The sequence below is a fragment of the Bombina bombina genome, chromosome 10 (genome assembly GCF_027579735.1).
Source record: "Bombina bombina isolate aBomBom1 chromosome 10, aBomBom1.pri, whole genome shotgun sequence".
In the NCBI taxonomy this organism is placed as follows: Eukaryota; Metazoa; Chordata; class Amphibia; order Anura; family Bombinatoridae; genus Bombina; species Bombina bombina.
The window spans coordinates 7,108,731-7,248,668 of record NC_069508.1 but is presented as its reverse complement, the minus strand read 5'-3'; the positions used below and the strand labels follow the sequence as shown (position 1 = coordinate 7,248,668).

General features: G+C 41.0%; 2 protein-coding genes across 2 annotated transcripts; one reads left to right on the top strand and one right to left on the bottom strand.

The window, feature by feature from the left end:
• Nucleotides 1–18,532: 18,532 nt before the first annotated feature.
• OLFM3 (olfactomedin 3) lies at nt 18,533–120,984 on the top strand. Its single transcript, XM_053693737.1, has 7 exons — nt 18,533–18,661; nt 48,983–49,018; nt 79,577–79,717; nt 87,982–88,137; nt 90,276–90,495; nt 113,721–113,827; nt 119,505–120,984. Exons 1-7 carry the CDS (start codon nt 18,533–18,535, stop codon nt 120,180–120,182), a joined length of 1,467 nt encoding a protein of 488 aa, XP_053549712.1. The 3' UTR covers nt 120,183–120,984.
• A 12,465-nt stretch (nt 120,985–133,449) lies between these two features.
• On the bottom strand, nt 133,450–135,678 carry LOC128641181 (uncharacterized). Its single transcript, XM_053693746.1, has one exon. It carries the CDS (start codon nt 135,676–135,678, stop codon nt 133,450–133,452), a length of 2,229 nt encoding a protein of 742 aa, XP_053549721.1.
• Between the last annotated feature and the right edge of the window lie 4,260 nt (nt 135,679–139,938).

The following is a 139,938-nucleotide window of genomic DNA, read 5'->3' as shown; positions in this document are numbered from 1 at the left end:
ATCTCCTGCCCCCAACGTCTCCGCTACTATAATAAAGTTATTAACCCCTAAACCTAAATCTAACCCTAACCCTAACACCCCCCTAATTTAAATATAATTTAAATAAAACAAACTAAAATTACTATAATTAAATAAATTAATCCTATTTAAAACTAAATACCTATAAAATAAACCCTAATATAGCTACAATATAACTAATAGTTACATTGTAGCTATTTTATGATTTATATTTATTTTACAGGCACCTTTGTATTTATTTTAACCAGGTACAATAGCTATTAAATAGTTAATAACTATTTAATAGCTACCTAGTTAAAATAATTACAAAATTACCTGTAAAATAAATCCTAACCTAAGTTACAAATACACCTAACACTGCACTATCAATAAATTAATTAAATAAATTAACTAAAATTATCTAAACTAAAATACAATTAAATAAACTAAACTATAATACAAAAAACCCCCACTAAATTAAAAAAATAAAAACATATTACAAGAATTTAATCTAATTACACCTAATCTAAGCCCCCTAATAAAATAAAAAAAATTACAAGAAGTTTAAACTAATTACACCTAATCTAAGCCCCCTAATAAAATAAAAAAGCCCCCCAAAATAATAAAATTCCCTACCCTAAACTAAATTACAAAGTAATCAGCTCTTTTACCAGTCCTTAAAAGGGATTTTTGCGGGGCATTGCCTCAAAGTAATCAGCTCTTTTACCTGTAAAAAAAAAATACAACCCCCCCCAACATTACCACCCACACACCCCTACTCTAAAACCCACCCGAACCCCCATAAAAAAACTAATACTACCCCATTGAAGATCAATGAGCCGTCTTCAGCCAGCCGGCCACCGATGGGACAGAGGAGGACATCCGGACCGGCAGAAGTCTTCATCCTATCCGGGCAGAAGAGGACATCCGGACCGGCATACATCTTCATCCAGACAGCATCTTCTATCTTCATCCTTCCGGAGTGGAACCATCTTCTATGCAGCCGACGCAGAGCCATCCTCTTCTTCCGACTGACTAACGACGAATGAAGGTTCCTTTAAATGACATCATCCAAGATGGCGTCCCTCAAATTCCGATTGGCTGATAGGATTCTATAACCATCCCTATATCTCCTCCTATTGCACCATATAACCATCCCTATAACTCCTCCTATTGCACCATATAACCCTCCCTATAACTCCTCCTATTGCACCATATAACCATCCCTATAACTCCTCCTATTGCACCATATAACCATCCCTATAACTCCTCCTATTGCACCATATAACCCTCCCTATAACTCCTCCTATTGCACCATATAACTCTCCCTATAACTTCTCCTATTGCACCATATAACCCTCCCTATATCTCCTCCTATTGCACCATATAACCCTCCCTATAACTCCTCCTATTGCACCATATAACCCTCCCTATAACTCCTCCTATTGCACCATATAACCCTCCCTATAACTTCTCCTATTGCACCATATAACCCTCCCTATAACTCCTCCTATTGCACCATATAACCCTCCCTATAACTCCTCCTATTGTACCATATAACCCTCCCTATAACTGCTCCTATTGTACCATATAACTCTCCCTATAACTCTTCCTATTGCACCATATAACCCTCCCTATAACTCCTCCTATTGCACCATATAACCCTCCCTATAACTCTTCCAATCGCAACATATAACCCTCCCTATAACTCCACCTATTGTACCATATAACACTCCCTATAACTCCTCCTATTGCACCATATAACCTTCCCCATAACTCCTCCTATTGCACCATATAACCCTCCCTTTAACTCCTCCTATTGCACCATATAACCCTCCCTATAACTCCTCCTATTGCACCATATAACCCTCCCTATAACTCCTCCTATTGCACCATATAACCCTCCCTATAACTCCTCCCATTGCACCATATAACCCTCCCTATAACTCCTCCTATTGCACCATATAACCCTCCCTATAACTCCTCCTATTGCACCATATAACCCTCCCTATAACTCCTCCTATTGTACCATATAACCCTCCTTATAACTCCTCCTATTGCACTATATAACACTCCCTATAACTCCTCCTATTTCACCATGTAACCCTCCCTATAACTCCTCCTATTGCACCATGTAACCCTCCCTATAACTCCTCCTATTGCACCATATAACCCTCCCTATAACTCCTCCTATTGCACCATATAACCCTCCCTATAACTCCTCCTATTGCACCATATAACCCTCCTTATAACTCCTCCTATTGCACCATATAACCCTCCCTATAACTCCTCCTGTAGCACCATATAACCCTCCCTATAACTCCTCCTATTGAACCATATAACCCTCCCTATAACTCCTCCTATTGCACCATATAACCTTCCCCATAACTCCTCCTATTGCACCATATAACCCTCCCTTTAACTCCTCCTATTGCACCATATAACCCTCCCTATAACTCCTCCTATTGCACCATATAACCCTCCCTATAACTCCTCCTATTGCACCATATAACCCTCCTTATAACTCCTCCTATTGCACCATATAACCCTCCCTATAACTCCTCCTGTAGCACCATATAACCCTCCCTATAACTCCTCCTATTGCACCATATAACCCTCCCTATAACTCCTCCTATTGCACCATATAACCCTCCCTATAACTCCTATTGCACCTTTATAATGCTCCCTGTAAATGTCTCTAGTCACTGTGACGCCTGTGGCTGTGACATATAACATCTCTGAGAGAGGTACTTCCTGTGTTTAGTGGGCGGTTTTTACAGTTTATTATAATATTAATCACAATAAATTAAGAGATGTTTTAAATAAGCACTGGCACTTACTTCAAAGAGACCCCTATATTGGTGAATCCCTTACAGATAAACCGAAAATAGTGTTTAGAAAAGCGAGACATCTCAAAAATCTATTGGCACCTAGCACTTTTAAACCCAGGAGAATGGGTCCCAGGGATGTGGACCTAAAAAGGACATTAAATAGAGGGATATTTCCCTTGTATATCTTGTAAAGCTTGCCAATACAGCAGTAAAAAAACCAGTGTGAAATCAACTGTGACTCAAAAAGATTATAAAATTAGAGATCTAATAAAATGTTCCGATAAAAATGTTGTGTACTTAATAGAATGTCCATGCCATAAGCAATACTTGGGAGAGACCTCACATATGTTGAGGGATAGGATTAGAGAGCACATCCTAAATATAGAGAAGGGATACGAAAATCATTTGCTCTCTAAACATTTTAAAGAAGAACATAATCAAAACCCAAAAGACTTAAAATACTGGGGCCTGAGAAAATTTAAACAAGACTGGCGAGGGGGAGATATTAATAAGAAACTTCTGAGGACAGAAGCCAAATTAATTTTTAATTTCAAGACCTTAACCCCCTTAGGCCTTAATGCCGAGTTAGATCTTAACCCTTTTATATGAATCCTTTTTATATGAAAAAATTGTTCTATATGGTATCATTTTAATAGTTTTAGAAATAATTTTTAATTTTATGATATTCCTATTAGATAAACACATACTCCCTATATATTAATAGCAATATTAGGAAAGTTTTACTTGTCATCAAATGCCTGAGATTTATTTAAAATATTTTAGTCTTTTATAATTGTGGGTTTTTATAAAACTAATTCAATATGTATTAATATATATGCACTCCATTTATAAGTATGTTTGTAATGAATTCATAAAATAAATCCACCTATGAATTAAATGTATGAACTTGTAAGTATAAAATAGCCATTAACTATTTAATATATTTTTTCTTTTATTCTTCTTGTCTATTTTTATTAGTATCTTTTTTATCCTTATTTTGATCTCCTTTTTTAAATATTCATTTGATTGAAATAATCAATAAATAGCAAATGCTAAAAATGTGAATATATGGTGATTATGTATAATAAAACTTTTAATGATATTTGATGTTTATCTATTAAACTGATTGTAATAACTTTATAACAAAATATCCCTGGCTCACAATTAAAAGGATAAGCAGATAAAATTGACTGATGAAATAATGATATAAATTGTCCCTTTAAGAAAGACATGTCCCTTTAAGGAAATCCGTATAAAAGGTTGCTGCACAGGAATAAGCTCATCTTGAAAAAAGCTTACGAGCTGAAACGCGTAGATGACCGATGACTGAATCTGTTGAGCTGGCCAGCTTCTACAACTGAATCGTATTTCTGTAAACAGCTTCCTTGAGGTGTAAGTGTCACTGTGAGTGACTGAACAGAAAGGAGGACCCTTTGAGACTCCATCAATGTGGATATTACAACTTTGAAAGAAATTTGCAACTCAAAAAAGCCTATTGCAAGTTTGAAAAACTCCCACCAGTAACCCGACTTAGCTATTGGCGCATTGGAGCGATCACGTGAGGAGCAAACGTTGCAGCCTGAAGAAACGGCTGACTTGGAGACCCCAATATCGATGCGAAGGAAAAATAGCACAGCTTGCATAGGCACTCTTTATCAGCACTTAGCCTGCAAGCTTGCATAGGCACTCTTTATCAGCACTTAGCCTGCAATCTTGCATAGGCACTCTTTATCTGCACTTAGCCTGCAAGCTTGCATAGGCACTCAATATCAGCACTTAGCCTGCAAGCTTGCATAGGCACTCAATATCAGCACTTAGCCTGCAAGCTTGCATAGGCACTCTTTATCAGCACTTAGCCTGCAATCTTGCATAGGCACTCTTTATCTGCACTTAGCCTGCAAGCTTGCATAGGCACTCTTTATCAGCACTTAGCCTGCAAGCTTGCATAGGCACTCTTTATCAGCACTTAGCCTGCAAGCTTGCATAGGCACTCAATATCAGCACTTAGCCTGCAATCTTGCATAGGCACTCTTTATCAGCACTTAGCCTGCAATCTTGCATAGGCACTCTTTATCTGCACTTAGCTTGCAAGCTTGCATAGGCACTCTTTATCTGCACTTAGCCTGCAAGCTTGCATAGGCACTCTTTATCTGCACTTAGCTTGCAAGCTTGCATAGGCACTCTTTATCTGCACTTAGCCTGCAAGCTTGCATAGGCACTGTTTATCTGCACTTAGCCTGCAAGCTTGCATAGGCACTCTTTATCAGCACTTAGCCTGCAAGCTTGCATAGGCACTCTTTATCAGCACTTAGCCTGCAAGCTTGCATAGGCACTCTTTATCTGCACTTAGCCTGCAATCTTGCATAGGCACTCTTTATCAGCACTTAGCCTGCAAGCTTGCATAGGCACTCTTTATCTGCACTTAGCCTGCAATCTTGCATAGGCACTCTTTATCAGCACTTAGCCTGCAAGCTTGCATAGGCACTCTTTATCAGCACTTAGCCTGCAAGCTTGCATAGGCACTCTTTATCTGCACTTAGCCTGCAATCTTGCATAGGCACTCTTTATCTGAACTTAGCCTGCAATCTTGCATAGGCACTCTTTATCAGCACTTAGCCTGCAATCTTGCATAGGCACTCTTTATCTGCACTTAGCCTGCAATCTTGCATAGGCACTCTTTATCTGCACTTAGCCTGCAATCTTGCATAGGCACTCTTTATCTGCACTTAGCCTGCAAGCTTGCATAGGCACTCTTTATCTGCACTTAGCCTGCAAGCTTGCATAGGCACTCTTTATCAGCACTTAGCCTGCAATCTTGCATAGGCACTCTTTATCTGCACTTAGCCTGCAAGCTTGTATAGGCACTCTTTATCAGCACTTAGCCTGCAAGCTTGCATAGGCACTCTTTATCAGCACTTAGCCTGCAAGCTTGCATAGGCACTCTTTATCAGCACTTAGCCTGCAAGCTTGCATAGGCACTCTTTATCAGCACTTAGCCTGCAATCTTGCATAGGCACTCTTTATCAGCACTTAGCCTGCAATCTTGCATAGGCACTCTTTATCAGCACTTAGCCTGCAATCTTGCATAGGCACTCTTTATCAGCACTTAGCCTGCAATCTTGCATAGGCACTCTTTATCAGCACTTAGCCTGCAATCTTGCATAGGCACTCTTTATCAGCACTTAGCCTGCAATCTTGCATAGGCACTCTTTATCAGCACTTAGCCTGCAATCTTGCATAGGCACTCTTTATCTGCACTTAGCCTGCAAGCTTGCATAGGCACTCTTTATCTGCACTTAGCCTGCAAGCTTGCATAGGCACTCTTTATCAGCACTTAGCCTGCAAGCTTGCATAGGCACTCTTTATCTGCACTTAGCCTGCAAGCTTGCATAGGCACTCAATATCAGCATTTAGCCTGCAAGCTTGCATAGGCACTCTTTATCTGCACTTAGCCTGCAAGCTTGCATAGGCACTCTTTATCAGCACTTAGCCTGCAAGCTTGCATAGGCACTCTTTATCAGCACTTAGCCTGCAAGCTTGCATAGGCACTCTTTATCTGCACTTAGCTTGCAAGCTTGCATAGGCACTCTTTATCTGCACTTAGCCTGCAAGCTTGCATAGGCACTCTTTATCAGCACTTAGCCTGCAAGCTTGCATAGGCACTCTTTATCTGCACTTAGCCTGCAAGCTTGCATAGGCACTCTTTATCTGCACTTAGCCTGCAATCTTGCATAGGCACTCTTTATCAGCACTTAGCCTGCAATCTTGCATAGGCACTCTTTATCTGCACTTAGCCTGCAATCTTGCATAGGCACTCTTTATCAGCACTTAGCCTGCAATCTTGCATAGGCACTCTTTATCAGCACTTAGCCTGCAAGCTTGCATAGGCACTCTTTATCAGCACTTAGCCTGCAAGCTTGCATAGACACTCTTTATCAGCACTTAGCCTGCAAGCTTGCATAGGCACTCTTTATTCGCAGCTGTTTAGATTATAGGTGTGCAGCACACCAGGGGAGGCTGTTTTTCACTATATCTGTGTGTTTTGAATACATTTCTTTTTGTGCTGACTTACGACTGTAGTGGTCTATGTGTGGTGGGCTCCATCCGATTATCTCTGATTATCTTTTATCTAAGCCTCTGCAGACTTCCCCTTATCTCAGTTATATTAATATACTTTTTACCTCTGTGATTACCTTGTATCTAAGCCTCTGCAGACTGCTCCCTTATCTCAGTTATATTAATATACTTTTTACCTCTGTGATTACCTTGTATCTAAGCCTCTGCAGACTGCTCCTTATCTCAGTTATATTAATATACTTTTTACCTCTGTGATTACCTTGTATCTAATCCTCTGCAGACTGACCCTTATCTCAGTTATATTAATAGGCACTCTTTATCAGCACTTAGCCTGCAAGCTTGCATAGGCACTCTTTATCTGCACTTAGCCTGCAAGCTTGCATAGGCACTCTTTATCTGCACTTAGCCTGCAAGCTTGCATAGGCACTCTTTATCTGCACTTAGCCTGCAAGCTTGCATAGGCACTCTTTATCTGCACTTAGCCTGCAAGCTTGCATAGGCACTCTTTATCTGCACTTAGCCTGCAAGCTTGCATAGGCACTCTTTATCTGCACTTAGCCTGCAAGCTTGCATAGGCACTCTTTATCAGCACTTAGCCTGCAAGCTTGCATAGGCACTCTTTATCAGCACTTAGCCTGCAAGCTTGCATAGGCACTCTTTATCTGCACTTAGCCTGCAATCTTGCATAGGCACTCTTTATCTGCACTTAGCCTGCAAGCTTGCATAGGCACTCTTTATTTGCACTTAGCCTGCAAGCTTGCATAGGCACTCTTTATCAGCACTTAGCCTGCAAGCTTGCATAGGCACTCTTTATCAGCACTTAGCCTGCAAGCTTGCATAGGCACTCTTTATCAGCACTTAGCCTGCAAGCTTGCATAGGCACTCTTTATCAGCACTTAGCCTGCAAGCTTGCATAGACACTCTTTATCAGCACTTAGCCTGCAAGCTTGCATAGGCACTCTTTATCAGCACTTAGCCTGCAATCTTGCATAGGCACTCTTTATCAGCACTTAGCCTGCAAGCTTGCATAGGCACTCTTTATTCGCAGCTGTTTAGATTATAGGTGTGCAGCACACCAGGGGAGGCTGTTTTTCACTATATCTTTGTGTTTTGAATACATTTCTTTTTGTGCTGACTTACGACTTTAGTGGTCTATGTGTGGTGGGCTCCATCCGATTCCCATAATAGGGCTATTATAAGTGCTGATATCTCTCTCTTTCCAGGATTATGCTAAAAAAATTTGGTCTCTGCTATTTGTTTTTGAAGATGTAAAATCATATTTATTTAATATTTAATAAAGTGTTAATCTGTGTATTTACTGTAAATATTTGACATTCCAATGATCTGCACATAGGGGAATATGTTCTAAGTATTTTTAAATAGATATTTTCTCATATACTGTATATATATATATATATATATATATATATATATATATATATATATATATATATATATATATATATATATATATATACACACACCCTCTGTCTGTATCACTTGACGATAATGGAAAATACCATCTGTTGGTATCACTTAACAATTCTGGTATACACTGTTCCTTTATTTGTTTAAAATGATAGATGATCCCTTTATTACACATTCCCCAGTTTTGCACAACTAACACGGTTATATTAATATACTTTTTACTTCTCTGATTATCTTTTATCTAAGCCTCTGCAGACTGCCCCTTATCTCAGTCATATTAATATACTTTTTACCTCTGTGATTACCTTGTATCTAAGCCTCTGCAGACTGCCCCTTATCTCAGTTATATTAATATACTTTTTACCTCTGTGATTACCTTGTATCTAATCCTCTGCAGACTGACCCTTATCTCAGTTATATTAATATACTTTTTACTTCTGTGATTACCTTGTATCTAAGCCTCTGCAGACTGTCCCTTATCTCAGTTATATTAATATTCTTTTTTTCTTCTGTGATTATCTTTTATCTAAGCCTCTGCAGACTGCCCCTTATCTCAGTTATATTAATATACTTTTTACTTCTGTGATTACCTTGTATCTAAGCCTCTGCAGACTGTCCCTTATCTCAGTTATATTAATATTCTTTTTTTCTTCTGTGATAATCTTTTATCTAAGCCTCTGCAGACTGCCCCTTAGCTCAGTTATATTAATATACTTTTTACCTCTGTGATTACCCTGTATCTAAGCCTCTGCAGACTGCCCCTTATCTCAGTTATATTAATATACTTTTTACTTCTGTGATTACCTTGTATCTAAGCCTCTGCAGACAGCCCCTTATCTCAGTTATATTAATATTCTTTTTACTTCTGTGATTATCTTTTTTCTAAGCCTCTGCAGACTGCCTCCTTATCTCAGTTATATTAATATACTTTTTACCTCTGTGATTACCTTGTATCTAATCCTCTGCAGACTGCCCCTTATCTCAGTTATATTAATATACTTTTTACTTCTGTGATTACCTTGTATCTAAGCCTCTGCAGACTGCCCCTTATCTCAGTTATATTAATATTCTTTTTACTTCTGTGATTATCTTTTATCTAAGCCTCCGCAGACTGCCCCTTATCTCAGTTATATTAATATACTTTTTACCTCTGTGATTACTTTGTATCTAAGCCTCTGCAGACTGCTCCTTATCTCAGTTATATTAATATACTTCTTACCTCTGTGATTACCTTGTATCTAACCCTCTGCAGACTGCTCCTTATCTCAGTTATATTAATATACTTTTTACCTCTGTGATTACCCTGTATCTAAGCCTCTGCAGAGTGCCCCTTATCTCAGTTATATTAATATACTTTTTACCTCTGTGATTACCTTGTATCTAAGCCTCTGCAGACTGCCCCTTATCTCAGTTATATTATTTGCTTCTGTGATTGCCTTGTATCTAAGCCTCTGCAGACTGCCCCTTATCTCAGTTATATTAATATACTTTTTTACCTCTGTGATTACCTTGTATCTAAGCCTCTGCAGACTGCTCCTTATCTCAGTTATATTAATACACTTTTTACCTCTGTGATTACCTTGTATCTAAGCCTCTACAGACTGCCCCTTATCTCAGTTATATTAATATACTTTTTACCTCTGTGATTATCTTTTATCTAAGCCTCTGCAGACTGTCCCCTTATATCAGTGCTTTTGACTGAAATGCATTTAAGCCAATCAGTGCTGACTCTTTGGTAACTCCACAAGTGTGAGCACAATGTTGTCTATATGGCACACATGAACTAACGCCCTCTATCTGTAAAAAAAACCTTTTAAATGCATTCAGATAAGAGGCAGCTTTCAAGGGCTTAGACCAGGGCTATCAAACTCAAAGTATCTGGGGGCCAATGGCCAAGTGTTTTTCTCCCATGGGGGCCACTTGAACTGAGTAAGTGCTCCGAAACTGGATATACTAGGAAATGGAAGTGACATTTATACATGTAGTAGCCCACAATAGACACAGTTGTATATTTATCTTGTGAGTACCACGTGAAGTGATCATTATCTTGTGAGTACCACGTGAAGTGATCATTATCTTGTGAGTACCACGTGAAGTGATCATTATCTTGTGAGTACCACATAAAGTGATTATCTTGGGGATACAAGTAGTAATGCATGGTGGGAGTTGAAGCCCACAATAGACACACACAGTTGTATATTTATCTTGTGAGTACCACGTAAAGTGATCATCTTGGGGATACAAGTAGTAATGCATGGTGGGAGTTGTAGCCCACAATAGACACACACAGTTGTATATTTATCTTGTGAGTACCACGTGAAGTGATCATCTTGGAACTGTATAGCAACGTAAAAAGTGATATTTACCCAACGCAGTGTGTGGTGGGAGTCTACTCTGGATGCTTTGTCTTTATATTTGTCTTGTGAGTGCTTATAGAGTTACACCTCTTAGAACCCTTAAACAATTGACAGCGCAAATGAATGGTTTACCTATTAAACAAGGGAGGGCCAGATGAAACTATCTTGAGGTCCGCATTTGGCCCTGGGGCCTGTACTTTGATACCACTGGCTTAGACATTAAGCATATGAGCCTCCCTAGGTTTAGCTTTCAAGAGAACAAAGGAAATTTGATGATAAAAGTGAATTGGAAAGTTGTTTAAAATGACATGCCCTTTCTGAATCATGAGTTTAATTTTGACTAGACTGTCCCTTTAAGGATAACGCTAAATACTCATATTACTCATACACTTTTGTGCTTCTGCAGAGCTGCTGAACTTTTCCAACTTTCGTCTGAAGTTTTTAATCTGAATTGAATGTAAAGTATAAAAAGCCCTTTCACGTCAATTGTAATTTTCTGAGCTATCCATTTATGGGGAGAATTGTTCCCTTATTATTCACCTTGAGTGTGATAGTGACAGTGCTGGGAAATTTATTCCTCCTGTTCGGCCCCTCTGGCAACACTCAGAGCCAATCAGACACTCGGATTTATAACTTTCTGTGTTTCTTTTGCTAAATCAATAAAGCCTCTGTGTATCTCGCTGAGAATCTCATATCTCGCTGTGCGGTGGGGGCGCAGAGAAGCTAATTTCACGGCTTTGGGCCTGCTAGGCACACTCTGTGGTTCTGCTTATAGTTTTTAAGTTGATTATTGCCCTAAATATATAACTAACCTGCTTACTGAAGAAAATGAAGAAAAAGCACTGCTGGGAAACAAGCAAAAACTTCTGAACATTACAGGGTGCAGAAGCAGCAGATAAATATGTGCATATCAATTAGTCACAATAAGAGAGGCCGAACCAGACAGGAAGACGCTGGGCCAGAGTTATCAAAGCTTCTCTTTAAGGCCCCCCGATGCTGCGAGACGGCAAAATATTCAAAAGGGATCCAAAGAGAATTAGAGGAAGCCGGCGAAATGTTCAAAAGTGCTGACATTACCTATGTACCCCTAAACCGACATAACCCCCCAACGCAAACTAAACCTAGACTACTTAACCCCTAAACCACCAATAACCCACAGCAATAAACTTCCTAACCGACATAACCCCCCCAATGCAAGAAACCCCCTAGCCTAATAACCCCTAAACCACCACAACCCCCAATGCAAGAAACCCCTAACCTATTAACCCCTAGACCGCCACAACCCCAATGCAAGAAACCCCTAACCTAATAACCCCTAAACCTCCACAACCCCAATGCAAGAAACCCCCTAACCTATTAACCCCTAGACTGCCACAACCCCTCAATGCAAACTAACCCTACTCTACTTAACCCCTAAACCACCAATAGCCCACAGCAATAAACTTCCTAACCTATTAACCCCTAAACAGCTACAACCCCAATGCAAGAAACCAATAACCTAATAATCCCTAAACCACCACAACCCCAATACAAGAAACTACCTAACCTATTAACCCCTAAACCACCACAACCCCCAATGCAAGAAACCCCTAACCTATTAACCACTAAACTACCACAACCCCCAATGCAAAAAAACTTAACTTATTAACCCGTAAACCATCACAACCCCCAAGAAACCCCTAACCTATAACCCCTAGACTGCTACAACCCCTCAATGCAAACTAACCCTACTCCTAACCACCACAACCCCTCAATGCCTCTGTGGCAGTCCTGTTAATCTTTATGGCGGCAGTCCTCTGGCGCGGTCCTCTTGATCTTCATCTTCATGCATTCCTAGTCTTCATGGTGGTGGTACTCTGGGGCAGTCCTCTTTGTCTTCATGGTGGCGGTACTCAGGGGCGGTCCTCTTCATGGTGGCAGTCCTCTGAGCCGGTCCTCTTCATCTTCATGGTGGCGGTCCTCTGGGGGGGGTCCTCTTCATCTTCATGGTGGCGGTCCTCTAGGGCGGTCCTCTTCATCTTCATGGTGGCGGTCTTCTGGGGGGTCCTCTTCATCTTAATGGTGGCGGTCCTCTGGGGGGTCCTCTTCATCTTCATGGTGGCGGTACTCAGGGGCGGTCCTCTTAATGGTGGCGGTCCTCTGGGGAGTCCTCTTCATCTTCATGGTGGCGGTACTCAGGGGCGGTCCTCTTCATCTTCATGGTGGCGGTACTCTGGGGTGGTCCTCTTCATGGTGGCGGTCCTCTGGGGGGGTCCTCTTCACCTTCATGGCAGCGATCCTCCTGTAGCTTTATCCATGGCTGCACTCTTCCAACTGATGCATCCTCTATCTTCTTCTGTATTATGTTTTCTTCCATCTTCTATCTTCCATCCGATCCTTCTTCATAAGGTCCACACTGAACACTGAAGCTTAAAGGGACACTGAACCCAAAAAATTTTATTTCATGATTCAGACAGAGAATGGAATTTTAATCAACTTTTCTAATTTACTCCTATTATCAATTTTTCTTCGTTCTCTTGCTATCTTTATTTTAAAAGCAGGAATGTAAATCTTAACAGCCAGCCCATTTTAGGTTCAGCACCATGGATAGGGCTTGCTTATTGGAAGGTGACATTTACCCACCAATAAGCAAGCATAACCCAGGTTCTAAACCAAAAAAGGTCTGGCTCCTATTCATCACATTTCTGCTTTTTAAATAAAGATAACAAGAGAACAAAGAAAAGTAATAATAGGAGTAAATTAGAAAGTTGCTTAAAATTGCATGCTCTATCTGAACCATGAAAGAAAACATTTGGATTTAGTTTCCCTTTAAATGCAAGGTACCCCCTTATATAGGGGTGCCCTTGCATTTCTATTGTCTGATTTTTAAATTCTTAGTCCCATCAGCCAATAGAATTAAAGCTTTTTCTGATTGGAGTTAGAATTAAAAAAAATCTATAAGGGGGTACCTCGCATTAAGGATTCAGTGTGCGGCACTGACCACATGAAGAGTCTTAATGGGGCCGCAACTCTCTCTAATTAGTTTGAGAAAATCTTGTTTCAGCTGCAATGTAAAAAAAAGAGCGAAATTGTCACAAATGTATAGTTATATGGATTTTAAAATGAAACAAAGTATAGTATTTAAAGGGGTTAAGCATATGGGGCCGAAATGTTGTCTCACCCAAACTCATTAGCTCAGCCCTTTAGGATTCTAAGAGTAACTCAGGGAGTAAGAGAGAATTACAAACTTGGTGACTATCATGGGGAAAGTATGACAAGATGATGCCACATGTAGCTCATTAAACCACACACTGCTGAGCAGGAGAGGATACGTGGAGATACTGACGTTATCTTCTAAACTTTATGGAATCGAGCCCATAGCCACAGCAAGGTAGACAAGAGGGTGCAGATATTAAACCACAATCTATCTCAGTTAATGATGTTCTTTAAGTAATGTCCAGGATCCCCTGATTTAGGCCCAGATTACAAGTGGAGCGCTATCAATATCGCTGGTCCGAGCAGATTAAATTACAAGTTCATGGTGAAGAAGAGTTACCAGAGAATGTTTACTGTGGCCAACATCCCTTTAGCTCCCCCTGTACTATCAATGGATATTGTGACTTAAATATCGCTCTTATTACAAGTTGTGTGCTGTGCTTGGGTAGACTTGCAGTTTGCTAGCTGCTGCTTTACTTACTGAACTATCTGGTATCTTTAGCTGCTCTGGGTCATTTGTTTATTGTGTGCTCATCTGGTTCCTGTACTTGCACACCTGATTAACCAGCTGGAGCTTGTTACCTAATTACACACTTTATAAACCAGTCTATCAGCTGACTCTGTAGCAGGTAACTGTAGTTCCTGTGTTTGACTCCTGCCTGAATTCCTGCTAGCTTAAAGGGACACTAAACCCAACATTTTTCTTTCGTGATTCAGATAGACCATGCAATTTTAAGCAACTTTCTAATTTACAACTATTATCAATTTTTCTTCATTCTCTTGCTATCTTTATATGAAAAAGAAGGCATCTAAGCTTTTTTTTCTGGTTCAGGACTCTGGACAGCACTTTTTTATTGGTGGATCAATTTATCCACCAATCAGGAAGAACAACCCAGGTTGTTCACCAAAAATGGGCCGGCATCTAAACTTATATTCTTGCTTTTCAAATAAAGATACCAAGAGAATGAAGAAAATGTGATAATAGGAGTAAATTAGAAAGTTGCTTAAAATGTCATGCTCTATCTGAATCACAAAAGAAAAAAATTTGGGTTCAGTGTCCCTTTAATCCACTACTTGTTCTGGAACCTGATTCTGGTTACTGACATTGTCTGCCCCTGATCTACTGGTTTGTTTGTTTTTCCAGTACTAGACCCTGGCCTGACTACTGACTGTGCTATCTACCTGCTCTTTATCTGCTGCCAGTTCAGTCCCTGACCAATTTCTGGCTACTAACTCTATCTACCTGCTCTTTATCTACTGTCAGTTCAGTCCCTGTCCCCAGGGCCGGATTTCCCATTAGGCACAGTAGGCATGTGCCTACAGGCGCCTTGCAGTGAGGGGCGCCTGCCTGTCAGTAATAAAAAAAAAATTTTTTTTTTTTTTTTTTTTTTTTGTGAGGGCATTAATTTTAGTAAGAATTGTTCTGCCAGGTGCCTACAAAGTCAAGTGTTTCATTGGGAATATGTTACAGCAGTTGAGGGAGCCATGAAGGAGACAAGGGCAAAGATTAAAACTAAACCCCTCCCATTTTAGCCAGGCATGTTTAGTTTCACTTTTATTTTCTGTACTTCTGTTGCCTCACACAGCCAAGCTCCATGCTGATGTGTAGCAGATACTTTTGTTGAGGAATGAAAGCTTCAGAATCAGAACAACAGGTTAGGACTGTACAAGGCTTCTAATGCTGCCTAGAATGACAACATAACAAGCAGAGCACACTTTAACCCCTTGGCTACCAGAGAGGGTTGCAGTGTATTCACTTGTTATGTGCTGTAGTGTATTTTGATATCCAGGGGGTTAAATTCTGCTTCAGGATTAATGTTTTTGTTCTATAAAAGCATTGGAGGTGTGGAGGTTATGTGGGACTAGCTGCTCTGCTCTTTATTACAAGGTGCCAATTGTGATTTACAGCCTTTAGGGCACTTTGACAACAAAGTTTGTAGACTGTACGGCTGTAAAATGTGTATGTGTGTAAACTACTCACATGGCATATTTGTTTTTGTATGTATGTATATGTATGTGTATGTATATGTGTGTATATATATATATATATATACATACACACATACACACACATCACATTAAAAAATTGTTAATCTGTTATTTTATCAAGTAAGTGTGGTATGTTTGTGTTTTGTGGTAAATTCAATTTCTAATTTTAAACACATTTGTTGACCCCTGGATTACATATAATCTACAACATTCCATGTTTTCCTTTGAGAGCAACATCATATGATATTTATATTTCAGAACAAAATAAATGTAACATCTGTGTGTATTGGTACCAAAAATATCAGAGTTCACAAGATTTTTTTCATGTAGTGGAAAAAATACCTACATTTTATATTTTCTTCCACTGGCTGCAAGGGTTGTTGATGAGCTTGCATGCTGCTAGTTTTAATATTGCTATTGTTTACACAAAACTGTGTTTAACTCCACCAAAATGTTAAGCACATAGTCAAAGTCATCTCCAGAAAAGCAATACACTAATGGCTTGTAAGTAAACATGTGCTATGAGCCCATTTGGGTCTGCACAGATGTGTATTGCTGTCTCAGAACTGACATTGACTATGTGTTTAACTCTTTTGCAAGAGGCTAACACACTTCTGTGCAAGCAATAATGCAATAATAAAATGCCCTAGCAAACTGTCACATTTTATGTCCCTTTAAATAGGGTTTTCTTTAGAATATTTTGCATTAAAAGTTTAACACGATTTGTTTTTGTTATACATAATAGAAATTGTATGGCCATTTGAGTCAAGTGAATATTGATTTTTGGTGTAGCTTCCATTACAACAAATATTGCAATTGGTGTGTGTATTTGTGTATCTCCATAAAAGGGAAAATGTAATTTTACATCTAATATTTATTTTAGTTGTCCTAAATAATAATAAAAAAGTCCTCATTTTTTCCCACTTTTTTGGGGTGTGGGGGGGGGGGGCTTCAGGTTTTTGTGCCTACAGGCACCTGAGATGTAAATCCGGCCCTGCCTGTCCCTTGTCTGGCTACTGACTCTGCTATCTACATGGGCTTTATCTGCTGGAAGAGCTATAGAGTTGTATAGTGCAATATGAGGAGTTTTAGGAAGAGTTATATGGTGCCCAGTGCCCAGTGTACCTCTCCTTCAGAGCTGTGTGTAAGGTGTTTAGTGACACATGTGAGATACTCAGCTAGTCTGTACTCTCTCTGTAGTGACCTGTAAGACTCCGTCTTGTTCTGTTACCCAGTCTGTACCTCCCAGTGCCCAGTGTACCTCTCCTTCAGAGCTGTGTGTAAGGTGTTTAGTGACACATGTGAGATACTCAGCTAGTCTGTACTCTCTCTGTAGTGACCTGTAACACTCCCTCTTGTTCTGTTACCCAGTCTGTACCTCCCAGTGCCCAGTGTACCTCTCCTTCAGAGCTGTGTGTAAGGTGTTTAGTGACACATGTGAGATACTCAGCTAGTCTGTACTCTGTAGTGACCTGTAACACTCCCGCTTGTTCTGTTACCCAGTCTGTACCTCCCAGTGCCCAGTGTACCTCTCCTTCAGAGCTGTTTGTAAGGTGTTTAGTGACACATGTGAGATACTCAGCTAGTCTGTACTCTCTCTGTAGTGACCTGTAACACTCCCTCTTGTTCTGTTACCCAGTCTGTACCTCCCAGTGTACCTCTCCTTCAGAGCTGTTTGTAAGGTGTTTAGTGTGTCAATTATAGGTTGTGTGTCAATTATAGGTTGTGATAGCTGAGTATCTCACATGTGTCACTAAACACCTTACACACAGCTCTGAAGGAGAGGTACACTGGGCACTGGGAGGTACAGACTGGGTAACAGAACAAGACGGAGTGTTACAGGTCACCCGTAAGAATGAATCCCTCTCTGCCTCTCCCTGTCTCTGGGACTCTCTCTCTCCCTGTCTCTTGCACTCTCTCTCCCCCTCTGGGACTTTCTCTCCCTGTCTCTGTGACTCTCTCTCCCCCTCTGGGACTCTCTCTCCCTGTCTCTGGGACTCTCTCCATGTCTCTGGGACTCTCTCTCTCCCTGTCTCTTGCACTCTCTCTCCCCCTCTGGGACTTTCTCTCCCTGTCTCTGTGACTCTCTCTCCCCCTCTGGGACTCTCTCTCCCTGTCTCTGGGACTCTCTCCATGTCTCTGGGACTCTCTCTCTCCCTGTCTCTTGCACTCTCTCTCCCCCTCTGGGACTTTCTCTCCCTGTCTCTGTGACTCTCTCTCCCCCTCTGGGACTCTCTCTCCCTGTCTCTGGGACTCTCTCCATGTCTCTGGGACTCTCTCTCTCTCCCTGTCTCTTGCACTCTCTCTCCCCCTCTGGGACTTTCTCTCCCTGTCTCTGTGACTCTCTCTCCCCCTCTGGGACTCTCTCTCCCTGTCTCTGGGACTCTCTCCCTGTCTCTGGGACTCTCTCTCTCTCCCTGTCTCTTGCACTCTCTCTCCCCCTCTGGGACTCTCTCCCTGTCTCTGGGACTCTCTCCCTCCCTGTCTCTTGCACTCTCTCTCCCCCTCTGGGACTTTCTCTCCCTGTCTCTCTGCCTCTCTCCCCATCTCTCTGACTCTTTCTATCATTCTACAGCTTCCTCTCCCCCTCTCTCACTGTCTTTCTGCAGTCCCCTCCCTCCTCTGGTCCATCACTATGAGAGCTCAGTATTTCCCAGGATGGGCTCTGCGCTCCTCACACTTGGCGCTCTCCTCAGCACCATGGCTATGGTCACTAACTGGATGTCTCACACACTTCCCACCTTGGTTGGTCTAGACACCTCCCGAATTCCCAGCAGCAACTCACTGGTAAGTGCCTTGATCCTCCTGCAGAGCCCTGCACTGCTCACAGCCTACCGCCCTTGTACTGATGCCTTATTGCCACCCCAGTATGAAGTAGTCTGCGCTGCAGTATAATAGAAGCTGCACTGTTTCATGTTAAGTGTCAGTGACAACTGCTGGTGCCACTTGCTGAGGGTGACATGTTATTACATTTTATTTATCAATTCAGACATCATTAACCTTATTTGTTATTTTCCCCCAAACTCTGCTCAGTCTCCCTTGTGTACTCACTGTGCATGCCGCTTGTGCCTCACCTGTGTACTAACTGTGTGTACCGCTTGTGTATCACCTGTGTACTAACTGTGTGTACCGCTTGTGCCTCACCTGTGTACTAACTGTGTGTACCGCTTGTGTATCACCTGTGTACTGACTGTGTGTGCCGCTTGTGTCTCACCTGTGCACTCACTGTGTGTGCCGCTTGTGCCTCACCTGTGTACTGACTGTGTGTACCGCTTGTGCCTCACCTGTGTACTGACTGTGTGTGCCGCTTGTGCCTCACCTGCATACTGACTGTGTGTGCCGCTTGTGCCTCACCTGTGTACTCACTGTGTGTGCCGCTTGTGTCTCACCTGTGTACTGACTGTGTGTACCACTTGTGCCTCACCTGTGTACTGACTGTGTGTACCACTTGTGCCTCACCTGTGTACTGACTGTACATACCGCTTGTGTCTCACCTGTGTACTGACTGTGTGTGCCGCTTGTGCCTCACCTGTGTACTCACTGTGTGTACTGCTTGTGCCTCACCTGTGTACTGACTGTGCATGCCGCTTGTGTCTCACCTGCATACTCACTGTGTGTGCCGCTTTTGCCTCACCTGTGTACTCACTGTTTGTGCCGCTTGTGTCTCACCTGTGTACTGACTGTGTGTGCCGCTTGTGCCTCACCAGTGTACTGACTGTGCATGCCACTTGTGTCTCAACTGTGTACTGACTGTGTGTGCCGTTTGTGTCTCAACTGTGTACTGACTGTGTGTGCCACTTGTGTTTCACCTGAGTACTCACTGTGTGTGCCGCTTGTGTCTCACCTGTGTACTCACTGTGTGTGCCACTTGTGTCTCACCTGAGTACTCACTGTGTGTGCCGCTTGTGTCTCACCTGAGTACTCACTGTGTGTGCCGCTTGTGTCTCACCTGTGTACTCACTGTGTGTGCCACTTGTGCCTCACCTGTGTACTCACTGTGTGTGCCGCTTGTGTCTCACCTGTGTACTGACTGTGTGTGCCACTTGTGTCTCACCTGTGTACTGACTGTGTGTGCCGCTTGTGCCTCACCTGTGTACTGACTGTGTGTGCCGTTTGTGGCTCAACTGTGTACTGACTGTTTGTGCCGCTTGTGCCTCACCTGTGTACTGACTGTGCATGCTGCTTGTGCCTCACCTGTGTACTCACTGTGCATGCCGCTTGTGCCTCACCTGTCTACTCACTGTGCATGCCACTTGTGCCTCACCTGTGTACTGACTGTGTGGGCCGCTTGTGCCTCACCTGTGTACTGACTGTGTGTGCTGCTTGTGCCTCACCTGTGTACTCACTGATTGTACCACTTGTGCCTCATCTGTGTACTGACTGTGTGTTCCGCTTGTGTCTCACCTGTGTACTCACTGTGTGCACCGCTTGTGCCTCACCTGCATACTGACTGTGCATGCCGCTTGTGCCTCACCTGTGTACTGACTGTGTGTTCCGCTTGTGTCTCACCTGTGTACTGACTGTGTGTTCCGCTTGTGTCTCACCTGTGTACTGACTGTGTGTGCCACTTGTGTCTCACCTGTGTACTGACTGTGCGTGCCGCTTGTGCCTCACCTGTGTACTGACTGTGCGTGCCGTTTGTGCCTCACCTGTGTACTCACTGTGCATGCCGCTTGTGCCTCACCTGTCTACTCACTGTGCATGCCACTTGTGCCTCACCTGTGTACTGACTGTGTGGGCCGCTTGTGCCTCACCTGTGTACTGACTGTGTGTGCCGCTTGTGCCTCACCTGTGTACTCACTGATTGTATGACTTGTGCCTCACCTGTGTACTGACTGTGTGTTCTGCTTGTGTCTCACCTGTGTACTCACTGTGTGTACCGCTTGTGCCTCACCTGTGTACTGACTGTGCATGCCGCTTGTGCCTCACCTGTGTACTGACTGTGTGTTCCGCTTGTGTCTCACCTGTGTACTGACTGTGTGTTCCGCTTGTGTCTCACCTGTGTACTCACTGTGTGTGCCGCTTGTGTCTCACCTGTGTACTCACTGTGTGTGCCTCTTGTGTCTCACCTGTGTACTGACTGTGTGTTCCGCTTGTGTGTGCCGCTTGTGTCTCACCTGTGTACTCACTGTGTGTGCCGCTTGTGTCTCACCTGTGTACTCACTGTGTGTGCCGCTTGTGTCCCACCTGTGTACTGACTGTGTGTGCCGATTGTGTTTCACCTATGTACTGACTGTGTGTTCTGCTTGTGTCTCACCTGTGTACTGACTGTGTGTTCCGCTTGTGTGTGCCGCTTGTGTCTCACCTGTGTACTCACTGTGTGTGCCACTTGTTTCCCACCTGTGTACTCACTGTGTGTTCCACTTGTGTGTGCCGCTTGTGTCGAACCTGTGTACTCACTGTGTGTGCCGCTTGTGTCTCACCTGTGTACTCACTGTGTGTGCCGCTTGTGTCTCACCTGTGTACTCACTGTGTGTTCCGCTTGTGTCTCAACTGTGTACTGACTGTGTGTGCCACTTGTGTCTCACCTGAGTACTCACTGTGTGTGCCGCTTGTGTCTCACCTGTGTACTCACTGTGTGTGCCACTTGTGTCTCACCTGAGTACTCACTGTGTGTGCCGCTTGTGTCTCACCTGTGTACTCACTGTGTGTGCCACTTGTGCCTCACCTGTGTACTCACTGTGTGTGCCGCTTGTGTCTCACCTGTGTACTGACTGTGTGTGCCACTTGTGTCTCACCTGTGTACTGACTGTGTGTGCCGCTTGTGCCTCACCTGTGTACTGGCTGTGTGTGCCGTTTGTGGCTCAACTGTGTACTGACTGTTTGTGCCGCTTGTGCCTCACCTGTGTACTGACTGTGCGTGCTGCTTGTGCCTCACCTGTGTACTCACTGTGCATGCCGCTTGTGCCTCACCTGTCTACTCACTGTGCATGCCACTTGTGCCTCACCTGTGTACTGACTGTGTGGGCCGCTTGTGCCTCACCTGTGTACTGACTGTGTGTGCCGCTTGTGCCTCACCTGTGTACTCACTGATTGTACCACTTGTGCCTCATCTGTGTACTGACTGTGTGTTCCGCTTGTGTCTCACCTGTGTACTCACTGTGTGCACCGCTTGTGCCTCACCTGCATACTGACTGTGCATGCCGCTTGTGCCTCACCTGTGTACTGACTGTGTGTTCCGCTTGTGTCTCACCTGTGTACTGACTGTGTGTTCCGCTTGTGTCTCACCTGTGTACTGACTGTGTGTGCCACTTGTGTCTCACCTGTGTACTGACTGTGTGTGCCGCTTGTGCCTCACCTGTGTACTGACTGTGTGTGCCGTTTGTGTCTCAACTGTGTACTGACTGTGCGTGCCGCTTGTGCCTCACCTGTGTACTGACTGTGCGTGCCGTTTGTGCCTCACCTGTGTACTCACTGTGCATGCCGCTTGTGCCTCACCTGTCTACTCACTGTGCATGCCACTTGTGCCTCACCTGTGTACTGACTGTGTGGGCCGCTTGTGCCTCACCTGTGTACTGACTGTGTGTGCCGCTTGTGCCTCACCTGTGTACTCACTGATTGTATGACTTGTGCCTCACCTGTGTACTGACTGTGTGTTCTGCTTGTGTCTCACCTGTGTACTCACTGTGTGTACCGCTTGTGCCTCACCTGTGTACTGACTGTGCATGCCGCTTGTGCCTCACCTGTGTACTGACTGTGTGTTCCGCTTGTGTCTCACCTGTGTACTGACTGTGTGTTCCGCTTGTGTCTCACCTGTGTACTCACTGTGTGTGCCGCTTGTGTCTCACCTGTGTACTCACTGTGTGTGCCGCTTGTGTCTCACCTGTGTACTGACTGTGTGTTCCGCTTGTGTGTGCCGCTTGTGTCTCACCTGTGTACTCACTGTGTGTGCCGCTTGTGTCCCACCTGTGTACTGACTGTGTGTGCCGATTGTGTTTCACCTATGTACTGACTGTGTGTTCTGCTTGTGTCTCACCTGTGTACTGACTGTGTGTTCCGCTTGTGTGTGCCGCTTGTGTCTCACCTGTGTACTCACTGTGTGTGCCACTTGTATCCCACCTGTGTACTCACTGTGTGTTCCACTTGTGTGTGCCGCTTGTGTCTCACCTGTGTACTCACTGTGTGTGCCGCTTGTGTCTCACCTGTGTACTCACTGTGTGTGCCGCTTGTGTCTCACCTGTGTACTCACTGTGTGTTCCGCTTGTGTCTCACCTGTGTACTCACTGTGTGTGCCGCTTGTGTCTCACCTGTGTACTCACTGTGTGTGCCGCTTGTGTCTCACCTGTGTACTCACTTTGTGTTCCGCTTGTGTCTCACCTGTGTACTCACTGTGTGTGCCGCTTGTATCCCACCTGTGTACTCACTGTGTGTGCCGCTTGTATCCCACCTGTGTACTCACTGTGTGTTCCACTTGTGTGTGCCGCTTGTGTCTCACCTGTGTACTCACTGTGTGTGCCGCTTGTGTCTCACCTGTGTACTCACTGTGTGTGCCGCTTGTGTCTCACCTGTGTACTCACTGTGTGTTCCGCTTGTGTCTCACCTGTGTACTCACTGTGTGTGCCGCTTGTGTCTCACCTGTGTACTCACTGTGTGTGCCGCTTGTGTCTCACCTGTGTACTCACTTTGTGTTCCGCTTGTGTCTCACCTGTGTACTCACTGTGTGTGCCGCTTGTATCCCACCTGTGTACTCACTGTGTGTGCCGCTTGTATCCCACCTGTGTGCTCACTGTGTGTGCCGCTTGTGCCTCACCTGTGTACTGACTGTGTGTACCGCTTGTGCCTCACCTGTGTACTGACTGTGTGTACCGCTTGTGCCTCACCTGTGTACTGACTGTGCATGCCGCTTGTGTCTCACCTGCGTACTCACTGTGTGTGCCGCTTTTGCCTCACCTGTGTACTCACTGTTTGTGCCGCTTGTGTCTCACCTGTGTACTGACTGTGTGTGCCGCTTGTGCCTCACCAGTGTACTGACTGTGCATGCCACTTGTGTCTCAACTGTGTACTGACTGTGTGTGCCGTTTGTGTCTCAACTGTGTACTGACTGTGTGTGCCGCTTGTGTCTCACCTGAGTACTCACTGTGTGTGCCGCTTGTGTCTCACCTGTGTACTCACTGTGTGTGCCGCTTGTGTCTCACCTGTGTACTCACTGTGTGTGCCGCTTGTGTCTCACCTGTGTACTCACTGTGTGTTCCGCTTGTGTCTCACCTGTGTACTCACTGTGTGTGCCGCTTGTGTCTCACCTGTGTACTCACTGTGTGTGCCGCTTGTGTCTCACCTGTGTACTCACTTTGTGTTCCGCTTGTGTCTCACCTGTGTACTCACTGTGTGTGCCGCTTGTATCCCACCTGTGTACTCACTGTGTGTGCCGCTTGTATCCCACCTGTGTGCTCACTGTGTGTGCCGCTTGTGCCTCACCTGTGTACTGACTGTGTGTACCGCTTGTGCCTCACCTGTGTACTGACTGTGTGTACCGCTTGTGCCTCACCTGTGTACTGACTGTGTGTACCGCTTGTGCCTCACCTGCATACTGACTGTGTGTGCCGCTTGTGCCTCACCTGTGTACTCACTGTGTGTGCCGCTTGTGTCTCACCTGTGTACTGACTGTGTGTACCACTTGTGCCTCACCTGTGTACTGACTGTGTGTACCACTTGTGCCTCACCTGTGTACTGACTGTACATACCGCTTGTGTCTCACCTGTGTACTGACTGTGTGTGCCGCTTGTGCCTCACCTGTGTACTCACTGTGTGTACTGCTTGTGCCTCACCTGTGTACTGACTGTGCATGCCGCTTGTGTCTCACCTGCGTACTCACTGTGTGTGCCGCTTTTGCCTCACCTGTGTACTCACTGTTTGTGCCGCTTGTGTCTCACCTGTGTACTGACTGTGTGTGCCGCTTGTGCCTCACCAGTGTACTGACTGTGCATGCCACTTGTGTCTCAACTGTGTACTGACTGTGTGTGCCGTTTGTGTCTCAACTGTGTACTGACTGTGTGTGCCGCTTGTGTCTCACCTGAGTACTCACTGTGTGTGCCGCTTGTGTCTCAACTGTGTACTCACTGTGTGTGCCACTTGTGTCTCACCTGAGTACTCACTGTGTGTGCCGCTTGTGTCTCACCTGAGTACTCACTGTGTGTGCCGCTTGTGTCTCACCTGTGTACTCACTGTGTGTGCCACTTGTGCCTCACCTGTGTACTCACTGTGTGTGCCGCTTGTGTCTCACCTGTGTACTGACTGTGTGTGCCACTTGTGTCTCACCTGTGTACTGACTGTGTGTGCCGCTTGTGCCTCACCTGTGTACTGACTGTGTGTGCCATTTGTGGCTCAACTGTGTACTGACTGTGCGTGCCGCTTGTGCCTCACCTGTGTACTGACTGTGCGTGCTGCTTGTGCCTCACCTGTGTACTCACTGTGCATGCCGCTTGTGCCTCACCTGTCTACTCACTGTGCATGCCACTTGTGCCTCACCTGTGTACTGACTGTGTGGGCCGCTTGTGCCTCACCTGTGTACTGACTGTGTGTGCCGCTTGTGCCTCACCTGTGTACTCACTGATTGTATGACTTGTGCCTCACCTGTGTATTCACTGTGTGTGCCGCTTGTGTCTCACCTGTGTACTGACTGTGTGTGCCACTTGTGTCTCACCTGTGTACTGACTGTGTGTGCCGCTTGTGCCTCACCTGTGTACTGACTGTGTGTGCCATTTGTGGCTCAACTGTGTACTGACTGTGCGTGCCGCTTGTGCCTCACCTGTGTACTGACTGTGCGTGCTGCTTGTGCCTCACCTGTGTACTCACTGTGCATGCCGCTTGTGCCTCACCTGTCTACTCACTGTGCATGCCACTTGTGCCTCACCTGTGTACTGACTGTGTGGGCCGCTTGTGCCTCACCTGTGTACTGACTGTGTGTGCCGCTTGTGCCTCACCTGTGTACTCACTGATTGTACCACTTGTGCCTCATCTGTGTACTGACTGTGTGTTCCGCTTGTGTCTCACCTGTGTACTCACTGTGTGCACCGCTTGTGCCTCACCTGCATACTGACTGTGCATGCCGCTTGTGCCTCACCTGTGTACTGACTGTGTGTTCCGCTTGTGTCTCACCTGTGTACTGACTGTGTGTTCCGCTTGTGTCTCACCTGTGTACTGACTGTGTGTGCCACTTGTGTCTCACCTGTGTACTGACTGTGTGTGCCGCTTGTGCCTCACCTGTGTACTGACTGTGTGTGCCGTTTGTGTCTCAACTGTGTACTGACTGTGCGTGCCGCTTGTGCCTCACCTGTGTACTGACTGTGCGTGCCGTTTGTGCCTCACCTGTGTACTCACTGTGCATGCCGCTTGTGCCTCACCTGTCTACTCACTGTGCATGCCACTTGTGCCTCACCTGTGTACTGACTGTGTGGGCCGCTTGTGCCTCACCTGTGTACTGACTGTGTGTGCCGCTTGTGCCTCACCTGTGTACTCACTGATTGTACGACTTGTGCCTCACCTGTGTACTGACTGTGTGTTCCGCTTGTGTCTCACCTGTGTACTCACTGTGTGTACCGCTTGTGCCTCACCTGTGTACTGACTGTGCATGCCGCTTGTGCCTCACCTGTGTACTGACTGTGTGTTCCGCTTGTGTCTCACCTGTGTACTGACTGTGTGTTCCGCTTGTGTCTCACCTGTGTACTCACTGTGTGTGCCGCTTGTGTCTCACCTGTGTACTCACTGTGTGTGCCGCTTGTGTCTCACCTGTGTACTGACTGTGTGTTCCGCTTGTGTGTGCCGCTTGTGTCTCACCTGTGTACTGACTGTGTGTTCCGCTTGTGTGTGCCGCTTGTGTCTCACCTGTGTACTCACTGTGTGTGCCGCTTGTGTCCCACCTGTGTACTGACTGTGTGTGCCGATTGTGTTTCACCTATGTACTGACTGTGTGTTCTGCTTGTGTCTCACCTGTGTACTGACTGTGTGTTCCGCTTGTGTGTGCCGCTTGTGTCTCACCTGTGTACTCACTGTGTGTGCCGCTTGTGTCTCACCTGTGTACTCACTGTGTGTGCCGCTTGTGTCCCACCTGTGTACTGACTGTGTGTGCCGATTGTGTTTCACCTATGTACTGACTGTGTGTTCTGCTTGTGTCTCACCTGTGTACTGACTGTGTGTGCCGCTTGTGTCTCACCTGTGTACTCACTGTGTGTGCCGCTTGTGTCCCACCTGTGTACTGACTGTGTGTGCCGATTGTGTTTCACCTATGTACTGACTGTGTGTTCTGCTTGTGTCTCACCTGTGTACTGACTGTGTGTTCCGCTTGTGTGTGCCGCTTGTGTCTCACCTGTGTACTCACTGTGTGTACCACTTGTATCCCACCTGTGTACTCACTGTGTGTTCCACTTGTGTGTGCCGCTTGTGTCTCACCTGTGTACTCACTGTGTGTGCCGCTTGTGTCTCACCTGTGTACTCACTGTGTGTGCCGCTTGTGTCTCACCTGTGTACTCACTGTGTGTTCCGCTTGTGTCTCACCTGTGTACTCACTGTGTGTGCCGCTTGTGTCTCACCTGTGTACTCACTGTGTGTGCCGCTTGTGTCTCACCTGTGTACTCACTTTGTGTTCCGCTTGTGTCTCACCTGTGTACTCACTGTGTGTGCCGCTTGTATCCCACCTGTGTACTCACTGTGTGTGCCGCTTGTATCCCACCTGTGTACTCACTGTGTGTGCCGCTTGTGTCTCACCTGTGTACTCACTATGTGTGCCGCTTGTGTCTCACCTGTGTACTCACTGTGTGTGCCGCTTGTATCCCACCTGTGTACTCACTGTGTGTGCCGCTTGTGTCTCACCTGTGTACTCACTGTGTGTGCCGCTTGTATCCCACCTGTGTACTGACTGTGTGTGCCACTTGTGTCTCACCTGTGTACTCACTGTGTTTGCCGCTTGTGTCCCACCTGTGTACTCCCTGTGTGTGCCGCTTGTGTCCCACCTGTGTACTCACTGTGTGTGCCGCTTGTGTGTGCCACTTGTGTCTTACCTGTGTACTCACTGTGTGTGCGGCTTGTGTCCCACCTGTGTACTCACTGTGTGTGCCGCTTGTGTGTGCCGCTTGTGTCTTACCTGTGTACTCACTGTGTGTGCCACTTGTATCCCACCTGTGTACTGACTGTGTGTGCCACTTGTGTCTCACCTGTGTACTCACTGTGTGTGCCGCTTGTGTCCCACCTGTGTACTCACTGTGTGTGCCGCTTGTGTGTGCCGCTTGTGTCTTACCTGTGTACTGACTGTGTGTGCCGCTTGTATCTTACCTGTGTACTGACTGTGTGTGCCGCTTGTATCCCACCTGTGTACTGACTGTGTGTGCCACTTGTGTCTCACTTGTGTACTCACTGTGTGTGCCGCTTGTGTCTTACCTGTGTAACAACTGTTTCTGCCTACTGTGTGTGATTTGGAACCATAATAAACTGGACAGAGGGTTTCTAGCATTACAAAGTGATGTACAGTGGCAGAAGGCTGCATCTGGATTGCACTTATGTTTATTACTCCTATGAGGGGGCATTACATGGCACTGGTGAGCAGCTGGGGGTTATTTCAAGCTGTTTTGAGGTTCTGACAAATCTTTTAAAGCTCTAATTCTTTTTTTTTCTTTAGCTGAATTAGTTGGAGGCAAATTGTCCTCTCTCCAGACTCAATCAATTTAAAGAGGTTTTTGTCCCACTCCCAAAGCGGAAGAGGTGAATTTCTATACCCCGAAGGAGTGAGGTTTAAATATAAAGCCAAGTGTTTGATTTGGCAGCTAGAGGTTAACACGGCAGGCTGATTACTAGTGAAGTGTTCTATGACACAACAAGGCTGTTATGAGGTACAAGTGACATTTGTGTGATATTGTCATATCATGTTGGTATAATGTTACCCACCAGGATCACAGTCCTCTCTAACAATTAAACATGAACCCTTAAATAGCAATAACCTAAACATAACCCTAACCTGACATTTTAACTGCAAACATTAAATGATAAAGTTGTATGGTTTTGTGTAGATGTTGCATGGCGAGGACTCTCAGCATTAGTGGTACTAAACTACTAATAAGTATTAAACTCTATTTACCTGGTAGAATTTATATAAGCACCAGAGCAGTGAATAGCCTCACTCATCCAGTATTATATCTATATCTCCTGGGCTGGTGTCTCACAAACCCACAAGTGAGAGGTTAATTCCATTTGTCAAACTAAAGCCAGAGGCACTGGTTTCATTTCCCACCGTGAGATGTTTCAGCTGCCTCATTAAGTATTTAACGCTAATGTTTAAGCGGTGACTACGGATCAGCTGTTGAGTAAAGCTCACTTGCCAGAAAACCACAGTCAGCTCTTTTATGCACAATTTCCCTAAAACACAGAAATCTGCTCTGGAAAATGTTCAGCTCTTCCTACAGTGAAATGGGTTAAAAAAGGTTTTTCTTTTTATGTTTGTTTTTGTATATAAATACTGCAGAATATGTGTTACCCTAATATTCCTAACCCCTCCTGTTAGTCCTTACTCCCCCACACACCCTGTATGCCCAATACCTTTCCAAATGAGATTTAATTTATTTCCAGTTGGTTTATACCCACTTGTAAATTCACCTCCAATTTCCATAAATCAAATGTGCCCTCACCAAAGATCTTATTTTGTTCCATGTGAGACCAAATAATTCTTCTAGCGCCCTCAATATAACTCCTCCTATTGCACCATATAACCCTCCCTATAACTCCTCCTATTGCACCATATAACACTCCCTATAACTCCTCCTATTGCACTATATAACCCTCCCTATAACTCCTCCTATTGCACCATATAACACTCCCTATAACTCCTCCTATTGCACCATATAACCCTCCCTATAACTCCTCCTATTGCACCATATAACCCTCCCTATAACTCCTCCTATTGGACCATATAACCCTCCCTATAACTCCTCCAATTGCACCATATAACCCTCCCTATAACTCCTCCTATTGTACCATATAACTCTCCCTATAACTCCTCCTATTGCACCATATTACCCTCCTTATATCTCCTCCTATTGCACCATATAACCCTCCCTATATCTCCTCCTATTGTACCATATAACCCTCCCTATAACTGCTCTTATTGCACCATATAACCCTCCCTATAACTCCTCCTATTGCACCATATAACCCTCCCTATAACTCCTCCTATTGCACCATATAACCCTCCCTATAACTCCTCCTATTGTACCATATAACCCTCCCTATAACTCCTCCTATTGCACCATATAACCCTCCCTATAACTCCTCTTATTGTACCATATAACCCTCCTTATAACTCCTCATATTGTACCATATAACCCTCCCTATAACTCCTCCAATTGCACCATATAACCCTCCCTATAACTCCTCCTATTGTACCATATAACCCTTCCTATAACTCCTCCTATTGCACCATATTACCCTCCCTATAACTCCTCATATTGCACCATATAACCCTCCATATAACTCCTCCTATTGTACCATATAACCCTCCCTATAACTCCTCCAATTGCACCATATAACCCTCTCTATAACTCCTCCTATTGCACCATATAACCCTCCCTATAACTCCTCCTATTGTACCATATAACCCTCCCTATAACTCCTCCTATTGTATCATATAACCCTCTCTATAACTCCTCCTATTGCACCATATAACCCTCCCTATAACTCCTCCTATTATACCATATAACCCTCCCTATAACTCCTCCTATTGCACCATATAACCCTCCCTTTAACTCCTCCTATTGCACCATATAACCCTCCCTATAACTCCTCCTATTATACCATATAACCCTCCCTATAACTCCTCCTATTGCACCATATAACCCTCCCTATAACTCCTCCTATTGCACCATATAACCCTCCCTATAACTACTCCTATTGCACCATATAACCCGGCGGTAGGTAATATAGAAGGCGGCGGTGTAAGGGGCTCACATTAGGGGGAAGATAATATAGATGGCGGCGGTGTAAGGGGCTCACATTAGGGGGTAATATAGATAAAATAGGTAGCGGCGGTGTAGGGGGCTCACATTAGTCGGTAATATAGATAAAATAGGTAACGGCGGTGTAGGGGGCTCATATTAGGGGGTAATATAGATAAAATAGGTAGCGGCGGTGTAGGGGGCTCACATTAGGGGGTAATATAGATAATGTAGGTAGCGGCGGGGTCCGGGAGCGGCGGTTTAGGGGTTAATAACTTTATTAGGTGCGGCGGGGTCTGGGAGCGGCGGTTTAGGGGTTAATTAATTTATTATTATTAGGAGAGTGAGGGGGGATAGCGGATAGAGGGGTATACGTGTCGGGCTATGTTTAGGAGGCGTGTTAGACAGTACGGGTGATTTAATAACTTAGTCAGGTTTTTTATGCGGCGGCAGTTTCTAAAGTGCCGTAAGTCACTGGCGACTCCAGAAATTTGTACTTACGCAGATTTCTGGACATCGCTGGTTTGTGAGACTTACGGCACTTTAGCCTCTGACGGCGCCGTATATGGGATAGCTCGAGTTGCGAGCTGAAACTATGGGCGGCGCAGGTTTCCACGCTTGCGCCGAAACCTGCGCCGTATATTGGATCGCGCCCCAAGTGTTTGGAATAAAAATCAAGCTCCATTGCCATAGATGTCATTTCCCCAGAGCAAATTTAATTCACTGTATTTGGAGCTGCCACAAGGGACTGAGTTTCTGGGCTAAAATTTCTTTTTGGTTATCAAAAATAATCAAACAACCTGTGTCTTTAAAAAAAGAGAATATAATATTGTTAAATGAAAATACACAACCACTATTAAATATGAATATTAGTTTTATAAACTTTACCATATTATGTGCAAGGAATCTTATTTTCTCTTTGTGGAAATCTAAAAAGTTGCCAAATTTCTTCTAATTTGTCAATAATATGCACTCGAAACTTGTGTTAGAACAATTTGATATGACAATTAATTCAGAGCGTGAGATTTATAGATTTAATTAATTATTAATATCAATTTATTAATTATTAATTATTATTATTAATTATTTTAGTTAATGTCCAGCAACAAAAGATTTATCCGTTTTGAAAATTTGATATACATACAAGAAGCTTACCTAAGAGGGGAATTTCTTGTCCCATAATTCTAATAGAATTTAAAGTAAGGCAGATTGAACTCAAAAAGTTAAGGAGAGGTTAAAAAGTCTAACGGCTAGATTTAGAGTTCTGCGGCCAAAGGGGTGCGTTAGCTACGCATGTTTTTTTTCCCCCGCACCTTTTAAATAACGCTGGTATTTAGAGTTCTCTGAAGGGCTGCGTTAGGCTCCAAAAAGGGAGCGTAGAGCATAATTTACCGCCACTTCAACTCTCAATACCAGCGTTGCTTACGGTAGCGGCCAACTTGAAAAACGTGCTCGTGCACGATTCCCCCATAGGAAACAATGGGGCAGTTTTAGCTGGAAAAAAAAACTAACACCTGCAAAAAAGTAGCGTTCAGCTCCCAACGCAGCCCCATTGTTTCCTATGGGAAAATAAAAAATATGTCTACACCTAACACCCTAACATGTACCCCGAGTCTAAACACCCCTAACCTTACACTTATTAACCTCTAATCTGCCGCTCCCGCTATCGCTGACCCCTGCATATTATTATTAACCCCTAATCTGCCGCTCCGGACACCGCCGCAACCTACATTATCCCTATGAACCCCTAAACTGCTGCCCCCAACGTCGCCGACACCTACATAATATTTATTAACCCCTAATCTGCCCCCCCAACGTCGCTGCTACCTTACCTACACTTATTTACCCCTAATCTTTCGACCGGACCTCGCCGCCACTATAATAAATGTATTAACCCCTTGACCGCCTCACTCCCGCCTCGCAAACCCTATAATAAATTTTATTAACCCCTAATCTGCCCTCCCTAACATCTGCGACACCTAACTTCAAGTATAAACCCCTAATCTGCCGACCGGACCTCACCGCTACTATAATAAATGTATTAACCCCTAAAGCTAAGTCTAACCCAAACACCCCCCTAAGTTAGATATAATTTTAATCTAACGAAATAAATGAATTCTTATTAAATAAATTAATCCTATTTAAAGCTAAATACTTACCTGTAAAATAAACCCTAATATAGCTACAATATAACTAATAATTATATTGTAGCTATTTTAGGATTTATATTTATTTTACAGGCAACTTTGTATTTATTTTAACTAGGTACAATAGCTATTAAATAGTTATTAACTATTTAATAGTTACCTATTTAAAGTAATTACAAAATTACCTGTAAAATAAATCCTAACCTAAGTTACAATTAAACCTAACACTACACTATCAATATAATTAATTAAATAAACTACCTACAATTACCTACAATTAAATCAACTAAACTAAATTACAAAAAACCAACAAACACTAAATTACAAAAAATAAAAAAAGATTACAAGAATTTTAAACTAATTACACCTACTCTAAGCCCCCTAAAAAAATAACAAAGCCCCCCAAAATAAAAAAAATGCCCTACCCTATTCTAAAATAAAAAGTTAACAGCTCTATTACCTTACCAGCCCTTAAAAGGGCCTTTTGCAGGGCATGTGCCAAAGAAATCAGCTCTTTTGCTTGAAAAAAACCATACAATACCCCCCCAACATTACAACCCACCACCCACATACCCCTAATCTAACCCAGACCCCCCTTAAAAAACCTAACACTAAGCCCCTGAAGATCTCCCTACCTTGTATTCACCCAACCGGGTATCACCGATCCTTCCAGAAGAGGGTGGGAAGCCTCCATCCTATCCGGCAAGAAGAGGTCGAGAAGAGGGTCCGAAGTCTTCATCCTATCCGGCAAGAAGAGGTCCTCCAGAGGGTCCAAAGTCTTCATCCAGACGGCACCTTCTGTCTTCTTCCATCCGGAGAGGAGCTGGTCCATCTTGAAGCAGCTGACGCGGAGCCATCCTTCCTCACCGACGTCCTAAGTCCGAATGAAGGTTCCTTTAAATGACGTCATCCAAGATGGCGTCCCTCGAATTCCGATTGGCTGATAGGATTCTATCAGCCAATCGGAATTAAGGTAGGAAAAATCTGATTGGCTGATTGAATCAGCCAATCAGATTCAAGTTCAATCCGATTGGCTGATTGGATCAGCCAATCAGATTGAGCTTGCATTCTATTGGCTGTTCCGATCAGCCAATAGAATGCAAGCTCAATCTGATTGGCTGATTGGATCAGCCAATCGGATTGAACTTGAATCTGACTGGCTGATTCAATCAGCCAATCAGATTTTTCCTACCTTAATTCCGATTGGCTGATAGAATCCTATCAGCCAATCGGAATTTGAGGGACGCCATCTTGGATGACGTCATTTAAAGGAACCTTCATTCGGACTTAGGACGGCGGTGAGGAAGGATGGCTCCGCGTCGGCTGCTTCAAGATGGACCCGCTTCGGATGGAAGAAGATAGAAGATGCCGCCTGGATGAAGACTTTGGACCCTCGGGAGGACCTCTTCTTGCCGGATAGGATGAAGACTTCAGACCCTCTTCTGGACCTCTTCTTGCCGGATCGGATGAAGACTTCGGACCCTCTTCTGGACGGATCGGTGATACCCGGCTGGGTGAATACAAGGTAGGGAGATCTTCAGGGGCTTAGTGTTAGGTTTTTAAAGGGGGGTTTGGGTGGGTTAGATTAGGGGTATGTGGGTGGTGGGTTGTAATGTTGGGGGGGTATTGTATGGTTTTTTTCAGGCAAAAGAGCTGATTTCTTTGGGGCATGCCCCGCAAAAGGCCCTTTTAAGGGCTGGTAAGGTAATAGAGCTGTTAACTTTTTATTTTAGAATAGGGTAGGGCATTTTTTTATTTGGGGGGGCTTTGTTATTTTTTTAGGGGGCTTAGAGTAGGTGTAATTAGTTTAAAATTCTTGTAATCTTTTTTTATTTTTTGTAATTTAGTGTTTGTTTGTTTTTTGTAATTTAGTGTTTGTTTGTTTTTTGTAATTTAGTTTAGTTGATTTAATTGTAGGTAATTGTAGGTAGTTTATTTAATTAATTTATTGATAGTATAGTGTTAGGTTTAATTGTAACTTAGGTTAGGATTTATTTTACAGGTAATTTTGTAATTATTTTAACCAGGTAGCTATTAAATAGTTAATAACTATTTAATAGCTATTGTACCTAGTTAAAATAAATACAAAGTTGCCTGTAAAATAAATATAAATCCTAAAATAGCTACAATGTAATTATTTGTTATATTGTAGCTATATTAGGGTTTATTTTACAGGTAAGTATTTAGCTTTAAATAGGATTAATTTATTTAATAATAAATAATTTATTTCGTTAGATTTAAATTATATTTAACTTAGGGGGGTGTTAGGGTTAGGGTTAGACTTAGCTTTAGGGGTTAATACGTTTATTAGAGTAGCGGTGAAGTCCGGTCGGCAGATTAGGGGTTAATACTTGAAGTTAGGTGGCGGCGATGTTAGGGAGGGCAAATTAGGGGTTAATAAAATTTATTATAGGGTTTGCGAGGCGGGAGTGCGGCGGTTTAGTGGTAAAAACATTTATTATAGTGGCGGCAAGGTCCGGTCGGCAGATTAGGGGTTAATAAGTGTAGGTAGGTAGCGGCGACGTTGGAGGGGGCAGATTAGGGGTTAATAAATATTATGTAGGTGTCGGCGATGTTAGGGGCAGCAGATTAGGGGTACATAGGGATAATGTAGGTGGCGGCGGTGTGCGGTCGGCAGATTAGGGGTTAAAAAAAATTATTATAGTGGCGGCGATGTGGGGGGCCTCGGTTTAGAGGTACATAGGTAGTTTATGGGTGTTAGTATACTTTAGAGCACAGTAGTTAAGAGCTTTATAAACCGGCGTTAGCCCATAAAGCTCTTAACTCCTGACTTTTTTCTGCGGCTGGAGTCTTGTCGGTAGAGGGTCTAACGCTCACTTCAGCCAAGACTCTAAATACCGGCGTTAGAAAGATCCCATTGAAAAGATAGGATACGCAATTGGCGTAAGGGGATCTGCGGTATGGAAAAGTCGCGGCTGGAAAGTGAGCGTTAGACCCTTTCCTGACTGACTCTAAATACCAGCGGGCGGTAAAAACCAGCGTTAGGACCCCTTAACGCTGGTTTTGACGGCTAACACAGAACTCTAAATCTAGGCGTTATATTCTAAATGATCAGATTAAAAGTGGATTTGAAGGAAGGAGTTTCTTCCCCCCCTTTGTGTGTTTTTTTGTTTTATCTTTCTCTCTCCCCATATGTTTGTTTTGATTTTATTTTATATAACATGTTATTAAAATGCCTGTTTTTCTTTACATTGAGGGTTACATTTGATGTTGTCCTTGTTCTACTATATAGTGACACAACAAACAGGTTGTTTTGAATTGAAGAATGTTGATACATCTGATTGTTAAGTTACTGATTTGCTTTTTTTTTTATCATGTATTTTAATATGTGTCACAACTTGTTGGAACTAAAGAGAACCTATGTATCTTTTGTTTTGGCTTATAAATAAAATAAAAAACAAAAAACAAACACTGTCTAATAATTATACATTACACAGTACAGTTACAGTCATAATAACACCATCTAATAAATATACATTACACAGTACAGTTACACACATAATAACACCATCTAATAAATATACATTACACAGTACAGTTACACTCATAATAACACTGTCTAATAAATATACATTACACAGTACAGTTACACTCATAATAACACTATCTAATAAATATACATTACACAGTACAGTTACACACATAATAACATCATCTAATAAATATACATTACACAGTACAGTTACACACATAATAACAATATCTAATAACAATACATTACACAGTACAGTTACACTCATAATAACACCATCTAATAAACATACATTACAAAGTACAGTTACACTCATAATAACACCATCTAATAAATATACATTACACAGTACAGTTACACACATAATAACACTATCTAATAACAATACATTACACAGTACAGTTACACTCATAATAACACCATCTAATAAATATACATTACACAGTACAGTTACACACATAATAACACTATCTAATAAATATACATTACACAGTACAGTTACACTCATAATAACACCATCTAATAAATATACATTACACAGTACAGTTACACACATAATAACACTATCTAATAAATATACATTACACAGTACAGTTACACACATAATAACACTATCTAATAAATATACATTACACAGTACAGTTACACACATAATAACACTATCTAATAAATATACATTACACAGTACAGTTACACACATAATAACACTAGCTAATAAATATAAATTACACAGTACAGTTACACACATAATAACAATATCTAATAACAATACATTACACAGTACAGTTACACTCATAATAACACCATCTAATAAATATACATTACACAGTACAGTTACACTCATAATAACACCATCTAATAAATATACATTACACAGTACAGTTACACACATAATAACACTATCTAATAAATATACATTACACAGTACAGTTACACACATAATAACACTATCTAATAAATATACATTACACAGTACAGTTACACACATAATAACACTATCTAATAAATATACATTACACAGTACAGTTACACACATAATAACACTAGCTAATAAATATAAATTACACAGTACAGTTACACACATAATAACACCATCTAATAAACATACATTACAAAGTACAGTTACACTTATAATAACACTATCTAATAAATATACATTACATAGTACAGCTACACACATAATAACACTATCTAATAAATATACATTACACAGTACAGTTACACACATAATAACACTGTCTAATAAATATACATTACACAGTACAGTTACACACATAACACTGTCTAATAAATATACATTACACAGTACAGTTACACACATAATAATACTATCTATTAAATATACATTACACAGTACAGTTACACACATAATAACACTATCTAATAAATATACATTACACAGTACAGTTACACACATAATAATACTATCTATTAAATATACATTACACAGTACAGTTACACACATAATAACACTATCTAATAAATATACATTACACAGTACAGTTACACACATAATAACAATATCTAATAAATATACATTACACAGTACAGTTACACACATAATAACACTAATTAATATACATTACACAATACAGTTACACACATAATAATACTATCTAATAAATATACATTACACAGTACAGTTACACACATAATAACACTATCTAATAAATATACAATACACAGTACAGTTACACACATAATAACACTGTCTAATAAATATACATTACACAGTACAGTTACACAAATAATAACACTGTCTAATAAATATACATTACACAGTACAGTTACATACATAGTAACACTGTCTAATAACAATACATTACACAGTACCTTTATACTCATAATAACAACACTGTCTAATAACAATACAATCGGCTAGATTACGAGTTTTGCGGTATGAGTGAAAAAGCAGCGTTAAGGCTCTTTTTCACTACAGCTGGTATTACGAATCTTGCAGGTATATCTGCACCGCACACTTTTTTGGCCGTAACGCAACGTAACTACCACAGCTTTCCAAAAGTCATTTTTTCAATGGGACTTCCTTTGCCCCGGTATAACGAGTTTGCCTGGGAGGCCAAAAAGTGAGCGGTACAGCCAATACCGTCAAGATCCATACCGTAAACTGAAAGTCAGTAGTTATGGGTTTTATTTACACGTAACATAAAACTCATAACTAAAGTGCTAAAAAGTACACTACCACACATAAACTACCTATTAACTCCTAAACCGAGGCCCTCCCGCATCGCAAATAATAAAATAAAATAATTAACCCCTAATCTGCCGCTCTGGACATCGCTGCCACTAGAATAAACATATTAACCCCTAAAAAATATTATTGTTAAATATTAAATATTGTTAAATATTATTAACCCCTAATCTGCTGCCCCCAAAATCGCTGCCACTATACTAAAGTTATTAACCCCTAAACCTAACCCTAAGTCTGACCCTAACACCCCCTAACTTTAATGTAATTAAAATAAATTTAAATAAAACCTACTATTAATAACTAAATAATTCCTATTTAAAACTAAATACTTACCTATAAAATAAACCCTAAGCTAGCCACAATATAACTAATAGTTACATTGTAGCTATCTTAGGTTTTATTTTTATTTTACAGCTAAGTTTGTATTTATTTTAACTAGGTAGACTAGTTAATAAATAGTTATTAACTAATTACTAGCTACCTAGTTAAAATAAATACAAACTTACATACTAATTTTTTCAGCCCAAACCCTAAGCTAAAAATAAAACCCACCCAATAAACCCTTAAAAAAAAACTAACACTAACCCCCGAAGATCCACTTACAGTTTTTGAAGACCCGACATCCATCCTCAACGAAGCGGCAGAAGTCCTCAGCGAAGCCGCCAGAAGTCTTCATCCAAGCGGGACGAAGTCTTCATCCAAGTCGGCAGAAGTCTTCATCCAAACAGCATCTTCTATCTTCATCCATCTCCATCTTCAAGACATCCGGCACGAAGCATCCTCTTCTTCCGACAGGTCTTCTCGAATGAAGGTTCTTTTAATTGACGTCATCCAAGATGGTGTCCCTTGAATTCCGATTCGCTGATAGAATTCTATCAGCCAATCAGAATTAAAGGTGAAAAAATCGTATTGGCTGATTGGAACAGCCAATAGAATGCGAGCTCAATCCTATTGGCTGATTGCATCAGCCAATAGGATTTTTTCACTTTTAATTCCGATTGGCTGATAGAATTCTATCAGCCAATCGGAATTCAAGGGACGCTATCTTGGATGACGTCACTTAAAGGAACCTTCATTTGAGAAGAGCCTTCAGAAGAAGAGGATGCTCCGCGCCGGATATCTTGAAGATGGAGCTGCTCCGCGCCGGATGGATGAAGATAGAAGATGCCTTCTGGATGAAGACTTCGACCCGCTTGGATGAAGACTTCTCCTGGCTTCGTTGAGGACTTCTGCCCGCTTGGATGAAGACTTCTGCCGCTTTGTTGAGAATGGATGTCCGGTCTTCAAAAACTCTAAGTGGATCTTCAGGGGTTAGTGTTAGGTTTTTTTAAGTGTTTATTGGGTGGGTTTTATTTTTAGATTAGGGTTTGGGCAGAAAAAGAGCTAAATGCCCTTTTAAGGGCAATGCTCATCCAAATGCCCTTTTCAGGACAATGGGGAGCTTAGTTTTTTTTAGATAGGATTTTATTTGGGGGGTTGGTTGTGTGGGTGGTGGGTTTTACTGTTGGGGGGTTGTTTGTATTTTTTTTACAGGTAAAAGAGCTGATTTCTTTGGGGCAATGCCCCGCAAAAAGGCCCTTTTAAGGGCCATTGGTAGTTTATTGTAGGCTAGGGTTTTTTTATTTTGGGGGGGGGCTTTTTTATTTTGATAGGGCTATTAGATTAGGTGTAATTAGTTTAAATATTTGATAATTTCTTTTTTATTTTGTGTAATTTAGTGGGGGGGGGGGGGGTTGTAATTTAGTTAATTGTATTTAATTAATGTAATTTATTTAATTGTAGTGTAATGTTAGGTGTTAGTGTAAGGCAGGTTAGGTTTTATTTTACAATAAATTTGTATTTATTTTAACTAGATAGTTAGTAAATAGTTAATAACTATTTACTAACTAGTCTACCTAGTTAAAATAAATACAAACTTGCCTGTAAAATAAAAATAAAACCTAAGCTAGATACAATGTAACTATTACTTATATTGTAGCTAGCTAAGGGTTTATTTTATAGGTAAGTATTTAGTTTTAAATAGGAATTATTTAGTTAATGATAGGAATTTTTAATTAGATTTCTTTTAATTATATTAAAGTTAGGGGTGTTAGGGTTAGACTTAGGGTTAGGTTTAGGGGTTAATAACTTTAGTATAGTGGCGGCGACAATGGGGGCGGCAGATTAGGGGTTAATAAGTGTAAATAGGTAGCGACGACATTGGAGACGGCAGATTTGGGGTTAATAAGTGTAGGTGGGTGGCGGCGATTCAGGGGCGGCAGATTAGGGGTTAAGAAGTGTAATGTAGGTGGCGGCAATGTCGGGGGTGGCAGATTAGGGGTTAATTGTAGGTAGGTAGCGGCGATGTCGAGGGCGGCAGATTAGGGTGTTTAGACTCAGGGTTTATGTTAGGGTGTTAGGTGTAAATATAACTTATGTTTCCTCATAGGAATCAATGGGGCTGCGTTACGGAGCTTTACGCTCCTTTATTGCAGGTATTAGGCTTTTTTATAGCCGGCTCTCCCCATTGATGTCTATGGGGAAATCGTGCACGAGCACGTAAAACCAGCTCAAAGCAGTGCTGGTATTTGAGTGTGGTATGGAGCTCAATTTTGCTCAACGCTCACTTATTGCCTGCTAACGCTGAGTTTATGAAAACCTGTAATAGCAGCGCTATAGGGAGGTGAGCAGTGACAATAACTTGCAAGTTAGTACCAAGCCGCTCTTACCGCAAAACTTATAATCTAGCCGAATACAAAGTACAGTTACACACATAATAACACTATATAATAAATATACATTACAAAGTACATTTACACTCATAATAACACTATCTAATTACAATACATTACACAGCACAGTTACACACATAATAACACTATCTAATAAATATACATTACACAGTACAGTTACACACATAATAACACTATCTAATAAATATACATTACACAGTACAGTTACACACATAATAACACTATATAATAAATATACATTACACAGTACAGTTACACACGTAATAACACTATCTAATAAATATACATTACACAGTACAGTTACACACATAGTAACACTGTCTAATAAATATACATTACACAGTACAGTTACACTCATAATAACATTGTTTAATAATAATACATTACACAGTACAGTTACACACATAGTAACATTGTCTAATAATAATACATTACACAGTACAGTTACACACATAACACTGTAATAAATATACATTACACAGTACAGTTACACTCATAATAACACTAATAAATATACATTACACAGTACAGTTACACACATAATAACACTATCTATTAAATATATATTACACAGTACAGTTACACACATAATAACACTATTAAATATACATTACAAAATACAGTTACACACATAATAACACCATCTAATAAATATACATTACACAGTACAGTTACACTCATAATAACACCATCTAATAAATATACATTACACAGTACAGTTACACACATAATAACACCATCTAATAAATATACATTACACAGTACAGTTACACTCATAATAACACTATCTAAGTGCCGCACGGCACAAAATGCGTAAGCCCACGCCCCCTCTTCCTTCGTTTGTTACTGTGTGTGTCTTCTCAAATGGAATAAAGCTCTGCTTTTTATACGGATCCCTGGTGTGCTGCCTCTCGGTTCTTGTACACTCATAACAACACTATCTAATAAAAATACATTACACAGGACAGTTACACACATAATATCACTATCTGTTAAATATGCATTACACAGTACAGTTACACACATAATAACGCTATATTTTAAATATACATTACACAGTACAGTTACACACATAATAACATTATCTAATAAATATACATTACACAGTACAGTTACACTCATAATAACACCATCTAATAAATATACATTACACAGTACAGTTACACTCATAATAACACCATCTAATAAATATATATTACACAATACAGTTACACTCATAATAACACTATCTAATAAATATACATTACACAGTACATTTACACACATAATAACACTATCTAATAAATATACATTACACTGTACAGTTACACTCATAATAACACCATCTAATAAATATACATTACACAGTACAGTTACACTCATAACACTATCTAATAAATATACATTACACAGTACAGTTACACTCATAATAACACTATCTAATAAATATACATTACACAGTACAGTTACACTCATAATAACACTATCTAATAAATATACATTACACAGTACAGTTACACTCATAACACTATCTAATAAATATACATTACACAGTACAGTTACACACATAATAAAACCATCTAATAAATATACATTACACAGTACAGTTACACACATAATAAACCATCTAATAAATATACATTACACAGTACAGTTACACTCATAATAACACTATCTAATAAATATACATTACACAGTACAGTTACACACATAATAACACTATCTAATAAATATACATTACACATTACAGTTTCACACATAATAACACCATCTAATAAATATACATTACACAGTACAGTTACACACATAACACTATCTAATAAATATACATTACACAGTACAGTTACACACATAATAACACTATCTAATAAATATACATTACACTGTACAGTTTCACACATAATAACACCATCTAATAAATATACATTACACAGTACAGTTACACACATAATAACACTATCTAATAAATATACATTACACAGTACAGTTTCACACATAATAACACCATCTAATAAATATACATTACACAGTACAGTTACACACATAATAACACTATCTAATAACAATACATTACACAGTACAGTTACACACATAATAACACTATCTAATAACAATACATTACACAGTACAGTTACACACATAATAAAACCATCTAATAAATATACATTACACAGTAAAGTTACACTCATAATAACACTGTATGATAAAAAATTATTAAAAAAGAGAAATGCAAAAAAAGCTATAAGGGTTCACATGTATGAGGTCTCAGGTGCTAGAAAAAATGGACTGTAGTAGTTATTGAGTAGTTCTGGTTCCTGTGTGTATTATTTGGCCTGTTGTATGCTGTGTGTTTTTTGTCAGTTCTTGAGTAGTTCCGGGTTCCTGTGTGTATTATTTGGCCTGTTGTATGCTGTGTGTTCTGGGTCAGTTCTTGAGTAGTTCCGGTTCCTGTGCTGTATTATTTGGCCTGTTGTATGCTGTGTGTTTTTTGTCAGTTCTTGAGTAGTTCCGGTTCCTGTGTGTATTATTTGGCCTGTTGTATGCTGTGTGTTTTGGGTCAGTTCTCTGGTAGTTCTGGTTCCTGTGCTGTATTTTTTGGTCTGTTGTATGCTGTGTGTTCTGGGTCAGTTCTTGAGTAGTTCTGGTTCCTGTGCTGTATTATTTGGTCTGTTGTATGCTGTGTGTTCTGGGTCAGTTCTTGAGTAGTTCCGGTTCCTGTGCTGTATTATTTGGTCTGTTGTATGCTGTGTGTTCTGGGTCAGTTCTTGAGTAGTTCCGGTTCCTGTGCTGTATTATTTGGTCTGTTGTATGCTGTGTGTTCTGGGTCAGTTCTTGAGTAGTTCTGGTTCCTGTGCTGTATTTTTTGGTCTGTTGTATGCTGTGTGTTCTGGGTCAGTTCTTGAGTAGTTCCGGTTCCTGTGCTGTATTATTTGGCCTGTTGTATGCTGTGTGTTTTGGGTCAGTTCTCTGGTAGTTCCGGGTTCCTGTGCTGTATTATTTGGCCTGTTGTATGCTGTGTGTTTTGGGTCAGTTCTCTGGTAGTTCCGGGTTCCTGTGCTGTATTATTTGGCCTGTTGTATGCTGTGTATTTTGGGGCAGTTCTCTGGTAGTTCTGGTTCCTGTGCTGTATTATTTGACCTGTTGTATGCTGTGTGTTCTGGGTCAGTTCTCTACTATTTCCGGTTCCTGTGCTGTATTATTTGGTCTGTTGTATGCTGTGTGTTCTGGGTCAGTTCTCTACTATTTACGGTTCCTGTGCTGTATTATTTGGCCTGTTGTATGCTGTGTATTTTGGGGCAGTTCTCTGGTAGTTCTGGTTCCTGTGCTGTATTATTTGACCTGTTGTATGCTGTGTGTTCTGGGTCAGTTCTTGAGTAGTTCTGATTCCTGTGCTGTATTATTTGGCCTGTTGTATGCTGTGTGTTCTGGGTCAGTTCTTGAGTAGTTCCGGTTTCTGTGCTGTATTATTTGGTCTGTTGTATGCTGTGTGTTTTGGGTCAGTTCTTGAGTAGTCCTGGTTTCTGTGCTGTATTATTTGGTCTGTTGTATGCTGTGTGTTCTGGGTCAGTTCTTGATTAGTTCTTGTTCCTGTGCTGTATTATTTGGTCTGTTATATGCTGAGTGATTAATTTGTTTTTGGTATCTGTATGAACACCCTGTCCTGTTTTCAGTCCCTCTGCACTGTTGTATGTTCTGCATTTGTACGATCTCTGGACGTACTTCAGTCACGGTCCATTTCTTTCCCTACTGGAATATTCACCAATATTTCCCTGATCTCTTTGTGCACATAGAAACCTTTCATACCTTTTTGAAGGTCTGTAAATCTCTCCTGTAGCCCGACGGGAACTCTGAGTTCTGACACATTCAGGAAACCACAAGAAAGGAAAACCCTGAAGACTCCTATCAGCATATGCTGTGAATCATTATGCACTCAGAGTGTTTAGTATTAACGCAGCCTGAGAGAAAAACCGACTGTATCTGTCAGTCTGCACAAGGTGCATTTCATCACACAGTGTATGGGTATAATGTACAAGCTGGTGTATTCAGGGTATATAGACACTGTGCAACTATACTGTATGGTGTGTTTATATGCAGAGCATATACTCTGTGTTACTATACTGTATGGTGTGTTTATATACAGAGCATATACTGTGTGCTACTATACTGTATGGTGTGTTTATATACAGAGCATATACTCTGTGCTACTATACTGTATGGTGTGTTTATATACAGAGCATATACTCTGTGCTACTATACTGTATGGTGTGTTTATATGCAGAGCATATACTCTGTGCTACTATACTGTATGGTGGGTTTATATACAGAGCATATATTCTGTGCTACTATACTGTATGGTGTGTTTATATACAGAGAATATACTCTGTGCTTCTATACTGTATGGTGTGTTTATATACAGAGAATATACTCTGTGCTACTATACTGTATGGTGTGTTTATATACAGAGCATATACTCTGTGCTACTATACTGTATGGTGTGTTTATATACAGAGCATATACTGTGTGCTACTATACTGTATAGTGTGTTTATATACAGAGCATATACTCTGTGCTACTATACTGTATGGTGTGTTTATATACAGAGCATATACTCTGTGCTACTATACTGTATGGTGTGTTTATATACAGAGCATTTACTCTGTGCTACTATACTGTATGGTGTGTTTATATACAGAGCATATACTGTGTGCTACTATACTGTATAGTGTGTTTATATACAGAGCATATACTGTGTGCTACTATACTGTATAGTGTGTTTATATGCAGAGCATATACTGTGCTACTATACTGTATGGTGTGTTTATATACAGAGCATATACTGTGTGCTACTATACTGTATGGTGTGTTTATATACAGAGCATATACTGTGTGCTACTATACTGTATGGTGTGTTTATATACAGAGCATATACTCTGTGCTACTATACTGTATGGTGTGTTTATATACAGAGCATATACTGTGTGCTACTGTACTGTATGGTGTGTTTATATACAGAGCATATACTCTGTGCTACTATACTGTATGGTGTGTTTATATACAGAGCATATACTCTGTGCTACTATACTGTATGGTGTGTTTATATACAGAGCATATACTCTGTGCTACTATACTGTATGGTGTGTTTATATACAGAGCATATACTCTGTGCTACTATACTGTATAGTGTGTTTATATGCAGAGCATATACTGTGTGCTACTATACTGTATGGTGTGTTTATATACCGAGCATATACTGTGTGCTTCTATACTGAATAGTGTGTTTATATGCAAAGCCTATACTGTGTGCTACTATACTGTATAGTGTGTTTATATACAGAGCATATACTGTGTGCTACTATACTGTATAGTGTGTTTATATGCAGAGCATATACTGTGTGCTTCTATACTGTATAGTGTGTTTATATGCAGAGCATATACTGTGTGCTTCTATACTGTATAGTGTGTTTATATGCATAGCATATACTGTGTGCTACTATACTGTATAGTGTGTTTATATGCAGAGCATATACTGTGTGCTACTATACTGTATAGTGTGTTTATATACATAGCATATACTGTGTGCTACTATACTGTATAGTGTGTTTATATGCAGAGCATATACTGTGTGCTACTATACTGTATAGTGTGTTTATATACAGAGCATATACTGTGTGCTACTATACTGTATGGTGTGTTTATATGCAGAGCATATACTGTGTGCTACTATACTGTATGGTGTGTTTATATACAGAGCATATACTGTGTGCTACTATACTGTATAGTGTGTTTATATGCAGAGCATATACTGTGTGCTACTATACTGTATGGTGTGTTTATATGCAGAGCCTATACACCACACACATTCTCATACAACACATACTCTCATACAACCTACAGACAAACCACATACTGTCATACAATGCACACACACTCTCATACAACGCACACACACTACACATACAACACACACCATTCACTCTTATATACCACTCACTCTACACACTCCCATGCAACACACACCACATACTCTCATACAACACACATACCACACACATCCTCATACAACACACACACCACACAAAGAGGTCCATTTATCCAGACTCGCCAGAAACACAAGTTATGTAGCAGCGGTCTAAAGAATTGCCGCAATTCAACACAATCGAGTACGATCGGGTTGATTGACACCTCCCTGCTGACGGCCGATTAGCTGCGAAGCTGCAGGGGGCAGCGTTGCACCAGCAGCTCTTGTGAGCTGCTGGTGCAATGCTGAATACGGAGAGCGTATTGCTCTCCGCATTCAGAGATGTCTGTCGGACCTGATCCGCACTGTCGGATCAGGTCCGGCAGACATTTGGTAAATCGGCCTCATACTCTCATTCAATGCACTCACACCACATACACTCATACAACACACACACTAAAACACTACCATAAAACACACACACCACACTCTCTTATACAACACACACATACCACATACACTCTCATACAACACACACACTACACACTCTCATACAACACACACACCACACACAGCACATAGTCTCATACAACGCACACACACCACACACACTCTCATACAACGCACACACACCATACATACTCTCATACAATGCACCCACACTACACACACTCATACAACACACACCATTCACTCTCATACAACACACACCACACACAAACATTCTCATACAACACACACACCACACACATTCTCATACAACACACACACCACACACACTCTCATACAACACACACACCACACATACTCTCATTCAATGCACTCACACCATATACACTCTCATACAACACACACTAAAACACTCCCATAAAAGACACACTCCACACACTCTAATACAACACACACACACCACATACACTCTCATACACCACACACACTACACAATCTCATAAAACACACACACACTAAAACCCTCTCATACAACACACAACACACACACCACACACACACAGCACATACTCTCATACAATGCACAAACACCACACACACTCTCTTACAATGCACACACACCACACATACTCTCATACAATGCACCCACACTACACACTCTCATACAACACACTACACATACTCTTATACAACACACACACCACACACAACACATACTCTCATACAACGCGCACACACCACACACACTCTCATACAACGCACACACACCACACATACTCGCATACAATGCACCCACACTACACACTCTCATACAACACACACCATTCACTCTCATACAACACACACCACACATACACCCTCATACAACACACACCTCACATACACTCTCATACACCACATACACTCTCATACAACACACACACTACACACAGTTGCAACCTTGGTGTTGCCACCCAGTAATGGGTCCTGACCTGTGGTTTGAAGAACTCTGCTGTATGGTATATTTATCATAAGACAAAAAGTCAGAGAAACCCATGCATTCAGATATGAAGTGTAATTCTTTATACCAAGGATCAAAGTCTTAGTCGGGTTAACAGAGGGTTAAGAACAACTCACCAGGGCCACAGTTTATTCCTCAATATGTTCCGGAGTGACTAGAACGCCAATCCTGTGCCGCCAACGAAGTCGGGACTATGTCTCTCTTACTTCAATTCTTGCGGCTCATAGGACCCCCCCCCCGATAGGCTCCACCGGCTTGTCCCAGTGCTTACGTAGCTCGTCCGTCACTCTCCGAGTGACCACACCTCCAACCCCTAAACACAGTAAAGATCCGCTCCTAAACGCCAGCACGGTCTCAGTGTCGGTTATGCTGTAATAATAGATACTTAGAAGAGGGAACTGACTCCAATGCAAATAGTAAAAAGTAAAACCAGTCCTTTATTGAATACAAACGGTAAAAAGTTTGAATGTTCACAGCAAACATTTAAATGAATGGTCATCACAGGCGCAGCACTGACAGGCTTACGCGTTTCGGATGAATATCCGTAGTCACAGCCTGTAGGGCTGAACCTTACACCTGCTTAAAACAGACATAAACAAATACCATAGGTTAAAACATCTAAACCGCCTCTATGACAAGTTCCAATCATAATTCGTAAAACATACCCACCCCCCAAAAGGTGTATATTGCACGTACATCGCATACAAAATAGTTGTTAAATTATATACAGAATAATATGAATAGCAAACAATGAGGTATTCCATTATAGATATTAATAGTTATCGACATGCACTTAGATAGATACAAAAGGGAAACAGAGAGAACTAATACGATATACAAGTATATAGATATAAATATAACCATGATTATACTTATGGGAATAATGCACTTTATGTACACCATCAACTTATACACTCCATCATCTACGTGAAAAATTACTAGGATGGACAAGAACAAAAATAATAATAAAAATAATACTTCCAAGAATGTAACCTTTTCAGGTAGCGATACCGAGTGCTCCAGTGATGGTGAGAAATACTCTGATAATATTCCAGACAAACATAATATTCAACACTCTACTGTAGCGCCAATTACTGGCACTATGGGATCAAATATGGCTACATCACACTTACTTAGGGAGAATACCCCTAACCAGGATGCCCTGGTGGTGAGACCCAAACAGACTACCTATATTGAATCTACACCAATAGTATATTCTAATTATAGAGCTGATAATGCTACTCTTAATCAGGTTTTTCCCCATGATCAGGATACATCGGCAGGAGGGGGAGGTCAGGGTTTAGGACATATTATCAATACGAGCGTGAACCCAAACCAGGAGAGATACCAATTGAGAGAGCAGAGGCCCCAGACCAAATACAAATAGGTGATGTGAGAATAGTGGGTAATGTGGTCAACCTTTCATCACAAGTTCTAAATGAGACACAGTACAAGGTGTTTAGTCTTGGAGGCCAATTTATTAAAGGTCTTGTGGACCTGATCCGAAAGTGTGGATAAGGTCCGCAAGACCTCGCTGAATGCGGAGAGCAATACGCTCTCCATATTCAGCATTGCATCAGCAGCTCACAAGAGCTGCTGGTGCAACAACGGCCCCTGCACACTAGAGGCCAATCGGCCGTCAGCAGGGGAGTATCAATCAACCTGATCGTATTTGATCGTGTTGAATTCCAGTGATTCTTGTCCGCCTCATCAGAGCAGGCGGACAGGGTTATGGAGCAGCGGTCTTTAGACGGCTGCTTCATAACTGCTGTTTCTGGCGAGTCTGAATAGGCTTGTGCGTAGCATCACCCTTAAAAAACATTTTGCAGATAATACCTGTACTGATGTGGAACAAGCTGGTATTAATACCAATGATATGAGTAGTTTTTCAGAAAAAAGTGATATTATAGCACTACAACAGCTCCAATTGGAAGCCACTAGTGAATCTGGTACAGTTAGTAGGGGGCCTTGGTTAAAGAAAAAATCAGTGTTTTACCCTATACAAAGTAGAGGGAATGTGATTGAAACTTTTCATGGTAGGGTGGAGAAAGATTTAGTGAAACTGAAAAACAATAAATCTAAATATAAACATAATCTTTCCATCCCGGAAGAAGAAGCAGTCATTTCACTTAGAGACAACACAGATTTGGTAGTGAGGAAATCTGACAAAGGCGGAATGGTTGTGGTTATGGATCGCATCCAATACATTTCAGAGGGCTTAAGATAGCTTCAAAAATAAGATGATTATATGATACTTAAGAGAGACCCTACATTACAGTATCAGACTGAACTTAAACATTTATTGGATGATGGTTTGGAACAAGGATGTTTGGACCAGGTTACGGTCGATTATTTGTTTGTGGAATACCCTAAAACTCCTTTGTTTCACCATTTACCCAAAACACAGAAGTCCCTCATCAATGTACGAGGCCGCCCGATTATGAGTGGAGTAGACTCCTTCCTGGGAAATTTGTCTCAGTGGCTGTACAGCATTTTGCAGCCTCTTGTGACTTCATTGCATTTGTATGTGAGGGACACTAAAGACATACTTAATGTACTGGATAAACTAAAATGGTCCCATTCTTCAATATGGTTAACTGTTGACGTTGTTTCCCTCTACTCCAGTATTCCCCACTGTAAGGGAATTGAGGCTATAACTTTTTTCTTGACAAATTCACAGATTACAATAAGGTGTTTAAAATATTCATTCTTAGGATTGTTCAATTCTTGCTTACTCATAATTTTTTTAAGTTTGAGGATATTTACTATCTCCAGAGATGTGGTACTGCCATGGGGGCAAAGTTTGCCCCCTCTTTCGTGAACTTGTTCCTCGGATGGTGGGAGTTATACCACATCTTTAGAGATAGTAACCCTTATAAGGAACACATATTTTTGTTTAAAAGGTATATTGATGATCTTTTATTCATTTGGACAGGAGAAGAGACTAGTACCCCCTTTTCATTGAAAATCTTCATCAGAATGATATGGGCCTTAGATTCACTTTTGAGTTGAGTCATCAATGTATTAATTATCTTGACTTGAAACTTGTGGGTACAGCAGAAGGTGCTATTGAGACTACATTTATAGGAAACCTATTTCTGGTTATTCTTTACTGTTGGCTACCAGCTGTCATCCTAGGCATGTACCCTTTGCTATTGCAAAAGGGGAATATACCAGACTTAAAAGGAATTGCACTGATTCTTCCAATTTTGACATGGAATCACAAAATTTAGAGAGAAGACTAAGGGCTAGGAAATATCCTATATCGGCAGTAAAGAAAGCTAAGGAAGCAGTTAGCAAGATTAAAAGAGATGATCTTCTTGCTTTGAAATCAACAGAAAAGAAAGTGTTTAAGGGTGTCACAATTGTTACTACTCATAGTGCACAGTACCCTCAAATATGTGCTGTTGTATGTAAACACTTCTCTATTCTTTCTGCTGAGGACAAACTTATTGATACAGTCAGTAATGGTCTTAGATGTTCCTATAGGAAGAGTCCCACTTTGGGTAATATTCTAGCCCCTACATTATTAAAAGCTCAAAAGGACCCTGGTGGCTCTTGGCTAAAGCATACTGGCATGTATAAATGTGGGCACCGCAAATGCAAACCTTGCGATTATGTTAATGTAACTAAGAACTTCAAGAGTATGGTGACTAATAAGAACTATAATATAGGTACCTGCATGAATTGTTCTACTGAGTATGCAATTTATTTGATAGAGTGCCCTCATTGTCGGATACAGTATGTGGGACTCACCTCAAGGGACCTCAATACTAGGATTAGGGAACATCTCTCTTCCTTTAAGGTTAAAAGAGCATTGACACCGATTGTACAACATTTTGGAATTTTACATAATAATGATTTGAAATCCTTCACTTGGTGTGCTATTGAAAAGATCAATCGACCTGTTAGAGGGGGTGATATAGATCTCATTCTGGCAAGAAGGGAGGCTTACTGGATATTCACCCTGGGTACACGTTTACCGAATGGTTTGAATTCTAGATATGACATTATCAACCATTGGGAGTGAATTTAGTTATTTCTATCTATACCATTGTGTTTACATCTATGTATATTTTTATATTTATGATCTTATTAGGTGCCATAAATTACTGTCCACTATGCACTAGTAGTGTTGTTCAATATCTAGTATTTAATATCCTGGACCACCTGACTATGTAATGTAAAATATATACATTTTACCACTGATTTATTTCCAGATGTGGATTGTCGACTTAGGTTTTGTTTAGGGAATTATTTTTCATTATTGGATATATTGGTAGTTTCTGCAACATAGGAGTCAATGTTTTGATCTATATTGCATTATTTAGTACTGCACTATGTTCTAATTTTGCAATGTGTCCGTCACCTTAGTATACTATCACCATTTGGTAACACAATACTGTTTATATTTAATATTCATTATACCCTTGTCCATCTTAGTGATTTTTCACGTAGATGATGGACGGCTAGATTTAGAGTTCGGCGGTAGATGGGCTGTTAACGCCACGCGTGTTTTATGTCTAACGCACGGCATTGTTTGACTCCGGTATTTAGAGTTAATATAAGACCATCTAACGATGCTCCTAACGCGTGTATGTCACACGCGTAATCCTGCCCGCGTTAGACAGTCTCCCATAGAGATCAATGGGAAAGGCAAAAAATAGCTTTTTTCACCTAACACTCGATCTCGCGAGAAATACGCACAGCTCGGTCATATGACGCATACCACATCATGCACAACAATAACACGCCGCAAATGTCACAACATCAATCAATCAACAAAGCACACAAGCATCCATAGTTGCCAACAGTCCCTGATTTCCAGGGACAGTCCCTGGATTTTGTTGTATGTCCCTGGATTTTTTTTGTCCCTGGAAATGTCCCTGAAAATCTCTTTTGCACAACATTTGTTGTTTGCATATATATATATATATATATATATATATATATATATATATATATATATATATATATACACACACACATACACATATACAATTAGATAGATGATAAATAGATGTAGTATATTATTTAAATATAATTCATTCCTAATGGAATATTGTTATTATTATTGAATGGGTTCACATATTATTTGTCTTTCTAATTTTGATGCTGTGTTGTAAAAATAACCATATGCCCAGAATGTGTTCCAGAGAATGGGTAGGTGTAAGAGCTTGGTGCTGTAATCTGTATAATAAACTATGGATAAGTATAAATTATACCATTACTTTCAAATGGGTGTGTTTTGATTGCAGAACTGAGTGGGCGGAGCAGTTGAACAGTAGGTTGCCAATACTCCAGTAACCCGCTTGCTTGCTCTGCTGCAAAGTGTCCCTGGAATTTTTTTTTAAAAGTTGGCAACTATGAAGCATCACACATTCACAAGCGGGGGAAGTTTTAATACTATTTATACGGGGAATACGCATATACTTTAAGATGCGGAAAATCGCACAATAACAACAAGGATTAAAAAATATATACATACACTAAAAAAAAAATCGCATTCAATATCATTATATATTATGAAAAACATACATATACAACACTTCACGAAGAACACACCATCGCAAATTCACATTTAAAAAGAATACTATTGGACAATGTTAGAGAAAACGACCACTATGACATCATCGCATTCTACACATTCCACAAATACCAACTCAAAATGAGCATGCGCAAATTAACACACCTAATACACATTGCAATAATATTAATTGCTAATAAAGCACACCTGAACACTAATTACAATGGAAATTGGGACATCATTAAACATTTACACAGGGTATATAAGCACAACACAAGCAGGGCTTCTTTGACTGTGTTGCTGGTGGGTCTTTGGAGATTTAAGAATAGAGATTTTGCGATTTTTTGAGAGTGAGTTAGTGTTAGTGTGAGAGAGTCAGTTGGTAGTGTTAGCGTGAGAGAGTCAGTTGGTAGTGTTAGCGTGAGATAGTCAGTTGGTAGTGTTAGCGTGAGAGAGTGAGTGAGTTAGTGGGAGTTAGCGGGAGTGGGAGAGAGTCTGTTAGTGGGAGCGTGAGTGAGTTAGTGGGAGTTATTAGTGATAGTTGTTAGTGTGAGCGTCAGTTAGTGGTAGTTAGTGAGCGTTAGTGGGAGTGTTTGTTATTGAGAATTAGAAGTAGTGTTAGTTAGCGAGCGAGTGATTTATCTGTACACTTAACACATTTACACGCAAACACATTCAATACATACATACACTTATCAATAACACTACATACACTCCATACCCCCTACCCCCTCATACTACACTCCATACCCCATTCCTTGTAGTCCCATTCCCTTTCATCCCATTTACTCTTATCCCATACCCCATACCCATCCCATACCCATCCCCTAGTTACATTTAGTTTACATATCCTCCTTTTAGTCTTATTCTTTTCGTTTATTTAAATACTCCTTACCCTCTTTGTTTTTTTTTACATCCCTCACACTTTAAGCACCTTTTTTGTCTTTTTAGTTCTTTATTTTGACCCCCTTTCATTTCATCACACTCACTTTTTTTTGATTATTTGGGGTTTAGTTTAGGGAGGAGATGGAGGCCAGGCAGGGGACAGGTAGAGGGAGGGGGAGAGGAACAGGGCAGGAAGGGGGGCAGGAAGGGGGGCAGGAAGCGGGGGTGGAAGCGGTGGGTGGACCCAGCCACTTGGTTCAAGATGACCAAGTGGCTGGGCCCAGTGGCGGTCAGAGTAGGGCTTCACAGTCCGGGAAACAGAGGGCATCGTCACAGGGGAAGGCCAAGGCGACTAGGGAGGCGAGGTTTACGATGGAGGAGAAGGAGGCCCTCGTAGAGGCCTATATGGCCAGGTATAGGATGCTGCAGCACCAGAAGACTACCCCGACTGACAGGAGGAGGCTCTGGAACGAGATTCGGAATGCAGTCAATGCAGTGGGTTGCCGGAACCGGGATATGGATTCCATCAAACATCGGTACCGGGACTGTAAACTTGAACTTAAAAAAAAGTTAAGCCTGGAGGCCCGACATGCCGCAGGGACCGGTGGCGGCCCTGCCCTTGAAATGGAGTACTGCAGATGGGAGGAAATGTTGCGGCCCAGCATCTCCGAGGTGGAAGTAGTCGGTATCGGAGGAATCGATACCGGGAACCTGCCACTCTCATCTGACGGTAAGCTCATTGAACAATAATTTCACATACGAATGTATTTCAATGGACACTATACGCAAACATTTACTTTCATGATTGAGGTAGCGAATACAATTTGACAAAACATTCAAATGTACTTATATTACATAATTTGATTCATTCTTGAGATATATTTTAATGAAGAAATAGCCATGCACACGGTGAAACAATCACAGGAGGCAGCTATATTCAGCTAACAATCAGAATCTTATAAACATATTTAGATATGCTTTTCAGCAAAGAATATCCAGAGAATGAAGCTAATTAGATAACAAAAGTACATTCGAAAGTTGATACTAAATGTATGCTTATAAATCATGAAAGATAAAACATTGGGTTTCATGTGTTAAGGATCAGATTAATGCTATTACGCTGTTTACACGCATTCTATTACTTAGCGGTTACATCAGTATCTAGGCTATAGGTTAGGTGTGCATTTAAACAGACTGAAAACAAACGCAAAAACATTCACATTGACCAGATATCACAAACACTGTTTAGAAAAAGCGGAAATCGTATTGATTGTTTGTTAGATTTCAAAGTGGATTAATGATTCTGCATTTGTAATTGTATCGTAAGCTAAGTCATTTAAACCTTTATTTGCAAATATGCTAATATATACATTTCTTTTTTTATTTTTTTTTTAATATACAGAGTCTGGGGACGAGGCAGCACAGCCTCCTGCATCTCCCCGGGATGAGAGTGGTGGTGAGGAATTCCCACTTCGGAGGGAAGAGGCCCCCCGTGACGAACAGCGCACGGGAGATGATCAAGAGGCCCCGGAAGCACAGGAGGATGCCGCTGAAGCCGCGGAACCCGAGGTCCCTCAAAGACCCGCACTCCGCCGTGCACGGGCACCCCGCCGTGCACGGGTTCAACAGGCACAACAAGAAGAAATAGCGGAGGTGCGGGTTCTACTGGAGTACATAGACCAGATGCGTACCTCCCGGATAGAAAACATAGAAGGACGACGCAGAATACTTGATGGGCAGAATCAAATAATTCAAGGCCAAAACGAAATAATCAGTATACTGAATACAATACAAGAAGGACAAACAAGAATGTTCAATCTTCATCAGGAAATGTTCACATTATTCCGGGAGGCGCATGCTGGTCTACCTCCTGTTGCTGGGCCTCTTGTTGCTGGGCCTCTTGCTGCTGGGCCATCTCCTCCTGCCGGCCCATCTCATCCTCCTCCTCAGCCATCTACTCCTCCTCCTCCTCAGCCATCTTCTCCTCCTCCTCCTCAGCCATCTTCTCCTCCTCCTCCTCAGCCATCTACTCCTCACCTTGGTCGTCCCAGTACTCTTCCTTCCACTCCTCCCACAACAGCTCCAAGGAGGACTCTTCGGAGTCGGCAGTTGCCTCTCCCAGAGCCTCAGCCCCGTGGGAAGAGGGGAAGGAAGAGGAAGTAAGTATTTTTTTCCATCTTAAATTATTTTTTTTGGGTAATGGATAGGTATGTGATGATGTGGTTTTCATACACTTGTGGACCACACTCTGTATATAATCGACTTCTATGGGACCGGGTCCATGGAGGAAGATTCTTTGCAGAGTGTGGGTTATAAGTGTGTGAAAACCACATCATCACATACCTATCCTTGTTCATGATATTGATTGGTTTCTGTGATGTGATGTCCAAACTGTTTCCCGAATCGCTAACTAAATTACCATAACAATTATCCATGATGGCATATTACTGTTTGAATGCCAATAACACAGCTTAAAGGGACAGTCAGAAAATTATTGATTACAAAGAAAACACTGTATTACGCATTATAAAGTTTGAAACAACAAAACATGGAGAAATACATGTGTGACTTATGTGCTTACCCTTGTATCTATGACTATGAAAAATGACCACTTATTTGTTGTTCTGACATAACAACATTTTAGATATCAATGATCAATACATGGTCAATAATATGCTGTATGAGCACAAGATTTTACATATACAAATGCTATCCAAATGCCCTCTAGTGCTCAAATTGTATAATGATTACAAGCACTCTTCAAGATTTAAGAAATGAGCACACCAACCTCATAGGTTTAGATAGCAAATTTTAGATAGCAAATGTTCAATTGTTGAGAAACATTTGATATCCTTGTTATTACAGAATTGACTTTTCGAATAATGTAAAATATTTTTTTTTCGAAACTGTCCCTTTAACAACATTACATATGCTAACACATTTTAAGCTTGTTGCTATATCTACATGTACTTTGTCAAAAAAAATATTTGAAAATCACATTTATATTGACGTGTTAAATAAAGTCTATTTTCTTTAAGAGACATTATTGTGTTAATATTTTATTGTAACTATTTTTATTTTAACAATGAATATGGTTTAAAGTCCTTTTAGGAGTGGGGGGGTGAAATATGCTAACAAAAATATATTTGAAGATTAAACTATGTGGATCTCATACATGATACAAAAAAACAACATTTGCATTCAAGGGACAGTATCCTATATTTTTTACATAACTGTATGTAATAGACACTACTACAAACAACAAGATTAACATATACTGATAGCAATATTAAAAAGCTTCAAACACTTGCAAATAAAATAGGGTTAGCTATATTTTAAATATAGATGAACCACCATTACAACCGTAAAACACAATACCCCATCATTAACATATGAAAAGAACCTTTACACAAACTGGACAAAGCTGGAGATGGTACTCACATGAAACTCATTGGCTTTGCGAGGAGTAAGAAAATTACTTACATTTTCTTACAACACAAGACAAAATAAACCTATTGGTTAAACAATGGACTATCTAACTAGAGACAAAATCAAATATTTTTATTTATAATGTGAGTGTCTAATGAACCTTTCATAAAATATACAACGAAATTACATTTAGAAGAAGTCGGCATCATATATTTAGCATATGATAAATGCATATTGATTACTTTATTCAAACACAATAGCGCATATTTATTAATTAGATATGTTCAACATTAAACACAACATTAATTTTTAAGAAAAAGGAACATTGTTGACAAACATATTAAACATGGACTGTAGAGATTTGCACTTGCCTAGAAATATCCTATGCATGAAAACATTTTGCTTTCGTTCGTTGATTCAACCAGACATCCAGCAAAAGAGAATGTGTTGGTCTTTATCAGCTACGGGTCAACAATGTAACATGATGCAAATAATACATATTCGCAAGCTTTTTAAAATTGCATGCAGTCACAAACGTTTTTAACGTGCACAAATATTGCGGGACTACGCAATCCAATCACACGTTTTTTTAACTTTACATGTGCCGTCTTAACATGGCGCTTCCTTGATCACGTAAGAACGCCATCCAATGAAAGGCACATTATTGATCACGTAAGAACGCCCAAAAAAAAAAGGCGCATCCTTGATCGCGTCAAAACGCAATCCAATAAAAGGCATATTCCTGATCACGTAAGAACGTCAGTCAATACAAGGAATCATTGGACAGCCTGGCAGGTGACGTCTTAAGCAACATGGCGCATCCGAGATCGCTGAAAAACCGCAGACAATACAAGGACTCAGTGACATCTTGGCATATCACTAAGAAACGTATTTATATTTTAGGAACTAGTATGTGTGTAGATTGCTATCTAGGAATGTCACCAAATTATGAATCATCTTTTCGGACTTGACTGTCCCTTGAACTATAGCTATGGTGTATATCTTTAACATTTAAAAGATACACATGAGAAATACATATGCCATTGATGTTTTAAGATATCTTTGGATTGTTGTTGAATAACAATAGTTATACATGTATTGATTAAACGTGTCATTTATTCAAGTTTAATTATGGTCAGCCTACCTATAGCCATATATGGGAGGAGATGTATTTTGTTAACATATTAGTTAACTAATATTCATCATCTACATTATTTGTATTACACACAGAGATTGATTTGGTTAAACTTTGACAATAATATAGATTTGAAAATGAAATACAGGTGCTGTCAACATTACAATAAGATTGTTTATTAATAAAACTATATGTCCTTGTTCTTGTAAAAAGGACAAAAACGCTTTACAAATGGAAATACATTCATTTACAATAGTGATCAACATCACTTAAAGGGACATTATTTTGTTTTTAAAAAGAGCATACACATAGTCAATACTATTTAAATAAAATGAACACTTTAAAGGGATTATATCATTGTATCAATACTCAGATCATTTGGTAAAGGTGCATCAATTCATGCAGAGTTTATAAATACACACATGGATATGAACATTTAAATATACATATATACACAAATACAAAAATATATATACATATATAAAGAAATTACTCTGCTAATCATAATCAGGCAATGATAGAGCTAAGAGAAAATAATATAAACACAAATAATAAGATTACATTGGAGATGTTAATCTTAAAGTCATTTACTATTGTCTTACATATATGATTTCATTATAACAAATAGATTTGTTAGGTCCCTTTAAGGATAAACAACATAAACTAGAGCTTGCAAAAAATAACAGGAAGAATGAGGACAAAGATTTGTGAAATAAAATTTATTTTATTAGTATGTAAGAAAACATACACAACGTTTATAAATAATCTTGTAAAAATAAGGAATATATGAGCCATATGACAAGGTAACACAGTGCATCACAGTCCATGAAGAGAGTTGCCAAGGGCCAGCATAGCCTCATTGGAGACACATGACAAGGTAACACAGTGCATCACAGTCCATGAAGAGAGTTGCCAAGGGCCAGCATAGCCCCATTGGAGACACATGGCAAGGTAACACAGTGCATCACAGTCCATGAAGAGAGTTGCCAAGGGCCAGCATAGCCTCATTGGAGACACATGACAAGGTAACACAGTGCATCACAGTCCATGAAGAGAGTTGCCAAGGGCCAGCATAGCCCCATTGGAGACACATGGCAAGGTAACACAGTGCATCACAGTCCATGAAGAGAGTTGCCAAGGGCCAGCATAGCCTCATTGGAGACACATGACAAGGTAACACAGTGCATCACAGTCCATGAAGAGAGTTGCCAAGGGCCAGCATAGCCCCATTGGAGACACATGGCAAGGTAACACAGTGCATCACAGTCCATGAAGAGAGTTGCCAAGGGCCAGCATAGCCACATTGGAGACACATGGCAAGGTAACACAGTGCATCACAGTCCATGAAGAGAGTTGCCAAGGGCCAGCATAGCCTCATTGGAGACACATGACAAGGTAACACAGTGCATCACAGTCCATGAAGAGAGTTGCCAAGGGCCAGCATAGCCCCATTGGAGACACATGGCAAGGTAACACAGTGCATCACAGTCCATGAAGAGAGTTGCCAAGGGCCAGCATAGCCCCATTGGAGACACATGACAAGGTAAAAGAGTGCAACAGGCACAACAAAAAACTGATAAAAAGGCCAAATGGCAACAATATAAATACAAATTCAACATGTGGACAGAGGATTATTATCTGCCACCATGGAGCATATCCAGATCCTCCACTTACTGGTCATCCTCTTCATTGTCCTGTGCATGTCCAGCTCCAGATTCAGGCCTTGAACGTAATTGCATAATTTCACGCAGAGTCAAGTCCTGAACCCGGAGCTGGGCCTGCATGGTGTCGTTCATCCCTCTCAGGACAGCTGCGTTCCTCAACACGGCCTGCTCTACTCTTGCTATCCCTTCTAGCATGAGCCATGCTGAGTCACAGCCTAAAATAAAATAAAAATTAATATTAAGGATAATTACACAACAGAATAAAAGATTTTAATACATACATTGTCATCATAAAGACAAATAATTTTTTACATCAATTATTTTTCATATATTCTTTACACATGAATTAGGTTATTCAGACAGACAGAAATCATTAAAGGCTCATGTTACTCAAACATGTTGAACCCTTTAATTGGTTTTAGATGATCCACTTATACAGCTTGAGTGTATCAAATCTTGTTAAAGGATTTACATTGTACTTACATTAGCAATTTAAAAATTCAATTTAGACTGTGGTAGGCACACATATCCTTAAACATTTTGGCATTGAGGACAAGCTGTGTAAACATAGCAACCAGAAGAAATTACATTCCCACTGGGTTAGACAAGAGATAATGTATCCACATTTGGACATAAAATTTTGTATCCAAGTAGTGGTGTTTGGTATATGTAGTGATATCCAATTAAAGGGACACTGAACCTAAATATTTAATGGACTGATTCAGATAGAGCATGACATGACAAATCTTTAGAAATTACACATATTCATTATATGTTTTAATTGTCAAGCTATATTTTGAATGCAAGAATGTTGGTTTTTATGGAAGCCAATATTTGTTGATGAACCTTGTTTGTGCATGCTGGTTGATGGATACATTCATCCAACAATAAAGAAATGATGGCCACATTTATTTTATTGTTTAAACTAATTATAGGAATAAGTTGTTTTCAATAAATATATCAAGAGAATGACGAATAATTCATAAGAGTATTCTATTATACATTGGCTTAACATTGCATGCTGGATTTGAATCACAATTTAACCAATTTAACTTCACTGTACCTTTAAGTATCTTATAAAGTGTATTTAGAATGATACTTACAGCTGTGCCTGGGAAGGACAATCTGACACCCAGGACAATGAAGGTTTAAACAGGGGGGAGGGATGGGATTGGCTCGGGGAGGGATGGGAATGGCTTGGGGAGTGGTGAGCTGCTGCTCCAGGGTAGGCCGTACAGCTGGGGAGTGGGGAGTTTGGGTCTGGGCAGCTGTACGGGCCAGAATACGGGGAGAGCGGCGAAGGGGGGTGTATGGGCGTTTTTTGGGAGGGACAGGATATGAAATATGGGAAGGGCTGGCAGTGGTCGGGGCATGGTCATGGGTTTGGTGATGGGAAGGGCTCTGGGTGTGTGCAGAGGTGTGGCCATGGTCAGGGGTGTGTGCACGGGGAGGGGTCTGTGACTGGGCAGGGGCGGAATCCAGATGACCAGAAGTGGTGGATCCATCTGAAAATGTAAAAGAAATATATTAACATCTCATACATCCTGACATCAAATCAACGCATTTAAAATTGATTATGTTTTCAATATACCTCGAAGTGTGTTTGAATCTGTAAACTATTCTGAAATGAGGATATGGTATCTATATAGGCACTCAGATGAATCTCAATGACTGTCTGTACAATGTGAAACTTATTATTGTGTTTTGGCATGGAATATGCATGTGACATAATGATGGCATGAATTATATATTCTTAAAAAAATATATACAAGCAGATTTTCATGCTGCCTGATATAGAAAGGGGGCAGTAGTGTATTTGAACAGACAAATAATATTCCTTTTTAAAGGGAAAAAGCTGTAGACTTTGAATGTCTTCAATAAAATGATTTCAAAAAAAGAAACATGTTGGAAACATGATAGATATATTTCACATACCATCAGACTCCAAGGCAGCCTCTTCCTCCTCCATCCCACATGTGACATCAATCTCTGTAAAACATAACATGTTGTGTACACCTTAAGATCAGATATTATAACATATGTTACTGTTGCTCAAATACGCACATCAATGTTGCATTAAAGATATACACACACAAAGTTATGATTTACATCATTTTGATGGAGCATACAAATGACAATAGATTTGTTATTGTCAATAAATCAGAATATTAATGTATTGTTTGTCTTAATGTTAAATTCATAAAAGCATAGTACATAGAACATTTAAGATTTCTCATGTGTGTATCACTTGATGACTGTTGTTAAAAAAAAAAAAAATTAAAAAAACATATGTTAGACATCTTATGAATAACAAATGTGTAGAATAATAAAGTAGAAATTATTAATCGCTCAATATAAAAAATAAATATATAATCAGAAGATAAATTCTATGATTTTTTATAATGTTATGCTTCATCGGAATCATGATCATAATATTGATTAGCAATACACCTTCAATTACATATAAATGAGTCAATGGACTTACCAGGAGACCGCAAAGGCGGCTCTATGTCACTGCTGGATTCCTGTGGGCTCCCCACACCAACTCTCTCTATGAATGATATAGATATATATTATTAAACACATTTTGGATATCACTAAATCACATCTGTCTAGAATTTTAACATTAATCAACTTTAAAATGTGAAGAATAGAGCAGTCATTACACCAGAAAATGCTTGATTGAATCAAGGGGATTCTGTAAACATATCTGTATTCAACATATGTTTAATGTCAGACTACATTAGACATCAAATTCATCTCAGATGCTGCTATTGCATATCTAAATATACCCAATGATCAATGTTCTTAACCCTTTAAGGACACAGCTTTCACTTAGCTCAATTGTTTTATGACGGAATAATTCCGTCATATGTCCTTAAGAAGTTACAAGAATACACACAAACCACATATTGAGGAGCATCTGTTGACAAATCTAAACAAACATGTGTCACATCGAGCCATTTTTTCAATGTACAGTAATCTTGTTTAGGACACAACACATATTTATCACAATACATAACAAACTTTATTATTACAAATATGTAATCATGGTGCTGTTAGAGTATGCAGATATATATAAAGTAACTCCAACAGATAATTAGATTTATATATCAATAGTTTTTAATAAAAATAATGTAATGATGAATGAATCTATTTTGTCTTAAAGGGACACTGACATGATTAATTTAAATAATTGATTTCTATGTTCAAACTGTAAAAAATGATTTAACATTGACTCCTATTATAATTCGAATGTTGTTCGATATTAATCTTAAAGGCAGATAAGGAATATTGGATTCAATAAATATTGTTTGTTGAAGGTATCCACCAATCATCAATATAAACCCAGGTTGGTCAACAAATATTTAGATGCACATAAACGTACTTTATTTATTTTAAAATACATTTAGCAATAGAATATGTCACATATGATGATAGTATTATATTTTATGTTTATTAATATTGCATACTGTATGTGAAAGACAATATTAATAATTGTAGTTCAGTATCCCTTTAATCTAAAATTAAATAGATTCCACAATGTTGTTGTTTGTTAATGAATTATCTACTCCATATGTTGATGTAATGAATGGTATTGAGCATGCAATTAAAATCAAATATGTTATTTAAGTATATCCGAATAATTATATAATTTTCATCTATTAAATAGACATTACATATAAATATAGAACAATGTGTATTTAGTATGTAATGTTCATTCCATGTTTCTAAGACAAATGTCAATTAAAATGAGACATACCATACTGTGACAAGCCCTGGCTTGAGGATCCAGCAGCCACATCCATATCTGTAATATATTAAATGAGGATTGCATATCATTAATACTAATCATGCCATGTTTAAAATATTTACATTAATAACAAATCAATAGAAAAATATTAATCCTTTGGTAGTCCCATGAGTTAATAGTTTCCGCAATTAAATGAATGATAAATATATCCTGGACTCTTATTTTCAATCAGTTGTGTTGTTTACTGTATCTTTAAGAATATATGCTTGTTATTACATAATCATCAATTGATGGCCATATGTTATAATTTATTAGTATTATTCGTTTTTTATTAGATATAATATTTAAAATAAGAATACTGTATTCTTCACTAATCTAAGATTTTCCATTTAATTTTTAACAACATGTATAAAGCAATGCCACTTTCCGCAAACCCATGTTAACGTGGATGAGAAATGCCATTTTCGCGATCATTGCGCAATGATTCCAAGCGGAATTACGCATCCGTCATTTGACCAACATGTATAAAGCAATGCCACTTTCCGCAAACCCATGTTAACGTGGATGCGAAATTAGATTTCCGCTCTGTGACGCATATTCTGTAGAGCGCAATAAACATCATTCCAATTTCATGTATCACTAATGTAAAATCAGATATCTAAACATCATATGTAGTGTATGTTGTGAGATCTGTATAGGTTTAGTATCTGACTAAATACACATTTTGGATTTTTAACATTATAAATATTATATGAAGTTGGATAATTACCTGGTTCAGATTCTCTATCGGGTCCTCCCAGGCCACCGGACGGAGAAGCATCTGCCCTGTCCCCCGCGTCAGGACTTTCAGATCCCGCAGCTGGGAGGGAAGAAGAGGAGGCCGAGGATGGCGAGGATCTAAATCTTTTGGGGACCCGGAGATTGAGGAGCTCGCATAAAGTCACCTCATAAGGGAGTAGGTACAGTTTCCGCGGGGCCTTTCTTTGGCCCCCTCTTTTACGGGCTTGTACCCAGTCCCTTATGAGGTTGACTTTTTTCGATAAACGCAACCTCATATCTCCGAATCTCCTCATGATCTGATCCTGGGACCTCTGGACGTCACACACCAATCTAACCGCATTGGTGATAGACTCCCAGAGGGCCTTCTTAACAGGCGCATCTGTCGAGCTCCTCTTGTTCCCAAACAGCTGGGGATAAAAGTCCTTGACGGCGTGGACCAGTGCAGCGCTCTCCTCCTTGGTGAACCTGGGAACTGACATGCCTGCTGGGTTGTCCAATAAATATATTATAATAATATAAACTGCCTGCAGGCATTAGAGAACTGACAAAGATGGCAACGTGTAATGGACTTTTATATGGTGAAGTAAACATGAGATGCACCATGGGACAATTTATCTGTACATCTGATTGGATAAAATTTTGAAATATTGTTATAATGTCTGTGAGACCATCCTGACTCAAGTTGTGTTTGTGTGATGAACTCTGATTGGCCGTTCCTTAATGTTTCATATCTTAGTAACTTCCTTACACATACCGCTTGGTGGTGCTGTAACTTCATTTTTCATGTAGACTTATTTGTAACTCATGGGCCTGTCATGCGGATATGTGTGACGCAGATTTAATATCCGTGATCCGTGAAATATTAATGATTAAATACTCTTTAAAATCTCATCCTGTCACATTATTAATGTTGTAGACATTTCTCGGTTTAATAACGGTCTGTTTCTTTAATACAAATACACATTTAATATTGTATGTCTTTATTGTTCTTTAAATAAATTGATTGTGAAGTATTGACATTGCTCTATTAAATGTATTTATAATGCACATTGATTGTGTGCTATTGCGTGACATTACACTAATGTTTAAATATGCTAATCTGGTGTTTGAAGATGCGTTTCCCACGCAATATTTATTAATGTTAAAATTCCGGGAAGAATGTCAGTAACTTTGATAATCTGTTTATAAATGTTAAACTACAGCTTTGTTATTCGCAAATAAACCTCGAGCTTGTATTTCTCTGAAGTGCTCATATATGTTATTGTGCAATGGCGTCTTTAGTTTTAAAGAGACATTACAAACAATTGTATCAAATGATCTGTAGAGATAGAAGATTGTTTAGACTTTAAAATGTAAATCATTTTCTCTTAGTATTTATATATCCTCAACATAAGAAATTTAAATGCACATGGTTGAGCCAATCACATAAGGCATCTCTGTGCATCCACCAATCTTCATCTACTGAGCCTATCTCGATATGCTTTTCAAGCAAAGTATGTCAAGATAGGAAGAGAAGTAAATACACTATTTCAAGCTCTTAAAGGGACACTGTCCAAACAAATTTACCATTGGTGATTGAGCATGAAATGTTAATCAACTTTATTATTTAATACGATTATCAAATGTTAAGTTATCTTGTTATGTTTCTTTGAAAATCAATAATGATATTTTATATTACGGACAATTGTTTAATAAAAACCTGGGTTGTCCTTGACGATTGTTGCATCAATTATTCCAAACAATCAAGTTTTGTCCAGAGTACTGAAGCAAATAAATTAGCTATTTACTGGCTTATTTCTAAAGTAATGATAGCAACATCACAATGAGCATTCATAATATGAGACAAGTTTTAAAGTTTATTAAAATAGAATACTCATTCAGAATGTATAAATCATGGTTTTTTTAAATGGCTACCTTTAAGTATATTTTGAGTTCATGTCCCTTTAAATAAACATTTCACAATAATGCTTAATATATCATAAACCTAGGCACCTTCCTTTTGCTAAATGAGTCTAACATATGAGTAAAGCAAATTTAGATTAACTTCTAGATTGTTTTACACACTGACTGAAATATATTTATTAAATGAGGTATTTTTTAGCCTTCAGCGTAGAGGGACATTAAGCTATATGTTATGTATGCATTTTGTATCATAATCTTATATTTGACCAACTTAATATGTTTTGTTATTCAATCATTATATTGTAATTATATATATTCGTGGATTAAATACATCTCTACATAGGCTATTTTGATGCTGATTGTTGTTTGCATATAGATGCCTTATATCATTCACTAAGATATGTGCATTTATTTTTATTTTAACAAGTATATTTAAAGACTGAATGTAATTCTATAGTACATTCTAAATATGTTTAAATTCTTGTATGATATTTGTAACAATGTATACAAAATATACATTTTGAATGACCCCTTTAAGGACCCAAACATATTGTATTTTTATTTAACATTGACAAAATAAACTAAAGGGGAAATTACATTCTATATAGATATTTGATGTCTAACCCAAGAGGTAAGATTGTAATAAATACATAATATTACTAAGTATAGTTAAATGACTCCACTAGAAAATTACATAGATTAACCTGGCATCCAATAACTAATTATTAAAAATTATAAAGTTAAATGACCTACCATTTATAAATGTAATAATTGTAAAATATTTTCTAATAATGTTTTGAGATACCTAAGGAAGATACATGATCTTATACAATTCTTTTTACATTCAACAACACTGTCACTTTCATGTAATTGAACCACTTCACCTTATTAAATGTTAAAACAATCATAATATTAATACATATCCTAAATATTTTTAATATATACTTTTTCAATATAAAAGCATTGAAGAATATGACTCCCCAATTAATGTTAAAATATATCTTTTAATATTCTCTGAAGAATTTTATTTTCTACTATTAATGCATTATTTTCTCTTATGCATGTGCTTGTCAAATAGCCAACTACCAGTCATGGGAGTCCAAGTTTTATTTATTTACAGATTATATTGATATATATTAGAATCTGCTAAAAAAAAATATATATTTAATAGAAAATAAATAAATATTCCATGAAGTCATCAGATGCCAATCTGAAATGACAAATAATAAAAATGGAACAAAGTTAATACACACGTTGTAAAATATTCATAAAATACATTTAAAATCATATGGTGTCTATGCTCTAACTTTGATCAACATTTTTTAAAGATAATCATTACATTCATTTTAAATTAATGAAATACATACACCATTATATTGTTGATTAAAAATAATATTTAAATTTCAAAAATTAAATTTATACATAATAATGTATATCACATGTAAACAATATATGTATGCTGAACATAAATGTAATATTTCATGTCCATTCAAATACCTCTATATCAACTATAATATGTATTCCTTTTTCTGATTGTGATCCCTAAATATCTAATTAAGAACTAAATATGACTAATGTATGTAAGCTACTAATATTCTACAGTCTTCACTAGCATGCATTGGTACACCAACCTGGACAATGCATGGTCTTTGAATGTCAATTCAGGGGTAAACAGTTGATCTTCAATAGGTGTCTTATTCATCAGTTCATTAAATAGAGGACTGGGAAATACCATCTAAAAAAGTAAAATCATCTAAGTGTCTGATTGTGATCCCTAAATATCTAATTAAGAACTAAATATGACTAATGTATGTAAGCTACTAATATTCTACAGTCTTCACTAGCATGCATTGGTACACCAACCTGGACAATGCATGGTCTTTGAATGTCAATTCAGGGGTAAACAGTTGATCTTCAATAGGTGTCTTATTCATCAGTTCATTAAATAGAGGACTGGGAAATACCATCTAAAAAAGTAAAATCATCTAAGTGTCTGATTGTGATCCCTAAATATCTAATTAAGAACTAAATATGACTAATGTATGTAAGCTACTAATATTCTACAGTCTTCACTAGCATGCATTGGTACACCAACCTGGACAATGCATGGTCTTTGAATGTCAATTCAGGGGTAAACAGTTGATCTTCAATAGGTGTCTTATTCATCAGTTCATTAAATAGAGGACTGGGAAATACCATCTAAAAAAGTAAAATCATCTAAGTGTCTGATTGTGATCCCTAAATATCTAATTAAGAACTAAATATGACTAATGTATGTAAGCTACTAATATTCTACAGTCTTCACTAGCATGCATTGGTACACCAACCTGGACAATGCATGGTCTTTGAATGTCAATTCAGGGGTAAACAGTTGATCTTCAATAGGTGTCTTATTCATCAGTTCATTAAATAGAGGACTGGGAAATACCATCTAAAAAAGTAAAATCATCTAAGTGTCTGATTGTGATCCCTAAATATCTAATTAAGAACTAAATATGACTAATGTATGTAAGCTACTAATATTCTACAGTCTTCACTAGCATGCATTGGTACACCAACCTGGACAATGCATGGTCTTTGAATGTCAATTCAGGGGTAAACAGTTGATCTTCAATAGGTGTCTTATTCATCAGTTCATTAAATAGAGGACTGGGAAATACCATCTAAAAAAGTAAAATCATCTAAGTGTCTGATTGTGATCCCTAAATATCTAATTAAGAACTAAATATGACTAATGTATGTAAGCTACTAATATTCTACAGTCTTCACTAGCATGCATTGGTACACCAACCTGGACAATGCATGGTCTTTGAATGTCAATTCAGGGGTAAACAGTTGATCTTCAATAGGTGTCTTATTCATCAGTTCATTAAATAGAGGACTGGGAAATACCATCTAAAAAAGTAAAATCATCTAAGTGTCTGATTGTGATCCCTAAATATCTAATTAAGAACTAAATATGACTAATGTATGTAAGCTACTAATATTCTACAGTCTTCACTAGCATGCATTGGTACACCAACCTGGACAATGCATGGTCTTTGAATGTCAATTCAGGGGTAAACAGTTGATCTTCAATAGGTGTCTTATTCATCAGTTCATTAAATAGAGGACTGGGAAATACCATCTACAAAATAGAAAATCATCTAAGTGTCTCCAATAGGATGTCTCCACAGCCTTATTCTATCAAATAGTTTGCACTTACCATGTGAACATGTCTTTGTATGGTTTTCAAGGTCAGCAGAATTTAAATATGCCAGACATGATCCCATTGGTATACTTCAATTTCAATCTTGGCTTTTTCCCCACTGTCAGTCTTGGAAATCTTCACTGTCAGGCTTCAAATTGTTCCCTTTCAGTCTTTATATTAAGTCATCTCCCTAATGTAAGAAATTATATATAAAGATTTCATACAAGTGTGTGAATCAGTTCTGTACCCCTCTCCCACCCCCCATTTCATAATAAATATCTATCACTAGCTTACTAAGCCTGTGTATGAACCTGTGTTATTTTCTATCAAGTGTGAAGATGAGTCATATTGAGCAGAACAAACCTCTGTGTGACATTGAACCATAGTCATTCTAGAGTATCCCTTTCTGATTATGTACATAAGTAATGTGTAAACAAAGTTATATTTTTAAAAATTTATGCCATATTATGTATTTGTGTACAAATCATGCCAGCAACAGTCCATACATTTCTACTTACCATCTGATGTCCTCTATAAAAACCAGGTGGCAAAGACTCGCTATAGGACCCAATGCCCAGAGCATCACCTATATTATGAGAAATAAATATTATTATAACATTTTATCAATACTAACATGTTTGCACAATTCTCTACTTGTCATTTCCCTAGAGTTCACATCTATTGAAAATACTCCAGTGTAACTTCTATTATTTACCGTCTAAAGTGGCGGTTGATGACGTCTGCTCTGACATCAAGTCCCTCGTCCTGGAATTCCCCCTCTAGAACAGGATCATCCTCCTCATCTCTGAGGAGGTCTCTGTCCACCGGGACGGCCTGCAGCATCCCAGCCCGCTGTGCAATATTATGCAGGACGCTACAGGCTACAACGATCTTAGCCACCTTCTTTGGGTTGTACTGGAGTGCTCCTCCAGAACGGTCCAGGCACCTGAATCTCATCTTCAGGAGCCCGAACATCCTTTCAACCACCGCCCTGGTTCTCTTATGAGCCCTATTGTAGCGCTCCTCAGACACATCAGTTGGGCTACGCAAGGGGGTAATGAGCCAAGGCCGGCTCATGTACCCAGAATCACCTATAAATTTAGAACAGAACATAATTCAAACAGAATACTTAAACTAGTATATTGTTGTATAAATATATTTTTTAAAAACCATAATCCATATTAAAAGTTGTCAGAAACATAAAAAAATTAAAAAAAAATTATATATAAATCTGTATCTAGCCATTTCATCGAAGACATGCTACATATGCGTATTTCTCCTAAACCAAACCTTGTGTAAAATGCTAACTACATGTTTACATTGCATTCTCTATATGAACACTTAAGGTAAGACATGCTACATATCTGCTTTTCAATAAAAATAGACATTAGCAGAAAAATACAATGACAGGGTTAAATTGCATGAGATAATATCTTGCCATTTCATCTAAGACATGCTACATATGCGTATTTCTCCTAAACCAAACCTTGTGTAAAATGCTAACTACATGTTTACATTGCATTCTCTATATGAACACTTAAGGTAAGACATGCTACATATCTGCATTTCAATAAAAATAGACATTAGCAGAAAAAGACAATGACAGGGTTAAATTGCATGAGATAATATCTTGCTATTTCATCTAAGACATGCTACATATGCGTATTTCTCCTAAACCAAACCTTGTGTAAAATGCTAACTACATGTTTACATTGCATTCTCTATATGAACACTTAAGGTAAGACATGCTACATATCTGCTTTTCAATAAAAATAGACATTAGCAGAAAAATACAATGACAGGGTTAAATTGCATGAGATAATATCTTGCCATTTCATCTAAGACATGCTACATATGCGTATTTCTCCTAAACCAAACCTTGTGTAAAATGCTAACTACATGTTTACATTGCATTCTCTATATGAACACTTAAGGTAAGACATGCTACATATCTGCATTTCAATAAAAATAGACATTAGCAGAAAAAGACAATGACAGGGTTAAATTGCATGAGATAATATCTTGCCATTTCATCTAAGACATGCTACATATGCGTATTTCTCCTAAACCAAACCTTGTGTAAAATGCTAACTACATGTTTACATTGCATTCTCTATATGAACACTTAAGGTAAGACATGCTACATATCTGCATTTCAATAAAAATAGACATTAGCGTCGGTAAATAACAAATGGTTAAATTTAATCCTATAGCTGAACATGACGCTAACAGTTAAAAAATACAGGGGCAATTGTCAAAATAATTAACCATGTTGTGCACAAATACTCACCAACGAGATAACCAGGGGGCATTTGTCTTTCCTCAAACTGTCTCCACAGGGACGACAGAGAGAGGATGCGGGCATCATGACAAGCACCTCCAAAATTCGCATACACATGCATAATCCTCATCCGTGCGTCACAAACATACTGCACGTTGAGGCTATGAAAATGTTTGCGATTTCTGAAGGGCAAGTCATCAATTGGAGCACGCAGCGCAATGTGGGTACAATCAATGGCTCCCAAGACATTGGGCAATTGAGCAATATCAAAGAATTCCCGCTTCAGGCGCCTCCAATCACCATCATTCTGTGGGAATCCTATGTATTGCTTACTGATACGTACCATGGCGTTCAGAAAGTTATCAAACACCCCAGAGAATGTACCTTGAGCCAGGCCATGCATGTACAGTTCTCCGGATTGAAAACTCCCGGAGGCCAGGACGTATAGACAGCTTAGCATCTTACTCATGGGGGGAACAGCAGTCCTTATTTGTATACGTGGCTCCAAATGAGGTTTAAGAAGCTCGTAAAGGCCAATGAGCTGTTCGCGATCGAGCCGATACTTATCAAAAACCTCAAAGTCACTCATGTTTTCCAAGGTGGGTCTCACCCTGTAGACACGAGGACCTCGAACCAGACGACCCCTTCGTCTCGGTCTGAGCCGCCGAGGCTGCCTGATTCGACCAACAGCTAGTTCGCCAATAGCACCACCAGCAGCGTCTACCATGTCATCGTCATCCATCTTTCAAAACAGCGTAACAAGGTAAGCACTTGATCTGATGTGGATCACAAGTGATGCATTGGCCATGTTGTTTGGGGGATTTATAGTACAATTAGTCCAATGGTAGTGAGTTTGTAATGATTGCTGATTGTATTCACCTGTTTGTATGTGAGCGGCGCGAATGCTTTCACAGTGGGCGTTTATTTGTTGTTTGCTGAAATGTTAGTTTCAAACAATGATTCTCAATGTGAAAGTGTCAAATATCACACATACAGTGCATGTTTGTAATGTTTGATCATATGTGTAATCAATATTTCTTAAACGCGATCTTATAGTAACAAGCACACGTCCAGGCTAACATGAATGAAAGTGCATAGTTGTGTATAATGTGCATCGAATGTGATCGATCAATGTTGCTGCAATATTGTTTGTAAATGATAAAGGAACATCTGCCATCTGTAGGATTGTATATATAAGTGATTGCCGAGCTGTCAATATTGTACGCGTCCCTTTAAAATCGCAATAATAATTCCGAACTTCCCGTCTGCCATCTGTAGTATTGTATATATAAGTGATTGCCGAGCTGTAAAATATTGTACGCGTCCCTTTCAAATCGCAATAATAATTCCGAACTTCCCGTCTGCCATCTGTAGTATTGTATATATAAGTGATTGCCGAGATGTGAATATTGTACGCGTCCCTTTCAAATCGCACTAATACTGAATAACTTCCGGCTGTCATCTGTAGTATTGTATATATAAGTGATTGCCGAGCAGTCAATATTGTATGCGTCCCATTCAAATCGCACTAATACTGAATAACTTCCGGCTGTCATCTGTAGTATTGTATATATAAGTGATTGCCGAGATGTGAATATTGTACGCGTCCCTTTAAAATCGCAATAATAATTCCGAACTTCCCGTCTGTCATCTGTAGTATTATATATATAAGTGATTGCCGAGCTGTCAATATTGTATGCGTCCCTTTCAAATCGCAATAATAATTCCGAACTTCCCGTCTGTCATCTGTAGTATTATATATATAAGTGATTGCCGAGCTGTCAATATTGTATGCGTCCCTTTCAAATCGCAATAATAATTCCGAACTTCCCGTCTGTCATCTGTAGTATTATATATATAAGTGATTGCCGAGCTGTCAATATTGTATGCGTCCCTTTCAAATCGCAATAATAATTCCGAACTTCCCGTCTGCCATCTGTAGTATTGTATATATAAGTGATTGCCGAGCTGTAAAATATTGTACGCGTCCCTTTCAAATCGCAATAATAATTCCGAAATTCCCGTCTGCCATCTGTAGTATTGTATATATAAGTGATTGCCGAGCTGTCAATATTGTATGCGTCCCATTCAAATCGCACTAATACTGAAGCACTTCCGGCTGTCATCTGTAGTATTGTATATATAAGTGATTGCCGAGATGTGAATATTGTACGCGTCCCTTTCAAATCGCACTAATACTGAATAACTTCCGTCTGTCATCTGTAGTATTATATATATAAGTGATTTTCGATCTGACGATATTGTATGCGTCCCATAAAAATTGCACGAATACTGAATAACTTCCGGCTGTCATCTGTAGTATTATATATATAATTGATGTGCGATCTGACAATATTTCTGAATTGTCCCATTGAAATCTCCATAATAATGCTGTTCAAAAGTGTGTTTTACGTATATGTTGTATTGTAGTATTGAGTGTTAAAGTTCCTAAAGGGGCGGTACAGTGGTGAATCTGTGATGTGTATGGTTGAATCTTGTAATGACGTCATGATATTATTAACCTGCCTATGTAGTTGTGAAATCCTCATTGTGTTGTTGTATTGTGCTACATTGTTATTGTGTGCTGAATAAAATCTAAATGTGTGCTTTGTGGTTGCGTGATGGGTGATGCGTGTTATGTACATGTACGTATATATTGTGATTGTGTCCCACATATGCTGACTTCTATATAGCGGTCTGGCATTGTTGTTCCTTCCCATAAAGTGACATCTGTAATCTGGTGTAATGATGTTCTTGTTGTACGTAATTCCTAATGGTTTCTGGTGATGGAATCATGATGTTAAAAGTACAGTAAAATCCATATGTTGTGTTTTGTGATTCCTCGAGAGAATGTAATGTGTTTTTTCCCCCATCATTTGAATGCACATGTATGATTGAATGTTAAAAGTAATGTATGTGCATCCATGAGTGATCATGTGTTAAGCCTATGTAGATATGCAGTTGCTGCAAGCATATGAGTTGAATAACAGAAATGCAATAATAAAGGTAAATGAGAGATGTTTCCCATTGTGTAGTGTTTGTGAATCCAGAAATGTGTATTGAATTTTATTTTAATTGTAAATGTAATTTTATTGAAATAATAATGTGTTACTAGTGATGGGGATTTGTAGTTGATGTAATCTAAAAGTGTTAAAAATATTTATGGTGTGGTGAATATTTAATATTAAAAAACATAAATCCACCATAGGGAAATAGTCATTTCTTGATCTATTTATCATAGCTGTGTCTAACGCATAAAAGCATGTATTTTCTAGCGCTGGTATTTGGAGTTTTTCAGTCTACGCTATTTGCGTGCGTTAGGGAAATGAGGGTTTCGCGTGCACGAGCACGTCTTCCCAATAGAAGTCAATGGAGGCTCCAAAGATTTCTATATTTTTTTTTCTAAGACTGGTTTTCCTCGTAAAGTGAGTGACGTCATGAGCTTGTGTGAAAAAGTAACTAAATCGTGTTCTTTTTGTAATAAATAAATATTTTGTGTATGTAATGTGGTGTATATTGTTTGTATGCATCGATGAGTGTATGTTTGTGATAATGTTATTCGTTAGATGTAGGTATATGAGGGTCTTTTCCCGTATGTCCATGTAAGTCAATGGGAAAATGGATTTGTGTGGATTTTTTTCAAACACCCGAGATCTCGCAACTTTAATCCTTTGTATTTTTAAGAAAAAATAAAAATTCCGAAAAATAAAGATAGTGTTGTGTTTGTATGAGTGTAAGTGTACTTTGTGTAATATTTGTTTTGTGATTCGTGGATGTTTTTTTGTGCGGTATATGTTTACTACTGGGTCTGAGGTGGCGGTAGAAAGGTGAGCGTTAGGTGTATTTTGAGTCGCGGTAAATAAACTCTAAATACCGGAGTGCGTAAAAAACCCGCGTTAGGAGCCTCTAACGCTGGTTTTGACGGCTACCGCCGAACTCTAAATCTAGGCCGGAGTGTATAAGTTGATGGTGTACATAAAGTGCATTATTCCCATAAGTATAATCATGGTTATATTTATATCTATATACTTGTATATCGTATTAGTTCTCTCTGTTTCCCTTTTGTATCTATCTAAGTGCATGTCGATAACTATTAATATCTATAATGGAATACCTCATTGTTTGCTATTCATATTATTCTGTATATAATTTAACAACTATTTTGTATGCGATGTACGTGCAATATACACCTTTTGGGGGGTGGGTATGTTTTACGAATTATGATTGGATCTTGTCATAGAGGCGGTTTAGATGTTTTAACCTATCATATTTGTTTATGTCTGTTTTAAGCAGGTGTGAGGTTCAGCCCTACAGGCTGTGACTACGGATATTCATCCGAAATGCGTAAGCCTGTCAGTGCTGCGCCTGTGATGACCATTCATTTAAATGTTTGCTGTGAACATTCAAACTTTTCATCGTTTGTATTCAGTAAAGGACTGGTTTTACTTTTTACTATTTGCATTGGAGTTGGTTCCCTCTTCTAAATATTTATCATAAGTAAATACTCTGTGGGACTATACAATGTAGTATATTTATAATCAGCACATATAGTTGCTTAGTGGGAGTATACAATGTAGTATATTTATAATCAGCACATATAGTTGCTTAGTGGGAGTATACAATGTAGTATATTTATAATCAGCACATATAGTTGCTTAGTGGGAGTATACAATGTAGTATATTTATAATCAGCACATATAGTTGCTTAGTGGGAGTATACAATGTAGTATATTTATAATCAGCACATATAGATCGTCTTTGGGAAAATACACTGTGGTTTATTAAAATTCAGTGCATATAGATATTTTGTGGGATTATACACTGCAATATATTTATAATTAGTGCATATAAATACTCTATAAGACTAAACACTATGGTATATTTTTAATCAGTGTATATAGTTACTCAGTGGGACTATACAATGTGACATATTCATGAGTAGCCCCTATAGATACTCTGTGGGACTATACAATGTGACATATTCATGAACAGCCCCTATAGATACTGAACAGGACTATACAATGTGACATAGTCATGAGAAGACCCAATAGATATTATGTGGGACTATACAATGTGACATTTACATGATCAGCAGGTATAAATACTTGGTAGGACTATACAATGTGACATATTTATGATCAGCAGGTATAAATATTTGATGGGACTATATAATGTGACATATTCATAATCAGTCCCCATAGATACTGAGCAGGACTATACAATGTGACATATTCATGATCTGCAGGTATAGATACGTGGTGGGACTATACAATGTGACATATTCACGATCAGCAGGTAAAAATACTCAGTGGGACTATACAATGTGACATATTCATGATCAGCAGGTAAAAATACTCAGTGGGACTATACAATGTGACATATTCATGATCAGCAGGTAAAAATACTCAGTGGGACTATACAATGTGACATATTTATGATTAGCAGGTATAGATACTCGATGGGACTATACAATGTGACATATTCATGATTAGCAGGTATAGATACTCGGTGGAACTATACAATGTGGCATATTCATGATTAGCAGGTATAGATACTCAGTGGGACTATACAATGTGACATATTCATGATTAGCAGGTATAGATACTCGGTGGGACTATACAATGTGACATATTCATGATTAGCAGGTATAGATACTCAGTGGGACTATACAATGTGACATATTTATGATCAGCAGTTATAGATACTCGGTGGGAGTATACAATGTGACATATTCATGATCAGCAGGTATAAATACTTGGTGGGACTATGCAATGTGACATATTGATAATCAGCAGGTATAGATAATCGATGGGACTATACAATGGGGCATATTCATGATTAGCAGGTATAGATACTCGTGGGACTATACAATGTGACATATTCATGATTAGCAGGTATAGATACTTGGTGGGACTATACAATGTGACATATTCATGATTAGCAGGTATAGATACTCGGTGGGACTATACAATGTGACATATTCATGATTAGCAGGTATAGATACTCGGTGGGACTATACAATGTGACATATTCATGATTAGCAGGTATAGATACTCGGTGGGACTATACAATGTGACATATTCATGATTAGCAGGTATAGATACTCAGTGGGACTATACAATGTGACATATTCATGATTAGCAGGTATAGATACTCAGTGGGACTATACAATGCGACATATCACAATGTATGTGACATATATATGACCGGGCCATATAGATATGTGCTGTACAATAGATTAACCCTTATCTTTTCTTCCATAATACAGACCCAGATTAGCCCCCGTGAGGGTTGGCAGGTTTACAGCTCGGCCCAGGACCCCGATGGGCGCTGCATCTGTACCGTTGTGGCACCTGAACAGAACTTGTGCTCCAGAGATGCCAAAAGCAAACAGCTACGCCAACTTTTGGAGAAGGTGAGTGCAAGCTGTTCTTTATAAACATACTGGGGCAGCCTTAGAGTCACCGGGGACGGGGGAATAAGGGGTTGTCCCTAGTCTCTAACTTACACATATTAGGACCCTGCAATAGGCTGGGCCTGCAATTGATATTCTTCTTGAGACAAAACAGCTATGTCACCCTCTTGCTGCCAGAATCACAAACACTGCTCTTTATGTGGTTTATAAAAACATTTTACCCCATCTTGACTTTCTGGTTGAATTCTGGTCATCTGGTCATGCTGTGCCATGCAGCCCGTTTCTGCTAGTTGGCCATACCAAGCTTGTAATAGGGAAGCACAAATTTACAAAAAGTCCTCAACTGCTGCTGGGCCCAAGCCAAGTTATAATTGTTTTACAAGGCAGTCAGTGGGGTGGTATATATCGCTGCCAACTCTGTGGGTCAGACAACTGAAAGCAAATCTTCCGAACTAATTATTCTGTAGATATTGTCTGTATGAAATAACATAAACTTACAGGTTAATGTGCAGCACAGATAGCAACAGCCCACCCAGGAGAATGTAAAATAAACACGCAGCCAGGGGACAGGAACACACATGTGTGACAGCGAGAGAGCCATGAAATAGGGACAGTAAATCTATTGTTTGTATTGTACGCATGAAAGACTGATCTATAAACTGCCGAATCTATTGTTTGCTAATTATTCTCATATTTACAGCTGCAGACAAAATCACAGTCAGACATTTTTATTGCACAGCAGAAGCAAAATTTCATTATTGTTTTGGTTAAAAATGTCCCTTTACTTAACATTTGCCAGTCCTGTTTTATTGATCATAATCCAAACTCACATTTACCGGTACATTTTTCATTTAAGGGTTATAAATCTTTTCAAATATGTATATAAACAAACCATATAGGGCCAGATTACAGATTACTTGAGCGCTTAGTCCGCTAGAAGATAGCTTTTTGCACGCGTCGGTTAGTGCTCGTATTACAAGTTGAAAGTAAACAGTTTTTCACTTTCGTGCTAACCCGATGCGTGCAAAAAGCCGAACTTGGAATATTGCGCTTGTTATAACATCTGATGGTATTTTGGTTCAATATATATCTATACCTATATATTTAGGTGATTATACAGTATATAGGTATAAATATATACAGATATATATGTATAGGAATATCTATTTATAAATTCATAGAACATATTTTGTGTGCAGAACATTGTAATGTGAAATATTTACGGTAAATACACAGTATAACACTTTATTTAAAATGAATATTGCATAAATATGCTTTTACGTGTTTTCATCTACTTGACTGTAAAGGGCTCAAATGCATACATACTGTATATGTGTATATATGTGTATATATGTATTTATGTGTATATATGTGTATATATGTTTATATGTGTATATATGTATTTATGTGCTTATATGTGTATTTATGTGTATATATGTATTTATGTGCTTATATGTATGTATTTATGTGCTTATATGTGTATATATGTATTTACGTGCTTATATGTGTATATATGTATTTACGTGCTTATATGTGTATATATGTGTATATATGTATTTATGTGCTTATATGTGTATATATGTGTATATATGTATTTATGTGCTTATATGTGTATATATGTGTATATATGTATTTATGTGCTTATATGTGTATATATATATGTATGTATGTATTTATGTGCTTATATGTGTATATATGTGTATTTATGTGCTTATATGTGTATATATGTGCTTATATGTGTAGAAATGTCTGTAAATACATATGTACACATATATAGGCATACATACATACATCTTTAAAATAAAGATTAATATGTTTACATGTCTAAATTCCTTTGTCTGCCTTTATTTTTCTTTGAGCCCTTTTTTGTGTAATATTTTTTTAAATATTTTTTTTCATTAGATGGTGTTATTATAAGTGTAACTGTACTGTGTAATGTATATTTATTAATAGTGTTATTATGAGTGTAACTGTACTGTGTAATGTATATTTAGTAGATAGTGTTATTATGTGTGTAACTGTACTGTGTAATGTATATTTATTAGAAATTGTTATTATGAATGTAACTGTACTGTGTAATGTATTGTTATTAGATAGTTTTATTATGTGTGTAACTGTACTGTGTAATGTATATTTATTAGATGGTGTTATGTGTGTAACTGTACTGTGTAATGTATATTTATTAGACTGTGTTATTATATGTGTAACTGTACTGCGTAAAGTATTGTTATTACATGGTGTTATTATGTGTGTAACTGTACTGTGTAATGTATATTTATTAGATAGTGTTATTATGAGTGCAACTGTACTGTGTAATGTATTGTTATTAGATAGTGTTATTATGAGTGTAACTGTACTATGTAATGTATTGTTATTAGATAGTGTTATTATGGGTGTGACTGTACTGTGTAATGTATATTTATTAGATAGTGTTATTATGTGTGTAACTGTACTGTGTAATGTATTGTTATTAGATAGTGTTATTATGAGTGTAACTCTACTCTGTAATGTATTGTTATTAGATAGTGTTATTATGTGTGTAACTGTACTGTGTAATGTATATTTATTAGATGGTGTTATGTGTGTAACTGTACAGTGTAATGTATATTTATTAGATGGTGTTATTATGTGTGTAACTGTACTGTGCAATGTATATTTATTAGATGGTGTTATTATATGTGTAACTGTACTGTGTAATGTATATTTATAAGAAATTGTTATTATGAGTGTAACTGTACTGTGTAATGTATTGTTATTAGATAGTGTTATTATATGTGTAACTGTACTGTGTAATGTATATTTATTAGAAATTGTTATTATGAGTGTAACTGTACTGTGTATTGTATATTTATTAGATGGTGTTATGTGTTTAACTGTACTGTGTAATGTATATTTATTAGACAGTGTTGTTATGAGTGTAACTGTACTGTGTAATGTATATTTATTAGATGGTGCTATGTGTGTAACTGTACTGTGTAATGTATATTTATTAGACAGTGTTATTATGAGTATAACTGTACTGTGTAATGTATATTTATTAGATAGTGTTATTATGTGTGTAACTGTACTGTGTAATGTATATTTGTTAGATTGAGTCATTATGTGTGTAACTGTACTATGCAATGTATATATATTAGATGGTGTTATTATAAGTGTAACTGTACTGTGTAATGTATATTTATTAGATGGTGTTATTATGTGTGTAACTGTACTGTGTAATGTATATTTATTAGATGGTGTTATTATGTGTGTAACTGTAGTGTGTAATGTATATTTATTAGACGGCGTTATGATGAGTGTAACTGTACTGTGTAATGTATATTTATTAGATGGTGTTATTATGTGTGTAACTGTATTGTGTAATGTATATTTATTAGATGGTGTTATTATGTGTGTAACTGTACTGTGTAATGTATTGTTATTAGATAGTTTTATTATGTGTGTAACTATACTGTGTAATGTATATTTATTAGATGGTGTTATTATGTGTGTAACTATAATGTATATTTATTAGATGATGTTATTATGTGTGTAACTGTACTGTGTAATGTATATTTATTAGACAGTGTTATTATGAGGGTAACTGTACTGTGTAATATATATTTATTAGATGGTGTTATTATGTGTGTAACTGTACTGTGAAATATATATTTATTAGATAGTGTTATTATGTGTGTAACTGTACTGTGTAATGTATATTTATTAGATTGAGTCATTATGTGTGTAACTGTACTATGTAATGTATATATATTAGATGGTGTTATTATAAGTGTAACTGTACTGTGTAATGTATATTTATTAGATGGTGTTATTATGTGTGTAACTGTAGTGTGTAATGTATATTTATTAGACGGCGTTATGATGAGTGTAACTGTACTGTGTAATGTATATTTATTAGATGGTGTTATTATGTGTGTAACTGTATTGTGTAATGTATATTTATTAGATGGTGTTATTATGTGTGTAACTGTACTGTGTAATGTATTGTTATTAGATAGTTTTATTATGTGTGTAACTATACTGTGTAATGTATATTTATTAGATGGTGTTATTATGTGTGTAACTATAATGTATATTTATTAGATGATGTTATTATGTGTGTAACTGTACTGTGTAATGTATATTTATTAGACAGTGTTATTATGAGGGTAACTGTACTGTGTAATATATATTTATTAGATGGTGTTATTATGTGTGTAACTGTACTGTGAAATATATATTTATTAGATAGTGTTATTATGTGTGTAACTGTACTGTGTAATGTATATTTATTAGACAGCGTTATGATGAGTGTAACTGTACTGTGTAATGTATATTTATTAGCTGGTGTTATTATGTGTGTAACTGTACTGTGTAATGTATATTTATTAGATGGTGTTATTATGTGTGTAACTGTAGTGTGTAATGTATATTTATTAGACAGCGTTATGATGAGTGTAACTGTACTGTGTAATGTATATTTATTAGATAGTGTTATTATGTGTGCAACTGTACAGTGTAATGTATATTTATTTGATGGTGTTATTATGTGTGTAACTGTACTGTGTAATGTATATTTATTAGATGGTGTTATTATGTGTGTAACTATATTGTATATTTATTAGATTATGTTATTATGTGTGTAACTGTACAGTGTAATGTATATTTATTTGATGGTGTTATTATGTGTGTAACTGTACTGTGTAATGTATATTTATTAGATGGTGTTATTATGTGTGTAACTATAATATATATTTATTAGATGATGTTATTATGTGTGTAACTATACTGTGTAATGTATATTTATTAGATGGTGTTATTATGTGTGTAACTATTATGTGTGTAACTGTATTATAAGTTTAACTGTACTGTGTAATGTATATTTATTAGATGGTGTTATTATGTGTGTAACTGTATTGTGTAATGTATATTTATTAGATGATGTTATTATGTGTGTAACTATACTGTGTAATGTATATTTATTAGATGGTGTTATTATGTGTGTAACTATTATGTGTGTAACTGTATTATAAGTGTAACTGTACTGTGTAATGTATATTTATTAGATGGTGTTATTATGTGTGTAACTGTACTGTGTAATGTATTGTTATTAGATAGTTTTATTATGTGTGTAACTATACTTTGTAATGTATATTTATTAGATGGTGTTATTATGTGTGTAACTATTATGTGTGTAACTGTATTATAAGTGTAACTGTACTGTGTAATGTATATTTATTAGATGGTGGTATTATGAGTGTAACTGTACTGTGTAATGTATATTTATTAGATGGTGTTATTATGTGTGTAACTGTATTGTGTAATGTATATTTATTAGATAGTGTTAATATGTGTGTAACTGTACTGTGTAATGTATATTAGATAGTGTTATTATGTGTGTAACTGTACTGTGTAATGTATATTTATTAGATAGTGTTATTATGTGTGTAACTGTACTTTGTAATGTATATTTATTAGATGGTGGTATTATGAGTGTAACTGTACTGTGTAATGTATATTTATTAGATGGTGGTATTATGAGTGTAACTGTACTGTGTAATGTATATTTATTAGATGGTGTTATTATGAGTCTAACTGTATTGTGTAATGTATATTTATCAGATGGTGTTATTATGAGTGTAACTGTATTTATTAGTTGGTGTAATTTGAGGGTGTGGCAGTTTAAGGGTTGCTAGTGTAGCGGGTACTTTTTGGATTTCCGGGTGCTGTTACTTGGTCATGTTTGTTATTATGTGTGTAACTGTACTGTGTAATGTATGTTTATTAGATAGTGTTATTATGTGTGTAACTGTACTGTGTAATGTATATTTATTAGATGGTGGCATTATAAGTGTAACTGTACTGTGTTATGTATATTTATTAGATTGTGTTATTATGAGTGTAACTGTATTGTGTAATGTATATTTATCAGATGGTGTTATTATGAGTGTAACTGTATTGTGTAATGTATATTTATTAGATGGTAGTATTATGAGTGTAACTGTACTGTGTAATGTATATTTATTAGATGGTGTTATTATGTGTGTAACTGTACTGTGTAATGTTTTGTTATTAGATAGTGTTATTATGAGTATAACTGTACTATGTAATGTATATTTATTAGATGGTGTTATTATAAGTGTAACTGTACTGTGTAATGTATATTTATTAGACGGTAGTATTATGAGTGTAACTGTACTGTGTAATGTATATTTATTAGATGGTGTTATTATGTGTGTAACTGTACTGTGTAATGTATATTTATTAGACAGTGTTATTATGTGTGTAACTGTATTGTGTAATGTATATGTATTAGATAGTGTTAATATGAGTGTAACTGTACTGTGTAATGTATATTTATTAGATGGTGTTATTATGAGTGTAACTGTACTGTGTAATGTATATTTATTAGATAGTATTATGTGTGTAACTGTACTGTGTTATGTATATTTATTAGATAGTGTTATTATGTGTGTAACTGTAAAGTGTAATGTATATTTACCAGATAGTATTATGTGTGTAACTTTACTGTGTAATGTATATTTATTAGATAGTGTTATTATGTGTGTAACTGTAAAGTGTAATGTATATTTATTAGATAGTATTATGAGTGTAACTGTACTGTGTAATGTATATTTATTAGATGGTGTTATTATGAGTGTAACTGTACTGTATAATGTATTTTTATTAGATAGTGTTATTATGTGTGCAACTGTACTGTGTAATGTATTTTTTATTAGATAGTGTTATTATGTGTGTAACTGTACTGTGTAATGTATTTTTATTAGATAGTGTTATTATGTGTGTAACTGTACTGTGTAATGTATATTTATTAGATAGTGTTATTATGTGTGTAACTGTACTGTGTAATGTATATTTATTAGATAGTGTTATTATGAGTGTAACTGTACTGTGTAATGTATATTTATTAGATAGTGTTATTATGTGTGTAACTGTACTGTGTAATGTATATTTATTAGATGGTGTTTTTATGTGTCTAACTGTACTGTGTAATGTATATTTATTAGATAGTGTTATTATGTGTGTAACTGTACTGTGTAATGTATATTTATTAGATAGTGTTATTATGTGTGTAACTGTACTGTGTAATGTATATTTATTAGATAGTATTATTATAAGTGTAACTGTACTGTGTAATGTATATTTATTAGATAGTATTATGAGTGTAACTGTACTGTGTAATGTATATTTATTAGATGGTGTTATTATGAGTGTAACTGTACTTTTTATTGTATTTTAGATGTGTTTTATGACACTTTTTGTTTCTCAAAACAGTCAACCAGAGCCCTAATCATTCTTGTGTAAATCGCTTGAACGCAATCGAATTTACTTTCAACTAATAATACGAGCTGTAAACCCGACGAGCACAATCACCCACGATAAACCCCTTTTTTGCTTGCTCGTAACTGTATAAATACTTATTCTATTTACTTATAATGATAAACAAAGCTCCTGAATATATAAAAAAAATATTTTATAATCTCCAAAACGGCGGAGCAACAACTGTCCATAAAAGTGGTCGTGATGCAACCAAGCATTCCAAATGCACTACATCCAATAGCGATGCAGTATTTAATATTCATGAGTTTATTGTACTGTACAAATCACATGTGCAATTCTTTATCACACATTGCATGTGCACCATAATCCGATATTTGGACTATCTAGCATGACTGTGATGACATGCCTCAATACAGAGGTGAGAGGGGATCTGTCAAATTAGCGGTTAGTTTGCAATATGAGGTTGTGGCAGTTTGAGGGTTACTAGTGTAGCGGGTACTTCGCGATATGAAGTTGTGGTGGTTTAGGTATTAATAGTGTAGTGGGGTACTTTGCGGTGGGCTATGTGGCGGTTTAGGGGTTATTAGAATAGGAGTCTTATTGTGATTGTTGTTAGCGTGCGAGAATTGTTGTTAGGTTTTATTCTTTATTTCTCACTCCATGGGGGAGTATGTTAACACGGTTGCGATATTTATATCTTCAGATCTTTGTGTGTCTGGTTAGCACGCAAGCGAACAAAACTTTACTTTTAGCTTGTAACACACGCTCTACCCGATGCACACAAAGAGCTGAAGTCCAGCAGTGTTAGCGTTTGAGCGGGAAGGTTAATTAATGCTTCACTTGTATTCTAGCCCTACGTTCCTATATAATTTTATATTTATCAGTTTTTGTTCTAACTTATTACTTTGACAACATATGTAACAATGTCATGCTAATAAAGTATTCTTGACTTGACTTGACTTTAATAAGCCCTTCCCCTGCAGGTCCAGAACATGTCCCAATCTATAGAGGTGCTGAATCTACGTACCCAGAGGGACTTCCAGTATGTGCAGAAGATGGAGACACAGATGAAGGGGCTAAGGACCAAGTTCAGGCAAATTGAGGAAGATCGGAAAACGCTGCTCACACGTCACTACCAGGTAAGATTTGCTGGGGTAAAGGGATATGAGCACAGGCTGAGGGCATAATGTAGCATTAATATACAGAGCAAAACCTCAAGACAATCGTATGGGGCAGTAAGGTAGCACACGATTTGGCATCAAGGCAATGCTACTATATTTGAGCAATAGAGGAGCATCACTAGAAGGGGCATCAGAAAACCACTATGAGATGGGGCAGTAGGGCAGCACTATGAGATGGGGCAGTAGGGCAGCACTATGAGATGGGGCGGTAGGGCAGCACTATGAGATGGGGCAGTAAGATAACACAATGAGATGGGGCAGTAGGTTAACACCATGAGATGGGGCAGTAGGGCAGCACTATGAGATGGGGCGGTAGGGCAGCACTATGAGATGGGGCAGTAAGATAACACAATGAGATGGAGCAGTAGGTTAACACCATGAGATGGGGCAGTAGGGCAACACTATGAGATGGGGCAGTAGGGAAGCACTATGAGATGGGGCAGTAAGATAACACAATGAGATGGGGCAGTAGGGCAACACTATGAGATGGGGCAGTAAGTAAGCACTATGAGATGGGGCAGTAGGGAAGCACTATGAGATGGGGCAGTAGGGCAACACTATGAGATGGGGCAGTAGGGAAGCACTATGAGATGGGGCAGTAGGGAAGCACTATGAGATGGGGCAGTAGGGCAACACTATGAGATGGGGCAGTAGGGAAGCACTATGAGATGGGGCAGTAGGGCAACACTATGAGATGGCACAGTAGGGAAGCACTATGAGATGGGGCAGTAGGGAAGCACTATGAGATGGGGCAGTAGGGCAACACTATGAGATGGGGCAGTAAGATAACACAATGAGATGGGGCAGTAGGGAAGCACTATGAGATGGGGCAGTAGGGAAGCACTATGAGATGGGGCAGTAGGGCAGCACTATGAGATGGGGCAGTAGGAAAGCACTATGAGATGGGGCAGTAAGATAACACAATGTGATGGGGCAGTAGGGCAACACTATGAGATGGGGCAGTAAGATAACACAATGAGATGGGGCAGTAGGGAAGCACTATGAGATGGGGCAGTAGGGAAGCACTATGAGATGGGGCAGTAGGGCAGCACTATGAGATGGGGCAGTAGGAAAGCACTATGAGATGGGGCAGTAAGATAACACAATGCGATGGGGCAGTAGTTCAGCACTATGAGATGGGGCAGTAGGGAAGCACTATGAGATGGGGCAGTAGGGCAACACAATGAGATGGGGCAGTAGGGCAACACCATGAGATGGGGCAATAGGGCAACACTATGAGATGGGGCAGTAGGGAAGCACTATGAGATGGGGCAGTAAGATAACACAATGAGATGGGGTAGTAGGGTAACACTATGAGATGGGGCAGTAGGGAAGCACTATGAGATGGAGCAGTAGGGCAGCACTATGAGATGGGGCAGTAGGGAAGCACTATGAGATGGGGCAGTAGGGAAGCACTATGAGATGGAGCAGTAAGATAACACAATGAGATCGGGCAGTAGGGCAGCACTATGAGATGGGGCAGTAGGGAAGCACTATGAGATGGGGCAGTAGGGAAGCACTATGAGATGGGGCAGTAGGGAAGCACTATGAGATGGGGCAGTAGGGCAACACCATGAGATGGGGCAGTAGGGAAGCACTATGAGATGGGGCAGTAGGGAAGCACTATGAGATGGGGCAGTAGGGCAACACTATGAGATGGGGCAGTAGGGAAGCACTATGAGATGGGGCAGTAGGGCAACACTATGAGATGGGGCAGTAGGGCAGCACTATGAGATGGGGCAGTAGGGCAACACTATGAGATGGGGCAGTAGGGAAGCACTATGAGATGGGGCAGTAGGGAAGCACTATGAGATGGGGCAGTAGGGAAGCACTATGAGATGGGGCAGTAGGGAAGCACTATGAGATGGGGCAGTAGGGAAGCACTATGAGATGGGGCAGTAGGGAAGCACTATGAGATGGGGCAGTAGGGCAGCACTATGAGATGGGGCAGTAGGGAAGCACTATGAGATGGGGCAGTAGTTCAGCACTATGAGATGGGGCAGTAAGATAACACAATGCAATGGGGCAGTAGTTAAGCACTATGAGATGGGGCACTAGGGATAATGAGCTTATCTAACCCTCTGAGTCTCTCACAGGATCTGAAGGAGAAGATGGATGAACTGCTTCCTCTGATTCCTATCCTGGAGCAGTATAAGACTGATGCCCGGCTCATCACACAGTTCAAAGAGGAGATCCGCAATCTTACTGGCATTTTGACTACCATCCAGCAGGAGATTGGGGTGTTTGATTATGAGGAGCTGCACCAAAGGGTCCTGGGGCTGGAGAGCCGCCTTCGGGAGTGCATGAAAAAGCTCAGTAAGTAAATAAGAGGCACTAAAAACACAGACAGACTGACAGACATAACCTGGTTGTGACTGCATGTAATGCCCAATCAGAACCCCACATACAAGGCATTCTGCAATCTCTTGCAGTCATACTGTTATAAGTTCATAGGTTTTAACTGCAACATATATAAATATTTGTATAGCACCAGCTAAGGCACATAGAGTAGGGGACAGAAAACAGAGAGGGGAGAGGACAGAAAGCAGAGGGGAAAGGGCAGAGAGTAGAGAGCAGAAGGGAGAGGACCGAGATAAGATAGCAGAGGGTAAAGGACAGAAATCGGAGAGAGGAGGGGAGAGGACAGAGAGCAAAGAGTAGAGAGGACAGAGAGCAAAGAGTAGATAGGAGAGGGCAGAGAGTAGAAAGGACAGATATTAGAAAGTAGAGGGAAGTGGACAGAGAGCAGAGGGGAGAGGACAGAGAGCAGAGGGGAGAGGACAGAGAGCAGAGGGGAGAGGAAAGAGAGCAGAGGGGAGAGGAAAGAGAGCAGAGGGGAGAAAACAGAGGGCAGAGGACAGAGAGGAGAGGGGAGAAAACAGAGGGGAGAGGACAGAGAGCAGAGGGGAGATGACAGAGGGCAGAGAGCAGAGGGGAGATAACAGAGAAGAGAGAACAGAGAGCAGAGAAGAGAGAGCAGAGGGGAGAGGACAGAGAGCAGAGGGGAAAGGACAGAGAGCAGAGGGGAAAGGGCAGAGAGTAGAGAGCAGAAGGGAGAGGACCGAGATACGATAGCAGAGGGTAGAGGACAGAAATCGGAGAGAAGAGGGGAGAGGACAGAAAGCAAAGAGTAGATAGGAGAGGGCAGAGAGTAGAAAGGACAGATATCAGAAAGTAGAGGGAAGTGGACAGAGAGCAGAGGGGAGAGGAAAGAGAGCAGAGGGGAGAAAACAGAGGGCAGAGGACAGAGAGCAGAGGGGAGAGAGCAGAGGGGACATGACAGAGGGCAGAGAGCAGAGGGGAGAGAGCAGAGGGGAGATAACAGAGAAGAGAGAACAGAGAGCAGAGAAGAGAGGACAGAGAGCAGAGAAGAGAGAGCAGAGGGGAGAGGACAGAGAGCAGAGGGGAAAGGGCAGAGAGCAGAGGGGAAAGAGCAGAGAGTAGAGAGCAGAAGGGAGAGGACCGAGATAAGATAGCAGAGGGTAGAGGACAGAAATCGGAGAGAAGAGGGGAGAGGACAGAGAGCAAAGAGTAGATAGGAGAGGGCAGAGAGTAGAAAGGACAGATATCAGAAAGTAGAGGGAAGCGGACAGAGAGCAGAGGGGAGAGGACAGAGAGCAGAGGGAAGGGGGCAGAGAGCAGAGAAAAGAGGACAGAGAGCAGAGAAGAGAGGACAGAGAGCAGAGAAGAGAGGACAGAGAGCAGAGAAGAGAGGACAGGAAGCAGAGGGAAGAGGAGAGAGAGCAGAGTGGAGAGAACAAAGAAGAGAGGACTGAGAGCAGATAAGATAGGAGAGAACAGAGAAGAGAGGACAGAGAGCAGAGAAGAGAGGACAGAGAGCAGAGAAGAGAGGACAGAGAGCAGAGAAGAGAGGACAGAGAGCAGAGAAGAGAGGACAGAGAGCAGAGAAGAGAGGACAGAGGGGAGAGGACAGAGAGCAGAGAAGAGAGGACAGAGAGCAGAGAAGAGAGGGCAGGGAGCAGAGGGGTGAGGACAGAGAGCAGAGGGGAGAGGACAGAGAGCAGAGGGGAGAGAACAGAGAGCAGAGGAGAGAGGGGATAGAGCAGAGAAGAGAGGACAGACAGCAGAGAAGAGAGGACAGAGAGCAGAGAAGAGAGGACAGAGAGCAGAGAAGAGAGGACAGAGAGCAGAGAAGAGAGGACAGAGGGGAGAGGACAGAGAGCAGAGAAGAGAGGACAGAGAGCAGAGAAGAGAGGACAGGTAGCAGAGGGGTGAGGACAGAGAGCAGAGGGGAGAGGACAGAGAGCAGAGGGGAGAGGACAGAGAGCAGAGAGAACAGAGAGCAGAGGAGAGAGGGGATAGAGCAGAGAAGAGAGGACAGAGGGGAGGGGACAGACAGCAAAGGGGAGAGGACAGAGAGCAGAGAAGAGAGGACAGAGAGCAAAAGGTAGAGGGCAGAGAGCAGAGAGAACAGACAGCAGAGGAGAGAGGGGATAGAGCAGAGAAGAGAGGACAGAGAGCAGAGGGGAGAGGACAGAGAGCAAAGGGGAGAGGACAGAGAGCAGAGAAGAGAGGACAGAGAGCAGAGAAGAGAGGACAGAGAGCAGAGAGGAGAGGACAGAACGCAGAGGGGAGAGGACAGAGAGCGGATGGGAGATGACAGAGGGCAGAGCAGAGAGGACAGAGAGCAAAGAAGAGAGGAGAGAAAACAGAAGAGAGGAAAGACAGCAAAGGAGAGAGGACAGAGAGCAGAGGAGAGAGGGGAGAGGACAGAGCACAGAGGGGAGGAGAGAGGACAGAGAGCAGAGAAGAGAGGACAATGAGCAGAGAGGAGAGGACAATGAGCAGAGGAGAGAGGACAGAGAGCAGAGATGAGAGGATAGAGAGCAGAGAAGACAGGACAGAGAGCTGAGGACAGAGAGCAGAGGGGAGAGGACAGAGAGCAGAGGGGAGAGGACAGAGCGCAGAGGGGATAGGACAGAGCGCAGAGGGGAGAGAGCAGAGAGCAGAAGGGAGAGGACAGAGAGCAGAGAGGAGAGGACAAAAAAGCAGAGGGGAGAGGACAGAGAGCAGAGGGGAGAGGACAGAGGGGTGAGGACATAGAGGAGAGGGGGAGAGGGGGAGAGAACAGAGCACAGAGGGGAGGAGAGATGACAGAGGGGAGAAGACAGAGAGCAGAGGGGAGAGGACAGAGAGCAGAGAAGAGAGAACAATGAGCAGAGAGGAGAGGACAATGAGCAGAGGGGAGAGGACAGAGAGCAGAAACGAGAGGACAGAGAGCTGAGGACAGAGAGCAGAGGGGAGAGGACAGAGAGCAGAGGGAAGAGGACAGAGCACAGAGGGGATAGGACAGAGGGGAGAGAGCAGAGGGGAGAGGACAGAGAGCAGAGGGGAGAGGACAGAGAGCAGAGGGGAGAGGACAGAGAGCAGAGGGGAGAGGGCAGAGAAGAGAGGACAGAGAGCAAAGAAGAGAGGAGAGAAAGCAGAGAAGAGAGGACAGAGAGCAGAGAAGAGAGGACAGAGAGAACAGAGAGCAGAGGAGAGAGGGGATAGAGCAGAGAAGAGAGGACAGAGAGCAGAGGGGAGAGGACAGAGAGAAAAGGGGAGAGGACAGAGAGCAGAGAAGAGAGGACAGAGAGCAGAGAAGAGAGGACAAAGAGGAGAGGACAGAATGCAGAGGGGAGAGGACAGAGAGCGGAGGGGAGATGACAGAGAGCAGAGGGGAGAGGGCAGAGAAGAGAGGACAGAGAGCAAAGAAGAGAGGAGAGAAAACAGAAGAGAGGAAAGACAGCAAAGGAGAGAGGACAGAGAGCAGAGGAGAGAGGGGAGAGGACAGAGCACAGAGGGGAGGAAAGAGGACAGAGAGCAGAGAAGAGAGGACAATGAGCAGAGAGGAGAGGACAATGAGCAGAGGAGAGAGGACAGAGAGCAGAGATGAGAGGATATAGAGCAGAGAAGACAGGACAGAGAGCTGAGGACAGAGAGCAGAGGGGAGAGGACAGAGAGCAGAGGGGAGAGGACAGAGTGCAGAGGGGAGAGGACAGAGAGCAGAGGGGAGAGAGCAGAAGGGAGAGGACAGAGAGCAGAGAGGAGAGGACATAAAAGCAGAGGGGAGAGGACAGAGGGGAGAGGACAGAGGGGTGAGGACATAGAGCAGAGGAGAGGAGGAGAGGACAGAGCACAGAGGGGAGGAGAGATGACAGAGGGGAGAAGACAGAGAGCAGAGGGGAGAGGACAGAGAGCAGAGAAGAGAGAACAATGAGCAGAGAGGAGAGGACAATGAGCAGAGGGGAGAGGACAGAGAGCAGAAACGAGAGGATAGAGAGCAGAGAAGACAGGACAGAGAGCTGAGGACAGAGAGCAGAGGGGAGAGGACATAGAGCAGAGGGAAGAGGACAGAGCACAGAGCACAGAGGGGATAGGACAGAGGGGAGAGAGCAGAGAGGAGAGGACAGAGAGCAGAGGGGAGAGGACAGAGAGCAGAGGGGAGAGGGCAGAGAAGAGAGGACAGAGAGCAAAGAAGAGAGGAGAGAAAGCAGAGCAGAGAGAACAGAGAGCAGAGGAGAGAGGGGATAGAGCAGAGAAGAGAGGACAGAGAGCAGAGGGGAGAGGACAGAGAGCAAAGGGGAGAGGACAGAGAGCAGAGAAGAGAGGACAGAGAGCAGAGAAGAGAGGACAAAGAGGAGAGGACAGAATACAGAGGGGAGAGGACAGAGAGCAGAGGGGAGATGACAGAGAGCAGAGGGGAGAGGGCAGAGAAGAGAGGACAGAGAGCAAAGAAGAGAGGAGAGAAAACAGAAGAGAGGAAAGACAGCAAAAGAGAGAGGACAGAGAGCAGAGGAGAGAGGGGAGAGGACAGAGCACAGATGGGAGGAAAGAGGACAGAGAGCAGAGAAGAGAGGACAATGAGCAGAGAGGAGAGGACAATGAGCAGAGGAGAGAGGACAGAGAGCAGAGATGAGAGGATATAGAGCAGAGAAGACAGGACAGAGAGCTGAGGACAGAGAGCAGAGGGGAGATGACAGAGCGCAGAGGGGAGAGGACAGAGCGCAGAGGGGAGAGAGCAGAGAGCAGAGGGGAGAGAGCAGAGAGCAGAAGGGAGAGGACAGAGAGCAGAGAGGAGAGGACATAAAAGCAGAGGGGAGAGGACAGAGAGCAGAGGGGAGAGGACAGAGGGGTGAGGACATAGAGCAGAGGAGAGGGGGAGAGGACAGAGCACAGAGGGGAGAAGACAGAGAGCAGAGGGGAGAGGACAGAGAGCAGAGAAGAGAGAACAATGAGCAGAGAGGAGAGGACAATGAGCAGAGGGGAGAGGACAGAGAGCAGAGGGGAGAGGATAGAGAGCAGAGAAGACAGGACAGAGAGCAGAGGGGAGAGGACAGAGAGCAGAGGGAAGAGGACAGAGCGCAGAGGGGATAGGACAGAGGGGAGAGAGCAGAGAGGAGAGGACAGAGAGCAGAGGGGAGAGGGCAGAGAGCAGAGGGAAGAGGACAGAGCGCAGAGGGGATAGGACAGAGCGCAGAGGGGATAGGACAGAGGGGAGAGAGCAGAGAGGAGAGGACAGAGAGCAGAGGGGAGAGGGCAGAGAGCAGAGGGGAGAGGGCAGAGAAGAGAGGACAGAGAGCAAAGAAGAGAGGAGAGAAAGCAGAGAAGAGAGGACAGAGAGCAGAGAAGAGAGGACAGAAAGCAGAGGGGAGAGGACATACAGCAGAGAAGAGAGGACAGAGAGCAGAGGGGAGAGGACAGAGAGCAGAGGGGAGAAGACAGAGAGCAGACGGGAGAGGAACGAGAGCAGAGAAGAGAGGACAGAGCAGAGAAGAGAGGACACAGAGCAGAGAAGAGAGGACAGGGAGCAGAGGGGAGAGAGCAGAAGGGAGAGGAGAGAGAGCAAAGGGGAGAGGAGAAAGAGCAGAGGGGAGAGGGGGAAAGCAGAGGAGAGAGGGGAGAGAGCAGAGGGGAGAGGACAGAGAGCAGAGGGGAGAGGGGAGAGAGCAGAGAAGAGAAAACAGAGGGGAGAGGACAGAGAGCAGAGTGGAGAGGACATAGATCAGAGAAGAGAGGACAGAGAGCAGAGGGGAGAAGACAGAGAGCAGAGGGGAGAGGACAGAGAGCAGAGGGGAGAGGACAGAGGAGAGAGGGGAGAGGGCAGAGAAGAGAGGACGGAGAGCAGAGAAGAGAGGACAGAGACCATATAATAGAGGACAGAGAGCAGAGAAGAGAGGACAGAGAGCAGAGGGGAGAGGACATAGAGCAGAGGGGAGAGGACAGAGAGCAGAGGAGAGAGGACAGAAAGCAGAGGGGAGAGGACATACAGCAGAGAAGAGAGGACAGAGAGCAGAGGGGAGAGGGCAGAGAGCAGAGGGGAGAAGACAGAGAGCAGACGGGAGAGGAACGAGAGCAGAGAAGAGAGGACACAGAGCAGAGAAGAGAGGACAGGGAGCAGAGGGGAGAGAGCAGAGGGGAGAGGAGAGAGAGCAAAGGGGAGAGGAGAGAGAGCAGAGGGGAGAGGGGGAGAGCAGAGGAGAGAGGGAAGAGAGCAGAGGGGAGAGGACAGAGAGCAGAGAGGAGAGGACAGAGGAGAGAGGACAGAGAGCAGAGAAGAGAAGACAGAGGGGAGAGGACAGAGAGCAGAGTGGAGAGGACATAGATCAGAGAAGAGAGGACAGAGAGCAGAGGGGAGAGGACAGAGAGCAGAGGGGAGAGGACAGAGAGCAGAGGGGAGAGGACAGAGAGCAGAGGGGAGAGGACAGAGAACAGAGAGGAGAGGGCAGAGAAGAGAGGACGGAGAGCAGAGAAGAGAGGACAGAGACCATATAATAGAGGACAGAGAGCAGAGAAGAGAGGACATAGAGCAGAGGGGAGAGGACATAGAGCAGAGGGGAGAGGACAGAGAGCAGAGGAGAGAGGGGAGAGAGCAGAGGAGAGAGGGGATAGAGGAGAGAGGGGAGAGAGTAGAGGAGAGAGGGGAGACAGCAGAGGGGAGAGGACAGAGGGCAGAGAAGAGAGGAAAGGAGAGATGACAGAGGGGAGAGGACAGAGAGCAGAGGACAGAGAGCAGAGACGAGAGGACAGAGAGCAGAGACGAGAGGACAGAGAGCAGAGACGAGAGGACAGAGAGCAGAGACGAGAGGAAAGAGAGCAGAGACGAGAGGACAGAGAGCAGAGACGAGAGGACAGAGAGCAGAGACGAGAGGACAGAGCATAGAGCAGAGGGGAGAGAACAGAGAGCAGAGACGAGAGGACACAGAACACAGAAGAGAAGACAGAGAGCAGAGGGGAGAGGACAGAGAGCAGAGAAGAGAGGACAGAGAGCAGAGGAGAGAGGACAGAGAGAAGATAAGAGAGGACATAAAGCAGAGGGGAGAGGACAGAGAGCAGAGGGGAGATGAAAGAGGGCAGAGGAGAGAGGACAGAGGGAAGAGGACAGAGAGCAGAGAAGAGAGGACAGAGCAGAGGGATTATGACAGAGAGCAGAGGGGAGAGGACAGAGAACAGAGAAGAGAGGGGAGAGGGGAGAGAGCAGAGGAGAGAGGGGAGAGAGCAGAGGGGAGAGGACGGAGAGCAGAGAAGAGAGGACAGAGACCATATAATAGAGGACAGAGAGCAGAGAAGAGAGGACAGAGAGCAGAGGGGAGAGGACATAGAGCAGAGGGGAGAGGACAGAGAGCAGAGGAGAGAGGACAGAAAGCAGAGGGGAGAGGACATACAGCAGAGAAGAGAGGACAGAGAGCAGAGGGGAGAGGGCAGAGAGCAGAGGGGAGAAGACAGAGAGCAGACGGGAGAGGAACGAGAGCAGAGAAGAGAGGACACAGAGCAGAGAAGAGAGGACAGGGAGCAGAGGGGAGAGAGCAGAGGGGAGAGGAGAGAGAGCAAAGGGGAGAGGAGAGAGAGCAGAGGGGAGAGGGGGAGAGCAGAGGAGAGAGGGAAGAGAGCAGAGGGGAGAGGACAGAGAGCAGAGAGGAGAGGACAGAGGAGAGAGGACAGAGAGCAGAGAAGAGAAGACAGAGGGGAGAGGACAGAGAGCAGAGTGGAGAGGACATAGATCAGAGAAGAGAGGACAGAGAGCAGAGGGGAGAAGACAGAGAGCAGAGGGGAGAGGACAGAGAGCAGAGGGGAGAGGACAGAGAGCAGAGGGGAGAGGACAGAGAACAGAGAGGAGAGGGCAGAGAAGAGAGGACGGAGAGCAGAGAAGAGAGGACAGAGACCATATAATAGAGGACAGAGAGCAGAGAAGAGAGGACATAGAGCAGAGGGGAGAGGACATAGAGCAGAGGGGAGAGGACAGAGAGCAGAGGAGAGAGGGGAGAGAGCAGAGGAGAGAGGGGATAGAGGAGAGAGGGGAGAGAGTAGAGGAGAGAGGGGAGACAGCAGAGGGGAGAGGACAGAGGGCAGAGAAGAGAGGAAAGGAGAGATGACAGAGGGGAGAGGACAGAGAGCAGAGGACAGAGAGCAGAGACGAGAGGACAGAGAGCAGAGACGAGAGGACAGAGAGCAGAGACGAGAGGACAGAGAGCAGAGACGAGAGGACAGAGAGCAGAGACGAGAGGACAGAGCATAGAGCAGAGGGGAGAGAACAGAGAGCAGAGACGAGAGGACACAGAACACAGAAGAGAAGACAGAGAGCAGAGGGGAGAGGACAGAGAGCAGAGAAGAGAGGACAGAGAGCAGAGGAGAGAGGACAGAGAGAAGATAAGAGAGGACATAAAGCAGAGGGGAGAGGACAGAGAGCAGAGGGGAGATGAAAGAGGGCAGAGGAGAGAGGACAGAGGGAAGAGGACAGAGAGCAGAGAAGAGAGGACAGAGCAGAGGGATTATGACAGAGAGCAGAGGGGAGAGGACAGAGAACAGAGAAGAGAGGGGAGAGGGGAGAGAGCAGAGGAGAGAGGGGAGAGAGCAGAGGGGAGAGGACAGAGAGCAGAGGAGAGAGGGGAGAGAGCAGAGGAGAGAAGGGATAGAGCAGAGAAGAGAGGAAAGAGAGCAGAGGAGAGAGGGGAGAGAGCAGAGGGGAGAGGACAGAGGGGAGATGACAAAGAGCAGAGGAGAGAGCAAAGGGGAGAGGACAGAGAGCAGAGGGGAGAGGACAGAGAGCAGATGGGAGAGGACAGAGCAGAGGAAAGAGGACAGAGAGCAGAGGGGAGAGAACAGAGAAGAGAGGACAGAGGGGAGATAACAGAGAGCAGAGGATAGAGAGCAGAGGGAAGAGGACAGCACAGAGGGGAGAGGACAGAGAGCAGAGAAGAGAGGACAGAGAGCAGAGAAGAGAGGACAGAGAGCAGAGAAGAGAGGACAGAGAGCAGAGGGGAGAGAGCAGAGGGGAGAGGACAGAGAGCAGAGGGGAGAGGACAGAGAGCAGAGGGGAGAGGACAGAGAGCAGAGGGGAGAGGACAGAGAGCAGAGGGGAGAGAGGGCAGAGAGCAGAGAAGAGAGGACAGAAAGCAGAGGGGAGAGGACAGAGAGCAGAGGGGAGATGAAAGAGGGCAGATGAGAGAGGACAGAGGGGAGAGGATAGAGAGCAGAGAAGAGAGGACAGAGCAGAGGGGTGAGGACAGATAGCAGAGGAGAAATCGCAGAGGATAGAGGACAGAGAGCAGAGGGGAGAGGACAGAAAGCAAAGAAGAAAGGACAGAGGGGAGAGAGCAGAGAGGACAGAGAACAGAGAAGAGAGGACAGACAGCAAAAGAGAGAGGACAGAGAGCAGAGGGGAGAGGTCGGACAGCAGAGGGGAGAGAGCAGAGGCAAAAGGACCAAGAGAAGAGGGGAGAGAACAGAGGGGAGATATCAGAGAGGAGAGGCTTGAGAGCAGAGGAGAGAGGGGAAAGAGTAGAGATGAGTGGACACAGATACATATATACACATACCTACATACATATCTACATACACACACACATACGAACATACATGCATACCTACATACATACACACACATATGTATCTACACAGTTAGATGCACACATACCTACATAAATATATACATATGTACATACACACATACCTACATACATACATACACATTAACACATATACATACACAGATACATACATAAACACAGATACATACACACACATCCAAACACACAAATACATACATACACACAAATTTATGCACATACACAATTATATACATACATACACACGCACACACACATGTACATACACAGATACACACATACCTACATACACAAATGTACACACACTGATATACATACATACACACATACCTGCATACATATACACACACATGTACATATACACATACATACATAAATACACACAAACCTGTATACATATACACACACACATGTACATACACACATACATACATACATACATATACACACATAAGTACATACAGATACATACATACACTCATACCTACATTCATATACACCCACATATATACATACATACATATACATACACATGTACATACACAGATACATACATACACAGATACAAACACACATACCTACTTACATAGATACACACACACATATCTACATACATATACACACACACATACACACACATACACATATCTACATATATATACTCACACACATGTACAGATACATACATACATACCTACATACATATACACACATATGTACATATACACATACCTATACACATATGTACATACAGAGATTCCTATATACATACCTACTTACATATACACACACATATGTACATACACATATACAAACATACATATACACACACATATGTACATACACAGATACAAACATACATATACACACATATGTACATACACAGATACAAACATACATATACACACACATATGTACATACACAGATACAAACATACGTATACACACACATATGTACATACACATATACAAACATACATATACACACACATATGTACATACACAGATACAAACATACATATACACACACATATGTACATACACAGATACAAACATACATATACACACATATGTACATACACAGATACAAACATACATATACACACACATATGTACATACACAGATACAAACATACATATACACACACATATGTACATACACAGATAAATACCCATTCTATATTAAGGTTATATACACACACAGGCACAAAAAATATAAATCTTTCAGGTTGCTGCGTACGCAGCAGGATTCTAGTGAACTTCCTGCATATTTAACTCCCTGCCAGAGATGTCAAATTAAATTAAGACACAAATCCTCTCTAATAAAAAGCTGCCATTCTTTCATTTCATTCTTATGTGATGGCGTGCAACTGGCGAGTTCATCCGGACTGCCTCCTGGGGAGAACACAGCACAAATTCCTGCTGTATCTGTGCCGAATTATTCCTTGTATTAGTGACTAAGCCCGCTAAACATATACAGTGATACCTATATACAAATACATGATCGGCTAGATTTAGAGTTCTGCGGCCAAAGGGGTGCGTTAGCTACACTTGCTTTTTTTCCCCCCGCACCTTTTAAATACCGCTGGAATTTAGAGTTCACAGAATGGCTGCGTTAGGCTCCAAAAAAGGGAGCGTAGAGCATATTTACCGCCACTGCAACTCTAAATATCAGCGTTGCTTACGGACGCGGCCAGCTTCAAAAACGTGCTCGTGCACGATTCCCCCATAGAAAACAATGGGGCTGTTTGAGCTGAAAAAAAACCTAACACCTGCAAAAAAGCAGCGTTCAGCTCCTAACGCAGCCCCATTGTTTCCTATGGGGAAACACTTCCTAAGTCTGCACCTAACATGTACCCCGAGTCTAAACACCCCTAACCTTACACTTATTAACCCCTATTATGCCGCCCCAGCTATGGATGACCCCTGCATATTATTATTAACATCAAGCAAAGACACACTGTTGCAAAACTGTGTATATAAGCCATAAGGAATGTAATCACTTAACCTTTTAGCTGTGTGCAACTCAAACAGGCTGTTGTATTACAAATGGGTTTATAATCTCACATGTATTGTTGCCACAACCTGGTTATTTGCAGGAATTAAATTGTTACAAAGTTCTTACTTATGACACTCTTGTTTCCAGGTACACATAGAGTGTTAACTGTATAAATGTTCAGCGGGGTGAGTTTTACATATGCACTATAAAGTATTATGTTTCTCCTTTGTAGGTATATATATGTTCAGATAACCTCCAAATTCTCCAGTATTCCAGCATAGTATATTGTATCACAAGTAGATAGCATGAAGATATATTGGTGGTATCGAACTAACTTTGTGTGTTTGTAAAAACATCAACCCAGGTTGCTCACAGTTATCCGGCCCCACTATGCGGGATGTTGGAAAGTATTCAGGCACTCCTCCTCCTCACCAGATAGCCGTTATCCAGTACAGAACCTGTAGCTTAGAAATCTCTGCGGTGTATCTCACACACCAAAAGGAATCCAGCAATACCACAATGGCGAAAAATAAGCAATCATAGACTGAGCTGAATCATCACTGTATTTTTATTGTCACATCAAGGAAAACAAAAGGTTCCACCACTCCACACACATCAGCTACATCCTAGGATGTGTGTGGAGTGGTGGAACCTTTTGTTTTCCTTGATGTGACAATAAAAATACAGTGATGATTCAGCTCGGTCTATGATTGCTTATTTTTCGCCACTGTGGTATTGCTGTATTATTATTAACCCCTAATCTGCCGCTCCGTACACTGCCGCAACCTATGTTATCCCTATGAACCCCTAATCTGCTGCCCCTAACTCCGCCGACCCCTATATTATATTTATTAACCCCTAATCTGCCGCCCCCGCTATCGCTGACCCCTGCATATTTTTTTTAACCCCTAATCTGCCGCTCCGTACACCGCCGCAACCTACATTATCCCTATGTACCCCTAATCTTTATTATTAACCCCTAATCTGCCGCCCCCAACGTCGCCTCCACCTACCTACAATAATTAACCCCTAATCTGCCGACCGGACCACACCGCTACTATAATAAATGTATTAACCCCTAAAGCTAAGTCTAACCCTAACACTAACACCTTCCTAACTTAAATATAATTTTAATCTAATGAAATAAATTAACTCTTATTAAATAAATTATTCCTATTTAAAGCGAAATACTTACCTGTAAAATAAACCCTAATATAGCTACAATATAAATTATAATTATATTGTAGCTATTTTAGGATTAATATTTATTTTACAGGCAACTTTGTATTTATTTTAACCAGGTACAATAGCTATTAAATAGTTAATAACTATTTAATAGTTACCTAGTTAAAATAATTACAAAATTACCTGTAAAATAAATCCTAACCTAAGTTACAATTAAACCTAACACTACACTAGCAATAAATTAATTAAATACAATACCTACAATTAAATACAATTAAATAAACTAACTAAAGTACAAAAAATAAAAAAGAACTAAGTTACAAAAAATAAAAAAATATTTACAAACATTAGAAAAATATTACAACAATTTTAAACTAATTACACCTACTCTAAGCCCCCTAATAAAATAACAAAGACCCCCAAAATAAAAAAATGCCCTACCCTATTCTAAATTAAAAAAGTTCAAAGCTCTTTTACCTTACCAGCCCTGAAAATTGCCATTTGCGGGGCATGCCCCAAATAATTCAACTCTTTTGCCTGTAAAAAAAAACATACAATACCCCCCCCCCCAACATTACAACCCACCACCCACATACCCCTAATCTAACCCAAACCCCCCTTAAATAAACCTAACACTAAGCCCCTGAAGATCTTCCTACCTTATCTTCACCATGCCAGGTTCACCGATCCGTCCTCCGAAGTCTTGATCCAAGCCTCCGAAGTCTTCATCCAAGCCCAAGCGGGGGCTGGCGATCCATAATCCGGCTGAAGTCTTCTATCAAGCTGCAGCTGAAGAGGTCCAGAAGAGGCTCCAAAGTCTTCATCCTATCCAGGAAGAAGAGGAGATCCGGACCGGCAACCATCTTGATCCAAGCGGCATCTTCTATCTTCATCCGATGACGAACGGCTCCATCTTGAAGACCTCCGTCGCCGATCCATCCTCTTCTTCCGACGTCCAACTGAAGAATGAAGGTTCCTTTAAGGGACGTCATCCAAGATGGTGTCCCTCGAATTCCGATTGGCTGATAGGATTCTATCAGCCAATCGGAATTAAGGTAGGAAAATTCTGATTGGCTGATGGAATCAGCCAATCAGATTCAAGTTCAATCCGATTGGCTGATCCGATCAGCCAATCAGATTGAGCTTGCATTCTATTGGCTGATCGGAACAGCCATTAGAATGCGAGCTCAATCTGATTGGCTGATCCAATCAGCCAATCGGATTGAACTTGAATCTGATTGGCTGATTCCATCAGCCAATCAGAATTTTCCTACCTTAATTCCGATTGGCTGATAGAATCCTATCAGCCAATCGGAATTCGAGGGACGCCATCTTGGATGACGTCCCTTAAAGGAACCTTCATTCTTCAGTTGGACGTCGGAAGAAGAGGATGGATCCGCGACGGAGGTCTTCAAGATGGAGCCGTTCGTCATCGGATGAAGATAGAAGATGCCGCTTGGATCAAGATGGTTGCCGGTCCGGATCTCCTCTTCTTCCCGGATAGATGAAGACTTTGGAGCCTCTTCTGGACCTCTTCAGCCGCCGCTTGATAGAAGACTTCAGCCGGATTATCGATCGCCAGCCCCCGCTTGGGCTTGGATGAAGACTTCGGAGGCTTGGATCAAGACTTTGGAGGACTGATCGGTGAACCTGGCATGGTGAAGATAAGGTAGGAAGATCTTCAGGGGCTTAGTGTTAGGTTTATTTAAGGGGGGTTTGGGTTAGATTAGGGGTATGTGGGTGGTGGGTTGTAATGTTGGGGGGGGGGGTATTGTATGTTTTTTTTTACAGGCAAAAGAGCTGAATTATTTGGGGCATGCCCCGCAAATGGCCCTTTTCAGGGCTGGTAAGGTAAAAGAGCTGTGAACTTTTTTAATTTAGAATAGGGTAGGGCATTTTTTATTTTGGGGGTCTTTTATATTTTATTAGGGGGCTTAGAGTAGGTGTAATTAGTTTAAAATTGTTGTAATATTTTTCTAATGTTTGTAAATATTTTTAAATTTTTTGTAACTTAGTTCTTTTTTATTTTTTGTACTTTAGTTAGTTTATTTCATTGTATTTATTTGTAGGAATTGTATTTAATTTATTTATTGATAGTGTAGTGTTAGGTTTAATTGTAGGTAATTGTAGGTATTGTATTTAATTAATTTATTGATAGGGTAGTGTTAGGTTTTATTATATCTTAGGTTAGGATTTATTTTACAGGTAATTTTGTAATTATTTTAACTATTTTAGCTATTAAATAGTTCTTAACTATTTAATAGCTATTGTACCTGGTTAAAATAAATACAAAGTTGCCTGTAAAATAAATATAAATCCTAAAATAGCTACAATGTAATTATTAGTTATATTGTAGCTATATTAGGGTTTATTTTACAGGTAAGTATTTAGCTTTAAATAGGATTAATTTATTTAACAAGAGTTATTTTATTTCGTTAGATTTAAATTATATTTAATTTAGGGGGGTGTTAGTGTTAGTGTTAGACTTAGCTTTAGGGGTTAATACATTTATTATAGTAGCGGTGTGGTCCGGTCGGCAGATTAGGGGTTAATTATTGTAGGTAGGTGGAGGCGACGTTGGGGGCGGCATATTAGGGGTTAATAAATATAATATAGGGGTCGGCTGTGTTAGGGGCAGCAGATTAGGGGTACATAGGTATAATGTAGGTTGCGGCGGTGTACGGAGCGGCAGATTAGGGGTTAAAAAATATGCAGGTGTCAGCGATAGCGGGGGCGGCAGATTAGGGGTTAATAAATATAATATAGGGGTCGGCGGTATTAGGGGCAGTAGATTAGGGGTACATAGGGATAATGTAGGTTGCGGCTGTGTGCGGTCGGCAGATTAGGGGTTAAAAAATGTATTAGGGCGGCGGCGATGTGGGGGGACCTCGGTTTAGGGGTACATAGGTAGTTTATGGGTGTTAGTGTACTTTAGAGCACAGTAGTTAAGAGCTTTATAAACCGGCGTTAGCCCAGAAAGCTCTTAACTCCTGTTTTTTTTCTGCGGCTGGAGTTTTGTCGTTAGATTTCTAACGCTCACTTCAGCCACGACTCTAAATACCGGCGTTAGAAAGATCCCATTGAAAAGATAGGATACACAATTGGCGTAAGGGGATCTGCGGTATGGAAAAGTCGCGGCTGCAAAGTGAGCGTTAGACCCTTTCCTGACTGACTCTAAATACCAGCGGTAGCCCAAAACCAGCGTTAGGAGCCTCTAACGCTGGTTTTGACGGCTACCGCCAAACTCTAAATCTAGGCCGATAATAATATATATAATAAAATGCATGGGCATTTGCAGAAATGTGCCCAGGAAAAATCTTACTAGTACATTATTTGCTAAACTTTAATACACATTTATACATTTCTCTTTTTTTTTTGGGTGTTATAAAATTATTGTATTTATCCAGTCTCCTTATAAATGAAAACAGAAGGAGCAAAGTATTTATCCACTTACACCTAGATTACGAGTTTTGTCGGTAATGGTGTGCGGTGCTAACGAGCAGTTTATGTTCACCGCTCACCTACAGACAACGCTGGTATTACGGGTTTTTGGAAACCCGGTGTTAGCCGCAAAAAAGTGACCGGAGAGCAAAATTTTGCTCCACATCTCACCTCAATACCAGCGCTGCTTATGGTAGCGGTGAGCTGGCAAAACGTGCTTGTGCATGATTTTCCCATAGGAATCAATGGGGGAGAGCCGGCTGAAAAAAAAACTAATACCTGCAAAAAAGCAGTGTAAAGCTCCTAACGCAGCCCCATTGATTCCTATGGGGAAATACTTTTAATGTCTACACCTAACACCCTAACATGAACCCTGAGTCTAAACACCCCTAATCTTACACTTATTAACCCCTAATCTGCCGCCCCCGACATCGCCTACACCTGCATAATATTATTAACCCCTAATCTGTTGCTCCGGACAACGCCACCACCTACATTATACTTATTAACCTCTAATCTGCTGCCCCCAACATCGCCGACACCTACATTATATTTATTAACCCCTAATCTGCCGCCCCCAATGTCGCCGCCACCTACCTACACTTATTAGCCCCTAATCCGCCGCCCCCAACGTCGCCACCACTATATTAAAGTTATTAACCCCTAAACCTAAGTCTAACCCTAACCCTAACACCCCCTAACTTAAATAAAATTAAAATACATATAAATAAAATAACTACAATTAACTAACGGCGAGAATACGAGTTTTGCGGTAACAGGGGTGCGTTGCTAACGAGCCTTTTTTTTTTAACACTCCCTTAAGACAAAGCTGGTAGTACAGGTTTTTTTAAACATGGCCTTAGCTGCAAAAAGGTGAGCGTAGAGCAACATTTAGCTCCACATCTCACCTCAATACCAGCGTTGCTTACGGTAGCGGTGAGCTGGCTAAACGTGCCCGTGCATGATTTCCCCATAGGAAACAATGGGGCTGAGCCGGCTGAAAAAAAAACTAACACCTGCAAAAAAGCAGCGTTCAGCTCCTAACGCAGCCCCATTGATTCCTATGAGGAAAGGAATTTTATGTCTACACCTAACACCCTAACATGAACCCCGAGTCTAAACCCCCCTAATATTACATTTATTAACCCCTAATCTGCCGCTCCCGCCATCGTCGCATCCTTTATTATATTATTAACCCCTAATCTGCTGCTCCGGACACCGCCGCCACCTACATTATACTAATGAACCCCTAATCTGCTGCCCCAAACATCGCAGAACCCTACATTATATTTATTAACCCCTAATCTGCCCCCCCCTTAATGTCGCAACTATATTAAATGTATTAACCCCTAATCTGCCGCAGCCAACGTTGCCACCACTATAATAAAGTTATTTACCCCTTAACCTAAGTCTAACCCTAAACCTAACACCCCCCTAACTTAAATATAATTTAAATAAATCTAAATAAAATAACTACAATTAAATAAATTATTTCTATTTCAAACTAAATACTTACCTATAAAATAAACCCTAAAATAGCTACGATATAACGAATAGTTACATTGTAGCTAGCTTAGGGTTTATTTTTATTTTACAGGTAACTTTGTATTTATTTTAACTAGGTACAATAGTTATTAAATAGTTATTAACTATTTAATAACTACCTAGCTAAAATAAATACAAAAGTAGCTGTAAAATAAACCCTAACCTAAGTTACAATTACACCTAACACTACACTTTAATTAAATAAATTACCTAAACTACCTACAATTAATTACAATTAAATAAACTAAAGTACGAAAAACAATAAACACTAAATTACAGAAAATAACAAAATAACTACAAATTTTTAAAACTAATTACACCTACTCTAATCCCCCTAATAAAATAAAAAGCCACCCCAAAATAATAAAAAAATCCCTATCCTATACTAAATTACAAATAGCCCTTAAAAGGGCCTTTTGCGGGGCATTGCCCCAAAGTAATCAGCTCTTTTACCTGTAAAAAAAATACAATACCCCCCAATATTAAAACCCACCACCCACACACCCAACCCTACTCTAAAACCCACCCAATCCCCCCTTAATAAAACCTAACACTACCCCCTTGAATATCACACTACCTTGAGCCGTCTTCACCCAGCCGGGCACAAGTGGTCCTCCAGAGGAGCAGAAGTCTTCATCCGAGCGGGTTCATCTTCAATTCAGCCAACGCGGAGCATCCTTTTCAAATGAAGTCCAAGCGAAGAATGAAGGTTCCTTTAAATTACGTCATCCAAGATGGCGTCCCTTGAATTCCGATTGGCTGATAGGATTCTATCAGCTAATTGGAATTAAGGTAGGAAAAATCCTATTGGCTGATGCAATCAGCCAATAGGATTGAGGTTGCATTCTATTGGCTGATTGGAACAGCCAATAGTTAAGGGTTTTATGGGCTAACGCTGTAGCGTTAGCCCATAAAACTCTTAACTACTGACTTTTAAATGCGGTATCAGTCTTGGCAGGAGAGGCTGTACCGCTCACTTTTTGGAAGACTCGTAATACCGGCGTTATGCAAGTCCCATTGAAAATATAGAATACACAATTGACGTAAGTGGATTTGCGGTATTTTCGAGTCTGACCAAAAAAGTGAGCGATACACCTGTACCTGCAAGACTCGTAATACCAGCGGTAGGAAAAAAGCAGCTTTGAGAGGTGCACAACTCGTAATCTAGCCGTTATATAGGACTAGATTACAAGTGGAGCGCTATTTAGCACTCACACTCCTGCATTAAGTTTGCTAGAAGTTGAAAGTCAAAAATTAACGTGTGCAAAACCTGCCACATCAAAAGAGATGGACTTCATTAACTTCCCCATAGACTTCAATAGAGCGCGGAAACTGAACAAGACCTAACACCAATACTGGCGAGCGATCTACTCAATCTCGTATAAAATAAGAGCGCTAAATCTGACATGAATTATGGACATTTCATAGTTCCAATGTTCTTTACATAGAAGAAATTGTTCTATTTATTCTTAAATCCATATTTCTATATTTATCTGATGTTTTTGTGGTACAATATTTATCTATTTATTTCTTGCCATTTATCTTTTAGCCCTTATAACAGTTTTATTTTTTTTAAATAATTTTTACAAATATTTTTTATCAGGCATTATATATGAGTGTAACAGTATATTTTATTATATATGAGTGTAACAGTAAATTTTATTATATTTTTATTATATATATGAGTGTAACAGTATATTTTATTATATATGAGTGTAACAGTAAATTTTATTATATTTTTATTATATATATGAGTGTAACAGTATATTTTATTATATATGAGTGTAACAGTAAATTTTATTATATTTTTCTTGAGTTTAGTGCAACTTTTTCCCTGGCTAACCCGATGAGTGAAAGCATCTAATTTCTACTTGTAATATGGGTGCTCTTTCTGACATGCGCTAAGAGCCGAAAAAAGCTGAAATCACTTGCGCATAAAAGTTAGTGGGTCACTTGTAATGTAGTAATTGCATTATACAGTTATAAAAAAGAAAAACAAAATCAAAATGAAACACAAAAGAACCAACATAAGTTAAACTATACATAAAACTTAAAACTGCTAACAAAAAATGACCTAAGATAATTGTACATTTCTCTATTTGTGCTATTGGCAAAACTTTTAACAAACTATTCCAGTATGTGAGTAGCAGAAAGTACTAACATTAATGAGAAGCCTTATGCTTTGCTGCTATTAAATAGGTGGTGGGAGTGGAATTATATATATAGATAGTGTAGGGCAAATTTAGCCCGGAGCACATAAAAATGTGTGTGTGTTTGTATAAAACACTATTTATTGTGAGGGAGTGGAAGTCTTGGTGAGTTCCCACACTTTTTTTGTAGGACTTGGTGCAATAGAAGGGAGGGTTATATGGTGCAATAGGAGGAGTTATAGGGAGGGTTATATGGTGCAATAGGAGGAGTTATAGGGAGAGTTATAGGGAGGGTTATATGGTACAATAGGAGGAGTTATAGGGAAGGTTATATGGTGCTATAGGAGGAGTTATAGGGAGGGTTATATGGTGCTATAGGAGGAGTTATAGGGAGGGTTATATGGTGCAATAGGAGGAGTTATAGGGAGGGTTATATGGTGAAATAGGAGGAGTTATAGGGAGGGTTATATGGTGCAATAGGTGGAGTTATAGGGAGAGTTATATGGTGCAATAGGAGGAGTTATAGGGAGGGTTATATAGTGCAATAGGAGGAGTTATAGGGAGGGTTATATGGTACAATAGGAGGAGTTATAGGGAGGGTTATATGGTACAATAGGAGGAGTTATAGGGAGGGTTATATGGTGCAATAGGAGGAGTTATAGGGAGGGTTATATGGTGCAATAGGAGGAGTTATAGGGAGGGTTATATGGTGCAATAGGAGGAGTTATAGGGAGCGTTATATGGTGCAATAGGAGGAGTTATAGGGAGGGTTATATGGTGCAATAGGAGGAGTTATAGGGAGGGTTATATGGTGCAATAGGAGGAGTTATAGGGAGGGTTATATGGTGCAATAGGAGGTGTTATAGGGAGGGTTATATGGTACAATAGGAGGAGTTATATAGAGGGTTATATGGTGCAATAGGAGGAGTTATAGGGAGGGTTATATGGTGCAATAGGAGGAGTTATAGGGAGGGTTATATGGTGCAATAGGAGGAGTTATAGGGAGAGTTATAGGGATGGTTATATGGTGCAATAGGAGGAGTTATAGGGAGGGTTATATGGTGCAATAGGAGGAGTTATAGGGAGGGTTATATGGTGCAATAGGAGGAGTTATAGGGAGGGTTATATGGTGCTACAGGAGGAGTTATAGGGAGGGTTATATGGTGCAATAGGAGGAGTTATAGGGAGAGTTATAGGGATGGTTATATGGTGCAATAGGAGGAGTTATAGGGAGGGTTATATGGTGCAATAGGAGGAGTTATAGGGAGAGTTATATGGTGCAATAGGAGGAGTTATAGGGAGGGTTATATGGTGCAATAGGAGGAATTATAGGGAGGGTTATATGGTGCAATAGGAGGAGTTATAGGGAGGGTTATATGGTGCAATAGGAGGAGTTATAGGGAGGGTTATATGGTGCAATAGGAAGAGTTATAGGGAGGGTTATATGGTGCAATAGGAGGAGTTATAGGGAGAGTTATATGGTGCAATAGGAGGAGTTATAGGGAGGGTTATATGGTGCAATAGGAGGAATTATAGGGAGGGTTATATGGTGCAATAGGAGGAGTTATAGGGAGGGTTATATGGTGCAATAGGAGGAGTTATAGGGAGGGTTATATGGTGCAATAGGAGGAGTTATAGGGAGGGTTATATGGTGCAATAGGAGGAGTTATAGGGAGGGTTATATGGTGTAATAGGAGGAGTTATAGGGAGGGTTATATGGTGCAATAGGAGGAGTTATAGGGAGGGTTATATGGTACAATAGGAGGAGTTATAAGGAGGGTTATATGGTGCAATAGGAGGAGTTATAGGGAGGGTTATATGGTGCAATAGGAGGAGTTATAGGGAGGGTTATATGGTACAATAGGAGGAGTTATAAGGAGGGTTATATGGTGCAATAGGAGGAGTTATAGGGAGGGTTATATGGTGCAATAGGAGGAGTTATAGGGAGGGTTATATGGTACAATAGGAGGAGTTATAAGGAGGGTTATATGGTGCAATAGGAGGAGTTATAGGGAGGGTTATATGGTGCAATAGGAGGAGTTATAGGGAGGGTTATATGGTGCAATAGGAGGAGTTATAGGGAGGGTTATATGGTGCAATAGGAGGAGTTATAGAGAAGGCTATATGGTGCAATATGAGGAGCTATAGGGAAGGTTATATGGTGCAATAGGAGGAGTTATAGGGAGGGGTATATGGTGCAATAGGAGGAGTTATAGGTATGGTTATATGGTGCAATAGGAGGATTTATAGGGAGGGTTATATGGTGCAATAGGAGGAGCTATAGGGAGGGTTATATGGTGCAATAGGAGGAGTTATATGGAGGGTTATATGGTGCAATAGGAGGAGTTATAGGGAGGGTTATATGGTGCAATAGGAGGAGTTATAGGGAGGGTCGTATGGTGCAATAGGAGGAGTTATAGGGAGTGTTATATGTTGCAATAGGAGGAGTTATAGGGAGGATTATATGGTGCAATATGAGGAGCTATAGGGAGGGATATATGGTGCAATAGGAGGAGTTATAGGGAGGGTTATATGGTGCAATAGGAGGAGTTATAGGGAGGGTTATATGGTGCAATAGGAGGAGTTATAGGGAGGGTTATATGGTGCAATAGGAGGAGTTATAGGGAGGGTTATATGGTGCAATAGGAGGAGTTATAGGGAGGGTTATATAGTGCAATAGGAGGAGTTATAGGGAGGGTTATATGGTGCAATAGGAGGAGCTATAGGGAGGGATATATGGTGCAATATGAGGAGTTATAGGGAGGGTTTTATGGTACAAAAGGATGAGTTATAGGGAGGGATATATGGTGCAATATGAGGAGCTATAGGGAGGGATATATGGTGCAATAGGAGGAGTTATAGGGAGGGTTATATGGTGCAATAGGAGGAGTTATAGGGAGGGTTATATGGTGCAATAGGAGGAGTTATAGAGAGGGTTATATGGTGCAATAGGAGAAGTTATAGGGAGTGTTAAATGGTGCAATAGGAGAAGTTATAGGGAGGGTTATATGGTGCAATAGGAGTTATAGGGAGGGTTATATGGTGCAATAGGAGGAATTATAGGGAGGGTTATATGGTGCAATAGGAGGAGTTACAGGGACGGTTATATGGTGCAATTGGAGGATTTATAGGGAGGGTTATATGGTGCAATAGGATGAGTTATAGGGAGGGTTATATGGTGCAATAGGAGGAGTTACAGGGAGGGTTATATGGTGCAATAGGAGAAGTTATAGGGAGTGTTAAATGGTGCAATAGGAGAAGTTATAGGGGGGGTTATATGGTGCAATAGGAGGAGATTTATATAGAGTTGCTATGGGTGAAAATGATGTAACTTAGAGAGTTGTTTCTTACTTTGTGTTACTTTTTTTGTAGCTTGCGGAAAGCTGATGAAAATTTCTGGTCCAGTCACAGTGAAGAAATCTGGCCCGAGGTTTGGTGCTTGGTTGATGGATCCTACCGCATCTGAGAAGAACAATCGTGTATGTAGTGACAGGTGCTGCTCACTGTATTGTCATGATAAAGACTTATCTAATATTTTGTATTTAGACAGATTTAGTATCATGACACATACGTGACTAAACTAGACATTTATATTATAACAAAACAATTCCCAGACTGAATAATAATATGAATGCGGTGGCTGTGCTTTTCTTTAATATCACTATGTTTCATACTAAGATGAAGAACATTATCTACTAAATGTGACTGTTATATATATATTTCTCAGATTGGACAAAGGTAATCAGTGGAGTCCCCCAGGGATCAGTACTGGGCCCTGTTCTTTTTAATATTTTTATATATGACTTGGATCAAGGTTTAAATAGCGACATCTCTATTTTTGCAGATGATACTAAGTTAAGTAAGGTCATTAGGTCAGAGCAGGATGAACTTTCGTTACAAAGGGATCTGCAAAAATTAGAAGTATGGGCAAGTAAATAGAAAATGAGATTAAATACGGGAAAATGCAAGGTTTTACATTTTGGAAGTAAAAATAAGCAGGCAATGTATTTTTTTAAATGGGACAAGACTTAGCCAAACAGAGGAGGAAAGGGATTTGGGAGTAGTAATAGATAACAAGCTAAAGATGGGTGCACAATACATGGCAGTGGCTTCAAAGGCTAATAAGATACTAGCATGTATTAAAAGAGGCATTGATTCAAGGGAGGAAAGCATAATTCTGTCACTATATAAAGCCCTGGTAAGACCTCACCTTGAGTATGGAGTGCAGTTCTGGGGACCGATCGCAATAAAAGATATTGCAGAACTAGAAAAAGTTCAAAGAAGGGCCACAAAGCTAATAAGGGGATTGGAGAATTCAAGCTATGAGGAGAGGCTAGTCAAACTGGGTCTGTTTTCCTTAGAAAAAAGGCGCTTGAGAGGTGACATGATTACTTTATATAAATATATTCAAGGCCCATATACAGAGATTGCAGAAGGTCTGTTTATTCCAAGAAAATTGTTTCTGACAAGAGGTCACAATTTAAGGTTGGAGGAAAGGAGATTTAGGCCTCTAGTTATCAAGCCGTCAACTGCAAATACGCTGGAATTCCTCAGCGTATTTGTGGCGAGGCTGATTCGCCATAGTTATCAACCCCTACTGCCCGGCAAAAGTAGAATATAGTGACGTAACATACGATCCGCCGGACTCAGTCCGACACAGATCGATGGTTACATCACTACAGATGTTCCGAATGCAAGTTCGACACAATCTGACTACTTTTGGTAGTTATCAAACTACTACCAGGTATGCTCGGCACTATTCTGGCCCAGCGTACCTGGATTTCAATCCGCCGCCCTGGAGGCGGCGGATCCCATAGGAATCAATGGGAGTCTGACCATAGCGAAAGCTTATGTTTGCTGCTGCCCGATATCCCATTGATTCCTATGGGAGATGTCTGCACCTAACACCCAAACATGTACCCCGAGTCTAAACACCCCTAATCCCCCCCCCTACACCGCCGCAACTAAATACATTTATTACCCTCTAAACCCCCGCTCCCGGACTCTGCCGCAACTATATTAAACATGTTAACCCCTAAACCGCCACTCCCTGACCCCGCCGCCACCTATATTATACATATTAACCCCTAATCTGCCGCCCCCTATACCGCCACCACCTACAGAAACTTATTAACCCCTTTCCTGCGGATCCTGGACCCCGCCGCAACTAAATAAATGGTTTAACCCCTAAACCGCCGCTCCCGGACCCCGGCGCCACCTATATTAAAGTTATTAACCCCTATCCTGCCCCCCTATACTGCTGCCACCTATATTAAACTTATTAACCCCTAAACCTAAGTGTAACACTAACACCCCCCTAACTTTAATATTATTTTAATAAATCTAAATAAAACTTACTATTATTAACTAAATTAATCCTATTTAAAACTAAATACTTACCTGTAAAATAAACCCTTAGATAGCTACAATATTACTAATAATTACATTGTAGCTATTTTAGGATTTATATTTATTTTACAGGCAACTTTGTATTTATTTTAACTAGGTACAATAGTTATTAAATAGTTATTAACTATTTAATAACTACCGAGCTAAAATAAGTACAAAATCACCTGTAAAATAAATCCTAACCTAAGTTACAATTAAACCTAACACTACACTATCATTAAATTAATTAAATAAATTACCTACAATTACCTAAAATTAAATTAAATTAAATAAACAAAACTATAGTACAAAAAAACAAACACTAAATTACAGAAAATAAAAAAGAATTACAAGAAATTTAAACTAATTACACCTAATTTAAGCCCCCCAAAATAAAAAAATGCCCTACCCTATATTAAATTACCAAGTAAGCAGCTCTTTTACCAGCACTTAAAAGGGCTTTTAGCGGGGCATTGCCCCAAAGTAATCAGCTCTTTTGCCTGTAAAATAAAATACAAGCCCCCCCCCAACATTAAAACCCACCACCCACATACCCCTACTCTAACCCACCCAAACCCCCCTTAAAAAAAAACTAACGCCTATCAGCCAATCGGATTGAGCTCGTATTCTATTGGCTGTTCCGATCAGCCAATAGAATGCAAGCTCAATCCGATTGGCTGATTGGATCAGCCAATCGGATTGAACTTCAATCTGATTGGCTGAATCAATCAGCCAATCAGATTTTTCCTACCTTAATTCTGATTGGCTGATAGGATCCTATCAGCCATTCGGAATTCGAGGGACGCCATCTTGGATGACGTCCCTTAAAGGAACCTTCATTTGTCGTTCAGTCGTCGGTTGAAGAGGATGGCTCCGTGTCAGCTCCTTTGAAGATGGCTCCACTCCACTCCGGATGGATGAAGATTGAAGACGCCGACTGGATGAAGACTTCAGTCGGATGGAGGACCTCCTCTGCGCACCTTGGATGAAGATTTCGGCCCGGTTGGGTGAAGACGGCTCCAGGTAAGGTGATCTTCAGGGGGTTAGCGTTAGGTTTTTTTAAGGGGGGTTTGGGTGGGTTAGAGTAGGGGTATGTGGGTGGTGGGTTTTAATGTTGGGGGGGTTGTATTTTATTTTATAGGTAAAAGAGCTGATTACTTTGGGGCAATGCCCCGCAAAAAGCCCTTTTAAGGGCTGGTAAAAGAGCTGGTTACTTGGTAATTTAGAATAGGGTAGGGCATTTTTTTGTTTTGGGGGGCTTTATTATTTTATTAGGGGGCTTAGATTAGGTGTAATTAGTTTAAAATTATTGTAATTCTTTTTTATTTTCTGTAATTTAGTGTTTGTTTTTTGTACTATAGTTTAGTTTATTTTATTTAAGTTTAGGTAATTGTAGGTATTTTATTTAATTAATTTATTGATAGTGTAGTGTTAGCTTTAATTGTAACTTAGGTTAGGATTTATTTTACAGGTAATTTTGTAATTATTTTAGCTAGGTAGCTATTAAATAGTTATTAACTATTTAATAGCTATTGTACCTAGTTAAAATAAATACAAAGTTGCCTGTAAAATAAATATAAATCCTAAAATAGCTACAATATAATTATTAGTTATATTGTAGTTATCTTAGGGTTTATTTTACAGGTAAGTATTTAGTTTTAAATAGGAATAATTTATATTAAATATTAAAGTTAGGGGGGTGTTAGTGTTAGACTTAGGTTTAGGGGTTAATAAGTTTAATATAGGTGGAGGCAGGGTCCGGGAGCGGCGGTTTAGGGGTTAAACATTTAATTTAGTTGCGGCGGGGTCCGGGAGTGGCGGTTTAGGGGTTAAACAATTTATTTAGTTGTGGCGGGGTCCGGGATCTGCAGGGTAGGGGTTAATAACTTGAATATGGGTTGCGGCGGTGTAGTGGGGGGCAGGATAGGGGTTAATAACTTTAATATAGGTGGCGGTGGGCTCCGGGTGCGGCGTTTTAGGGGTTAATACATTTATTATAGTTGCGGTGGGGTCCAGGAGCGGCGGTTTAGGGGGTAATAACTTTATTTAGTTGTGGCGGGCTCCGGGAGTGGCGGTTTAGGGGGTAAAACAGTGTAGTTTAGTGTGGGTGCTTAGTGACAGGCTATCAAAAAAGCTGCGAAGAAGCCGATGAGCCTTGAGATCGATGACTGTCAGTTAACAACAGTTTCATGACAGATTTTTTGATAACTTTGGCAAGCGTTTTCAGGTCCGCGGCGGCGATGGTAGGCGTGCTTGGGCGAGCGTATTGGGCCGGCAAATGCAGCTAAGTAGACGGCTTCATACATAGAGGCCTTAATCTCCTGCAACGGAAATGTTTTTTCACTGTAAGAGCAATAAAATTGTGGAAATTATTACCAAAGGAGGTAGTGAATGCCAATACCCTAGATACATTAAAAAATAGTCTGGATACATTTCTGTATATAAACAAAATTCATGGATATGATTGCTAGTATTAAATGGGTCACCTTTTAATGGGGTTATTTAAGCTTAACTGGAGCTTTTTGTAAGTATTTTAGATTTGTATAGGTTGAACTCGATGGACTTCGGTCTTTTTTCAACCTTATCTACTATGTTACTATGTTATATATATATATATAATGATAATGTGTGTGTATATATCTATACTATAATTGTGTTTGTAATGTCTGTCGCCATCGGCAGTTGAGCACACATCCTCAATGGAATGTTGGCTGCGCCAACATTATATATATATATATATATATATATATATATATATATATATATAATGATAATGTGTGTATAATGTGTGTGTGTGTGTGTGTGTGTGTATGTAATGTGTGTGTAAGTGTATGTAAAGTGTATTTAATGTGTGTGTGTGTATGTAATGTGTGTAAGAGTATGTAATGTGTGTGTGTGTGTGTAATGTGTGTGTGGGCATGTAATGTGTGTGTTAGTATATGTAATGTGTGTGTAAGTATATGTAATGTGTGTGTAAGTGTATGTAATGTGTGTGTGTGAGTAAGTGTATGTAATGTGTGTAAGTGTATGTAATGTGTGTAAGTGTATTTAATGTGTGTGTATGTAATGTGTGTATGTAATGTGTGTGTGTGTATGTAATGTGTGTGTGTGTGTGTGTATGTAATGTGCGTGTGTGTATGTAATGTGTGTGTGGGCATGTAATGTGTGTGTTAGTATATGTAATGTGTGTGTAAGTGTATGTAATGTGTATGTGTGAGTAAGTGTATGTAATGTGTGTGTAAGTATATGTAATGTGTGTGTAAGTGTATGTAATGTGTGTGTGTGAGTAAGTGTATGTAATGTGTGTGTAAGTGTATGTAATGTGTGTGTGTGAGTAAGTGTATGTAATGTGTGTAAGTGTATGTAATGTGTGTAAGTGTATGTAATGTGTGTGTATGTAATGTGTGTATGTAATGTGTGTGTGTGTGTGTGTGTGTATGTGTATGTAATGTGTGTGTGGGCATGTAATGTGTGTGTGGGCATGTAATGTGTGTGTGTGAGTAAGTGTATGTAATGTGTGTGTAAGTGTATGTAATGTGTATGTAATGTGTATTTGTGTGCGTGTGTTTAAATGTATTTGGGTGTGTTTGTGTATATCTGTATATATGTGTGTGTTTCTATGAATGTATATGTGTAAATATTTGTGTGTGTGTGTCTGTCTGTGTGTGCATTTTGTATATATAAATTATTAATGAACCAAATGATAGACTATGAATTATTAAGTGACTGTAATATTAATGCAGATTCTCACCCCTGCTTTGTCCCCAGGTCTGGTATATGGAAGGCTTTACAAACAGCAAGATCGTGCGGGAATACAAATCACTGGCAGATTTTGTCACTGGGGCAGAGTCTAGGACTTACAATCTTCCCTTTAAATGGGCAGGAACCAGCCATCTGGTCTATAACGGATCGCTTTTCTTCAATAAGTACCAGAGCAACATAATAATCAAATACAGCTTTGGTACTGGGAGAGTTCTGGCCCAGCGCAGTTTGGATAATGCTGGTTTCAACAACGTGTATCCGTACACCTGGGGCGGCTTCTCCGACATCGACCTGATGGCAGATGAGTTTGGCTTGTGGGCCGTTTATGCCACCAACCAGAATGCCGGCAACATTGTCATCAGCCAGTTGCGACAAGACACATTGGAAGTGGTGAAGAGCTGGAGTACTGGCTACCCAAAGAGGAGTGCAGGAGAATCCTTCATGATATGTGGCACCTTATACGTCACCAACTCCCACCTCACTGGTGCTAAGGTCTTTTACTCATATTCCACCAAGACCTCCACATACGAGTACACAGACATCCCCTTCCACAACCAGTACTTTCACATTTCCATGCTGGATTACAATGCCAGGGATCGAGCACTCTATGCCTGGAACAATGGGCACCAGGTGCTGTTCAACGTAACATTATTTCATATTATTAAGACAGACGATGACATGTAACACGGCGAAGACCCTTCATTACATCCCATTTCAATTTCTTGCTTTCTCTTCTCCTATCTTTTACCCACCTACCAGGCTCGCTCTTTCCTCATTTTTGGTTATTTCTTATTCAGACTCTATAGTTCATAATGAACATGAAACAAGAAAGACAAGTCACCATAAGTGTACCCATGTCCCCAAAGGTCACCTGGTGCAGACACTGGATATTTCATATGGAACAACTTGTAAATCCAGAATTGTAACCATGTACAGTAAGAGACACCAATGGATATTTGGGTAAAATCAGAGAAAAAAAAAGAAAGGTGCAGATACTCGCCAGCATTATATGATGCAGCTGGTCAATTCTTTTCTACTAATATAATCCATTTCTGTGAATGTTATTGATATGGCACAGAGGTAGTTAAAGTCCTGTGCACTTATTAGCATCATTGGTGGATGCTATAATTATCTCCAATTAAAAACCCCTTGAGCGGCCATTGCTAATAAGTCATAATGATGGTGAATTATCTGGTCTATTAATCTCCTCTAATGAGTCTTTTAATGCACCAGCGGGTGTCACCCAGGGACAATATCACCTGGTGCAAACGGCACAGGAATTGTGACAGTGCACGGGTTACTGGGAGTGAAGCAAAATCCAACTTGCTCTCTTAATTATCCTATAAGGAATCGTCTAATAGATGTCTGATCTGTACCTCTCACAATGGCACCTTCTGGTTGTTGTTTTATACACATTGTCCTTGTTTTCCTTCTCTCCCTCCATCCCTCTGTCCCTCATTTCCTTCCCCCTCCCTCTGTTCCTCATTTCCTTGCCCCCTCCCTTCCCCCCCTTCCCTCTGTCCATTCTACATTCCTTCCCTTCTTTTTCTTGTTCCCAATATCAGCTCAGCTTTACTGATATGCAGATCAAATATCAGTGTTGTTAAAGCACATATTATACAAGGAAAGTTATATGTTGTGTAATTAATGGCTCTATATTTCTTTTATCTTACCCCTCATCTCTCCCACTGTGTGTCTGTCTCCCACTCTCTGTGTCTCCCACTCTCTGTCTCCCCCTCTCTGTCTCCCACTCTCTGTGTCTCCCTCTCTTTGCCTCTCCCCCTCTCTGTCTCACCCTCTCTGTCTCCCACTCTCTGTCTCACCCTCTCTGTCTTCCACTCTCTGTCCCCCTCTCTCTGTCTCCCCCTCTCTCTCTCTTTGTCTCCCTCTCTCTGTCTCCCCCTTTCTGACTCCCTCTCTCTGTCTTCTTCTCTCTCTCTCTCCCCCTCTCTGTCTCTCCCTCTCTGTCTCTCTCTGCCCCCTCTCTCTGTGTCTGTCTCTATCTCTCTGAGACATATTCTTTATGATCAGGTTTTGGAGGAAGCATTGGATAAGTATTCTAAAGGGTGTTTGTGTCTCACGTTGTATAAAAGCTGTAAAATAAACTGTGTAGGAAAGTGCTCAGCCTGTCCTCACTCACTGTGTTATTTTGTCACTATTTAATGCACATTTCACTGCCCCTCCTCCCTCTCACCCCCCCATACCCTGCCCATCCTTACTGCTCCCTCTCACACACCCTATACCCTGCCCATCATTACTGCCCTATACCCTGCCCATCATTACTGCCCCAACTCACACACCCTATACCCTGCCCATCATTACTGCCCCAACTCACACACCCTATACCCTGCCCATCCTTACTGCCCCAACTCACACACCCCATACCCTGCCCATCCTTACTGCTCACACCCCCATACCCTGCCCATAGTTACTGCTCCCTCTCACCCCCCCATACACTGCCCATCCTTACTCCTCCCTCTCACACACCCCATACCCTGCCCATCCTTACTGCTCACACTCACCCCCCATACCCTGCCCATCCTTACTGCTCACACTTACACCCCCATACCCTGCCCATCCTTACTGCTCACACTCACACCCCTATACCCTGCCCATCCTTACTGCTCACACTCACACCCCCATAACCTGCCCATCTTTGCTGCTCACACTCTCACCCCCATACCCTTCCCATCCTTACTACACACACCCTCATACCCTGCCCATCCTTACTGATCACACTCACACCCTCATACCCTGCCAATCCTTACTGCTCACACCCTGCCCATCCTTACTGCTCACACTCACACCCTCATACCCTGCCTATCCTTACTGCTCACACTCACACCCCCGTACCCTGCCTATCCTTACTGCTCACACTCACACCCCCATACCCTGCTCATCCTTACTGCTCACACTCACACACCCATACCCTGCCCATCCTTACTGCGCCCTCTCACCCCCCCCCCATACCCTGCCTATCCTTACTGCTGCCTCTCACACACCCCATACCCTGCCTATCCTTACTGCTCACACCCCCATACTCTGCCCATCATTACTGCTCCCTCTTACACCCCCCATACCCTGCCCATCATTACTGCTCACACCCCCATACCCTGCCTATCATTACTGCTCACACTCACACCCCCATACCCTGCCCATCCTTACTGCTCCCTCTTACACCCCCCATACCCTGCCTATCCTTACTGCTGCCTCTCAGCCCCCATACCCTGCCCATCCTTACTGCTCCCTCTCACACCCCCCATACCCTGCCTATCCTTACTGCTGCCTGCCTCTCACCCCCCCCATACCCTGCCCATCCTTACTGCTCCCTCTCACCCCCCCCCCCCCATACCCTGCCTATCGTTACTGCTGCCTCTCACCCCCCATACCCTGCCCATCCTTACTGCTCCCTCTTAAACCCCCCCATACCCTGCCTATCCTTACTGCTGCCTCTCACCCCCCCATACCCTGCCCATCCATATTGCTCCCTCTCACACCCCCCATACCCTACCTATCCTTACTGCTCACACCCCCATACCCTGCCCATCATTACTGCTCACCCTCACTCTCCGTCTGTTTCTTCCCCCATATACTCTACACTGCCCCCTACTCGCTGTGCTCTCACTCCCTTTTCTGTGTCTGCTGTGTCCATACATTTACTCTCATTACTCCCTTGTGTGCTGCAGAACCAGCGGGATGTACAATACTGACGCATCTGTGCTGTATATTTGCCTTATTCCCAGGGCCTGAGCTGCCAGTGCACATCTGTAACTCTTGCTGGGCTGTGTCTGTACCTTGTTAATATCGTTGTTGTTGTTATCAGCATTGTGAGATTGTGTCTTCTGTGAAAGTTAGCTGTGCTTTTTTTTTTATAAAACTGAAACATTAACCAGTTTTGTGCCGACAATCTGTTCTTCCTCTCATATATGTGAAACAAAAAAACAAACAACAAAATACCCAGAGACACTGGCAATGGGTCACCGTTTGTGTAATCTGACAGGGTATTATTATTATAATCATTTATTTGTATAGCGCTGCAAAATTGCGTAGCACTGGGTCAAAGATGGGGTATACAATGACAAGGATTTGTAATAAGATGCAAAACATAACAGACTAAACAAATCTAGTACAGAAGGAAGAAGGCCCTGTTCCGGAGAGCTTACAGCCTATAGGTTGAGGGTGCAGAGACATAAGGTTGGGGTAGCTTGTTACATCGGTTGTATTTGCAGCAGTGAGTCAGGCAGTTCATGTACATGTATTAGTTTGATTCGGATGAGGGATGGAGGAGAGATGGTAAGCCTCTCTGAATTGGTGGGTTATCAAGGAGCATCTGGAGCTATACAAGGTTGAAGACAGTCTGATGGAGCGGGGTAGAGAGTTCCAGAGGACAGGAGCAGTGTGTGAGAAATCTTGGAGACTGGAGATAACAGGAGTAGAGAGACATAGGTCAGAGGTTGATAGAAGAGGACGGGATGGGGAATATTTCACGATGAGAGAGGAAATATAGTTGGGAGTTAGACTGTTGAGTGCTTTGTAAGTTAGGGTTAATACTTTAAATTGTATTCTTGAGTGTATGGGGAGCCAGTGTAGAAACTGGCAGAGTGGAGCAGCTGATGTAGATCGGTGACTTAGGTGGATGAGTCTAGCAGAAGCATTCTTAATAGATTGGAGGGAGGAGAGGCAGTGTTTTGGAAGGCCATTTAGGAGCAGATTGCAATAGTTAATGTGTGACAAAATGAGGGAATTAATTAGTATTTTTGTAGTTTTTTGTGTAAGGAAGGGACGACTTCTGGAAATGTTGCGGAGGTGTGAACAGCAGGATTTGGTAAGTGCTTGTATATGTGGGGTTAATGTGAGTTCTGAGTCAAGTGTGACCCCAAGACAACAGACCTTGGGTGAGGTGTTGAGCATAGAGTCTCCACCTATATGAGAAATGTCAGGTGTGGTATGTGTCTCGCAGAGGGGGGAAATAGAAGCAGCTCAGCTTTAGACAGATTGAGTTGGAAGTAGTGTGAGGACATCAAAGAGGAAATTGCAGAGAGACAGTTGGTGATCTGGTTGAGTAAAGAGAGAGCGATATCAGGTGATGAAAGATAGATTTGGGTATCATCAGCATATAAGTGGTACTGGAACCCAAAGGAGGATATACGTTTTTCAAGGGAGGATGTATATAGAGAGAAAAGCAAGGAACCCAAGACAGAGCCTTGCGGTACTCCAACTGAGAGAAGCAAAGAATCAGAGGATATGCCGTTAAAGGAAACTGTAAACAAGCGGTTTGAGAGATATGACAAAGAGGGCTGTGTCTCAGATAACATATGAATGTAGGATTTGTAAGAGGAGAGGATGGTCAACTGTGTCAAAAACAGCAGATAGATCCAGGAGAATTAGTAAGGAGTAGTGGCCCTTTGCTTTAGCTAATAGCAGATCATTTGTTACTTTAGTGAGAGAGGTTTCTGTTGAGTGTTTAGGGCGGAAACCAGATTATAGTGGATCAAGTAAGTAGTTGGTTCTCAGAAATTGAGTTAGGCAATTCTAAACCAATCACACACCCTTCAGGTCCTTAGCAGCCAGGATAGAGGGTTATCCCAGCAGGAACATGTGTGTCTTCCTCACTGGGCAGGTCTTGTACCCTGAGCACTAATGTCCTTGCCGCTATATAATTATTTATGCAAATCTATGCAAATATTTTTTCCAAAGGTGCGGTCTCTACTAACATACCTGTCTTTAGGATTATGTTTTAAGAAACTCTGAGACTTCTGGCTGGTAGAAAAAGCTAACACTGAGGGTCACAGGAAGGAGGAGGAGGAGACTGACGAAGCTACAGGAGCAGTGACTAAAATAAAAATGCAGTGAAAGAGTTAAACATAATTACTGCATTTTCATTTATTTATAAATATTTATATTTCTCAGTGCGTTATCGTCTGCACGACTTTGCGCAAAGAATGTCGCACGGTCTTGTATTGCTATTCCTATCAGCCAATAGAATGCGAGCTCAATCCTATTGGCTAATTAGATCAGCCAATAGGATGAAAGCTCAATCCTATTGGCTGATTGCAACAGCCAATAGGATTCTTTCCCCTTTAATTTCTATTGGCTGATAGAATTCTATCAGCCAATCGGAATGTAAGGGACGCCATCTTGGATGATGTCACTTATAGGGAAACTTCATTTACCTATTGGTCAAGTAAGATAGAATCTCTCAAAGAAAGAAAATCTCTAAAATACCCCTGTAGATGGTGCAGTTAAATAAGGCAGAGTAACACTCCAAGAAAACGGTTTTACCTCAAAAAAATAACAGTACATAAACTACAACTAGTTTATTGCAAAATGGGGAAAGGGATGATCTTAGAGTGCGCCCTAGAATTCCCTAGCTGAGGGATACTCAGTCTTGGTTCGCCTGATGTATTTATTTATTTTTGGTTGTATTTTGTGCAAGTATGATTTAACTATGTACTTAACAGTGATGTTATTATTCTTAATCCCAAATTAATTTATTACTGAATCCTAATAGTTTATATATAAGTTAAAATGTAGATAGTTCTCCTGGTTTATTTAAAATAGTTATTTTTGGTTATATTTTGTACAAGTGTAATTTAACTATGTACTTAACAGTAATGTGATTATTATTAATTTCTAATCATTTATTACTGAACTCTAATAATTTATATAGGCACTCAAATGCAGATGGAAGTGTAATAAATTTATAAACAGTTATATAAATGACAAATACTAAGAGGTTTAAATAAATATACCTTTACTGATAAAAAGAATTTGTATAAAAATAAACAAAATGCAGTTGATACATTAAAAATTAATACAATTGATACAATAAAAATTATTGTCTAAAAAGAGTCAATCCTGATATACATTAATTTCATAAGGGGGATATAAAATATAACTTAATAAATGCAATTGACCTTATGTTTAGAAAAGAACCGGATCCGGTATCTAACTTAGCCTTATATTGAATTGGCACACGAACGTAGGAGATATGGGCGGTTTACAAAGCAAATTCCTCTGTATGTGTTGTTTAGTTAATGTATTTATATATCTAAACTCGATCTATCGATGGGTATGTGATTTGCAATAGCGGATAAAGGTTTTTTTGAGACCGTACTTTAAATCAATAAAAGATCTCTTTCTGTATTGAGCCTGGTGTACGTATAGTATTAAAAATATATGGACAGTAGTCAGCGGGGGAGGAAACACTGTTCACTTAGCATAGACAAGGTGAATGAATCAATAATATCATCTCACAGTATTTAATTCATAACACTTAAAATTGTTGATATTGTCTCACATGAGTTTGCACAGTCACTTGCCCGGGACTTAAGAGATTTTGGAGATACCTTAGAGTGTTTGAAGTTTGTAATTTGCGGCAGGGTGATCCCGCTTACTATACCGGTATAGATTTGAACTCCTGTAGTCTTGTGTGTATGAACCGTATGTAAAAATACCTCTATTCTTGTTTCTTTTAAGTTTATTCCAAACTTTGAAGATGAACCCACCAGGGGGTATTTTGGAATCCAATAGCTTGAATTTAGTCCACGTTCTTTTTCCACACTTTGGAGGCAAACCCACCAGGGTAGGGTACGTCTGGGGAATCACGCTGGCAAAGTATTTTTCAGATGTTTTACTTCCAAATCCTCAGCGGTTCCAAATTGTAGTATTAAAAAGTATCAAAGCAATATTTTCACAAAGTCTCAGTAGTTGAAACAATTGTTGTTTGTTAAAGTAATGGAGCAATACGATGGACGCGTTTCGGCTGTCACCTGCAGCCTTTTTCATACATAATGCTCCCTTGTAGTTTGGCGGTTTTATTTAAACCCCTTGCTTACTTCCTTATTGGTTCATTATCTGTCACTCACATACATGTGACAAGCTGATTAGTATGAAAGAGGGGATTTATATTTAGTTATCACAATTTGATATCAATTTGTTCTAACATTAATAATATATACATTTCATATTAATTGCTGCTATTCGTGTTAAAATTAAGTTTTGACATTTTCTTAATTGAAAGCGATCTGCCGGCAATGTTTGCTTAAAAAACACATAAATGGATACTTGTTGTTTATATGTAGCCTAAATTTAATTTTGATCATTTTTTATTATATTGTTAAACCTTAGACAATATTTCAATTTGGAATGACATTATATATTTGAAATATCGTAAATAGATACTTGTCAATTATATGAAAAGAAAGGAAAAAATTTGATGAAAATGGATCTAATATAAATATAAATTTGATACATCTGTTAATCTTCTATAGAAACGAATAATAGATAGTAGATGCTCTAATTCAATTAATGAAATTGTATAATATTGTGAATAGTAATAAAATGTATTTTATTGATTTATTTATTTATTACACTATCAAATGCAATTAGTTTGCTTAATATGAGCTTATTTGATGTATGTTACAATACTTGTGAAATAATAAACCTTGGGTTAAAATACCCGTTTTTGTTGTTATGATTATAGCAAATATAATGTAATATAATTATATAAATCCATTTGTATTCTAATTTTAATAATTCATTCTCTACATCTCCCCCTCTCCAGTCCAAATTTCATTTATCAATTGCAATAAATTTGAATTTCTTTAAGTTGCAGTTGTTGCATTTCAAAAAATGTTGTGGTACTGGAAGGTCTTTATTTCTCTCTTCTTTTGCGTTTTCTATAGAGAGTATATGTTCCCTTACTCTCTCTCTGACAGGTCTGGTTTATTCCCCTACATATTGTTTCCCACAAGAGCATTCTAGCAAGTAAATTATATTTTTGTCTGTGCAACAAATTTGGTGTTTGATCTCGTATTCTTTTCCGTTCACATTAGATTTAAATTTTTTCCTTTTTTCTGAGTGTCTGCAGGACTTACATGCATAACATGGAAAGAAACCTTTTATTTCATTTCCTTTAAGGTCTTTATCCAGCTTCTTTTTCTTTCTTAAATCTGTAGGGGCTAGTTTAGTTTTTAGATTGTTAGCCCTTCTATAGATAATTTCTGGTTTATCTCCTATTAGATATTTTAATTTATCATCCAATTTAAGTATATTCCAGTGTTTTTTTATTATTTTTTCCACTTTTTTGTGGTCTTGATTATATTGAGTTATAAATTGCACTTTTGTTATTCTTTCATTCTTTGGTTCAGTTTTCCGTTTGTGAAGTATCTCATTTCTATCTCTGTTTCTTACTACTTCTATTTGTTTATCTATTATTTCGCTTTTATATCTCTCTCTATGAATTTCTTTTTTAGAATTTTTGATTGTTCTATATAGTCCTCTTCCTGTGAATAATTTTTTCTAATTCTTAGTAATTGTCCCTTGGGGATGTTATTCTTCCATTGAATTAATGAGTTCAGTAATAAATGATTAGAAATTAATAATAATCACATTACTGTTAAGTACATAGTTAAATTACACTTGTACAAAATATAACCAAAAATAAATATTTTAAATAAACCAGGAGAACTATCTACATTTTAACTTATATATAAACTATTAGGATTCAGTAATAAATTAATTTGGGATTAAGAATAATAACATCACTGTTAAGTGCATAGTAAAATCACACTTGCACAAAATATAACCAAAAATAAATAAATATATCAGGCGAACCAAGACTGAGTATCCCTCAGCTAGGGAATTCTCGGGCGCACTCTAAGATCATCCCTTTCCCCAAACTTCATTTACCTGCAGTGATCGTAAGAAGAGGATGCTCCGCGCCGGATGTCTTGAAGATGGACCCGCTCCGCGCCGGATGAATGAAGATAGAAGATGCCGTCTGGATGAAGACTTCTGCCCGCTTGGATGAAGACTTCTGCCGGCTGGATGAGAATGGATGTCCGGTCTTCAAAAACTGTAAGTGGATCTTCGGGGGTTAGTGTTTTTTTAAGGGTTTATTTGGTGGTTTTATTTTTAGCTTAGGGTTTGGGCTGTAAAAGAGCTAAATGCCCTTTTAAGGGCAATGCCCATCCAAATGCCCTTTTCAGGGCAATGGTTAGCTTAGGTTTATTTATTTTTATTATTATTTTTTTATTTTGATAGGGCTATTAGGTTAGGAGTAATTAGTTTTTAATTTTTATAATTTGTTTTTTATTTTGTGTAATTTAGTGTTTATTTTTTTGTAATTTAGATAATTGTATTTGATTAATTTAATTTAATTTATTTTATTGTAATGTTAGGTTTTAGTGTAAGGCAGGTTAAGTTTTATTTTACAGGTAAGTTTGTATTTATTTTAACTAGGTAGCTAGTAAATAGTTAATAACTATTTACTAACTAGTCTACCCAGTTAAAATAAATACAAACTTGCCTGTGAAATAAAAATAAAACCTAAGATAGCTACAATATAACTATTAGTTATTTTGTAGCAAGATAAGGTTTTATTTTAGAGGTAATTAGTTTTAAATAGGAATTATTTAGGTAATAATTGTAAGTTTTATTTAGATTTATTTAAACTATATTTGTTAGGGGGTGTTAGGGTTAGGGTTATGTTAGGATTAGGTTTAGGGGTTAATATATTTATGTAGTGTTAGTGATGTGGGAGGCCAGAGGTTTAGGGGTTCATAACTTTAGTATAGTGGCAGCGACATTGGGGGCGGCAGATTAGGGGTTAATAACTGTAATGTAGGTGGCGGCGATGTTAGGGCCAGCAGATTAGGGGTTAATAACTGTAATGTAGGTGGCGGCGATGTTGGGGGCGGCAGATTAGTGGTTAATAACTGTAATGTAGGGGGCCACGATGTCTGAGGCGGCAGATTAGGGGTGTTTAGACGTGGTTTTTATGTTAGGGGTTTGAACGTAACTTTTTCTATTCATATACATGTTGCGGTAAATATTGCTGCCTGGCACGTGGGTACAGCGATAATGGGGGGGGGGGGTCCGTAGACTACGGGGTCATTGAGTGGTGGTCTGTCGGTCAAACTCATTTTGCCCTCCTAATCTGCAGATCTCGCGGCCTGCTATTTGCCAATAATTACACCCCTGAGTTGCGCGTGGTCACGCTCCTAGGTTACGTGGGCTGCATATTTCTATTCAATGCTGGTGCATTTAATTTTTATTTGGATTTATGATTTGGATTTGATTTATTATAATTGACAGTTTGAGGATCGCTCATGATACTGCCATAAAGGCATAATTCAGTTTCTAATGCCAAACTTTTGTGTCTGTCTTTATTATTATTAATTAAGTCGGGAGAAGGGAAGGTTATAAGTTAATGGGATTACAGGGAATGGAAAACTAAAGTTTAAATTCCTTAGGCAAATACCTAAACAATCCTCATATGCCCATAATGTGTGTCTCTGACAGAGGTGCGGTTGAACCACTGGTGTGCGCAGGAGCATCAAGTGTGGGAGTCAATTTAATCTTAGATGGGTCTGATCTGCGGAGACAGATGTGTCTGATCTGCAGGGACAGATAGGTCTGATCTGCGGGTACAGATGGGTCTGATCTGCAGGGACAGATGGGTCTGATCTGCGGGGACAGATGGGTCTGATCTGCGGGGACAGATGGGTCTGATCTGCGGGGAAAGATGGGTCTGATCTGCGGGGACAGATGGGTCTGATCTGCGGGGACAGATGGGTCTGATCTGCGGGGACAGATGGGTCTGATCTGCGGGGACAGATGGGTCTGATCTGCGGGGACAGATGGATCTGATTTGCGGGGACAGATTGGTCTGATCTAAGGGGACAAATGTGTCTGATCTGCGGGGACAGATGGGTCTGAATGATCTGTGGGGACAGATGTGTCTGATTTGCGGGGACAGATGGGTCTGATCTAAGGGGACAGATAGGTCTGATCTAAGGGGACAGATGGGTCTGATCTGCGTGGACAGATGGGTCTGATCTGCGTGGACAGATGAGTCTGATCTAAGGGGACAGATGGGTCTGATCTAAGGGGACAGATGGGTCTGATCTAAGGGGACAGATGGGTCTGATCTAAGGGGACAGATGAGTCTGATCTAAGGGGACAGATGGGTCTGATCTAAGGGGACAGATGGGTCTGATCTAAGGGGACAGATTGGTCTGATCTAAGGGGACAAATGTGTCTGATCTGCGGGGACAGATGGGTCTGAATGATCTGTGGGGACAGATGTGTCTGATTTGCGGGGACAGATGGGTCTGATCTAAGGGGACAGATAGGTCTGATCTAAGGGGACAGATGGGTCTGATATGCGTGGACAGATGGGTCTGATCTGCGTGGACAGATGAGTCTGATCTAAGGGGACAGATGGGTCTGATCTAAGGGGACAGATGGGTCTGATCTAAGGGGACAGATGGGTCTGATCTAAGGGGACAGATGGGTCTGATCTAAGGGGACAGATGAGTCTGATCTAAGGGGACAGATGGGTCTGATCTAAGGGGACAGATGGGTCTGATCTAAGGGGACAGATGGGTCTGATCTAAGGGGACAGATGGGTCTGATATAAGGGGACAGATGGGTCTGATCTAAGGGGACAGATGGGTCTGATCTAAGGGGACAGATGGGTCTGATCTAAGGGGACAGATGGGTCTGATCTAAGGGGACAGATGAGTCTGATCTAAGGGGACAGATGAGTCTGATCTAAGGGGACAGATGGGTCTGATCTAAGGGGACAGATGGGTCTGATCTAAGGGGACAGATGGGTCTGATCTAAGGGGACAGATGAGTCTGATTTAAGGGGACAGATGAGTCTGATTTAAGGGGACAGATGAGTCTGATTTAAGGGGACAGATGAGTCTGATTTAAGGGGACAGATGGGTCTGATCTAAGGGGACAGATGGGTCTGATCTAAGGGGACAGATGGGTCTGATCTGCAGGTAAAGATGGGTTTGATCTGCGGGGACAGATTTGTCTGATCTAAGGGGACAGATGGGTCTGATCTAAGGGGACAGATGGGTCTGATCTAAGGGGACCGATGGTTCTGATCTAAGGGGACAGATGGTTCTGATCTAAGGGGACAGATGGGTCTGATCTAAGGGGACAGATGGGTCTGATCTGCGGGGACAGATGGGTCTGATCTGCGGGGACAGATGGGTCTGATCTGCGGGGACAGATTTGTCTGATCTAAGGGGACAGATGGGTCTGATCTAAGGGGACAGATGGGTCTGATCTGTGGGGACAGATGGGTCTGATCTGCAGGGACAGATGGGTCTGATCTGCGGGGACAGATTTGTCTGATCTAAGGGGACAGATGGGTCTGATCTAAGGGGACAGATGGTTCTGATCTAAGTGGACAGATGGTTCTGATCTAAGGGGACAGATGGTTCTGATCTAAGGGGACAGATGGATCTGATCTAAGGGGACAGATGGGTCTGATCTAAGGGGACAGATGGGTCTGATCTAAAGGGCAGTTTGGGGACAGGTAAAGCTGATATAGGTGACAAGTAAATATATAGGTGACAGAGGAGTCTAATCTGGGGGGCAGTTTGGGAACAAGTACAGCTAATAAAGGTGACAGGAAAATCTGATATAGGTGACAAGTAAAGCTAATATAGATGACAGGTACAGCTGATATGGGGACAGGTGAGAGTTGATATAGGTGACAAAGGAGTCTGATCTCAGGGGGCAGTTTGGGGACAAGTAAAGCTAATAAAGGTGACAAGTAAAGCTGATATGGGTGACAGTGGAGTCTGATCTCGGGGGGCAGTTTGGGGACAAGTACAGCTAATAAAGGCGACAAATAAAGCTGATATGGGTGACAGAGGAGTCTGATCTGGGGGGGGCAGTTTAGGGACTGGCTCAGCACATCCTGTCTTTGGTTAAGAAGCCTGTGCTGTATCACACATGCCCTAACTTAAGGGTTCTGCTGGGACGCTGTGTTCAGTATTTGTCCTGTATAATGGGGACGCAGGCACTCGCTCTATTGCAGATTTATTGGCCATTTAACACACTTAATGGTGATTTCCATCATTTTCCAGCAGTTTTGATCGTTGCTGCTAGAACAGAGGAAATAATGATACCTCCCTGCTAATCAAACCTTGTTAATATGGCAGTGCAAAGTATATAACCTGCTCAGTAAAGCAAAACCGAGCATTACAGATAAGAAATACATAAAGTGAGAAAGGGAGTTGTGTGCTGCTGGGGGTGGGGGCTGCATGTAGAGAAGAGCTGTGCACTGGTGGGGGCTGCAGGTAGAGAAGAGCTGTGCACTGGTGGGTGCTGCAGGTAGAGGGGAGCTGTGCACTGGGGGGTGGGTGCTGCAGGTAGAGAAGAGCTGTGCACTGGTGGGTGCTGCAGGTAGAGGGGAGCTGTGCACTGGGGGGTGGGGGCTGCAGGTAGAGAAGAGTTGTGCACTGGTGGGTGCTGCAGGTAGAGGGGAGCTGTGCACTGGGGGGTGGATGCTGCAGGTAGAGAAGAGCTGTGCACTGGTGGGTGCTGCAGGTAGAGGGGAGCTGTGCGCTGCTGGGTACTGCAGGTAGAGGGGAGCTGTGCGCTGCTGGGTACTGCAGGTAGAGGGGAGCTGTGTGCTGCTGGGTACTGCAGGTAGAGGGGAGCTGTGTGCTGCTGGGAGTGGGAGAATCAGGTAGATGTGCACTGGGGGGTGGGTGCTGCAGGTAGAGGGGAGCTGTGCGCTGGGGGGTGGGTGCTGCAGGTAGAGGGGAGCTGTGCAATGGGGGGTGGGTGCTGCAGGTAGAGGGGAGCTGTGCGCTGGGGGTGGGTGCTGCAGGTAGAGGGGAGCTGTGCGCTGGGGAGTGGGTGCTGCAGATAGAGGGGAGCTGTGCACTGGGGGTGGGTGCTGCAGGTAGAGGGGAGCTGTGCGCTGGGGGGTGGGTGCTGCAGGTAGAGGGGAGCTGAGCACTGGGTGGTGGGTGCTGCAGGTAGAGAAGAGCTGTGCAAAGGGGGGTGGGTGCTGCAGGTAGAGGGGAGCTGTGCGCTGGGGGGTGGGTGCTGCAGGTAGAGGGGAGCTGTGCGCTGGGGGGTGGGTGCTGCAGGTAGAGGGGAGCTGTGCACTGGGGGGTGGGTGCTGCAGGTAGAGGGGAGCTGTGCGCTGGGGGGGTGTTGCTACAGGTAGAGGGGAGCTGTGCACTTTGCGGTGGGTGCTGCAGGTAGAGAAGAGCTGTGCACTGGTGGGTGCTGCAGGTAGAGGGGAGCTGTGCACTGGGGGGTGGGTGCTGCAGGTAGAGGGGAGCTTTGCACTGGTGGGTGCTGCAGGTAGAGGGGAGCTGTGCACTGGGGGTGGGTGCTGCAGGTAGAGGGGAGCTGTGCACTGGTGGGTGCTGCAGGTTAAGGGGAGCTGTGCACTGGGGGGTGGGTGCTGCAGGTAGAGGGGAGCTGTGCATTGGGGGCGGGTGCTGCAGGTAGAGGGGAGCTGTGCACTGGGGGGTGGGTGCTGCAGGTAGATGGGAGCTGTGCACTGGGAGTGGGTGCTGCAGGTAGAGGTGAGCTGTGCACTGGTGGGTGCTGCAGGTAGAGGGGAGCTGTGCGCTAGTGGGTGCTGCAGGTAGAGGGGAGCTGTGCACTGGGGGTGGGTGCTGCAGGTAGAGGGGAGCTGTGCACTGGGGGGTGGGTGCTGCAGGTAGAGGGGAGCTGTGCACTGGGGGTGGGTGCTGCATGTAGAGGGGAGCTGTGCACTGGGGGGTGCTGCAGGTAGAGGGGAGCTGTGCACTGGGGGGTGGGTGCTGCAGGTAGAGGGGAGCTGTGCACTGGTGGGTGCTCCAGGTAGAGGGGAGCTGTGCACTGGGGGTGGGGGCTGCAGGTAAAGGGGGGCTGTGCACTGGGGGGTGGGTGCTGCAGGTAGAGGGGAGCTGTGCACTGGGGGGTAGCTGCTGCAGGTAGAGGGGAGCTGTGCACTGGTGGGTGCTGCAGGTAGAGGGGAGCTGTGCGCTGGGGGGTGGGTGCTGCAGGTAGAGGGGAGCTGTGCGCTGGTGGGTGCTGCAGGTAGAGGGAAGCTGTGCGTTGGGGGGTGGGGGCTGCAGGTAGAGGGGAGCTGTGCACTGGTGGGGGCTGCAGGTAGAGGGGAGCTGTGCGCTGGGGGTGGGTGCTGCAGGTAGAGGGGAGCTGTGCGCCGGGGGGTGAGAAAGGGAGAATCAGGTAGAGGGGAGCTGTGTGCTGCTGGGGAGTGGGGAATGCAGGTAGAGGGGAGCTGTGCGCTGCTGGGGGGTGAGAAAGGGAGAATCAGGTAGAGGGGAGCTGTGTGCTGCTGGGGGGTGGGGGCTACATGTAGAGGGGAGCTGTGTGCTGCTGGGGGTGGGGGCTGCATGTAGAGGGGAGCTGTGCGCTGCTGGGGGTGGGGGCTGCATGTAGAGGGGAGCTGTGCGCTGCTGGGGGGTGGGGGATGCAGGTAGAGCGGAGCTATGCCCTGCTGGGGGAGGGACCATCAGGTAGAGGGGAGCTGTGCCCTGCTGGGAAGGAGCATGAGGTAGAGGGGAGCTGTGCGCTGCAGTGGGGTTGGGGCTGCTGGTAGAGGGAGAAGACTGCAGTGAGTATAAGTGAGACCAGTAAGCATTGGGAAGAGTGCAGTGAGTATAAGTGAGACCAGTAAGCATTGGGAAGAGTGCAGTGAGTATAAGTGAGACCAGTAAGCACTGGGAAGAGTGCAGTGACTACAAGTAAGACCAGTAAGCATTGGGAAGAGTGCAGTGAGTATAAGTGAGACCAGTAAGCATTGGGAAGAGTGCAGTGAGTATAAGTGAGACCAGTAAGCACTGGGAAGAATGCAGTGAGTATAAGTGAGACCAGTAAGCATTGGGAAGAGTGCAGTGAGTATAAGTGAGACCAGTAAGCACTGGGAAGAATGCAGTGAGTATAAGTGAGACCAGTAAGCACTGGGAAGAGTGCAGTGAGTATAAGTGAGACCAGTAAGCACTGGGAAGAGTGCAGTGAGTATAAGTGAGACCAGTAAGCACTGGGAAGAGTGCAGTGAGTATAAGTGAGACCAGTAACCATTGGGAAGAGTGCAGTGAGTATAAGTGAGACCAGTAAGCACTGGGAAGAGTGCAGTGAGTATAAGTGAGACCAGTAACCATTGGGAAGAGTGCAGTGACTACAAGTAAGACCAGTAACCATTGGGAAGAGAGCAGTGAGTATAAGTGAGACCAGTAACCATTGGGAAGAGAGCAGTGAGTATAAGTGAGACCAGTAACCATTGGGAAGAATGCAGTGAGTATAAGTGAGACCAGTAAGCATTGGGAAGAGTGCAGTGAGTATAAGTGAGACCAGTAAGCATTGGGAAGAGTGCAGTGAGTATAAGTGAGACCAGTAAGCATTGGGAAGAGTGCAGTGAGTATAAGTGAGACCAGTGAGCATTGGGAAGAGTGCAGTGAGTATAAGTGAGACCAGTAAGCATTGGGAAGAGTGCAGTGAGTATAAGTGAGACCAGTAAGCATTGGGAAGAGTGCAGTGAGTATAAGTGAGACCAGTGAGCATTGGGAAGAGTGCAGTGAGTATAAGTGAGACCAGTAAGCACTGGGAAGAATGCAGTGAGTATAAGTGAGACCAGTAAGCACTGGGAAGAGTGCAGTGAGTATAAGTAAGACCAGTAAGCATTGGGAAGAATGCAGTGAGTATAAGTGAGACCAGTAAGCATTGGGAAGAGTGCAGTGAGTATAAGTGAGACCAGTAAGCATTGGGAAGAGTGCAGTGAGTATAAGTGAGACCAGTAAGCATTGGGAAGAATGCAGTGAGTATAAGTGAGACCAGTAAGCACTGGGAAGAGTGCAGTGAGTATAAGTGAGACCAGTAACCATTGGGAAGAATGCAGTGAGTATAAGTGAGACCAGTAACCATTGGGAAGAGTGCAGTGAGTATAAGTGAGACCAGTAACCATTGGGAAGAGTGCAGTGAGTACAAGTGAGACCAGTAACCATTGGGAAGAATGCAGTGAGTATAAGTGAGACCAGTAACCATTGGGAAGAATGCAGTGAGTATAAGTGAGACCAGTAAGCACTGGGAAGAGTGCAGTGAGTATAAGTGAGACCAGTAACCATTGGGAAGAATGCAGTGAGTATAAGTGAGACCAGTAAGCACTGGGAAGAGTGCAGTGAGTATAAGTGAGACCAGTAACCATTGGGAAGAATGCAGTGAGTATAAGTGAGACCAGTAACCATTGGGAAGAATGCAGTGAGTATAAGTGAGACCAGTAAGCACTGGGAAGAGTGCAGTGAGTATAAGTGAGACCAGTAACCATTGGGAAGAATGCAGTGAGTATAAGTGAGACCAGTAAGCATTGGGAAGAGTGCAGTGAGTATAAGTGAGACCAGTAAGCATTGGGAAGAGTGCAGTGAGTATAAGTGAGACCAGTGAGCATTGGGAAGAGTGCAGTGAGTATAAGTGAGACCAGTAAGCATTGGGAAGAGTGCAGTGAGTATAAGTGAGACCAGTAAGCATTGGGAAGAGTGCAGTGAGTATAAGTGAGACCAGTAACCATTGGGAAGAATGCAGTGAGTATAAGTGAGACCAGTAAGCATTGGGAAGAGTGCAGTGAGTATAAGTGAGACCAGTGAGCATTGGGAAGAGTGCAGTGAGTATAAGTGAGACCAGTAAGCATTGGGAAGAGTGCAGTGAGTATAAGTGAGACCAGTAAGCATTGGGAAGAGTGCAGTGAGTATAAGTGAGACCAGTGAGCATTGGGAAGAGTGCAGTGAGTATAAGTGAGACCAGTAAGCACTGGGAAGAATGCAGTGAGTATAAGTGAGACCAGTAAGCACTGGGAAGAGTGCAGTGAGTATAAGTAAGACCAGTAAGCATTGGGAAGAATGCAGTGAGTATAAGTGAGACCAGTAAGCATTGGGAAGAGTGCAGTGAGTATAAGTGAGACCAGTAAGCATTGGGAAGAGTGCAGTGAGTATAAGTGAGACCAGTAAGCATTGGGAAGAATGCAGTGAGTATAAGTGAGACCAGTAAGCACTGGGAAGAGTGCAGTGAGTATAAGTGAGACCAGTAACCATTGGGAAGAATGCAGTGAGTATAAGTGAGACCAGTAACCATTGGGAAGAGTGCAGTGAGTATAAGTGAGACCAGTAACCATTGGGAAGAGTGCAGTGAGTACAAGTGAGACCAGTAACCATTGGGAAGAATGCAGTGAGTATAAGTGAGACCAGTAACCATTGGGAAGAATGCAGTGAGTATAAGTGAGACCAGTAAGCACTGGGAAGAGTGCAGTGAGTATAAGTGAGACCAGTAACCATTGGGAAGAATGCAGTGAGTATAAGTGAGACCAGTAAGCACTGGGAAGAGTGCAGTGAGTATAAGTGAGACCAGTAACCATTGGGAAGAATGCAGTGAGTATAAGTGAGACCAGTAACCATTGGGAAGAATGCAGTGAGTATAAGTGAGACCAGTAAGCACTGGGAAGAGTGCAGTGAGTATAAGTGAGACCAGTAACCATTGGGAAGAGTGCAGTGAGTATAAGTGAGACCAGTAACCATTGGGAAGAGAGCAGTGAGTATAAGTGAGACCAGTAACCATTGGGAAGAATGCAGTGAGTATAAGTGAGACCAGTAACCATTGGGAAGAATGCAGTGAGTATAAGTGAGACCAGTAACCATTGGGAAGAGTGCAGTGAGTATAAGTGAGACCAGTAAGCACTGGGAAGAGTGCAGTGAGTATAAGTGAGACCAGTAAGCACTGGGAAGAGTGCAGTGAGTATAAGTGAGACCAGTAACCATTGGGAAGAATGCAGTGAGTATAAGTGAGACCAGTAACCATTGGGAAGAGTGCAGTGAGTATAAGTGAGACCAGTAAGCACTGGGAAGAGTGCAGTGAGTATAAGTGAGACCAGTAAGCATTGGGAAGAGTGCAGTGAGTATAAGTGAGACCAGTAACCATTGGGAAGAATGCAGTGAGTATAAGTGAGACCAGTAAGCATTGGGAAGAGTGCAGTGAGTATAAGTGAGACCAGTAAGCACTGGGAAGAGTGCAGTGAGTATAAGTGAGACCAGTAACCATTGGGAAGAATGCAGTGAGTATAAGTGAGACCAGTAAGCATTGGGAAGAATGCAGTGAGTATAAGTGAGACCAGTAAGCATTGGGAAGAGTGCAGTGAGTATAAGTGAGACCAGTAAGCATTGGGAAGAATGCAGTGAGTATAAGTGAGACCAGTAAGCATTGGGAAGAGTGCAGTGAGTATAAGTGAGACCAGTAAGCACTGGGAAGAGTGCAGTGAGTATAAGTGAGACCAGTAACCATTGGGAAGAATGCAGTGAGTATAAGTGAGACCAGTAAGCATTGGGAAGAATGCAGTGAGTATAAGTGAGACCAGTAAGCACTGGGAAGAGTGCAGTGAGTATAAGTGAGACCAGTAACCATTGGGAAGAATGCAGTGAGTATAAGTGAGACCAGTAAGCACTGGGAAGAGTGCAGTGAGTATAAGTGAGACCAGTAAGCATTGGGAAGAGTGCAGTGAGTATAAGTGAGACCAGAAAGCACTGGGAAGAGTGCAGTGAGTATAAGTGAGACCAGTAAGCATTGGGAAGAATGCAGTGAGTATAAGTGAGACCAGTAAGCATTGGGAAGAATGCAG

Coding starts and splice junctions, on each gene's coding strand:
- LOC128641181 (XM_053693746.1), bottom strand. CDS start 135,678: ATGCAGCCCCCACCCCCAGCAGCACACAGCTCCCCTCTACATGTAGCC.
- OLFM3 (XM_053693737.1), top strand. CDS start 18,533: ATGGGCTCTGCGCTCCTCACACTTGGCGCTCTCCTCAGCACCATGGCT. Junction 49,019..79,576: donor GGCTCCACCGGCTTGTCCCA/GTGCTTACGTAG, acceptor ATACAGACCCAG/ATTAGCCCCCGTGAGGGTTG. Junction 90,496..113,720: donor GGAGTGCATGAAAAAGCTCA/GTAAGTAAATAA, acceptor CTTTTTTTGTAG/CTTGCGGAAAGCTGATGAAA.